Here is a 131,599-nt window from a genome sequence, read left to right as displayed (position 1 = left end):
AGCTATTAAGTCAGCAATCACCTAACAACAGCCAATTACTTTTTCCGTTATTGATTATAATGAGACAGTTATGACATATTAATTGCAATTTGCTTTTCCTTTATAGTTTAGAGCTGTGGTGCCCAGGCTTGTATCCACTGAGCTCCCCCCTCCTTCACATATCCAAGAAGATATGGACCCACACAAAAAAGTGACATAGCTATTGCTGTAAAAACTAAACATAAATTTGAATTGATGTCATTATTTAAAGCAGTTTTAATTTTGGCAGATATTTTTAATTTTAGTCTTAGTTTTAGTCTTTAAGTGAAATGAATTTTAGTTTCAGTCACATTTTAGTCATTTCTGTCCATTTAGTTTTAGTCCATAAAAAGTCCTCACATTTTAGGTTTTACTTTTAGTCCAAGCATTTATTGTCTTGCTTAAATCTGGTACCAAGTCATAGTGGGATGTTCTCTGCACCCTGCCAAACCTGGGGTCCCTGCTTTCTACAGCTGAGAGACAGAAGAGCTACAGCTGCATTGTTTTTTGACAGAATTACCCACAGTGGAGAGATATCATGGATTTTGAATGTCCGACGAAAACTACATTACATTCTAGTCAAAAACTAAACTTAGCTTTTGTCAGTTTTAGTCATCACAGATCTATTTTTGTTAGTCTTAGTCTAGTTTTTGTCATGGAAAACAAAGCTGTCGATGAACATTTTTAGTCATAGTTTTAGTCGACGAAATTAACACTGATTTAAAGCTACACACAATAGCCCAAACCACAAGTGTTAGCAAAAGACCTTGGTATGAACCATTCATAAGGGTTATATTGTGATTTTAGGTAGTTGAACCACAAGATAAATATTTGCAAACTATGCTCTTTATATATATATTTACTTGTAAGACCACCCAAATAAATATAGAATTTGCTTTTACATGTAAATATAATATATAATTTTATATATAATTTCTATATAATTTCCCTTCGGGGATGAATAAAGTTATTATTGTATTGTATTAGGGTAAGCCTACCCATGAAGCCCAGGGACCATTAAAGCCCACTTGCGACTTTGAAGTCAATTTAAAAAAAAAAAAAAAAAAAAAGAGGGGCCTGTCTTATGCTATACATTATTTTGTCCAATCACACAATTTCTTAATTATATGTCAGTTTTTGTTTGACACCAATCACATTTGTAGATATTGAAAAAGGCCTGCCTACATTCGTGCAGTCTCAAGGAGGCTCAGATAAAGTCACCTCAAAACTTTGGTGTTTTGGGACCCTCAGAAAGAACCTCTTTTCAACTATTTTCAGCCACTGACTTGTTAAGTACATTCATGTTATGTAATTTGAGAGATTATTAATTTGTTTTTTTGTGTATAAACAGGTAGTTTTTTGTAATTTCTTACTATTTAGTTTTATGTGAAAAGATGAGTCATGCTAGCTAGCGTAGCGAGCTAATCACTAGTCAATACATGTAGCCCTACTGATAGATACACTGCTTAATGATTAAAAATGATAAGTACACAAACTAAGTGTTTTCTGATTCATTTTACATAAATCTTACATAAAACTTTGAACAAGAATTCCTTGATAATTCAGAAAGTTTGGCAGAAGAGGAATAACTGTGATGGCAAGTTTTACAGCATATTTAGGCTACAGGCATTTCTTTAAACATTTGTTTAATTTTGGTGAGAACATATTATCTTCATTTCCCTGGTAGTCACTGTAGTACCATTTAAGCCCAGTGTGTTCCATTTAAGCCCATCTGATGTGTTTCAATAGAAAAAAAATGCAATTTTGAGGTTTGATAGCTTTTCACTGTAATCTGTGTTGGATGTTATACTAACTTCATTAACACGAGTACATCACAGATCACACACTGCCCAGAAGAATTGTTATGTCAGTTAATTTTGCATAATTATTTGTTTATAGTGAGAAAAATGCCAACAAAAAAGAGGAATTACAGCAACTGTCCTAAAATCATCATTGTTACAGCCAAACATTAAATCCAAGTTCAATAAGATATTGTTGATTCACTGTAATGTCATTTAATACTTTTAAAAACAAACACATTTTTTTATTTTGTCAATATTGAATCAAATTTTGTCAATATTAAATAAAATGTTCAATGAAATGTTAAATACTGAAGCCAATGAAAATTAGTTTTAGGCCTACTTAGTCATGTTTGTGGTGGTCCATTGTTACAAGCCAAACATTAAAGCCAAGTTCAAAAAATAAATTGTGTCTAACATGTATAACATGTTACTGAATTAATATATGTTTAATACTTGAAAAATGTAATAATTTTTTTAAATTTCTGTCAATAAACGTGGTTGTGGGCTTATTTGGAACACACGTGGGCTTAAATGGTACTTAGGTACCAATTAAGGCCATGCCAGACTTTTGACTTTATTCATAACATTTCTTTAATTTGTTCTTTAAAATATGCATAAGTAAATAAATATACCTTCAAATGAGGGATTAATCCTTCATTCTAACAAATGATCATGTTTATAAACCATCTTAGTATCTATGAAAAATACATGAACTTAGATTTTGGTGGGCCTAATGGGTACACTTACCCTAAATGCTTTGGGGTACAAAAGGATTTTGCTGTAACAAAGATGATGGGTGCTGAATTTTAAAGCAATCATAATGAAAACATATGACTCACACAGAAAACTGTATTGGCCCCCATATGATGTGATCATCAGAACACTGAGAACAAGCTGGACAAAGCAGTGGCATGGCAGTAATCTGGGTATTTCTACATGACCAGATTAATGCAGTGCTTGGTGTAAACTACATAAAATAAACATAAAATGGCTTCATGTTGCTTAAAGAAAGATTAATCTAAAGAATTTATTGAGGTATGTACAAATGCTGTGCAAGGCTTACCATTATTAATCCTTGATAACTGGCATCTTTTTAGAAGAGTGGAATACTGGAGACAGTATAAAGTAATGGAGTCCTGGTCACTACTAGCAGAAGAAACAGGACCTTAAAAAAGAGTAAGGAAAAATAGAAAGACAAGGTAAAGCACCAAATCATGTCAACTTAGAAGTTTTGAACACTTATGTATGCACTGATTGCAAACTACTATCCAATTTTTGAATTCACTCAAAAAAGGAGTGGACCCAATCTCTTCTTGTCCCATGAGCTAAATGTCTTGTCACATCCCTTGTGTTTTGTGGCAGAAGCTACAGCAGACACAAAAATGCAGACATACATGTAGAGTGATCCAGCTGTCAAGCAGTTATCAGACGGGTGTTGCTGTGTTTATATGTTCTTCTAAAATCAACACTAAGCTGTGACTAGTGCTACCCTCTCCACTTAGAGTGTGTGTTGATCCACAGCTCTGTATGTCATCTTGCTTGCCCTTGCGCTTTTTCTGCTCACAACAGTTTTGGTTTAGAAAAAATGCTGCACATCTATTTTTTTTTTTTTGTTTGTTTTTTTAAATTTGAAAATTTGGATACTATCAAACCTAAAAATCTGAACCAGAATCTTTATTGTCATTGTCATTGTCTGAGCTTGGGGTTCACTTATGGTCCCCAACACAGCAGGTGTTCAACGTTCTCCACGCTAAAATGACAGCAAAAAATACAAATCAAACAGCAATGTTGGCTGGTCTAGAATTGAAACAAAATGCCTCCTGACCCATTTAACTTCTACCTATAAACACGTGGTGTTACTGAATGAAAAGAACTCAAGAAATATTTGACACTACGACAAAAGAAGTTCTACATACCTTACCAATAGCTCGTAGGCTGATGCTCCGGGTGACGTCGAATTAATACACGCCAATGTCCTGCTTTGTATTCCATCTTCGTTTGCAGCTCGTTCTACGAGCAGACAGCAACTTTATGAAATATTTCCGCGCTGCGAGACCACAGAAGACAGCTGTAGTTTACCAGGCAGCCGTTTGCGGTTTGATTTTCCAACGAACCACACACGCATGCGTATAGGTCCTTCTTTCCCCGCGCCTGCGCGAAACCGTATTCGCGCATGGCAATTGACTGCAACCACAGTGCGCAAACGCATTTCGAGAAAGCAGCACTGCACATGGAGGGAGGTGACTGTAAAGTGTTCACTCTGTAGCTCGTTTCCAAATTTTTCCATTTTTAAACACCCAAATCGCTGTTCTAGTACAGACAGAATAGAAAACGTTCCTGTGTAGACAGGGTTGAATGGCGACGGGAAACAGTTTTTCAAAATTATTTTTATATATTTATTTTTTATATTGATACAACTTTATTGAACAGATTCCAATAGTTAATCCAGCATTGGCACATGAAACAAAACGTATTTTCTAGACATAAATAACCCCACATACAGGTAAAGAGAAGTTTAGATTAAATTACATAAGGTATGAGAAGTAAATCAAAATTTCAGAAACTAAACCATGGTTTCATATTGTTTTTTTTTTAAGAATTTTTTTCCCTTAGAAATCAATTTGATAGACTATATGTACAGTTCCCATTCGTTTTTAAAACTGATTATGGAGGGTTTCTTGTCATTCTATTTGCATTCATGTTTAAGTTATTTAACCAGTAAAAATAACTATTGTATTTATATAATGTATATACTATATATTCAACTGTATTATATACATATTTTATATACAGTATGTATCTCTCTCTCTCTCTCTCTCTCTCTTTCTCTCTCTTTATGCATATATAAAATAGTTCTTTCCAATTACCTTGTTATATTTTCATCCAATTTCAGTTCTGGAAGATTGACTGAAACATTAAAGTACATCAATGTATTTTGTGTTAGATGCATTAAAGGAAGTGGAATGGCTTTACAAATGCAATGGCATCTTTGTGAGAGCAATTAACATCATTCTTTTCCAATAAATCAGTTAAACTAAAATAATTGACCACTTTCATCCATCAAATTAAGAACAAACAAAATGATTTTTGGTACCATTCTTGTTTCAATAAGGTTTTCATATTAACTGTAACTGTCCGTTTATTTCACAAGGCAGCATCATGTGGTGTAGCACTGAGAAACAAATGTGAACATAACAACAAATTGGTGCTTGTTCACAGGTTTTGCAGGTTCACAGGTTTTTACTGTATTTTCTACAGAACTTTCCTGATCATGCAGTATTTTTAACCTCTTGTCCCTGCTAAAATTACGGTATGTGATTGCAATTTTTTTCACAGATTTTTACTGTGAATTTAAATGTACATGAGAGAAAAGTCTGTAATTTTAACAAAATACTACTGTAATTTTTAGAGTAATTGCCCGTCTTGAAGATTACAGTATTTTTCCTTTAATTTTCACAATCTTCTTTCATTTAAACGGTACAATTTTGTAATTATTACGTACTTTAATTGTAAAAATTTATGTTTCATACCGTTGCTTGATTTACAGCAATTCTGTGTATTTTATACAGTAATATATGTTTATTTGTTTTACGGTCTTTTACTGTTGCTATTTGACAGTCTTTTGCCGTATTTTCTACGGACATTTTTTACAGTGCAGGACACCTTCCTGCAGTTCTCGGCAGGAGGTCTGGTGGTGTGAGTCAGCAGGATGTTTTGCTAGAGCTCTGGCAAAGTTTTCCTAAGATGAGACTCAGACAGTTAATATTAGTGCTGCAAGAGAATTCTTGATTTATGCCTTGAATTCTATGGGGAGGAGTCAGATTTCGGTAAAGACATAAAGTTGGTTCTTCAAGTCCATACAAGAGTTCAATTTTAGTATCAGCAAAGCTTTACATATTGTAACCATAAGGAACACACAGTAAGTTGGCTGAGTCCAAAAGAAAATAGCCATAACCAAAATAAGCATATTAATAAAACCCTAACCAAAATAAACACAATAATAAAAAACATAACCAAAATAACACCAAAAAAGTTTGTAGGGAAAACAACCAAATCCAAGTACCAGTAACCAAAACAAGCATTAACCATTGATGTCTCCGAACACTTATCTGTTCACAAGGAGGAGGATTATTTCACTTCATCTTCTGATAATAAATTTCAAAAATGAAAATGTTCTGTACAAAAAGAAAGTTCTGAAATCCACGTGGAGAAGGATGTGCCACTCTTTCAACAAATTTCTCTCAACCTCCTTTCTGCAAATTAAAGGTGGGCGCAATAGGCGCTTCAACATGCCAATCATGCAGGGCTTATCTGACACATCCCCCCTTTGTTCGCATGTAAATGGCCAAGTCACATGTGAACAAACCACGGGCACAGAGGTTTGGGGTCCACAACCCGGCCGACATTGTGGACCTAAAGCTATTTACATAAGAAAACAATGTATCCCCTTTTTACAAGTGCTTTCTTGTAAAAGGTCTACATCAGTAGCAGAAGGTGGGTAAACTGTCAGGGAAGACAGTGGCATCAGGGACAGGACCATCAAATGAAAAACTGTTTTGGAAAAAATTAGCTTCTGTAAGGTCATTTTGGACTAAGATGCATTTCCATTCAGTATAAGCTAATTCTATAGATCTACTATAAACAACTCATTTAACAATTGTACAATATCAAACATTTCTGGATGCCAACACATCTTGAAGAGTATGTAGAGGTTCTTAAATAGAAAAGGTTTTACCTTCATGAAGTGGCAGACTTTCACCAGAACAGTGCACAAACAGAGTGGATCAGCTACCTAAGTGGAGCTTGAGAATGGCAAGGTAGCACTTCCAAAACAAAACTGTACATCCTGTGTACGGCAATCCATTCCTCTATAAGCAAATCCACTGCTGTTGAAAGCAAGATCAGAATAAGGAGTTTCTGAAAGATCAGGAAGAGACTCAGAATTATGGGTATCACAATCATCACTATGAATGAAGACTGTCAGGGTAAGATGAAATCATCTTATTGTACTGATTGAAGAAGCATGTGGTAAAATGGTTACATTGTGTGCCAAAATGTTCCTCTCTGTTAGCCAGGGTGGGTGCATAATGTGGCTCTATTTTTCAGTGAAGAGCTAAAGCCAATTTAATTTGAGCTCTATAAAACTATAGGCTTCAAACACTGTGGATTCTCTTTATATTTGATCAATCACTATCATCACTATTCGAATTTCACTGGGAATAAATAAAGCATCTATCTAATCATACAGTCTAATCACTCAGAGAAAAAAATTAATCTTTACCACTAACTACTTGCTCAGAGTAGAAAGTCATTTAACAATGCATGATAAATTTCAGTGAAAGCACCAAAGTCTATAGGCTTAGCATATAGACAATCAAAATCTTTGAAGAGGTGGTTGACCACTGCTCCATCTAGTCTCGACATAAGAGTTCGTCTTACAGGTGTGCCTAAAATTTGATTCATAAAACAGGTCTTTGCCTCAAGAGATCTTGCATACCATCAGGAGCATCAAATTAGAAAAAGGTGTGGAGTATATAACTTCACATAAATTCAAAAATTAGAGACCATATGAGTTGCCATAGACAGGATTGATAAAGACTGTGCTGCTGGTAATAGCCAATCTCTTACCCCACGTTGTGTCAGTGGCAAAAGGGTTGCTTTGTCCAAGGTGTGAATCTAATTCGTAAATTACATCAAAGAACTCCTCTGTCATTCTCTCTGCTCCACCTGTGTATTGACAAACAATTAGTCCTTGGATTTAAAAACTCCAGTGTTTGATCATTGAGTTAAAATCAAGTCACCACACTCTAGATTTCTCAACATCTTTAAAATTATCGAAAAAAGCAAGAATGACCCATTTCATAAAGAAACTGAAAAAGGCAAACAAAGGGCAAAAAACAAATGACACAAAACTCAACAGCAACTGAGAAAGTCATATAAAAGACAAAAATATTATCAACACATAACTCAACAGTAACTGAGACAGACATACACTAAGAGACAAACATAAAAACAAAACCATTCTGTTCAAATCCAAGTCTTTTGGATAAATCAATAATGGTTGTTTTTGCTTCTGGAAGACTTAAAGATAAATTTCATTCCTTGTGCTGTCAGGCTCAATTCAAATTTTGCACAAGGTATACTCTGAGTTTCAACTTAAAAAACTATAGATATATACTTTTTTCATTCGGAAGTTAACTGAGCTCATCAGGTCATTACATTTACATTTTTTTTCTTGTTCCTTTCAACTGTTGACACCAGTTTGACACTAATTTTACTTTGCCCTGCACTTTAGATTTTCCTTTCTTTTTCTGTAACATCTTACAATAACTAGTTTTAGACTTTGCGTTGTGTTATTTTTTTTTAAGTCTCTTTCAAATGGTTTTACTCTGCATTGTGTTCCTCCTTTTCTCAGATGTTCTACTTTTGTTGGGATTTTGCTATTTTTCTTTTTTCATTTTTATATATTTTTTTGTGTTGCAACAATTTTTAAATATTATTGGTACCACTACTATTGTACATGTACTGTACTTACCAGGACTTATTTAACCTTTCTTTGACCTTCCACTGAAATACTTTTCAATTTTCCTTTCTTTAAGATCCCGCCACACACTTTCCTTCACTTGCTCTGACCACTTACCAATACCTTCAATCATCGTCCTACTCAAGAAATATAAGACATTTTTTCTGACTTCATCAGGTTTCTGCAAAATGAATTATTTCACTAAGTATTGGGAGAGCAACTCCTCCCTAGGAGAGCAAATCATCCTTACTTCTTCTACCAGTCCTGTATCTCTCAGTACACAGCAAACCATTTTAATCTTGGAGTTCCAAACTCCCTATCCCAGTCTCTACTTTGTTTTCTTTGTGTGTGTGTGTGTGTATCAGTTGACTCCCCCGCCCTTCACAAATGCAACCTGAGGGCTTCAACCTATGGCAGCCTTGAGAGGCCTGGAGATGCTGTGAGACAGAAATAGAGAGAACTTGCAGAGAAAATTAATGAGCAAATAGAGAAAAAGTTACACAGCTGTTAAGGAAAAGGAAACATATTTTGAGATGTTTTAACAAAATTACCATAGTATTAAAAAACCGAAATTATGATTAAGCACAGATTGCCAGGAGGTATAATGGATTAAAGTAAAAGTAAACACGTTATTGCATGGACTGAGGAAAAACAGAATAATAATAATGATAAAAGAGGGGAGGAAAATTTTTCAGGCTCATTAAGATTCTTGATATAATGCCGGTATGTATGGTAAAGTGAAACAATTGAAGGTGTTAACAGTGAAATAAGGGAAGTTAAACCTAGAATTAACAAAATAACAATAAATCAAAACCTGAAATGAACAAAGTTGCATGGGAAATATAATTTACAATAAAACTAAATGATTAGGGTCATGATATTGTAAAGTTAAAGAATTATGCATAAGTTTGATAGGTGATTTCCTGACAATGATTTTATGATTTAACTTTTCTTGGACATCAATCATAACAGAGCGTAGTTTTGGACATAAAAGATTTAGGGTTAAGAGTCTAATCTAAACACAGCAGATATTCCATGCCAATTTATGAGATTGTGAGAATTGTTCAGGTCACACGGACTGGGAACTGATAACGAGGGAGTAAGAGCCAAACAGCAGATATGACATAGAGACTAGTCAAAACTATGATACCAGCACAGGCTAGAGAAACAATATCGAAGCCAGTCAAGGCTATGAGAAAAGTAGATGCAGAGAGACAGAGACAACAATAAACATGATAAGGGGTGGGGAACAGAACAATTTGACACAGACTCAGATTACATGACACAATAAAACTACACTATATGATGCCAATGATGACAAGTAGTGATGTCATTATGAAATACAGACCTTATACATTAACGGACACAGCCATGACAAAACGACTACCAAGATTGATTGATGCAGGAATCAGGAAATTCAGAAACAGGAGGATGAAGAACAGAAAGTGGCCACACAGCAAATCTACTAAATTTTAAAAACAAAGCCTCAACATGAAATTTCGAAATGGTGTCGAAATTTCTGTGAATTTATATGAAAATAATTATAACATGTTAATAGTACGAATAATAGTACGAACACCTGACACACTATTTTGAAGATTACTATTGAACAGCGTATATTTTACTGGGAAGAGAGCAGTTGTCTTTACACACATTTGGATGCAAAAAGAAATTTAATACACAGTGATTTTCCTCTAAAACTGGAGAACACCCTTGCCCGCTTGACCCTTTAGTTGTTGTGCTGTTGTACTTGTTGTATGAATGAGGAAAAACTGAAGATGAAATACATTTGCATTGCTTTGCTTGGTGCTGCTTGGCTTTGCTGTGACTCGCTTGCACACAACACGCTGCCTTGCTACGCCTGCTGGCTTTCTTCACCCTCCTAGCTGTTCAGATGACTAATAGACATTAGGAGTAGGCCTGTGCAGTGACTCCTAGCATGTGTGTGTGTGCTGACATTATTGGGCCCCTACTTTTTATGAGTGATAGCTCTGGGGTTGGCTCCCTTACTTTTGTTTTGTGCTGAATTTGGTTTAACCACGTATTTAGGTGACTTACATTTATTTGTTTCAGTTTGGTTATTTGTGTGATGTCAGCCCTGTGAATCACTACAGCTGATGATGTTGTGTTGGATATTCAATTTTGTGTACATTTGCTTTGGGTAAATTGTTTCTTTGGGTAATTGTTATTTTAGGCAGCTTAATTTGATGGATTTGTAAAAGATAACTGCTGCCTTTCTCCATTGGTTTCATTTTGTTTGAGTCAATTGTGTTTTGATTTATTGTGTCCAACCCGACTAATTCCCTTCTCCTTTCAGGACTGGAAGCTCACAGTGGTGGTCCTGGTGTCCTGGTGGTGGTGTCCCCTTCCTGTGTGCTGTGTGACAGTGGTTTTGACTTTTCACCATTTTGTGTGTGCGTGCGAGTGTCACGAATCATTGGGCACTCCCCTCCTGGGATTCCTCTCCCTCCTCATGGTCCCATTTCCTCCCACTGGTAAGCTCCAGCCCTGTTAGGGTCCCTTCCCTCATATCCCTTTATGCGTGGTGTTTTATAGAAAGAATTTTATAACTTTTTGAAAATAAAACATATTTGTATTTTATACTGGAACCACGTCTCGTGCTCCATTTGTAAAACAAACCTGAGTGTCTTATCTGCACTGTACCTTAAATACCTCCCTGGGTGAAATTCCCAGGGTGGCATTGTCAGGCATCCCACTGGTTGAAATAAAAAAAATTGTATTCAATTCATTCACCTTTGAGTGAAGGCCATTCCGCTCGTCACAATTGGTTTTTTAAGGAAAAGTCCCTGTATTTTTGTAAATTAACTGATTATTGTTTTGTTGGCATTGTTTAAATAAAGGGATTATTAAAATTCAAATTCTCTCTCCATCTCTCCCTCTCCATCTCTCTATCCACTTCCCCTTGCTCTCTCTCTTTTTCTGAGTTCGTACTGAGAGTGACAGGGCGAGGGCGTTTGTGATCGAGTGTAAATTTTTTCAAACCCTTTTGCTCTTTTTCTTCAAATGACCTCTAGTTGGTGTTTTGGTGTAAACTTTCTCTGTCATCAGAGTCAGTTTGAGTGTTCTGTTGTAAAGTTTTTGTTGTTTGTTTGGTGGCTGTCGCCACCATTCAGCCCAAAATGGCAGTGCGTGGTGTCTCCGGGTTGGAGAAGTTGACTCGCCGTCATGCCATCAAACTTTTTCCTGGTGCTGGTGTGTCAGTAGAGGAGTGTAGTTTGGCTGTGGGTGCTGTTGTTGGTTAGGGCAGTGTTAAATCTGCCCCTCGAATGAACAGTGCTGTTGTGGTTTTTGTTGACAGCACTTACAAAGTGAATCAACTGACTGAGAGCAAAGTTGTGATTTAGGGAACAATGACTCCGTTTTTTTCTTTGGTTAATCCTGCAAGGAAAGTTGTCATTTCAAATGTGCCCCCATTTCTGAGAAATGAAATGTTAGCGAAGGAGTTTGCCCGGCATGGGCAGCTAGTGTCCCCAATAAAGATGATCCCTCTCGGGTGTAAGTCCCCGCACCTGAAGCATGCCATGTCTTTCAGACATCAAGTCTTCATGGTTCTAACAATGAAGAGCTGAATTAGCTTTCAGTTTCCAAATTGCTGACTTTGATTATACTGTTCATGTCACAACTGATATTTTGAAATGTTTTGGGTGTGGGGCGGAGGTCCACTCATGCCCAGAGAAAATAGATCACTGTCAGGGTGCTGCATCAGCGGCGAAGCCGGCTGGCACAGCTGACGAACAGGGCGCACAGAGGGCTTCAGACACTGACACACACAGAACACACTGAAGGATACAGGAAACATGCAGGATGACACACAGAACACACACACCTCTGTGTGTGTTCTGTGTGTCATCCTGCATGTTTCCTGCACAGAAGATGCAAAATGGCACATCTCATAACGCACAAGACGCACAGAACAGACAGAGGAACACAGACAGGGCTGAAAGTGGGACAGGAAATAATGAAAATGATTCCAATGATGAAATATTTGATGATGATGATGATGTTCAGAGTCAGCAGGATGAAAAAGAACAGACTGGACACACTGCTACTGAGTGGCTGAGTCTGTTCTAGATGAAGAATATGTGTTAGATGATGACCTGTTGAAACTGTCTGTTAAAAGAAAAAGTTCAGGAACTAAAGAGAACAGTGTTAAAACTACTAAAGTGTCTAAAACAGATCTGCAGTGTTCATCCTCTCAGCCAGAGGAGAACACACAGAACACACTGCAGAGTGATGATGATGATGGTATGATGATGATGAAAACATGCAGGATGAAATCCACAGTGGCTACTCTTTCCAGAGAGTTAGAACCTTCCTGACTCAGCCAAAGGCGGTAGGGGTGTTAAAGTGGGGGATCATTTTCCTGATTTGAAGCTCTTTTATGATTCTGTCTGTTTTTACATGAAAAACACCAGAAACTTAAGACAGCCTTTCTTCACTGATCCGGAAATCTTTCGGCTGAGGAAATTTCTGGTTAAAGTTCGATCCCAGATAGCCTGTGATGACTAAAAAACCTTCTCTCGTCCCCAAAGAGAGGTCTCTTTGTTCCAGTTAGGATTCAGCATTATTATTATTAATATATGTGAGATAAAGTTGGGCTCCATAAACATTAACGGTGCCAGGGAAGACGTTAAAAGAGCTTCTCTTTTCACTTTGGTTAAGAACAAAAACTTAAATGTGATTTTTCTTCAGGACACTCACAGTTCTCCTGATAATGAGTCTGACTGGAGGAGGGAATGGGGTGGGGAGGAGCAGCCAATTAATGGGAATTAAAGGGAATTAAAGGGAATCCTCTTCTCTAGAGAATCTTACCTTCTTCCTTCTTGTCTCAGATAAAATGTTGTTTTTAGATGTGTTAAAAAATGTTCTCAGGGGTCATGTGATGACCGCCTAGGAGACGGTTGACTCTTTTCGGAGCTCCACCCAATATATATTTAACATTCTCACTAACGCTACAACTATCTTGCTGCAGACGCTGTAGTATGACTCTTGAACAATTCTGGACTAAACAAGATCAAAATATGCCAGGTTCTAAGAACAGAAGACAAAACAAAACGCAACCACTAAATGAAGAGGATCTGGCTACATTGTTAGCACAACATGGCGACAAGTCCAAAGGAGAGGACAGCAAAATGGAGCTGGAACATGGGCTTGCAAGTCCTCTCTCATACCATTGAACTGAAGCGAGCTAGCCACCGGCTTGATGAAGTGGAAGCTAGAATGCTACAGGTGGAGACCGCTAACGAGCCACATGAAGCTAAGATGCTAGCTTTGGAGAAGAAGGTTGAGTTTCTCACAGAACACATTGACGGACTGGAAATCAGAGGACGGAGAAAGAATATTCGTGTTTTTAACATCCCAGAGAATGTGGAGGGGAGGAATGCTGGCTACCAAATTTTCTCATCATGGAGACCAAGGGAGGCCAGGTGTTAAGAATTCTTCATGTTTGGTTTAGAGACTTTTATTTTGAAATTTTATTTCGAAAGAGCAATTATTTCTGCTTCCTGTTTTACCGTAATTTCGTGCTGTTCACTATTCTTCATGCAGTCTCCATCGGTGCACAAGTCATTGATGATGTGAGTTATGTTGTACCGTAAGATTAACACAAGAAATATAAGTTTATCCTCTGTTTGCCAGATGTTATCTTAACTGTTTAAGATTTCTATTCAGATGTTATTTGCAGAATATGTTTAGTAAGTAGCTTCTGAGTGCTAAGCTAACTAACTAGCTTGCTAACTTCTCTGTGCTATTCACTAGCTGTGTGAGTCCATACAGATGTGTTTATTGACAAGTTAGACCTGTTTATGTCATGATCCAGGTTCTGATTTGTTATGTTTTTGAGATTCTCTAGTGTTTTCCTGTGTTTATTCTGTATAGTTCAGTTTAGTTCTTGATCCCTCATGTTTTCCTTGTTCTGTAATTTCCATGTTTCTAGTTTTACATTGTACTTAGGTTTTCTAGTTTGTATATTCTGGTGTTTAGTTCTTAGGTGTTTCTGGCAGTCCTTGTGTTTCTGTGTATTTTGTGCCTTATGTTAGTTCATGTTTAGTTACTCCTTGTATTTCATGTCTAGTTTATTCCTTGTTTCATGTCTAGTTTTACTCCTCATGTTTCATGTTTAGTAATTCCCTGCTTCCTGTTAGTTTTACATTCTCTGTGTTTCATGTTTAGTTTCACTTCCTGTGTTTCTTGTGTAGTTATTCCATGTTTAGAATTACTCCCTGTGTTTCATGTTCAGTTTTCCTCCCTGTGTTTTAGTTTCCCTCCTTGTGTTTGGTTCTTTGTATCCTCCTGTGTTTCCTTTGTTCAGCTTCTAGTGTTTAGTTTTGTCATTCAGTCCTCGTGTGCTTCTTGTGTTAGGTTCCATGTTTCCTGTTTTACTTAGTAGTGGCTTTCCTTGTGTGTGATTCCAGTTTTGCTTCCTGCCTGAGTTTCCCTCCACTGTGATTACCTTCACCAGTTCCACCTGTGTCTGATTTTCCACACCTGTCCTCCGTTGTTAATCACTTGTTAATGCCCTAGTGCATTTAAGCTCTCTGTCTCCCTGTGTCAGTTCATCGTAGATGTCTTCCTCGTGTCAGTTACTCCTCGTGCTTTCCTCGTGCTCCTGTGGATTTTGCTTTGTTTCTTTGATTTTGATTCCAGTGTTTTAGTTTCAAGTAAGTTTGTTTGTTTTAAATTAAATCTTCCTTAGTTTATCTGCATTTGGGTCCTTCTCTTTTTGTTTTTGGATTTTGCCTGCCTGCATTCTGTGACAGTTTATGTCTTAGTATATTTTTGCCTACTCCGGCCAAAACTGTGATTTTTATACATGTGGATGTGCCTGAAAAATGTTTTAAGTATCTGACTGTTAGACTGGTTTATTTTTGATTTATATCAGGGTTATCCAAACAATGGCTCCTGGGCCAACTGTGGCCCTTTTTCAATAAATTTAAGGTTATTTCTATTTAATTAGTGAACATTTGTCTCATTTAAATAAACAAGACACTCTTTTCCAGGGTAAAATTAGTGGAAAGGTTAAAAACAGAATTTGGCAAAAAATAAAATGGATTTCATAGGGCCCTAGTGAAGCGCGTGTGCTAGAAAATAACTGTGAGCCTCCAATGCGCACACTGCTGGGAAGAGTTCTTACATACAGTACTGTTGTGCACATAACGGGCAGGGGAAATATCTAGCATATATATGAGGTATCTCAAAATTTGAGAAAATACACTTTTATTGAACATCAATTAGGCCTGGGCGCTATGGTCTAAAAATCATATCACTGTATTTTTCTTGCCTTTACGATAAGGTATTATATCACGGTATTACAAAATTAAAAAGAGATAATGCTTTTTAATCCAAATTCAAGTGTTATTAACCCCCTTCTCCCCTTAAAACAAGCCTTTGATGGCATACTCAATATATCTCCTAGTATAGGAACACAGAAAACATGCTTTGTATTTTTTAAGTCTCTCTAGGTTTACTTCTGTCTAACTGCACTCCTAGTTTCTCATTTCAACTCTAACCTGTTGAGATGTGTTAAACTGCTAATGACTTGAACATGTTTCCTAGTGAAGGTGTTCACAATAAAAGTGTTTCAGAAAAATAACAGCCACGGTCTTTTATTTTGAAGAGCTTGACAGAAGTATTGTGTTTAGCACTGAGTTAGCTTAGCTTTGGCTGCCGTTCGGAGAATACGGCTAGTTTATAGCAGCTTTTCTGACCTCATTTAACATCACAGCCTGGATCTTTGACTCACTGTGGACATAAAAAAGAAAGTCATAAGTTAAAATAGACTTTTAAACAGTTGCTCATGCCGTTGTAAGAGGAAGAGCTGCAGTGCTGACCTCTGCGACCAGCCAAAGCAGCACTTAGCTTGTGTTACAGCCCCAGGCAGGCTGACAGAGACGGCACACTGACTTTGTTGCAGTACAGCCGTCAGACTTTGAGAGGAAAAAACACTGTCAAAAAACTGTCATAAATCTGTCATTATAATTTCCTCTTTAATATCTGTGATATGATATAATTCAATATGATCTCATTAGTAGTGTTAATTAATGAAGCACCATTTTTAAACTTATATTTAAAAAACAATATTTGAGGTTCTGCATTTTAATGGCACTGAGAGAAAGATGAACACAGCAGCACAGCGTTTACTCCTCGTCATTTTTACTGAGTGACGGTGGAGCAACAATCCCTGTCTTTAAGCAAGTAACTATGAACTGCGCCATTTATGATACCACGTACAGTTTTGAGGATATTTTTAATATCAAGATGTTGTAGTTTGACGATCATAGCCGACATTAAGTTGTTAAAAGGCAGCACCCACTGAGCGGCTGTGCGTCTGCTCCACAGGAGTCATAATCTGAAAAAACGTCACACACTCGGACGGTGGCAAATAGTTTGGTACTGCGAGCCTGTGGCTCTGTCACTCCTTTAAAATCCCGCTGGATCCATCCTGACTGACACAGAGCTTCATACAACACACACTCATGCTTCATAGCGCAGAGACAAGCTGGAGAGATGGAGGACAGCTTTTTAATTCTGTCTCTATTTTGACCTGTGAGTAGGCTGCAAACGTATGCCTTTATCTGTTATATTTGTGGACCAACTGTGGCCCTTGGACCTATAAGGCATTGGTTCTCAACCTTTTTGAGTCGCGACCCCCAATTTAACATGTACTGTTGTCCGTGAAAACGGTGCAGGTATACTGCAAAAACAACTGAAAAATGTACTTAGAGTTCTTAATCTACTCCCCTTTACTGGCTTTCAATAAAACTCTGGCTCTAATTTAACTTTAATGTCAGTGGAGAAATTGAAAGATTGTGGAAACATAACTAAGTGAAGCGATAGTCAACAAGTGTGAGAGAGAAAAAAGCAGCAGTTTTGCCTCTGGGGATGAGCTTCTGCTCAAGATTTTGAGGGCTATTTCTGTATATGATGAATAACATGTACAATAAATCTCAATAGATGCTTGTTTTTTTGATGAACTGTTACACCTCTTGTGGTATAGCATCTTGTATGTTAACCTTTTGCTTAAAAGGTTAACATTGGCTGTCATTTAAGGTTAACCAGGCAATGAGGACACGCCTGAAAGAGCCCACCCACGAGTTTAATTGATAATTGCATGACAGAAAGTTAGGTAGGAGAAAGGAGAAATGCTTGGAGCATGCCCAAATGCTGTTGATGAGAGTAAAAGTCTGATCACCGTGAAAGGGAACTGTAAACAGAATTTTCTGTTAACAAAAAAAAGGAAAAAGACTAATGGTGTACATGTGTAAAGAAATATTTTCTTTTTCTTTTTTTAAGTTTTCATTTAGTTATTTTAGTTTTTTGCATAAGTGACTTTTTTTCTCACAAACTAAATTTAAAAAGTATAGTTCAATAATTTAGGACTCAAACTCACTCCATACATGATCAGTAATTATATATGATCATGAATAATGTCTAACTTTCAAAATCTTTGTTACAGATCCAAAAATGAATTACTATGGTAGTTCACAGACCAAACAAAGATGAATTAAAGCAAGAGTTGCAGAGCACTTGCAGATGTTGAAACAATATGGTCTCAACAATAGTGTCTCATCAAATCCAGGCCATGTCACCGAACCAGAAAGCCAGATTCATAAGGAAGTGCAGGATTTGCAGGCTTTTCAATATGAAAGTGACCAATAACCGGATTATGAAAAGTTATCCAACGACAGCAGTGAAGACATTAATTCTGATGGTTGCATTGAAGAAAAGGAGCCTTGCACTGATGTCAAAAGGAAGTTGGCTGATTGGGCAGCAAGTCGCAACATTTCCCACAGTGCCCTGTCAGAGCTACTACAAATTTTAGTGCAGTGCGGCCTGGATTTGCCCAGAGATCCAAGGGCTCTTTTATTGACTTCAAAACGTGTGAAGTCAAAGACATTGGAGATGGGTGTTATCATCATTTTGGGATATCAAATGCTCTAATTACATTGCTATCACAGCAATCTCAACCTTCAGTTGAGACTCTAACTCTTCGTGTCAACATTGATGGATCGCCCCTCTTCCGAAGCTCAAAAATGGAGTTATGGCCTATTTTGGCCACAGTCAAAGACATTTCAGGATGTAATGTTATTATCATTAGTCTGTATGCAGGTCCTACAAAACCTAATTCTGTTGAGTACCTGAAGGACTTCATCCAGGACCTGAAGCATGTAACTCAGGAAGGTTTACATTACAACAAAATACATTACAAGATTGCCCTTCCTGATGCCTTCATCTGTCATGCCCCTGCCCGTGCCTTCTTAAAATGTACCAAGGGTCATTCAGGTTACAGCTCCTGTGAATGCTGTTACAGAGCATGGAGTTCGGACAGAGAACAGGGTTGTATTTCCAGATCTGGCTGCACCACTGAGAACAGATGAACAGTTTGAGCATATGGCAGATAACGAACATCATCACAGTGTTTCACCCCTACAAGAGCTTGGCATAGGAATGGTGTCATGCTTTGTTCTTGACTACATGCATCTAGTTTGCCTAGGAAATGCTCGAAAACTTGTGTGGATCAAAGGACCCTTACAGTATCAGACTTCTGCAGCCACCATCACAGTTATCTCCAGCCACTTGAAACTAACCAGAGGACATCTCCTAAGGAATTTTGCTCGAAGACCACGGTCACTCATGGAATACTAACCCAGTCTCACAAAAATACGTGAAATACTCATGAAGTTTAATCTATTGAATCGTGTCCATGGACATGAATTTCTGCTTTTTCTCGTGTTGTGCAGCACGAAACTAAATCCCATTCATTTGAATAGGCAGCATCTTTCGTGCTGACATCATGTTTTCTTCGAGAGCAGGAAAGAAGCTATATTGGGTTTTTAATCCGCTCATAAAGCGTAATAACTTGGTATGTATTAACGATAATTCACCGGGTTGCTTTGTTTTTAATTTTGCTTTCATTACATCGTCATACGATTATACATTGTTATGATTTCAGAATTTATAATCGTTTTTTTTTAACATGTCAACGGTTGTTCGTACTGTAAGATTTCATTGAAACTCTCCGCTTTTTTCCTGTCATCTTTTGTTATTTTCAGACTTATTTTCCAGGAAAATGGCCTTTATTTGCAATTTTTACCTTCCCTTTAAACTGTAAATACGGTAATCATCACCTCCCATAATTCTCAGCGAGTGTTATGATGAAAACGGAGCACAGAGGTTGCTTCTCCGTCAGCTTCCTGTCTCTGCAGGGTGTCGTGCATGTATCATGGTTGTTATGATTCTGCATGTTATTTTAAATGTTTACATGAACACCTTTCTGTGCTTCACTAGTGTGGTTTAAGTACCAGGGCAGTAGAAAAAAGTCAGGCTAATGAGATCGCTATTATCATCTGAAAGAGTAATAAGAGTAGCTGCATGGCATTTTTCTATCAATACAAGCTAAGAAACTCTGTTGATACAGACTGAGTGTAAAGTGGAGTATTACTAATGACCATTAGTTTTTCACTAGTTAAACGTTTAAATGTTCACTGGTCGGACCCCCATGTGTGCCAGGACACTTTATTGTGACGGATGCTGCATTTCATTTAAAGGTTCTCAAATATACGTAAAACCACCGCTGCAAAATCTGCATCAAGGAATTCTATTACATCACCAGTTCCTTCAGTCTGGGAATTCTTGATATCCTTAATTTTAAAATTAAGCATGAAGATAGCTGAAGAGGAAAACCTTGGAACATTTAGGCTAGAGGCAAACATCTATGCAAAAACTCTATGCAGGTGTTAACCTGCATAGAGTTTTTGCATAGATGGGTTATTAAGGAATTAATAGATTCTGATTGAATTTTCAAATTATGGTGAAAGGCTCATTTCAGCAACAGCCATATTTGTTACACAGGGATTGGTATCTTACATAAAAGCACACCTCTTTTAAAAAATACTGGTAATGTTGATTAAGTTCTTCTTACTACAATCTTTAAGATTATATAAAATGACACTACACCAGTGGAGTTTCAGAGAACTAAGTGGTCATCCGTTACTTTTCCTTTATTTCTCATCAGTTTTAACAAGTCAGCCTCACAAGATTTTTCTCTTCAAAACAGAGAGCAGCTGAGGACAGAAAAGAACAAATCCTGGAGAAAACCCTTCACAGGGGGGCTGGATTCATGTGGTGGAGGTAAGGTTTACTGTTAATATGCACAAACAATCAGCATATCAGATAAAGACTTAATTTGGTTATTCAGAATTAGCTGAATTGGCCAAGTATGCCTACACAACAAGAAATGTGACTGGTTAATTTTGCTCTCAATGTACAGGAATTAGACATTGAAGACAAAAAATAAATAAAACGACAGTGGAGTTGGTGATCTGTTACATTGGTGGAACTATTCAAAATGTCAGGGCTCATGACGGCACCCCCCCTTAGAGTTGCTCTCTATAATCATTGACCTTTTCTTGGGGGTATACGGCGTGTACCTGCGTATCATGTAGACTACACCACTGCTCATAACTTGTGCGGAGTTGTCTGCTGAAAGCATTGACTGTAAGAGATGTGGCTTTGCATTCTCCCATTTCTCATCTGACAGTGTCTGCTGTGTCTCCCAGGTCCTACACACAGTGTCTGTTAAACCTGACCAATCTAATGAATCCTCCATCGAACTTTCTTTCAGCAACTGGGGCTGTAAGTCTAGAGAAAATATCACTTTTCAATTTGAAAGGTCACATGCAAATGTGCATTTCCAACACCAAAACACAGAAAAAAAAACACATTAAGGTATCACAGAGCCAAATACCTACCAATTGTCTCTTGTGCTTCTTGAACTTGTAGCTATGGGCCTTGAATGGGACAAATGTGTGAAAAAATAACAAATAATCAACACCAACAATCCCACCCCCCTGACCTTGGGCTAAAATTTTATTTCTAGCCTTTTATGTCTGTTTGATATGGCGAAAACACAACACTGAAGACCACTCATTACCTTTATAATCCCCATACTGAAAGTTTGTTGTGAGGTCAGGGATTATTGATATGCTTACTTTTGGGAGTAATGCATGATTCCCTGCTATGCCAGAATAATTGACCTATGGCTAAGTCCCACCATCAAACGTGATGAGCCAATCACAGAACGTATAGCCGTTCCATTCAGTCGGACAAATGCTGCCTGGACGTCCATTTAAATGAATAGGAGAAAGTCAGTTTTCGTCCAGTTTCATGAGGTTTTTTTGAGATTTTAAGTTTAAAAATGGTCAAACAGTGTTCATGAGGTACATGTGACTCCAACACAAGGTATCCTGAGAGACTGGGTGAAGGAGTGTATTTTTAACCCTTTCCTAAGCCACATCTAAACCGAGAAAAGTGTCTTCTTTGGATGTAATTGTGCAGTAAACCACAACATCAACTCAACGTGGATAAAATTAACACGGATGTCTACATCTGTCCTAAGGTAAGCCAACATCGTATTTGAGGCTACATATTGTCACTTTGCTGGAAAGAAATATAAAGTTATTTTTAACATCTCTAACATTAGCTGAAGTTAGCCTAACGTTAGCTCCTAGCTGCGTTGTTTGTTGTGTCACGTTGTTTGTTGGGAGTTAATTGGCATTTTTTTGTTCTAGTTTTTGTTCTTTGGTGATTGTACATCATTGTTAGCTGTTGTCCAAAGCGCTCTAGTTAAACTAACATTAACTTCTGGAGGTTAGCTTCATGAACTTATCTATAAAAGCTGAGATAACAAAGGTTTGCGAACGTTATGCTGAATGATTCAATGTAAATATACTATAGCACCAGACTAACAGAGAGACACTCTTGCTAAAGATGGTAAAAAGGCCGTTATATTTTTCTCATATTCTGAGCCAAAAACCTTAACTTCAGTGGCTCTTTGATGCTGATCCTCTATCTTGTGGTCTGAGATTGTGATGGCAACGAGATGTGGTTTATCACGTTTGCACTGGGACCTGCAAATTTTGGCTTGTAACTGAAGCTTTTTATCGACCTTCTCGACAATAAAATGATAAATATATCCCCCCCAGTGTGTACTTTAGACTCTTTTGGTGACTTCTAGATGATATGTGATCTTTCTGTGTCCAAAAATCATCAATGGCCTCCTGTGAAATGTCTCCAACTGTGACAACTGCCCATAGAGACTGTCCAACCCAGTCTCACAAAAATACGTGAAATACTCATGAAGTTTAATCTATTGAGTCGTGTTCATGGACACGAATTTCTGCTTTTTCTTGAAACTAAATTCCATTCATTTGAATAGGCAGCATCTTTCGTGCTGACATCACGTTTTCTTCGAGAGCAGGAAAGAAGCTATATTGGTAATCCGCTCATAAAGCGTAATAGCTTGGTATGTATTAACGATAATTCACCGGGTTGCTTTTGTTTTTAATTTTGCTTTCATTACGTCGTCATACGATCATACATTGTAATGATTTCAGAATTTATAATCGTTTTTTTAACATGTCAATGGTTGTTCATACTGTAAGATTTCATTGAACTCTCTCCGCTTTTTTCCTGTCATCTTGTGTTATTTTCAGACTTATTTTCCAGGAAAATGGCCTTTATTTGCAATTTTTAGCTTCCCTTTAAACTGTAAATACGGTAATCAACACGTCCCATAATTCTCAGCGAGTGTTACGCTTCTCCGTCAGCTTCCTGTCTCTGCAGGGTGTCATGCATGTAAGTATCATGGTTGTTATGATTCTGCATGTTATTTTAAATGTTTACATGAACGCCTTTCTATGCTTCACCAGCGTGGTTTAAGTACCAGGGCAGTAGAAAAAAGTCAGGCTAATGAGATCGCTATTATCATCCGAAAGAGTAATAAGAGTATCTGCATGGCCGTTTTTCTATCAATACAAGCTAAGAAACTCTGTTGATACAGACTGAGTGTAAAGTGGAGTATTACTAATGACCATGAGTACTGTGCATGAGTTTTTCACTAATTAAACGTTTAAATGTCAAGTGGTCGGACCCCCATGTGTGCCCGGACACTTTATTGTGACGGACGCTGCATTTCATTTAAAGGTCCTCAAATATACGTAAAACCACCGCTGCAAAATCTGCATCAAGGAATTCTATAACATCACCAGTTCCTTCAGTCTGGGAATTCTTGATATCCTTAATTTTAAAATTGAGCATGAAGATGGCATAAGAGGAAAACCTTGGAACATTTAGGCTAGAGGCAAACATCTATGGAAAAAATCTATGCAGGTGTTACAAGGTTATTAAGGACATAGATGAACAGATTCAGTTTTAACAAGTCAGCCTCACAAGATTTTTCTCTTCAAAACAGACCCTTTACAGGACTCCAAGGGGGCTGGATTCATGTGGTGGAGGTAAGGTTTACTGTTAATATGCACAAACAATCAGCATAACAGATAAATACTTAATTTGGTTATTCAGAATTAGCTGAATTGGCCAAGTATGCCTACACAACAAGGAATGTGACTGGTTAATTTTGCTCTCAATCTACAGGAATTAAACATTGAAGATAAAAAATAAATAAACCAACAAAAGTATTAAAAAAATAAGATTTAGATGTATACAAGCGATTGTTGGTATTATTTTTACAATAAATAAATCTTTGAGTATTGTTAGTGTGGTTGCAAGATTCACAGAGGATGCAAGGATGCTGACTAGACATGATCAGAATATATAAACAGTTGTATTTAAAAATATTTTTTGTAAATATTAGCCTACTTCAAACCATTTTCTTAGTTCAGTTTTTGTCTTCCAGAACCAGATGTGTTTGGATGGCTTTCAGGGCTCCCCTCAAGACCACAGGCCATCAAACTTTAACATCATAGCAGAGAGCCCTGCTCATATCTCTAGTTCAGTGGGTAATCACTGAGAATCAAAGGTAAGAGAATGGAAGACACTGAATGGGTGTAACTTGATTTCTCCCTAACAAAGTGAATCTTTTTAATATTAAGAGTTCACATGGGTTCAGGACCTGATTTGATGTTTTTGGCTAGTGTTTGGCTGAAGTTATTGTAGCATGACCGCCCAGTCTGTTTAAAAGAAAGTGGTAATATACTTCATGCATTAAGTTTTTTCTTTGACAGGGATTGTGAAATATATGAATGGCAGAAAGTCCTAATCAGGGGGGAAATAATGTTCATGCTGGCAAGGACACTCTGGGGCAGACGGAGGACTTTAGCTGTAAAATGAGAGAGGTCAGCAGTGAAATGATCCAAAGCAACTTTGTGGATGACAACAGTATTAGCATAACAGTCTGTTTATATTTAGATTTTTACCTCATTCTGAATGAATCAATCCAAGATAAATGTTACATTTAACATTAGAATCAATTAGTTAATTTTGTATTGCCACTTCATAACTGGAGTGACACTTCACAAAGAGGTCTAGACTGTACTCTCTGTTGTGGTTTATTATAAATGTAGAGGATGTACTAAATTAGGTCATGCTGTAACTGCAACACTCAAACATATGGTTGATGTACAAATAATAGAGATTGATAAAAGTAGAAAGAAAAAAATAGGAGTGGCATGGTGGCAAGTCTGTTCTTTAGAAAAACTGTTTGATGAAGTATGAACATGGTTGTGGACCTACGCTCTACACCTGTAATGAAGGTCAAATCATTTCCCACTTCTAGGGCTCAATAAATACATCAGTTGTCAGATATAACTCTGACCCCTATCTTAACAGAATATTATGCTTCATGTGAAGACAGATAATCTAAATCTAATGTAATTAGCATTTCTTCCTGGTTTTACATGTGACTACACTGTAATCACAGATTTCTTTCTTGATTTTGTGTTTGATTTTAAATGTATGTTTTTTCTTTTTATGTATGATTCATTTCAGGTCTTTCTGAGGGAAAATTTTGAAGGTGTTTATGTTTGAGACCTTTAGGTATAGAAAAGACTTTTTTCGTCTTGCCAGATGTCTAGTTAAGGGATGTCGCAAAAGAGCCACTGACTTCCCTAAGAGTGGAAGCACATAAGCACACAGAAGTTGTCGTAGTGCTATCTTAAATGAATTTCTCTGAATCAGAGGTAGGAAAAGTATCAGACTGTTGTACTCAAGTAAAAGTACAGTCTACAGTTACTCTGTTTATAGCTTGCTTGAGTAGAAATAAAAGTACTGGTCTATAAATCTACTCAAGTAAAAGTAAAAAGTAAGTCATTTAAAACTTACTCTAAGTATTAAGTGGCTACTTGTGATACCCACAGGGCTTTCACATTGAAATCTGACCTCTCCTTAACGTGCAACAACAACAACAACAAAATATGGACCTCCAACTAGGCTGTTTATTATAAGGTTGACCTAACCTAAACTACAATGCAGGAGCTGTTTAGGGGGGAAATATCGAATCATTCTCTGCTATGTGCATGTACTGACCGTCATGTGTTGTGAAAGCTAAACTGGTAATTTTCATGTTGTTGGCAGAAAGCTTGGAACTCCTGGTTGTAGCGTTTAGTGTATTTTTTTTTTTTACTTAGCACACAATGCTTTTTCAAATGTAATTAAGCAAAATACTTCAATAAAATATACTTCAGTAAAATTAAAAGTAGTAATTTTAAGGATATTACTCCTATTTTCATACTATACTATTCTTTTTATGACTATTGCGGTCATGTGGTGATTTCATAATCATCACTTGTGTTCTCTGTATTTTTTTGGCTGTGTAAAGCACTTTGACTGCTGTCTGTGAAAATTGCTATACAAATAAACTTTACTTAATTACTTTAAAAACGACTCAAAAAAGTACACAAAAAAGCTACTTGGTTACAGTACTGTGTGTAAATGTAATCAGTTACTCTTCACCACCGCTCTGAAATGATCTGATGTATGTTCATACATTTACAGCCAGTCCCTCTGCTGAAAGGCTGACTACCACACAGTGAATCAGTACTATGACAAAAAAAAAAAAAAAATAGGACCTGACTGCCTGTTTGTCAACATCAAACTTAGCAATTGTTTCAACACCAAACCAGTAAAAAGAAATTAATAAGACTTTGATAATTTAACAGTACTTAGACATAAGTAATACAGTTGCAGTTATCCAAAGCTTGATCCAAAAGAGGCAACAGGATGTTGTTAAATTTCTTTAAAGAGCCTGAGCCTAGTCCAGTTTTCTCTTTTTGATCAAGCTTTGGATGACCATGGTCTGGATAAACGAGATCCTACATAGACATAGTCACAGCATCTTTATTTCCAAATATCAATATATATGTTCTGTGGAAAGTATAAATAACACATTAACCAAATGATGAACACTGGGCTACTGCAAACATTCAGAGTAGACTGTCGTCACTATGACGAGCTTTAGCATTTTTTGTATCTTTGTCCTGCTCTGCAATCAGTTGAGTAGTAGTTTGTGAATCAGTGAGCTGATACTGATTCTGTCTTCCAGGTGGGCCTGGCTTCCCTTCCTTTCAGACAGACTTCCATCAGTCTAGAGCCACCATCATCTAACCAAAACAGGTGGGTCTAAGATGATGACTGGCACATGAGTGAGTTTAAGACATGGGTTCTCAAAGTGCTGCCCACGGCCAATGGTGGCCCGCAATTGTTAAGACAGGAAGCAAGGCACACTGAGACTAGTCAGTCTCAGTGTGCCTTGCTTCCTGTCTTAACAATTAAATAAGTTTTTACATATATTCTGAAATGGACTGCACACAGGACTATTATATCCCAAATTTGACTGTAGAGGGCAGAAAACCCCAGGGATTTTGTGTGCATTACAATGTTTCTCAAGGTTTTCTCAATTTTTGGCAGGTTTAGCCTCATTTATTAATTAAAATGTGTTTATTGCACATTACTGGATGCAGACCAATAAATGTCAACTGTAGAGATGCAACCTGGTCATTAAAATGATTACAAATGGGATTTTCTTTTCTGTTTTTTCCATTTTTTTTTTCCCTTCGGAGGCCCTCAGTCTAATGTTGGGTTCCTAAATTGGCCCTCAGCTATCAAAACTTCGAGAACCCCTGGTTTAAGACTTAATAATTGATGCTGATTGGCTGTTTCATTTCTTGACAAAACGGTACCACACATTCACAGAAATGTTGAAGCTTCAATATCCCAGCTCTTTTCTCCATTCTGTCCGTTTCTTATTGCTCAGTGCTGCATCACACATTTTTTTGATCTGATTGGCTGTTGCATTGTCCATCACCATTGGTAATGCACTGTCGGAACAGAGAATCAGCAACAATGTTGGAGCTATGCTCATACCTGGCAGTGCAAGGCTAACCCTACAATAATTTTTCAGTTTCATGATGCAAATGAGTCCAGTCATGTTTTGCCAGTTTAATAATAAACTTCATTTCTGTAAATTGTGAACCTTTATAACACTACTGTGTGTAGTGAAAATTTGTTGATAATAAATTAATCAAGTAAACCTCGTAAAGAATAGGGCACCACCGCTTACGCGGATTGGTTATTTAATAACCAATAAAATATTGCAATTATTAATTAATCAAAACCTTTAATTAATTAACAAGATGTAAATCAATCTCATTCCTAAAGCAATGAATTCTCATAACATTGACTCTATTTCTCTGCTTAATAGAATGAATTCCCGAACTACGACTGTCTTTTGAAGATTTATTATAAAATCACAAAATAACAGACATAAATCACAGGTTATATGAATAGATAATGTAAATGAATAAACAGAACATGATTAAATATGGTAAAGAGAAAGGATGCTAACTTAGTTGGTGAGGGTGGATTATTTTAATAATCCTAACGGAAAAATTTAAGCAACAGTGTAGAATTTGGAGGGTGACTTGGGAAGAAAAATAGATCTGAACAAATTTAATGGAACTGTTGGAGACATCAGCACCAGAGAGATGAATTGCATCATACCAGCTGTTCAACGAAGGCGAGGAGGAGGGGACCCATCTGAAGGGGCCCGGAGGAAGGCGCCTGGCAAGTTCTGAATGCCCGAAGCTACCGCGTGCCAACTCTGGTCCGACCTGGATGGGTTCAAGCTGGGCCGCTGCGGCGCTGATGGGTTGCTCAGACTGTAGGGACGGCTGTACAGACTCTTGTCCACGGACTCTGGGAAGGATTGTCTCTCGTTCCAAAAACAGCCCTTGATCGTCCAAATAAAAAAATCGCATAAACTCAAACGCATCGACACCACGTGACTGCTGGCTCACAGTGAAGTCGATTGTGTGATAAAAAGGAAAAACAAAAACTCTGCGTTACAAAAATCTAGCACAAAGCTATAAAAAGGTTAGGAAAAATCTTGTACTGGATAAGAAAAATTCTAAGTCTGATTGTTTATCAGACTTGGCACAACGCTTAGATCAAGAATTGGCCTAAGAGGCCCAAGGAGACTCAACAGAGCTCTCCTTAGTGAGCATCTTCTTGGACTGTCCAGACCTGACCGCTTTCTGATCTGAACCCAACTCACTCTGCAGCACTTTCTCCGAACTGCACACCGAACTCTGCACCGAACTCCACACTTAACTCCACACTGCACTCGTGTTCAGCATGGCTTCTCTTTAAAAGGAAGGAGGAGGGGTCTGTATCCTAGATCAACCCTAAAAATCCACTCTCCACCAGATTATCAAGTTAATTGGATAATGTAGAGATAACACAACATGGTTATAAAAACTCCTCCTGAAAATGTTTCTGCATTTGGGTGTGACGGAACTTGACCACAAGGTGGCAATGTTGATCCATGGACGATTTTCAGTCTCTGTTCGTCAACTTGGAGAAATACAACTAAATTAGATCATAAAACCATAATTCAGTAAGGGAAGATGCCAGAGATTAATATGACATGTCATTCTGTTCCTTGTAAACAGACTCAACCAAATATGAACATGTCCTGTTGGAAACATAATGATTAAGATAGTTTTTTGATACTTCCAATCCTTGCAGCTTCACGTGGTCGAGATAACACCAGGAATTTACGACATGCGACTGCTTTGTGCCACGGTTCTGTAGGAAGACTGTCATGTCTGCTGTCTGTCACTTGGTGCTCTCTTTCTGTCTGGTCACTCTCTCCGTCTTCCTCTGCTTTCTTTAATTTCTGTCACTTTCTGCACACTTACATCTCGGTTTCAGTACTTCCGGTTTTATTTTGGTGATCACGCACCCCTTTGTCTGCACGTCAGTTTTGCTTCCTCTGTCACGTATCACCACAGCTGTTTACCATTAGCACTCATTAGCCACAGTATGTTAGCACCCGGTTTTCACTTGTTCTCCGCTAGTTCGTTGCACTTTATAGTCCTCGTCCCAGCGCTTTGTTTTCATAGTCTTAGCTTTCTCGTCTCGACCTTGTTTTTGTTCTTTGGACCTTTGCCTTAGCCTGCCGATTTTGGTACCTCTGCTGGAGTTTAACTGCCTACCCGTGTACCGACCCTGTTTTCCCATTAAAACTCTGATTTTTGCCTGAACCTTGCCGTGTCCTGCAGTTGTGTCCAGCATTCTGTGTCTCGTTCCTTGATAAAGACAGAGTCCTTAGATTTATGAGGCGTAATGCGGAGTTTCTTACAGCTTTCAGGAAGACAGGATTTAGTCTGAGGAGGTTCACCATTTGGTCGACCAATCAAAAGATTCAGATTTTAAGGTGTTTATCTCCCTTGGGAGCTGTTTTTCATCAAAATGGCAGTTTGAGAATCCTACTACCTGAGAAACTCTGGTTTTTTCGAACGTGGTTCCTTTCCATGGGGGAAAGAGAATCCCCCCCCCCCCTTCAGTGACATTCCTGAAGGATAATCTGAAGGTGTAGGTTTAGGAAGGAGAAAGGATCTCTCCCCCCTTGTATCATTATCTTTCCTCCATAGAGGGTGTGATATCAACAGCCTTAGAATGTGGTTTCATCTTTAGTTGTTCTGGATAAATTCTCACTACATGTGCTATTTTTCCATCAGTGAAATGGAAGTGTCAATAATTTCTTTGCTTTCATGCAACACTGATGTCACCTCACTGACACGACAGAGGGGACTTTAGCGTACCCCTGCTAAGTTGTCTTTATCATTTTCCTTATAATCCGCCTTTTTATGACCATTTCACATATTATCACCTTGTAAAAACAGTATAACCCACACTTTCACACTTTTAATTTCCTCTAATAATGAGGTCCAGCACACAACATCCAGGCAAAGTCAGTGGAGACATTGAATCAATATCTAAAAATGGCAGTTCTTGTAATTTTCCTACATGTAAAAGCCAGTCCCTTTAACTCTTTGATTATTGCAAAAAATAATTTAAGTTTAATTTCTGAGAACTCCGTTACTTTCCTCTGAACTGGTCAACAAGTAAACTTGTTTGAAAATTATTTCAGATTTAATAAAAAGCAATCAAGTTTGTATAAGTATATGTATATAAGCATAAATCTATATAAATATATATTTGATGAAGGAAATTAAATCATTAATGAGTTTCTAATTCTGATAATAGCAAATTAGTGAATTAGGGAGAAGGGGTAAATAAGTGTTTACTTCCTCCCACTTCTTTTTGGATGTATAAATCAAATAGTTACATGTGACATTTGAAATGCACTGTTTTTTTTCTTTTTTCTTTTTTTTTTTTAATTTTGTCAAGAGCATTATTTGCTTTCATTGTATGACCACTTTGCATTCTGTTTTACACATTCAAAATAAATATCTATCTATCTATCCATGGAGAATTTTAAAAAAGTATGCTGACCACCTGTACTTTACATTTATCTGCTGAAGTTTATACAGCCAGTGCTGTTTTGTCTGTTTCTGATCTTTCATTTACTGTATCCATTAACAGAATAAAATCTGTAAAATTTCACATTATCGCTCTTAAGATGCCTGTTAAGAGTCATATACAGACACACACACACACACACACACACACGCTTACACACACATACGTTAATTTCACCCAGCCTGCTCTAAGATGTATTATTTTGTTATCCTTCACAGATGGAGATTGTTCATGCTGTATCATCCTCGTCACTTTTGATGACAAGAAGAAGAGTTCAGAAGGAAGTGGCAAAAGTTGGGACTGTGAAACAAATTTACAAATTGAGGTCGCATGGTCCAGTGGAATGTTTTTTCAGACATATGACTTCACTGCATGTCTGAAAGCATCCTGAAAACATCTAGAACTTTAAAATGCTTGAAAACATGTTAGACTTCCTGTACTTGGAGCTAAATTGTAATTACGGTTTAATGTCTTCCCAAACCCAGACACTCTCTGAAACATTGAAAGTCTTCTACAAAGTTTTGCAGTTCATTGTTGTTATGACATGAGGGACCTTCTCTTGGGTGTTAGGGCTACAGCTATGGTTACAGCTGGAACTTTAGCACAACATATAACTTTGTTTTAATATCTTCTTTTTCTTAGGTTTGACTTATTTTTGCTAAATGATGATGAGCCATAATTCACATGCTGAATTTTAAATTAACTTTTGACAGTCAGTAGAATGTTCTAGTCAGTAGAATTAGGACAATCTGCATGTCTGAAATGACTGGATATGTACTCTGCATTTCATGGTGTGATATTAACATGATAAGATGCAATAAAACATAAAACACAAGTTTAACTGTGCAGAATGTTCTTTTAGTTTCAGAGAAATGTCCAGAAATACAGTATGTGCTACTGAACTATACTGCTCCTGAAAAGATTAAAAAATAAGTCAGAGATGGAAAATAGTGGTTTAAATTAAACAAAAAATATGTGTAAGAAAAGACTGGCAACCCACCGGAGGAAGAAGAAAGAAGAAATGTTGGCAGCTTAGAAAAAATACAGGACGAGATAGATATGCACCTGTTATAGAAGTATTTCTATGTTTTAGCTGCTAAGAATCTATGCACATTTTTTAAACAATTTTTCATACTGTTAAGCATACAGACCACGTATGTGAGGAGTAGTGAGATGATTGATGAAGAAGGAAGAACACATGGGTCTGATGCTCACTTACATCTCCATGTCTTTGAGTTTATCTCTTTCTGTTGACTTTAGGTTTAATGGGAACACTGTACTGGGTGGGGCTGAATACAGCAGGACCTGGATTATTTTAGTAAGATCTCATAGGCCTAATCAGTTGAAACCTACCTGTTTTATCTTTAAGACTGACTTACAAAAGAAAAAGCTTATATCATCATTAATTGTGGGCAAAAATGTAACTTTTGATTAAAAAAAAGCTTCAGTGAATGAAATTGGGTAAAAATGCCCTAAAATATTTCCTTCTGAGATGTGTTAATGGATGAAGGTAAATTTAGTGGATGGGGTAAAATAGCATCCAATGCTCATGAATGACTACTTACAGTAGTAAGTATTTAAGTAGTTTCAGACAATCTGTGGAGGAAAAGTGGAATATGTAGACTTAAGGTAACCCTAACCCTAAACAAAGGAATGGCCTATAAGCCATCATCTAAGCCTATATCCCCCTTATTTTATACTCTTCTTGATCAAAAACAAACAAAAGAACATATAAACAAACATGAAAACAAATAAACCAACAAAAGATAAACGAATTTCTAAATTTTATGGGGATGGGTGTTCAAAGCATCCCCTGACATTCCACTTCTTCTCCTGTCCCAAGATTTTTGGAATGTTTAAGTTTTTGACATAGAGCTACAATACATATATCGTTGGATAAGGTCTCTACATGACCCCTGCTGTGAGATAATGACCTTTGAACCTTTACCTCAGGGCATTTTTGAAGGCTTTTAACTCAACAATAAAAGGGACTACAGACATGAGACCAACTGTAATAGAAAGGTCTTGACCCCAACTATCACGTGGGGTCAATGAACAACAGGGGGCGCTATCAGCAATGTGGAAAACATGGTTAAAATACATTTTCTCCAATTTAACAGTTATTTTATAAAACAATTCTTACATAGATGTGTTCAGCATCCACTTAAACCCCTACTAGATCCTGAATTTAGTCCTAGAACATTCCATAACGGAACAATAGCTAAAAATTTAAATAAACTACAATTCCTTACAGCCGCAGCATGCAGCCTGAACGTAATCAGCGCCATATTTGTAGTTCTTTTTGGTTTCTAAACTAGGGTACAAAATAGGGTCATAAAACATAATTCCCCTTCAAATATCAATCATTTTATACAGCCGAAATACTATTAATATAACAAGTAGATGATCTATTTCACTCTAAAGTCCTGATATCACCGTTAGTCTGAGATTTTGCCGTTTTATCTAAAAATGGCCGTTTGGGCGGGGGAGGGGGTTGGGGTCCGCCATTTTTGCAAACCACATCCATAAATAGGGTCATAAAAACGTATTTCTGCTTACTTTATGTAAACATTAATACTGCCGAAATAACATATTACTGACTAAAAACCTTTGAAACTAAAGGTTTAGTCTTATTTCACATATTTTGGCTGTTAATCTCAAATTGCTGTTTGTTTAGCTCTTCTTGTTTAATCAACATAATTTTCCACATACTTACTTAATCTATAGAATATTTGTTACAGCCGAAGTTGTAGTTACAGGCTATTTAGAAGCAATGTATGAATGTAAAGAAAGGATTGCTTTGTTGATTAATTTAACATATTTCTGATAAAACAAGATGCAAATATGTTGAGATTCTAATAGGCTGATAATAGAGGAGTAATCCATGTAGAAATCTACTGAAAAATGGGCAAGCATGTCTTTAATGCCAAAAATGCCTCAGTTGATCACATTTATTTGAAGTATTAATGGGTAAATTGTTATATCTAAAGTCATTTATAACTAAGTAAACTTAGATGTCGTTAGCTGTTCCATAAAACAATTTTAGGATAGTTCTCTTCAATTTTTACTTCTATATAATGTTAAACAACCTCCAATAAAGTAGTAAGTATTGATCCAATGGCACCTGGGTTAGTTGGATTATAAGTTCTAAGATTAAAAAATATAACAGCAACAATACATCTATAGAAACACTTTATTATACAGAAAGACCAGTCAAATACAGTTTTTGGTGTGTGTAAATGAAACTATCAGCAACACCATTTAAATTACAAAAAAGGAGTAATCCTGAGATGTTACAGACTGAATATGTCCTGCAGGACAGAAATAAAGAGCATTATGCATTTTAATATTTCACTAAGTTTCACAGCTATAGGTCCTGTAACTCAGAATAAAGGATCAGTTTGACACAGAGACGTGATTTATAGAAGAACTAAGGTACAGAAATGGTGTAATGTAAATTTATAAAACGGGGAACAAATAGACTTTCATCCTTGTTATTTTTCATATCTCTTAGTATGTCATCTTATCATTTTGTCTCTGTTGTAGGTTTTAGCTTTTTATAAAGGGTCCCAGGCACAGTTTGTAAAAAATACACCACCATCACTCTAACAGCAAAATGGCAAATCTGACCCAATAAATGGTTAAGTTCAGTCAGTCAGATGATGATCATCATCATCATCATCATATTAGTGTGAGTCCTAGGGGCTGAGACAGGCAGGGACTGTCCAAGGTGATGTCACTTTGAAGGGGATCAACCTCTGGTGGGTGGTAAACATTTATGTAGCAGTATCTAGCCCTTTTTCCACCTGTTCAAGGAGCTGGATGAGAGCAGCTATTCTATCCAGCTGCCTTGTGCCATCAGCAGTAGAGTGCTTGCTAAGGGAAGTGGTCCATCACGATTTTCATGACTGACGAGACTGATCAAACAGTCATTTATGTAAAAAAAATGATGATAGACAAATGTGCAATGTCTGTAGAGATAAAACTCAATTGTGATGTCTTCATGGAATCAAAGGGGTAGTAAAGTCAACAGCAGGGCAGGGCATCCCCTTATGGAGTCTGGACATAGGTGGTGGTGGTGAGGGATACAGGATGAGATGAGCAGAGGACTTTTGATGAGCTGAACCTGATGTTGATGAAATGGAATTGAGATGGATGATTTCAAATATCTGCAGAAGAGAAGAGAATTTAAAATACAAAATCAGCACCATTAGGCAAATGAAGTTGTGGTAAAATCTGACATGTTTACCTAAAAGTCAATGCCCATAATCAGCTGATAACCATAGCAGGAAGGGAAAGGTAAAAAGAGGTAGAGACATGAATAAGCAGTAACTTCATAAAATAAATGTGAAACAGTCTACCTGCTTTAACTTCCACTGGGCTTCATTTAGTGGTTAGTGCAGCGATAGTTAACTGTTGTCACTATAGCATCACTATGATGTAAGACTGTTCTTACAGTCTCATCAAGGCAGGAGTGCATAGGCCAAGAGGGATTACATCAAAATAAATCATCTTATTTCTTAAGGAAGACCCTGAGGTGAGGTTGCATCTGCATGGTGCTCTTTCATAAACAGTATCAGCTCTGACAGTCTAATGCCCGTTTCAGACTGGGAGGGTGTTTTGCTGCTTGCGTGTGCCACGTGTCAGCTCCGGCTCCTGCCGGTGCAGCACACAGGGCACGAGTTTGCTGCGTGTCAGCCGCATTTTCCTGCTCTCAAAGCCCTGTCCTTCCTCACGAGTTTTACCTGAATAAACCCCCCTACATGCTTATTGATTTAGCGTATTGAGGAAGTTTGTCAAGAACTATTCAAAATAAAAGCATTCTGTACAAGTGAACGGAGTTTCTCTAAAGAAATACTAAACCGGGCTTTTACTTTGAAAAAAAAAAACAAAACAGAAAAGCATTCATACGGTGTTTATCTTTCCTGTTATATATTCTAACAGTGTGGAGACAGAAAGTTTCACTAATAGTTGCTCTTTAGAGAACAACTTTATAAAGCAGGCACATTTAAGCTTGTGGCCTTCCTCAGGGTTATCAAGAAACACATTGTAAACATATTCTATGTGCATATTTGCCACAACGATGTAAATATTGCTCTCTATCATTTTCCTGTCTAATATGGTCACCAGCCGCATGCGGTGCGTGGAAAAAATAAGCGAGACTTCGAATCTCTGAACTCTCCGCGCACGAGCCGCGGCGCTCATGCTGGCAGTCTGAAAGCCCTGACTTGTTAACATGCAATCAAACTGAAAATCCACGCGTCGCGGTCAAGACGCGCGTCACGCTCCCAGTCTGAAACAGGCTTGACTGTTGATCTGAAGCACACGTCAGAAAACAGACATGCAAGTACATGCATAGGTTAGTGTGTATTATAGTCAGTGTCAAACTCCTGTCATGACTTTAAATACTTCACAAATATTCTTATTATCTTCTTACAGTTGCTAACTTGTTAGGAGGCTGCTCATGGACCTGATCTAGACAGCATGCAAGGAGAAGAGATGAAGACACTGTCAAAGCTATGATAAAGTACCTGTTGAGCCACAAGGCTCACAGGGTGGTATTTTATGTACATAAAGGAATAAGAATTACATTTACAGTAATCTTATTAACTCCTTTATCTTGTTAACATTTAAGACTTCATAGTGATATTAAACTCATTAATCCATTCAATTCAGATCATTACATGCTGATCTGTTGCTTGTATGGCCATAGTCTTTACTCTTTCTACATCTTCATGTCTAGCTCTGAATCCAATGCTGTACAACAACAACAATTACAGAGGAAAGGCAGCCTTCTGCTCTAAAAGTAATTTGTGAATAAAAGCACAAGACCAACTTTAAAATAAATCAGTATAATGGCTTAATTGGTGATTCTCTGCTGAGAGATGAGAGATCTTCTCGTGAAAGAACAGTTATTTTGAAAGCTTAAACCAACCAGCACTAGGAACAAAGACATTTTTACATGAAACATATAACATTTATAAAACATTAAACCACCTTAGTGGTGTGGGCAAACCTTGGTCTGGAGATTTCCTCAGTCTGTCTCCATTCCTTGGACGTACTGTATGTGAGCCAAACACAAGGAACCTCTGGTGCTGGATGATCTGAAATTTAAATCAAGTTTCAGAACCTCACAAACTCAGACAGTAAATTTAGATCACTGTAAAGTGTAGCTAGCCAATATCAGACAAAAACAAGCGGCAAAAATGTTAGCATTTACCATTTCTTATAATCCTTTCCAATTTCTTTCCATTATGCAGCAAAACACAGAACAATGAAGGCCAAGCAGAGTAAATGAGATGTGGCCAAAAATCAGTACGATTATTCTGTATGCTTGGATTGGCACAAAAATTTGTGGGGTGTCCTGTCCTGATTTCTGGTTAGAAGCAATCTAGATACAATAGATGCAATATAGCAAAACATTTGATGGAAGTGTTTTGATAAGCAACAGCCAGTGAACAAATAAGGAACTTTTCTGTTCTTACAGCAAAATTCTAAAAAGATAAACACAGTTCATTTTACATATGCAGCCCTTATAATGCAGAGAAAACAAATGCAATAATACTATTACTATTTGATGAGAATATTTAATGGTGCTGTGAAAAGATTTTTTATATAGATTCAGTCAGAGCTTTAACAGTACAAATCTGAGTAATAAAAACAAATTCAGGCTGCAGCTTAAACTCATTTATGGGCATGTAGTCCAATAATCCAACTGTGAGAGAAGATCCATCAAACTTCTCTGATGGAAGTTATGATCCATAAACTGACATATGAACTACCCCATATGTAAACCAAATGAACAAGCAGCAGTCATGGAGGACATTACTGTTTCAAATATAAGTTTATGCTAGTAAATTATTTTAAAAAATATTGACAGCTTTACATACCGCTTCATAATCACATGTGCTCTATGAATTATTTAATTGTTCTAATAATATAGAGAGTAAAACAACTGAGAACAGTCTGTAATCCAGTGCAGGTGTTCATTTTACATCTACAAGAAAAAATTAAATTTTCACAGGGAGATCTTCAAATTGACTTACTAAAGCAACTTTCACTGCAGTACACACCCCTTCACAGATACCTGACGCCTCACAGACACAGACTTGTTGTCTAAGACTTCTCACCCATACATGGTTGGAGACCAGACCTGAGGCGGCAGGCTTTTTATTCAGACTCACATATCTGAACACTGAAGGTACAGGACAACCCTAAAGATAAAAATGAAGAAAAAAGTCATAAGCAAGGAAGTCTACCATATCTACACAAGACAAATGAACATCTTTACATTTTCATACAGGTATTCATTGTTCACAGGACTGGATTATTAAGCAGTTAAAGGTAGCAGCAGTAACTGTTTTAACAGTAAAGTGACCTGTACTAACAATTACCTTCAAATCCTTGATATATTTACATTATGAACCTCATGGCTCTCAGGTACACTGAGACATAACTCCTTGGAGGAAGGCCCATGGCAAGCTTTCTGTAAGAAAGATTGATATCTATACCAACATTTTTGGGCAACAGTCTACAAGACAACAGAGACAGGTATTATGTACAACATCTATAAAAGGATCAAGACTAACGCTATAAGTTAGCTGACAACAAAAAAGTGTTGTTCCTATGTTTTCAACCAAACATTACAATGATTTTGCTTCAGTGCAGTAGGAGAAAAAGCAGATACTGAAACATTTATGTTACAATATCTTACAGTATGTACATGTTTATTTTAGATAGCTAACTTTGAAGCTGTAATTCATAAAAAAAAATTAAACACTTTCATAATCAATTAAGTGTTTTTCTCTTACCTTTGATTCTCAGTGATTACCCACTGAACTAGAGATATGAGCAGGGCTCTCTGCTGTGATGTTAAAGTATGATGGCCGGTGGTCTTGAGGGGAGCCCTGAAAGCCATCCAAACACATCTGGTTCTTGAAGACAAAAACACAAAGAAAATGGTTTGAAGCAGGCTAATATTTACAAAAAATATTTTTTAATATAACTGTTTATATATTCTAATCATGTCTAGTCAGCATCCTTGCATCCTCTGTGAATCTTGCAACCACACTAACAATACTCATAGACTTGTTTATTGTAGAAATAATACCAACAATAGCTTGTATACATCTAAATCTTATTTTTTTATACTTTTGTCAGTTTATTTATTTTTTATCTTCAATGTTTAATTCCTGTACATTGAGAGCAAAATTAACCAGTCACATTCCTTGTTGTGTAGGCATACTTGGCCAATTCAGCTAATTCTGAATAACCAAATTAAGTATTTATCTGATATGCTGATTGTTTGTGCATATACATGTGGTGGAGGTAAACCTTACCTCCACCACATGAATCCAGCCCCCTTGGAGTCCTGTGAAGGGTTTTCTCCTGGATTTGTTCCTTTCCGTTCTCAGCTGCTCTTTGTTTTGAAGAGAAAAATCTTGTGCGGCTGACTTGTTAAAACTGATGAGAAATAAAGGAAAAGTAATGAATGACCACTTAGTTCTCTGAAACTCCACTGGTGTAGTGTCATTTTATATAATCTTAAAGACTGTAGTAAGAAGAACTTAATCAACATTACAGTATTTTTAAAAGAGGTGTGCTTTTATGTAAGATACCAATCCCTGTATAACAAATATGGCTGTTGCTGAAATGAGCCTTTCACCATAATTTAAAAATTCAATCAGAATCTATTCATCTGTGTCCTTAATAACCTTGTAACACCTGCATAGAGTTTTTGCATAGATGTTTGCCTCTAGCCTAAATGTTCCAAGGTTCTCTTCATGCTCATTTTTAAAATTAAGGATATCAAGAATTCCCAGACTGAAGGAACTGATGATGTAATAGTATTCCTTGATGCAGATTTTGCAGCGGTGGTTTTACGTATACTTGAGGACCTTTAAATGAAATGCAGCGTCCGTCACAATAAAGTGTCCGGGCACACATGGGGGTCCGACCAGTGGACATTTAAACGTTTAATTAGTGAAAAACTAATGGACAGTATTCATGGTCATTAGTAATACTCCACTTTACACTCAGTCTGTATCAACAGAGTTTCTTAGCTTGTATTGATAGAAAAACGGCCATGCAGATACTCTTATTACTCTTTCGGATGATAATAGCAATCTCATTAGCCTGACTTGTCCACTGCCCTGGTACTTAAACCACGCTAGTGAAGCACAGAAAGGCGTTCATATAAACATTTAAAATAACATGCAGAATCATAACAACCATGATACATGTACGACACCCTGCAGAGACAGGAAGCTGATGGAGAAGCAGACCTCTGTGCTCCGTTCTCATCATAACACTCGCTGAGAATTATGGGAGGTGATGATTACCGTATTTACAGTTTAAAGGGAAGCTAAAAATTGCAAATAAAGGCCATTTTCCTGGAAAATAAGTCTGAAAATAACACAAGATGACAGGAAAAAAGCAGGGAGAGTTTCAATGAAATCTTACAGTACGAACAACCATTGACATGACCCAATATGACCCAAACTACATCAAATTTGGATTCGTTTGGAGCGGGAGAGAGGAAGAGCCCAGGCCACAGTGTGTAGTGTGTAGTAAAGTTCTTAGCGATGAATGCACGAAACCATCGCATCTCAAACATCATCTTACAACCAACCACACGGCGTTTCAGGACAAACCAGTGGATTTCTTTTTTTTTTTTTCTTTTTTGTTTTATTAAGTGATGCAAGACAGAACATGACAAGTGAAGGACAACATTTGTATTTGTATTTGCATTACATACAGACAGTGGAGACAAGACAGAGACAAGCAGGGACTCTACATTTTAACAGTCTGAAGGTGTTGAAGGCATATGTCTTTGTGTGTGTGTGTGTGTGTGTGTGTGTATGTGTGTGGGGTGTGGGGGTTGTGCACGTATATAGACATCATACATATGTATTTGTGTGCATGTATTTGTTATGGGGAAGACATTAGTTGAGATTAAGTTGTATAAATTCATGATAGACAGGAAGAGAGACACTGTGAGAATGCAGTATATACTGATAGGATGAATGTGTGGAAAGGATTAGTTTATGCAGAAAAAAGAAAACCAAAGTTAATACTTAATGTTGAAGAGGGAATGAAAAAAACTGAACAGAGGGACCCAAAAATAAATAAATAATGGGGAAAGATAAATAAATAGATGAAAAAAAAAACAACCAACCAACCAAACAAAAACAAACAAACAAACAAAACAAAAAACAAACAAAAAACAAACAAAAAAAAAACACACACAAAAAACTCAATAACAATTATGATATTGGTAATGCCACAATTTAGATTATTTTTGTTGCTGTTGCAATTCTTGCTTCTATATCAAGTCTTTGGTCTCCATTTGTTAATAATCCATCAGTTAATTTTCCATGTTTTTAAAGATTCCCTCCTTTTGTTTTTGTCCACCCCCCAGCCAGAGGACCATTCATTATAACTGTGGATGTATGATTTCAGGTAACCTACCTCAGTCGCTCCCAGACCCTTCGGAGGGAGCCGGCTGATGGGTAGACCTGTTGACAGTTTGTCAGCCAGTTGGGCCACTCCCAGACCCAATGGGAGGGAATCAGCTCATATGGGACAGCTTGTCTTGTTCACACTCCACCATTCAGGGGTCAAGGGAGCGAAATAGTGGGGGGTGGGGCACCAGGAGAAATTAGGAGAGACCAGGAGGGAATGAGCACAACCAATCAGCCAACTGCAGTGCACCATGCACATTACATGCCAACAGGAGAACAAACAAGTTAAAAAAAATAGCAAATAAATAGTAAATAAATAAATGTGTACGAAGAAGAAGGAGAGAGAGAGAGAAAAATATATATACAGTCATGGATGAAAATGTTGGCACCTCTGGAATTTTCCAGAAAATACATCATTTCTCCCAGAAATTGTTGCAATCAACAAATGTTTTTGGTATACATGTGTTTATTGCCTTAATGTGCATTGGAACAACACAAAAAATCCGAAGGAAAAAGACAACATTGACATAATTTTACACAAAACTCAAAAAATGGGCTGGACAAAATTGTTGGCACCCTCAACTTAATATTTGGTTCCACACCCTTGGGAAAAAATAACTGAAACCAATCGCTTCCTATAACCATCAACAAGCTTCTTACACCTCTCAACTGGAATTTTGGACCACTCTTCTTGTGCAAACTGCTCCAGGTCTCTCAGATTTGAAGGGGTCCTTCTTGCAACAGCAATCTTAAGATCTCTTCATAGGTGTTCAATGGGATTTAGATCCGGACTCATTGCTGGCCACTTCAGAACTCTCCAGCTTTGTCTCTAACCATTTCTTGGTGCTTTTTGAGGTATGTTTGGGGTCATTGTCCTGCTGGAACACCCATGACCTCTGACGCAGACCCAACTTTCTGACACTTGGCCCTACATTGCGGCCCAAAATCTTTTGATAGTCTCAGATTTCATGATTCCTTGCAGACAGTCAAGGCACCCAGTGCCAGAGAGCAAAACAACCCCCAAAACATCGTTGAACCTCCACCATGTTTGACTGTAGGTACTGTGTTCTTTTCTTTGTAGGCCTCATTCCGTTTTCTGTAAATAGTGGAATGACGTGCTTTTCCAAAAAGCTCTACCTTAGTCTCTCATCTGTCCACAAAATGTTCTCCCAGAAGGATTGAGGCTTACTCAGGTACATTTTTATGTACCATAGCGCTTCATCTCATTCAGATTATGACGTATGGTTCGAGCTGACACTCTTGCACCCTGAGTCTGCAGGACAGCCTGAATTTGTGTGGAAGTTGACTGAGGATGTTTATCCACCATTCCAACTATCCTGCATTGCATTCTTTTGTCAATTTTTCTCTTTCGTCCACGTCCAGGGAGATTAGCCACAGTTCCATGGGTTATAAACTTCTTGATTATATTACGCACAGTGGACAAAGGAATTTCTAGATCTCTGGAGATGGTCTTTAACCTTGAGATTGTTCATATTTTTCCACAATTTTGCTTCTCAAGTCCTCAGACAGTTCTTGGCTCCTCTTTCTCTTCTCCATGCTTGGTGTGACACACACAGGCACACAACACAAAGGTTGAGTCAAGTTTTAAACATTCTAACTGGCTTCAGGTGTGATTTCTAGATTGCCAGCACCTGTTACTTGGCACAGGTGAACTTAAATGAGCATCACTGCTGGAAATAAAATGATTTACCCACAGTTTTAAAAGGGTGCCAACAATTTTGTCTGGCCCATTTTTTGAGTTTTGTGTAAAATTATGTCAATTTTGGCTTTTTTCTTTGATTTTTTCTATTGCTCTAATGCACATAAAGGCAAAAAACATGTGTATGCCAAAAACATTTGTAACTGCAACAATTTCTAGGAGAAATTGTGTATTTTCTGGAAAATTTCCAGGGGTGCCAACATTTTCGTCCATATATATATATATATATGGTTACAGCATTTAAGAATGAATGCATTGTGAAATAAAGTAGAAAATGGGAACAACACTGGTATAGCTGTATTTTGATGTGTATATGTACAAATACTGGTGATGATAATAGTAATAATGGTTATATTTCCAATTATTGCAATAATAGTCCAGAATTCATGTTAAGTTATAGTAATTGTGTATTAATAATAGTTTTAATGATGATGAGCCATGGGGTGATTTTTTTGTCTTCAAACAGTTTGTCGTCAATGTATAGTTTGTCGACTGAGATAGTTGCCTTTTTTCCTTCTTGCATGTGTTTACGGATGGGGAGAAGTGTTTTGCATCTGTCCATGATTTCTCTGGGGAATTGATCGTTGATGCCAAAGTCTGTGCCTTTCAGGTTCTTGCCGTGACATTGTACGAGTTGTTTTTGTTTGAAGTGTTCAAATTTCGCCACAATGGGACGTAGGCATTTGTTCGCAGAGTTTTTGGGTCCAATGTGGTGTACACGGTGAAAGGTAATGTCTTTGACAGAGTCCGGGGGATTTTGAGGTTGTTTGTCATGAAGTCCTTTATCAGATGCTCCGGGTTATCATCGTGTTGTTGTTTGGGAATACCAGAAAAGACGAGATTGTCTCTCATACTGCGGGACTGGAGGTCGAGAATGGTTTCTTTCATTTGTTTTTTTCTTTAACAACGGAGTCGAGCTGAGTAGTGAGGGTTGATACAGAGTTTTGGAGGGATTTGTTTTCTTTTGCGAGTGTGTCTAATTGTTCTTGAGAGAATTTGAGGCTGTCGTGTAACTGCTGGAACTCTTTGTGCAGAACTTCGATCAGTGCGATTCTAGAGTCGAGCCCGGAAAGATCGTCATTGATGGAAATCAAAATATATCTGTGACCTCAGTACAGCACGGTTTTCCAGGGGAGTGAATGAATGAGTGTGACAGCCGGCATCTCTTGTTTTCCTGTGTTGTGGTTCTGTTACGGTCCATTGTCGGGTGTTTATCAGAGTCCATCGTACAGAGCCGGGCGTAATAATCGTCAATGTAGTCCTCTAGGTCGTCCAGGTCGCTTGTTTACATAAAATAACCTTTTTAGGGTTATGGAGATGTTTTTGTTCAATGAATAAAAGTTGGCAGAAGTTTGTTTGTGAGTCGGTTAGGCAGCCATGTTGAATCTCGCAACGGTCTCGCCGAGTCTCGTAGATTTCATGGATTTCTTTTTAGGGAAACGTGATCAACTGAAGCAGTCAAAGTCTACCATTCAGTCCTGCGGTACACCCATAATAAAAGCACAGGAAGCTTTGTATCGTGCCAGCCTTCGGATCGCCAGAGCTGGTAAGCCTCATACAACTGGCGAACAACTGTGTCTTCCTTTAGCAAAAGAGATGACACGCATCATGTGTGGAGAGAAAGCTGCCAAAGAGTTAAACTTAGTGCTGCTTTCCAATGATACTGTATCACAGAGAATAACAGAATTACAGTCGTTATTTTGACATCCAGCTTGACGAGACCACATATGTTTCAGATTTGGCTAATTTATTGGTCTATGAATATGATGGTGCAGCTCAGGAGGACTTTATGTTCAGCCACTCACTTGAAACCAGAACGACTGCAGAGCACATATTTCAGGTTTTGGACGTGTTTATCAAAGAGAATGGACTAGACTGGAAAAAATTTGTGTGGGAGTGTGTACAGACGACGCAAGGGCTATGACAGGTCGTAACAGTGGAGTAGCAGCTCGCATCCAAGAGATGGCACCTGAGATGCGCTGGACTCACTGCAGCATCCATCATGAGGCACTGGCAGCGAAGAAAATGCCTGATGACCTTAAGTCCATGCTTGACTCTGCCTGAAAACTGAATTTTTTTAAGGCCAGACCAATGAATGCTCGCTTATTTCATGTGCTCTGTGAGGACATGGGCAGTGAGCATGTCCAACTCCTGCTCCATACTGAAGTAAGGTGGCTTTCAAAAGGAAAGGTGCTTTCAAGGCTTCTGAATTGCACAGAGAGGTCCAGATGTTCCCCCTTTCAGACATTTTTGAGGACACTGTGTGGCTCAGTCAGCTGGCACACTTGTCTGACATTTTTTCCCGTTTAAATGAACTGAATTTGGGACTACATAGACTTTGTCTCAATGTTTTTGATGTGCAGGACAAAATTAACGCTTTGCAGAAAAAGTTGGAGCTGTTTGAAATCAAAGTCAAGACAAGTGATGTGTCAGCTTTCCCTGCTTTGGAGAGTTTTCTGTCCGACAATGACCTGACGCTTGATGATGGAGTCAGGGAAAACATCGCTGCACACCTTGCAGTGCTCAGACAACAGTTCAGTGATTATTTCTCTGTGACGCCTGAAGCTGAAGCTAGCAGCTGGATGAGAAACCCTTTCAGCATCTACACCTCTCAAATGGCTTCAGTGGACTTAACTGTCAGTGAGCAGGAAAGTTTGATAGAGTTGTCTTGTGATGAAACATTGAAGACATCTTTCAGAAAGCATACATTGTTGGACTTTTGGATAAAGCAGTACAGTGAATACCCTGTGCTTTCCGACAAGGCCGTGCACTTTCTCCTTCCTTTTGTGACCACTTATCTGTGCGACAAAGGCTTTTCTTCACTTGCTGTCATAAAAACAAAGTACAGAAGCAGGATGGAAGCTGAGCCAAACTTGAGACTGAAGCTGACCTCCATTGACCCAGACATTGCAGGACTGTGTTCACAGAGGCATGCACACCTATCACATTTAGCTCATGTAAGTTGTCATCAACATAATGTGTGTTTTAATTAAGTACAGTTGTAATTGTTAAGGCTCTTCCTCACTTTCTTAATTCTCATTGTTCTTGTTTCTTCCTCTGTGTGTGTGTGTGTGCGTGTGTGTGTGGGTGTGTGTTTCAGAAAGCAGTCATAGACGATTTGGACCAACAAGAAAGGCTTCAGTTGACTTTAGTTCAGTAGTTGTTAACAGCTCTTACTGTTACTTGCAGCTACACAAAGAGCCGATATATTTTTTTTGATCAAACACAATACAGTGTTAACATTTAAGTACAGTACAGTTCTATTTGACTTTCAAGCCCAATGCATTTTCATTTTATATTATTTAAGTGCAGGGTGTTTTTTTATGTTATTTAAGTACAGTGTGTTTACATTTATTTAAGGACAGTTTTTTATGTAACTTTCAGGTGCAATACATTTTAATTGAATCATTATTTAAGTACAGTTTCTTATTTTCTTATATTTAAGAGCAGTATTAGTGTTCATACTGTGTTTGTGTATTGTTTAAAGCGGCTGAAAATAATAATAAATAAACCTATTAGGAATAAAATCTCCTTGTTATTGAACTGCATAGCTATAGCTTAATACCTACTACTGTATCTTAATGTTGGTCATTATGGTGGTACTTGGAGAACCAATTATTTTCTGAGGTGGTACTTGTCATAAAAAGTTTGAGGACCACTGCCCTAGACAATGTTTCATGTTTCCCTTTCAAAAATTATCTGGGGACATTAAAGCAACTGGTAAGAAGACCACAAAACCCTGTCGAACAAGTTGTACAGCGCTTAGGTGAAAAACCCAGCTGTCCTCAAGGAAAGATCAAGGAAATGAGGAACAAGCCTCAACCACCACATGTCTGTGGTCAAACTCTCTCTAACGTTCCTCCTTGTATACAGTACAAAAGATGCATATACGAGGGAAACATAATATCTTGTTCTCAAAGCTACAACTACTTTGATGTTGAGGGCAAAGTTGCTGTTGGGAAGAACATTGTGGAATTTGCATCTGGAGAAATGTATGCTGTGTGCCAGTTTTATGATAGACAAGGATGCTTTTACGATTATCCTATTGACGTTTCTTGTATGGGGATCAGAAAGGTGACACAGCTCGCTGACAGGCTTCATGGCGTGATTCTGACTGACTTGACAAAAAAACTGACTGCTTTCTGTTCAAGATGAAAATGTGGCCTTTCCCCAGGTACACGACTGTTGATCTACCTCATATTAATTTTGCAGCATGCCCCTCTTCAGCATTGTGGAGTTCAGGGAGGAAATGACAAGTGAAGGAAGGGCTCCTGTGGATATTATTCCATCATGTTGGCTCACTGATGAGGACAAGACAGACTGTTTTTGGCCACTAGGCCACAATCTTAATGTCACCAAGGCAGTGAAACAGCGACAATGACTAGATGCTTCATGGGGGACATGCAGGTAAGGAAAAGGGTTTTTTGGTTGGGGGTTAGGAGGGATTAGGTGCAACAATATAGCTGAAAGCATGTGTTTTGTTTTGTTTTTGTCACTTGACAGACACATATGAGGATGCTCGATGCAAGCTTGCCCAAGCAGAGGCTACTTCTGATCTTCAAACAGACAACGATGTACCAAAGAAAAGACAAAGACGGTAAGTGTAGTGTTTCCCACAGGACCGGAATCTATTTGTGGTGGTGGGTTGCAGGGGGGAGGACATGGAGTTTGATTTGGATTTGAATATAAAACTTTTAATGTAAAATGTAAACAAACACCAAATAAACTTAGTTTAATATAAATACATTAAAATAAATAAATGATAAATTAAAAAATACAATAGCTAAATCAAAAGGAGTAACAATTTCGTTAAATTTTGTTCATGCAGAATGGCCTCTCAGCAGCTGTATAATGTTTAATTCAGCCCCAAATGGCACTAGTTTGGTGACTGAAATAGACTGTTGGATTGGATTTTTAATAAAATTGTTTGCAGAAAGTAAAAGTCAATATAAAGTCAAATTTAGCAGTTTTTTTTTTTAAATGGACTTATACATAATATAATGAAATACACAAATCATGAAATACTCAGTCTTTTACAGTGTATGGAAAGTCCTGAAATGTTTTCTATGCTATGTTTACTATTGATGATTTTAAAATGATTATTTCTCTCATTAAGGGTGAAGCAAACCTACACAAAACTCACCAATCCTGCATGTAGCCAGAGGCCAAAATCCTGCAGTCTAGTCCTCAATTGAGGCTCACAACAGTGATTATATTAGTCTGTTATCTGTGCTGATGAACGCTGGACCAGTTTCTGACAAGTTCATGACATGAGAGCGTCTTTAGACCTTATTTAATAAACTCTCCTGTGTGATCATGGGGGGAAAAGTTTGTCTGGAACTTATCAACTACTTGTTGTCAGTGTTTTGAACTGTTAGGCTGAGATAAGTCTCTGTAGTTCCGGAGAAGTGGATCACATTTGTCCGTTGCTGGGTCGTCTTCTCTCCGATATGTACGACTCTGGCAGGGAGTTTTCAGCAGAATGTTCTCACCCAGGCAAATCTTGTTTTCTGGGTTAAGTATCTTTATGAGATTTTTTTATATCATGGCTTTTCAGCAACACTGGGCTCATGTCTTTAGCAGCGTGTTATGTTACTGCAGTCATCTTGCAGCGTATTTTAACAAATACCACGCGAGTTTGACCTCCTCCTTTTCAAAGTTGAACGACTGTTCAACACTGCAGATCCAGGGCTATTTCTCACTGTCTTAAAAGGCATGTAACTCTCCATGCTGCTCTGTTTACCTTCCTCTTCCCCTATTGCATTACGCTGTCAGGGAAGAAAATCTAGGAAATTTAGGGTTCTTTTCTTCTTTTTTTTTTTTTTTGCAGTTTTGGCAGCAACTCCTGGGTCCAGTGCTGCCCAACTGGTGTAATGCCATAATTTCAGTAAAATTGAAATTCAGCTGCTGTAATGCTTGCCAGAAAATACAGTTCTCATGGTGTCAGAGCTTTAAGAGCTGGAGGCAGCACAAAATTAGCTGGTGCTTACAGATTTTTCAAAACCCTGTATGCTGCATTGTGTCAAACTGATCTTAAACCGTTAAAATGTTTCTTAATGTTGCAGTCTGTAACCTAGGTCACAAAATGAACAGATTTTTTTTTTTTAACGAATTCAAGGGTGACAAAAAGATTTTAAAAAATGGTAAACATAATTGATTCATGTGGTGGGAAAAATTTATTGTAAATTTTGAGAAAGTGGTTAAAAATGTAATTGTTTATAGTAATTATTATTTTATAATAAATGCCATGGTATTCAACTAAAATCTCTTAATCTCCCATGGTAGAAAAAAATCATGCTCTATGCAGTTTTAAATCTCACATGGTGCTATCATCTAATCATACCACAGTGTTTTAAACAGGAATTTATCAGAAAGACACAGAGAGGCTGAGAGCCATCACCGCTGCAAACAAGTGTGCTCAAACTTTGTTTAAACTCCAGAAACATTATCAAAGCTTTACGTATGAATCAAACTCCTGTTTAAGTTATTTGACAACAGGAAGGACCAGCCTGAACTCAACAAAGGATGTGTTTAATTGTTTAGAACTATCTTGAATAGTGACTTTTCCATCTCTCATAGTCTGTCAAAATATTAAAATATGTTCCTTTTAAATTAAATGCAGTAGGGATGTTACTTAATTGGTTAAAGCAACGATTGCTAGTGTAACTTGTCCATCAAAGAAGGCATCAGAGACACACACTTTGCTCTTTTGAGATACACACATGCAAAAACACACCAAAGGTGCTGTATAGAAGTAAACAAAAGTGCATGTTTTACCAGTGGTGTGGCAGTGTCTCTCAGTTCTTCAGTGTAACCGCCATGAAGCCATTGGAAAGTAAAGTCTTATTTCCTTGAATCACTACCCTGTCTTTGGCAGCACTTTCTCTCATCACTTTTTATGTTCATTGTTCACTGCTGTACTCTATCTGCGTGTGTCTCTTTCTTTCTCTCTCATTTACAGTGTTTCAGAAACATAATTTCTCATATCCTTAATTTCATTTCTCATAACCTTAATTTCATTTGTCATAACCTTAATTTGTAGGCTAAAATACTATTGAAAAAACTTTGAGGCAGTTTTTCCTGTACAGCTGTCATCATATTAAAGATGACGACAATGCACGCTGCCTGGCCAAAAAAAAGTCGCCACCTGGATTTAACTAAGAAGTAAATCTTGTGACATTGCAGAAGCTTATCGAAACAATGCCACAGCGAATGCGTGCTGTAATCAAAGCTAAAGGCGGTCCAACGAAAATTAATGTGTGACCTTTTTTTTGGTGGCGACTTTTTTTTTGGCCAGGCAGTGTATTCAACTGACTGATCAGGCAGTGTTCAACTAAGTTATCAATGCTGACAAAGAATAATCTGCCTTTTATTTATTTGGCACAAGACTTTTAAGACTCATAATTGTGGATAACACTGTGTTATGAAAGAAATGCCTATCAGAAACAAGTTGACCACATTTTCCTACCATAACCTGACTTTGTTCAGCTGTGTACCTAATGCTGCTAGCCAATTAGTATTGTTAATTCAACAAATTGGAACAAAAACAGATAGGATGGAATGCACTGCAATATTTGCATTATATTGTATGTCTGCCTAGTACTGTCTTGATAACATTTGAGTAACTTCTTATTTTTTCTTTTATCTGAATGTAGGCGATCCATGAAAGCCCTGCCCCTTGAAACAAGTGAAGAGGAATCTGATACATGTGGTGACGATGTAATGCCACCCTCTCCTCCCATTGAATTTGGTAGCCATTTTAAAGCATATAAGCCAAGTGTAAGCCTGAGAGTAACCAACCAGGATGTTTGCTAAGGAGGCACCAGTAGACTACCTAGAGTAAATTAATATAGTGCCACCTCAACTCTGAGAAGCCCCAGTGCCACCCCGACTCTGAGAAACACGAGTGCCACCCCGACTCTGTGAAGCCCCAGTGTTACCTGAGAGTGGTAGTTGGACACCTCCGCAATATATCTGGCGCAGTGACAAGGAAATCTGATGTAAGATTTCAAAATAAAAGACTTCTCAAATACGCCACAGTAACAACTCAACTGCCTAACTTGAAAATGAAATAAGGAAAAAAATACCAGACTTTCAATTGAAATATTTAAGAAACCCTATGTTTCCACACAGTGGTAGTTGAAGACCCAAACAAAATTTGTGGCACAGTCCCAAGGCCATCTGAAGAAAGATTTCAAAATAAAAGCCTTCTCAAATATGACACAGTAACAACTCAACTGCCTAACTTGAAAATGAAACAATAAGGAAAAAAATACTAGACTTAAATTAAAATATTTAAGAAACCCTATGTTTCCACACACTCATTCCACCTCACAGTGCACAGTGGTATTTGAAGACCCAAACATTATTTCTGGCACAGTCCCAAGGCAATCTGATGAAAGATTTCAAAATAGAAGCCGTCTCAAATATGCCACAGTAACAACTCAACTGCCTAACGTCAAAATGAAATACTGGGGCAAAAATTGCCCAACTTTAAACTGAAAAATTTAAGAAAACTCCATGTTTCCACACACTCATTCCACCTCACAGTGGTAGTTGAAGAACCTAACAACATTTCTGGCACAGTCCCAAGGCAATTTGATGGAAGATTTCAAAATAAAAGCCTTCTCAAATATGCTACAGTGATAACTGCCAAACTTTAAAATGAAATACTAAGACACAAAATGCCCAACTTTAAATTGAAATATTCAATTGAGTTTTCTCAAAAGGACATCACATATGGACTTGTTATGGACAATAAGAAAAACAACTCTCTGGTAAAAGTTATTCTCATTCTTGGAAAGTTTTACATTCACAAATGCAGATCCATGAAATCAGTCCCAAAATTCTGTATCGTTTTCAATGAGTTCCTAGTATTATATCAAAACATGTAAAGTCATGAAAAACGAGAAGGCAAGGAAACTTCTGGACACTACAGAGGAATACAAACTATAAGAAAAGCCCTAGCACTTTATTTTCTGTTTTTTAGTTTTGTTTTTCTTTCATAAACTGATTATTTTTTATTTAATGTTATTACTTTTGACTTGTTTATTTTAATTATTTTCTCTATTTTGCAATTTCACCTTTGTATTGAACATGCACCTGTGTCTGTGTTTTTATATTTTTGTAAAAGATCACAATGACGGTTTTTTCAGGGGTGGATAGATTATACCCTGCTGGCGCCTCCGGGAGGCGCCAGGGAGTAAATCAATCGCACAGTCATGGGGGCGGTGCGGAGGAAGGGAGACGGCTAGCGCTTTGCTAAACACTGGGGCCAAATCGTGGTACTCAGGAGGAACGTTAGAAAGATCAGGAGGAGGGGGAGTGACTGAGAGACAGTTAACAAGAGGATTGCAGAACGTAAACAGTGGGAGTGGCAATGGACGCTCCAATTGGTGATGGTAGCGGTTGTCCAATTGATGTGGGGCTTATGACGTTGTAACCAGGGGAGACCTAAAACTACAGGGGTGTGAAGGGACAGAATAACAAAAAGCTGAAGACTTTCGAGATGATTACCGGAGATAATGAGAGTAATGGGAACAGTCTGGTGGGTAACCTTAGCAATGAGCCTGCCATCTAAGGCAGTGACAGTCTTAGGAGCAGTTAAGGGTTCTAGGGGGAGCTGGAGCTGATGGGCGAGACTGTCCTGAATAAAATTATCATCTGCTCCGGAGTCAATAAGGGCTTGAATGGGGACAGAATCTCAACCCCACAATAAACTGGAGGGGATAGCTATGCGCAGGGGAGGGCTAGAGGAGGAAGTAGTTTGGCGCACGCGAGTGCCCTCGTTCACGGGTGAGCCCTGTCTTATGGCGTCTGAGGACATGTAGCGAGGAAGTGGCCAGCCTGACCACAGTAGATACACAGTTTAAGATTAATTCTTCTCTGGCGCTCACTAGGCATAAGACGGGTTCTACCTAGCTGCATGGGTTCTTCTACAGAGGAAGAGAGGGTGTCAGCCGGAGGTCTAGGTCTCACTGAGGGAGAAGGAGCGGACTGGCCAGAAGAGGGAGCTACAGGATGGGGTCTGAAAGTCCTTTGCTGACTCCTTTCCCTTTGTCTTTCCCTCAAGCGATTATCTATGCATATGGCTAAAGAAATAAGGCCCTCAAGGGAATCAGGTTCGTCTCTGGAGGCTAATTCATCCTTTAACTCTTCAGAAAGGCTTCGAAGAAAAACTCTCTTGAGTTCAGCCTCCCCCCACCCGCTTTCTGAAGCCACAATACGGAAATCAATAGAAAAGTCTGCCACTGACCTAGAGCCCTGAGAAAGGGAAAATAAACGCCTAGCTGCCTCCTGGCCCTGGAGGGGGTGATCAAATATACGGCATAATTCTCGGTAGAACTTAGAAAAGGACGCTACACTGGAGATTCCCTCTCCCAGATAGAGGTGGCCCAGCGGGAGGCTTTCCCACGTAACAAATTAATTACAAAAGCTATCTTAGCCCTGTCCGTGGGATAACTCAGGGGTTGCTGGTCAAACATTAAAGAACAACGTAAAAGAAAGCCACTAGCCTCCCCTATCTCTCCTGAAAAGAAATCCGGGGGGGTACCTGAGGCTCTCTAAAGGGGTGGTGGGGAGGGGAAGGTGATGGGTCAACTAAAGGTGGCTGATTACTAACAGGTGAAGGAGCCGGTTGGGGGTGGTGAGGCTGATTGGCAGAGAGTTATTGATCCGATGTGCTGGAGACCTGAGTGCTTAGAGTCTGTAGAGATTGCATGATACCTTTGAGCATGTTTTCGTGCTGTCTGAGGCGTTGTCCTTGATGAGGATCTGCTGAGTCCATTTCTGGCCTGAGTCTTCTGTTGTGTGAGTGGTAATGTTGGACCCAGAATGCAGAGGCGGAGGAGCAGTTTCAACAGTTTTATTGTGCAGGTAAGGGAAGAGGGAGGGGGAATCCAAGAGTCCAGGGGAGTGAGAGAGAGTGCTGGGGCTGGCTGCTGTGATCAAGGAGTGAGGCACTGGAAGAGAAAGGAGAGGCATGTTAGAAGCACGTCCACAAAAACACAAGCACTGGTGATAACTCAAAAAGATCATCAATAAACTCTGGAGACTTCTCTGGAGGTTTCTCATAAAGAGTGAGCCTGGAGCTGAAGTTTACTGCGAGGGAAGGTAGTCAAGACTCGGGCGCTGTAGAGAGCTGCAGCCGGTATAAAGTAGTTCACGTCTGATGAGTGATTTGCTGCAGGTGTGATCTCTCCACAGCACCAGGGGCGGGGTGAATGCCTCAGGGAGAGCAAAGAAAAGTTAGCAGCAAGCATGAAAGACTCCGGAAACCCGAAGATTACCAAAAAAGACAATATCTCCAAAGTAAAACACCACAAATACATTGTTTTCATGATAATCCTATTAAATCAACATTTATGTTCATGAACTGAAGTGCAAACATGACTGTAGGCAGAAGATTCAACCAACATAGACCTGCTTTCTAAAAATGATGGGCTTTCAAATACATTAAAGGGTTTAAAGATACGCATTTAAAAGTATAAAAATCTGGGACATGCACATTTGAGACAAAACCGTTACAAGAGAAAAGGGCTACTAAGTGCAGAAAAAAGGAAAAAGTCAGCAAACTGTTCAGCTCCTGGTGGGCAATTTGTGCTTTTTAAGAGCAAAATCCTTTGGTCTGAGGAAGATCTTTTAGATGCCAACATTGTATGGGATCACATAAGGGTCATACATATTTTGAACACAAAGTTAAGGTTTATACACTTGAAAAAAAAAGTTATTTGCAGAAAAAAAATGTGTGCATCTGTGAAACAATTAATTCATGCATGCATAGAAAAAATAATTGTAGCTGTAAAATTATTTTGTGATCACAGTTCTGATTTTCATGTGCAAAAAATATTAGGGCACAAATTGAAAGAACAGAAACACAAACATTTTTTCAGCCACAAACCTCTTCTGCACATGTGCAAATCTGAACTGGGAGCACAAAAAACATTTACAGCCACAATTTTTTTTTCCCCATGCATGCATACTTTTCTCTACAACTGCAATTTGTTTTACAGATGCCCTATTTTTTCGTCAGTTACAAATATTTTTTTCAAATGTGCAAACTTTAACTCTGTGCACACATTTACCTCTACAGATACAAAATCAAAGTATTTATGACCCTTATTTGATCCCATAGAATTTGCTTTAAAATGCTGGGTAACATACTTCAAAGTTTTCAGGTATATACACAGAAATTTTTCAGGGATATTTCAGTTCATCACTGACACATTTGGGAAATATCTGAAAATGTCCAGGTACTTTTTATTGAGTATTTAGATGTTTAAAAATATTCAAAGATATTTTAGGTAAGTTCTTTGGAAAGTTAGAAATTCTGCTGGATTTTAGAAAGGAACATTTCCATGAAAATGCAAACTTTTAATCACCCCCAACAGGTGGGATGAACTAAAAATGAATTCCAAATGAAAGCCAAGGTCTCAGGAGATTAAAAAAAGAAAGATGTTATGAAATCAAACAGTGCTTCAATGAGATAATAGTCCAGGGATCCGCATATTTATGCAACCAATTTTTTCCTCCTAAAAATATATTTTCAGTTGAAGTAGTGAGGTTACAGCTCACATTAAATGTGAGAAACCTTCTGAAATGAATTGCATTTGACTTTTTTTGTTTGGGGCATGTAGACTTATATCCACTTTATACCAGGTTTAAATGCAGACGCAGAGACATGAACATTTTTTCTGATTTAATTTATTAAGGTCACAATTTCTATATTACACATCTTCCATGTACATCAGAAATAAAAGCAGGGAAAAGAAAATATGGTGTTATACCATAAACCTCTTATTAAAACTTCTTTTACAAAAGAAAATTTGTTATTGACACCATTTACATCTCCTTTTCATGTACAGGAAAGTGACAGTGGTTTAGTTGTACATGGAAAATTCTGGAGCAACAAAAATTATTTTGATATTTACATATTTTTCGTGTTTACTACATCCCCAGGATTTTATTACATGATCGACCCTGATTAAGAATTCAACTGCACTCATCAGCACAGGGTAAAAATCAGAGGTAAAAATGTAAATAGGCAACTTTACCGATGAAATGTTCATCATAATACATTCATTTAATCACACTGAAGTTTTCTCAGTAGTTGTCCCGGCTTAAATCACAGTCTCAGCCAGGGTTCAGCAGCTTAAATCCACACTCTTTCCAACACTGGTGCAGTTTCTTCAAAAGAACGTCTCAAACTCAGTTAGTCTGGAAACATGATGCCTGAGGGTCAAATATAAGGCTACCTGAAGGCTAACCATAAACATGACAACGGTGGACAACCATGGTTTTTCTTTGACAGACAGTCAGCACTGTGATTTAATGTTCCTCAGTAACCACACCTCTTTGAACCAAATCAAAAACACTCTCCATAAAAAGCAACCACACTACCTACTCTACTTATTTCATACTGGAAAAGACATATTAATCTTCTTATTAGACGGTACTGTTGTTAAGAAGCACTGACTCTTCATAGTAGTGGATGCAACCTCATAGTTTTATAAACACAGCCAATATTAAAGTGCCTTACACCTGTATGGAAAATAGTGAGAAATAACAAACTGAGTTATGTCTAGAACATTTTAAAAGTGGTGAAGTATTGAGGTGTAGAGCCTGTGTGTGGATTTTTTCCACCACAGTACTCCTGCAGGGGATTTTTTGGGGCAGTTTAGAGCTGAGCCTGACACAGACAGAGCAAACTGTGAGCCTAAATCCTCATGAATGGACTGATAAAGAGAATGACGTTCATTTTTAGGCAAAACAAGCAGGTGAGTCTGTGTCTGTAGGGAGGGTGGGACTTTAGTTGAAGACTTCAGAGAACTACAGCTCTGTACAGCGTACACAACACATACACAATCTTACAATATTTAAATGTGATGTTTTAAGTTCTTATTTTCACCTTTTGTCAATTCTTTTAATCTTTCGTGTAATATGTATTTAATTTATAATGTTTTTGCTGGTGTTTGAATGCTCTTAAAGGTCATGTACAGGGATGCACAATATTGAATTTCTGCTGATAAACACAAACACATATTGGCTGAAACGCAATCAATACTGATATTTAAATAAAGTTCAGACCCAAAACTTCATTTCTGAAAACAGATGTGCATGCTCTGTAAGCATGCACTAATCATTTCAGGGGTGAAAAAGGGGCTAATTAATGACGGTCCTCGTTCGGACTCATAGATCCATAGTTATGGACATAACTTACGATCTATTTCGACCTCACTCAGACCATCACCACGGTCTAACCGTGGATGAATCATGGCAACAAGGTCGCGAGGAACTTAAGATTCTGCCTCGTCATTATGTTCCACGGCCGACATGAGAACAGTGGAGCTGATCGCTGCAGATGTCACATTGACTCTGTAAAATCTAGCGAAAGTACATGGTGAGCTCCATGATGCTGCTGCACATATGTCACTGAGGCCACCCCCCTCAAAGCTGCCCATGAAGTGGCCATACTGCGCGTAGAGTGTGCCACAAGGCCCTCCGGGGCTGGGAGCCCTTGAAGAGAGTAGGCCTGAGAAATAGTTTCAACCAACCAGTGGGACAGGCGTTGCTTAGACAGAGGATGTCCCAAGCACTTACCACCATAACACACAAACAGCTGAGTATGTGCCTGTCTCAGCTGTCGTGTCCACTCAACATATGCCCTCAATGCCCGTACTGGGCACAGTGTGTGGAGAGCTATTCCCCCTTGACAGGCTGGTTCAGGATGAAAAGCCTCCACATCAATAGCCTGGTTCACAGCCTGAGGACTCACTACCTTGGGTAGGAAGAATGGATTTGGCCAGAGAGACACCCTGGCATTCTCAGGTTTCCATCTTAAACATTCATCACTCACAGAGAGTGCATGTAGCTCACCCACCCTCTTAGCCGAGCACATAGCTAAGAGAAAAGCTGTCTTATGTGACAGAAGTTTAAGAGATGACTGTTCTAGTGGTTCGTATGGGGCCCCAGCTAATGACCTCAACACCAGGGGGAGGTCCCATGATAGGGCTCTCAGACACCTGCCAGGTCGTAGACGGCTGGCCCCTTTGAGAAACTAGGACACCAGAGGGTGCTTCCCCATAGAAAGACCCCCTACTCGCTCATGAAACACTGAGATGGCTGCAGTGTAAACCCTCAGGGTGTTAGCTGCCCTCCCCGACTCCAAGAGAGCCTGGAGGAAGTGGAGCACTGAGGCCAGAGGGCAGGTGACAGGGTCCAGTTCTCTGTCCTGGCACCAAGAAGAGAACAGCCTCCACCTCTGTTGGTAATTGGTTCGTGTCGAGGGTGCCCTGGCATTGTTTATGGTCTCCAAGACAGCCTCACTCAGATCCTGAGAGGCGGACTGAGGAGGGGCCAGGCCCACAGCTGTAAGATAGCTGGGTTTGGATGCCAGATTTGTCCCGCTGCCTGAGAGAGGAGATCCGCCCTGAGTGGAAGAGGGCAGGGTTTGCCGTGCACGAGGCGAAGAAGGGCTGTTTCCTTGGCCAATGGGGTGCTATCAACAGAACCCTGTAAGCCCCCTGAGTGACCCTGGTCAGCACATGGGGAACCAGGGGTAGTGGGGGTACAGTAACCCTTCCGGCCACTTGTGAGACAGTGCATCCAGGCCCAAGGGCCCGCTTGGATAAGTCAGGGAGAACCACTCTTGACAATGAGTCGTTTCCTGTGATGCAAAGAGATCGACCTGCGGTACACCAAAGTGCGCCCACAACCCTGTCACTACTTGTGGGTGTAGCCTCCATTCTCCTGGGGCGGCCCCGACCTGGAGAGGAGATCTGCCCCCCTGTTCAGGACCCCTGGTATATGAACTGCCCTGAGGGAGGCCAGGCGTGGGAAGGCCCAGAACAGAAGACTCTGAGCCACCTTGAGGCATTGCCGAGACCTCGTACCCCCCTGGTGATTTATATGATACACAGTGGCAGAGCTGTCTGTCCTCACAAGGACGTGCCTGCCATCTATGAAGGGTAACAGGGCTCTTAGGGCCAGATGAACAGCCCTGAGCTCCAGCACATTGATGTGTTCCTTGTCCCATGGGGGTCTCCAAAGACCCCTCACCATCCTGCCTTCCCACACTGCCCCCCAACCTGTGCGTGAGGCATCTGTTGATACAAGCGTCCGCCTGGAAGGCAGGTTTCCCAGGGGGACTCCCCCTGTAAGTGTCCTGTAGCTCCGCCAAGGACGCAGGGCTCTCAAACACGCCTGTGTTACAAGGAACTTCACACACCTGTCCCTGTGTGGGTGTAGTTTGAAGGCATTCAGCCACTGTTGGAGTGGCCGGGCCCTGAGAAGACCTAGTGGAACAACCACCACTGCTGCTGAGATCAGTCCCAGCAGTCTCTGAAAACAGACCAGTTCTAAGCGTCTGCCTGCACGAAATGAGCGAAGGGTCCTGAGAATCTTGGTCACCCTCTGGGGGGTTAGAGATGCCTTCATTGTGACAGAATTCAGACACAACCCCAAAAAGACTGTTTCCTGTCGTGGCTCTAGATTACTCTTCTCGAAGTTCACCTTGAAGCCGAGTTACTGAATGTGGGTCAGGACCCTCTCTGTGTCCTGCATGACCTGTTTGTGAGAAGCTGCGCAGATCAGCCAATCATCGAGATATGGCATGATCTTCAGCCCTGCCCTTTGAAGTGGTAGCAGTGCTCAGGTGCAATAGCCGCGACCACTCTTCTGAAGACCCTGGGTGACAGAGAGAGGCTGAACGGGAGAACTTTGAACTCGTAGGCTTGGCCTTGAAAGGCAAACCTGAGAAACTGCTGATGCTCCATAAAGATAGGGACGTGAAAATATGCGTCTTTGAGATCGATAGTGGTAAACCATTCCCCTGGCTCCACTGAGTCCAGGATATGCTTTGTGTGGAGCATCTTGAAAGGTAAAACCTTCATGTAAACGTTCAGACGCCTGAGGTCTAGGATGGGGCGAAGCCCCCATCCTTTTTGGGGACCAGGAAATATGCTGAATAAAAGCCAGTGTGCTATTTGTTCAGACTTACCCTTGCAATAGCGTCTTTTTGAAGCAGTGCTGTGATTTCTTTGGCCAGGATCCTTGCCTGGATTGGGTCCTTTACCGTCGTCACACGGACCCTGGAAAAAGGTGGGGGTCGCCGCTGAAATTGAAGTCTGTAGCCCCTTTTGACTGTTGCTAGGACCCACGCGTCTGAGACAGTCTTCTCCCAGCTGTCCAGGCACAGGTGGGCATGAACCCCGGCGGCGGCCCTCCAATCCTATGCAGAGGCCCCCCTGGGCCCTGACCCTTTGGGAGGCTGCCTCTGTTGGGGAGCCCCCTTTGATGTGAATCTGGGCTGAAAGGGCTGTTGCTGAGGCCTGCCTGCAGTAACATCAAAGGTTTGAGTGTTAAATCCCTTTGCGCCTGCTATGGGCCTGGTGCTCTTGAGGGCCCCATGCTGATTGAAAGGGGTGTTGCTGGCCTGCCAGGCGCTGCCTTAGCGCCCCCTGGAGTCTAAATGTGCTGGATGCACTCCCTAGTTCGCACTGACTGTTCTGCTTTGTCCATCACAGACAGTGAATCAGAGTGAAACACCCTCACCGCTTCCACTGGCGTGTTGACCAGCTCCCTCCGAATGTTCTCTGGAAGGGTCATCTGAGCCAGCCAGATCTGTCTGCGGGTCAGCATGGCTGATGACATAACTGAGCCAACATCCCTAGTAAGTTGGGAGTGAGTGGAGAGGGCAGCATCAGTTAAATTCATTGTATCCTGGTCATTTGTGTTGGCGGTCCTTCTAATGGCCGCTAACAAAATAGCAAGAGCATTTCCAGCTCGGGCTGCATGGGCAGCAGAATTGTAGGCCTTACAGACCAAATGATCTGTCTTATCACACTCCCTCCGAGGGCAATGAGGGTCAGCTGTCACCCTGTCTGGGCCAAGAGAAGTCAGAGAGGCCATCTCCTTCTCCACTGTTACCCAATCTGTTACACTTTACAATAAGGATCTGAAAAGCATTCAGTAATGGTTAACTATGGTTAATTAATGCTTATGAGGCAGTTAAGTATTTATTATGTGTTACCTAAGGGATACGTGTTAAACTTTACAATAAGGGCCCAAAAGGCATTCAGTAATGATTAACTATGATTAAGTATTGCTCATAAGATTATGTAACTTTTATTAATGTTTATTAATGTATTAATTAACTATGAGTATTAGATGTTAATTAACTGCTAATTAATACATTAACTAATGTGTTAATGTTATTCAATAAATTGTAATTGTTTAGTAAATATTATTAAACTGTTAATTAATGCTTTATAATGCATTAACTAACGTGAATTAACTATGAGTATTAGACGTTAATTAACTGCTAATTAATGCATTAACTAATGTGTAAATGTTATTCAATAAATTGTAATTGTTTAGTAAATATTATTAAACTGTTAAGTAATGCTTAATAATCAGTAATCAATGTTAATTAACTATGAGTAGTAGATGTTAATTAACTGCTAATTAATGCATTAACTAATGTTTTAATTAATGTTATTAAATAAATTATAATTTTTAATAAATATTATTAAACTGCTTATTAATGCTTAATAATGCATTAACTAACGTGAATTAACTATGAGTATTAGACGTTAATTAACTGCTAATTAATGCATTAACTAATGTGTAAATGTTATTTAATAAATTATAATTGTTTAGTAAATATTATTAAACTGTTAAGTAATGCTTAATAATCAGTAATCAATGTTAATTAACTATGAGTAGTAGATGTTAATTAACTGCTAATTAATGCATTAACTAATGTTTTAATTAATGTTATTAAATAAATTATAATTTTAATAAATATTATCAAACTGCTTATTAATGCTTAATAATGCATTAACTAATGTTAATTAAGGGACCCTTATTGTAAAGTGTTATCAGAAGAATTCCTGGCAGCTAAGAGAAAGTACAGGATGGGACAGTCAAAACCTGTTATAGAAGAACTGCTATGCTTTAGCTGCTAAGAGTCTATGCACATTTATGAACTATTTTTCATTCTGTTAAGCATACAGACAACTTGTGTGAGGAGTAGTGAAATGATTGATGGAGAGGGAAGAACACATGGTTCTGATGCTCACTTATATCTCCATGACTTTGAGTTTATCTCTTTCTGTTGCCTTTTGAAAACATTTGATGGGAAAACTGGGCTGGGTGGAGCTGAAATGCAACAGGACCTGAATTGTTTTGGTAAGATCTCATAGGCCTAAATGGTTGGAACCTACCTGTTTTATCTGTGAGACTGACTTACAAAAGAAAAAGCTTATTACATCATTAACTGTGGGCAGAAATCTAACTTTTGATTAATAAAAAATCTTCAGGTAATGAAATTGGGTAGAAATGGCTGAAATATTTCCTTTTGGGATGTGTTACTGGATGAAGGTGAATGTAGTGGAGGGATAAAATTGCATTCAATACTCATGAATGACAATGTATTACAGTAATAAGTATTTAAGTAGTTTCAGACAATCTGTGGAGGCCCTATGTAAGTACCCTAACCCTAACCCTTCCCCTGTAACCATCATCTAAGCCTAAATCTCCCCTTATTTTATTCTGTTCTTGATCCAAAACAAGTAAGAGAACATATAAACATGAAAACAAATAAACCAAAAAAAGATAAACAAATAAACAAATTTCTAAATTTTATGGAGATGGGTGTTCAGAGTGCTCTCTGACAGTACACTTCTACATGGATGCATTAGAAAATTGGAATATTTAAGTTTTTGACATGGAGCTACAATACATATATTGTTGGAAAGGTCTCATCATGGGGATTAACATATGTGAAGATGAGGTTTCTACATGACCCCTGCTGTGAGCTAATGCAGCCTGAATGAAACCAGCACCATATTTGTAGTTCTTTTTTGTTTCTAAACTAGGGTACAAAATAGGGTCATAAAACATAATTCTCCGTGATATATCAATAATTTCATGCAGCCGAAATACTATTAATATAACAAATAGATGATCTGTTTCTCTATAAAGTCCAGATATCAGCGTTTGTCTGAGATTTTGCCATTTTATCTAGAAACGGCCGTTTGGGCAGGTGGGCAATTTTTGCAAACCACGTCCATAAATAGGGTCATAAAAATGTATTTGTGCTTACTTTATCTAAACACTACTACTGCCAAAGTAACACATTACTGAATAAAAAACCCTTGAAACTAAAGGTTTAGTCTTATTTCACACATTTTGGCTGTTATTCTTGAAATGCTGTGTGTTTGCTAGTTCTTCTGGTTTTATCATATCAAACAAAATTTTACAATATTTACTTAATTTATAAAATATTTGTTACGGCCGAAGTTGTGGCAACAGGCTATCTAGAAGCAGCATTTAAAGAAAGGGTGGCTATGTTGATTAATTTAACATATTTCTGACAAAACAAGATTCAAATATGTTGGGGTTGAAAGATTATATATACATACATACATACATATATATATATATATATATATATATATATATATATATATATATATATATATGCTAATAATAGAGGGATAATTATTGCAGAAATCTCCATAAAAGTGGGTAAGGATCACTCTGATACCAAAGATTCCTTTGTTTATCACATTAATTTGAAGTGATAATTCAAATATATAAGGTAAATTGTTATATCTACAGTAATTTGCTTTTTAAATAAGTTAAATAAACTTAGATGTCATCAGCTGTTTCATAAAACAATTTTAGGAGAGTTGTTTTCAATTTTTACTTCTATATGATGTTAAACAACCTCCAATAAAATATTTAGTATTGATCCAATCATTAATATTGGCATCTTAGTCAGCTGGATTATAAGCACTAAACTTTAAAAATATCACAGGAACAAAACATCTATGGAAACACTTTATTGTACAGAAAGAGCAGTAAAAATACATTTTTTTTATGTGTATATAAAATTATCAGCAACATCATTTCAATAAAAAAAGAGCAATCCTGTGTGGTGACTGGCAGACTGAATATGCCGAGTGGGACAGAAATAAACAGCATTATGCATTTTGATATTTCACAACACAAGTCTCACAGCTAAGGGGCCCTGTAACTTGGAAAAAAGGATCAGTTTAACAAAGAGACATGATTTATACCAATGAACTAAGCATAGAAATGGTGTAATCTTTATTTGCAAAATGGGGAAACAATACACTTTCATCCATGTTATTTTTCCTATCTTTTAGTATGTCATCTTATAATTTTGTCACTGTTGTAGGTTTTAGCTTTTTATAAAGGTTCTCAGGCATAGTTTGTAAAAAAAATACACCACCATCACTCTAACAGCAAAAAGGCAAATCCGACACAATAAATGGTTAAGCTCAGTCAGATCATCATCATCATCATCATCATATCAGTGTGAGTCCTAGGGGCTGAGACAGGCAGGGATTGTCCAAGGTGATGTCACTTTAAACAGGATCAACCTCTGGTGGGTGGTAAACATTTATGTGGCAGTATCTAGCTGTTTCTCCTCCCGCTCGAGGGGCTAGATGAGAGCAGCTATTCTACCAGGCTGCCTTGTGCCATCAGCAGTAGAGTGCTTGTTACGAAGGGAAGTGGTCCATCACGATTTTCATGACTGATGAGACTGATTGAAAAATTATTTATGTAGAAAAAATGATGGTAAAGAAATGTGCAATGTCTGTAGAGATAAAATTAAATTGTGATGTCTTCATGTAGCTACTCAAAGGGGTGGTAAAGTCAATAGCAGGGCAGGGCACCCCTCTTATGGAGTCTGGACTGGGTGGTGGTAGTGGTGAGGGATGCAGGATGAGATGAGCAGAGGACTTGTGAAGAGCTGGACCTGATGCTGATGAAATGGAATTGAGATGGCTGGGGAGTAGGAGAGTCACAGCTTTGACTTTAAATATCTGCAGAAGAGAAGAGAATCTAAAAAAACAAAATCAGCACAATTAGTCAAACGAAGTTGTGGTAAAATCTGACATGTTTACTTGAAAGTCAATGCCCATAATCAGCTGATCACCACAGCAGAAAGGGAAAGGTACCAGAAAAGAGGTAAAGACATTAATGAGCAGTAACATTATAAATAAACATGAAACAGGCTCAACTTCAACTGAGCTTCATCTCTTGGAAAACCATGAACTTCGCCTCAGCTGCCTTAGCCCTCACATGTAAAGCCCCGCCTCCTTGGACTTATGAAATTTCATTCTCTTCAATCTGGGAAGGGACAAGAGAACCATGCCATAACATAAGGTGTCCTAGTTAAGAAGCAATAGTTTGCCAGGTGACTGGAGAATTGATTTTCAGGTGGTTAGTGCAGAGATTGTTAACTACATTCACTACAGCATCTCTATCTCTGTTCTACAGCCTCATCAAGGCAGGAGCGCACAGGCCAAGAGGGATCACATCATAATAAATCATCTTATTTCTTAGTGAAGACCCTCAGCTGAGGTTGCATCTGCATGGTGCTCCTCCATTAACAGTATCAGCTCTGACAGTGTGGATGTTAAAAAACAGACATGCAAGTACATGCATAGGTTACTTTGTATTATAGTCAGTGTCAAACTCCAGTCCTGATTTTAAATACTTCACAAATATTCTTATCATCTTCTTACAGCTGCTCTAACCTCTGATTCCAGTTATTCCAGCATATCATGGATTACATGAAAACATGAACTTGTTGGGAGGTTTCTCAATGACCTAATCTAGACAGCATGCATGGAGAAGAGATGAAGACACTGTCAAAGCTATGATAAAGTGGTACCTGTTCATCCACAAAGCTCACAGGGGGTATTTCATTTCATAGTGTACATGGAGAAATAAGAGTTACATTTACAGTAATCTCTGTGAACATTTCAATCAGGAGAGACAAAAGAAGCGTGATCATTCGTTTATTTTACAAAGAATTTTTTTTTATAATATTTTATGATGAATCAAAAGTCTTTGGCGTAAGACTCCGTTGTGAACCCCGTCAGTCCAGAAATCAAGGTAAGGGCCGTCAGATCAGATAAGATACCCCCGGAGTCTTGACAGTGGTGGTGGTGGTGAGTGATTAGGAGAGGGATCTGAAACTTCTGAGGAGCTGAACTGACTTGAAGTTGAGAGTATTCTGAAGCAGTTGTCGAGTGAGGTGGTGACAGGGGTGGCGGAGGGATGCAGCGTTTAGCTGAGATGAATGACTGCAAAGGGAGGAGAACAAGTTTTAAAAGAGGACAGCGACATGATGATTGGACACATGGGAATTGTTTGCCGAGTCTGATTGGACAATTGATCGAGTAAGTAGACATCTTAACAGCTGATCACCAGGTTAGAGTGACAAAGGCATAATGAGTGAAAGGGGAAAAGTCTTCCTGCCTGAACTTTCGCTGAGCTTCATTTCAATCAGGAGAGACAAAAGAAGCGTGATCATTCGTTTATTTTACAAAGAAAAATTTTTTATAATAGTTTATGATGAATCAAAAGTCTTTGGCGTAAGACTCTGTTGTGAACCCCGTCAGTCCAGAAAAAGGGGTACGGGCCGTCAGATCAGATAGGATACCCCCCAAAAGAATAAGGTGAGAGAGAAAGAGCTAGCTTTGAATAGAAGACCATTCTTACCTTGGGACTAGCAAGATTTCTAAGAGTGACGATAAGGGTGCAGAAGGAATAGAGTACATTTAAATTATGATTCTAGATAATAACTTAATTATCCTATGTTCAGGAATTTTTTTTTTTTAATTTAATTTAATCTCCCCAAAATTGTTTAGCCTAATTATTCATTGTTTATATTTATCATCAGTATGTTTGAATTATTATACTTTATTTAAAATAATGTATTGGTATGAGTCCAGTACTTTGAATGAATTAGGTTGGACATTCAGTGAATTTGACCAGCATTGAAGCAATTTATATATATATATTAGATGATTTTGGATTGTGTGATGCGTCCTTTATGCATTTGACAATTGCGGTTCAAGGAGGTCCGGCATTTGTAGGTACCTGCCACCTCAAATGTGACCTCCTGAACTATAAAAGGTCTGGCATTTTTAGGTACTTGCCACCTCAAATGTGACCTGCAATAAATTATCTAATTAAATTTGGTAGGTTAATCTATTATTCAAGGTTTATTTATTACTTAATTTTCTTAATTTATTTTTGTTTTATTTTTTATTAAATTTATTTCTTTTTATTATTTTTAATTTATATTATTTATTTATTTATATTATTATTTATTTATTTTTATTATGTATAAAGGCTATATATCTAACTTAAAAATATTAAATTACCAATGTTCTTATGAAATTAGTGTAATTATTATTATATAATCTTAAAGAACATCTTAAACAAGTTAAATTATTATTAGAGGTTATGAGAATAAGAAAACGTTTAAACCACCACCAGCTATATGACGAACTTACCAAAGTATTTTAAGGTTGCAAATGCCTTTGGTTGGCCAACATAGCTTTGGTACCGGGACGAATATAAGCAGAGAATGCTGATGGGGACCAATGACCCATTTGTTGCAGGGATGAAGATGAAATGCCTTGACAGGCAGCCGTTGTTGCAGCACCTATTCTAAAGCAGTGTCCTAAATAGTGGTGAGTGGACAGATTACATTTGAGAGTAGTTGTTTTAGGTGATGATTGAACCAATTTCTTGATTAAGGAAAGTTTTGCGGGGTGAGAAAGAGGAGAATTAGGGTTAGTGCGGGGTCTAACGGTGAGGTATTTGATCATAGATTTAAAAGGCAAAATTGAGTGTCTGTTCGAGCTACAATAACAGTACAGGCGCCTTCACATTTGGAGTTTTTCGGATAGATAACATAATGGCTTAAAAAGAAAAATAAATCGGAAAAGACATATTACAACTTGGGTCAAAAAAAATATTTGGTTGATGATTTCGATGATGAATGTGATGATTGATGGAAACGCTGCACTTTTGTTTCTAATTCAATGATTATACCGGTCTTCACTTAAGTTACTCTAACACAGAGAGGGAATACAGATGAAGCTTAAGTAGTGCATGAGAAACAAAAAGTAATTTTTTTTTTTTTTTTTTATCAAGCCCATTTCGCTGGAGTATTTGCCAGGATTTTAGTAAACACATTCTTAACTTCACTTAATGCTTATCGCGCAAAGAATAAAAGGACTTAATATGGTTTAAACAACAACCGAAAACAACCAAATCCCTTCATGAGTTTAGTATAAGAAAATGTTTATTTCTTTGATATAACTATTGCAGAAGAGAAAGTTTAATGCTAGCTCTGTGATGTGTGCCATCAGATCTGGCTCCCATTAGAGTTGTTACCATAATAAATCTCATACAAAGCATTAATCTAAAGGCTTATTGGAGCACTGTTTGTTTTACCCCAAAGTCCAAAAGTCTCACTATTATGGATCTTGGCGTCGCTGTAGGCTTCAGCTTCTGCGTTGTGGCTCTATGAGCCCTCTCCACACAAATGTTCATATCTCCCTGCAGTTTCAGTGTTGACTTCAAGAAATTAGAAGTGAACGAAATCATTTCTTTACCTTCTGCATCCTCGGGTATTCCATACACTCTGATATTGTTTCTGCAAAGCCTATTTTCCAAATCGTCTTGTCTGGCAGTAAGCTTTGCATCCTTGCTCAACAGGTAAGCTAGCACTTCTTCTTGCTGTATGCCTCGGTCTTCCGTGTTACTCACTCTGATTTCAGCAGTGGACAGTCTCTCCTCAAGTGTATCTATCTGTTGCTTAATTTCTGCCATTGACGTCTCCATCTGCGTTTGAGGTTCTTGGATTTGTCGCTGTGCCTCCCCAGAGTCTTGTCATAATTTTCAGAGCTCCGTTAGCATTAGCTGTTCAGACCCAGACTCACTGTTAGCTAAGCTAGCATCTAGCGTTAGCTGTTTTTGGCATGACCTCCAGTCATCATTTTTTCCGGTTATAGTGTCTTTTTTCAACTGTTTTTGGCTTGAACTCATTTTCGTAGTTATTTGCTGGCAGACTTTATACTTGTGAGTGAAGTGAAGTTAGTTTTCAGGCAGTTTTAGACTGAAATCGGGCAGAGCGATCTACTTATGCGTCTGACTCGGCATGGCTGGAACTGAAGTGTCCATTTTGGCACAATTTGACACAACATTTGATTTTACTCAGAAACAAGAATGTTTAACTTGTTGAATTCTAGGTGATAATATTAATTCTATCCATCCATTTACAACTCTATTGGGATATTTTTAGTTGTAATTTAGTATCATCATAGATACATATCCTGCAAGCGAATAAGGAATAACTTGTAAAATGCCCTCTGGACTTTATAGTGTCTCCATAGCCTGTGTCTGCTTCAAATCCAAAGTTGAATGAAACACAAGAAACTTGTGCCCCATAAAGAGGATCAGCGCTCAGTAAAGAAATCCCTAATCCATTTCTATCTGCCTCCACAAGTCAACCATGCAGACCCATGGGTAGTAAGAAATCCACACTTCACAGGGGTTGTCAAGTGTTTCGTCCAGTTAGTCCCACGACACCTCCAGAGGGCTGAACAGTGATCTCCAGTGTCCCAGAGCCACCCCCCCTCCATGCCGGCTCTCACCACCCACCATGCCAACACGCAGACATCATCTCACCTATCTTACCACATGGCCCACACAGCCTCAACAGCATGCCACCTCCAACAGACCCAGGCTCCGTACATGCAAGCTCCAGGTAGTGACGATGCTGATACTACCTTTCATAACACCACTCATGATTACAGTGCAACAACCAATAACTAAGAGTGAAAATGAGGGGAAAATGAGACGGATTAGGGAGGGAGAGTGAGAGAGAGAGAAAGAGAGAGAGAGCAAGCTTTGCAATAAGGTGGGGGAGGCAGAGCTAAGGGTGCGGTACCCTGTCATGGGTTAACACAAACCCCCAGCCTGGCATGGCGTTCTATCCCCCCTACTCCCTCATTTTCATTAGGGAAGACAGAGTAGAGAGAGGATTAAACTAACAGATAGAGAAGTTACGGGGTTTCGTCAACCTTCATTTTGCCCCATCTGGTATTATCCCTCCTCATCCAGATCCACTGAGATGCTTCATCTGAGATCTCCTTAACTGTCTTTCCCAAATTCTGTCTCTGCACTCCTAGCTCTCTAAGTAGTGAAACAGCTGACCTTGCTACAAACCCTCTATCATTCTACTGGACAAGTCCTAACTTTCCATCCTCGCTGTTCAGCTTCTGCTCCTAAATATGCGTATCTCAACTTCTTCCCTTCACAGGCTTCCTCCACAGAATCCTCCCACAGAGCTGTCAGCTCTATAAAATGTTCAAATGTTAAAATTTTTCTATTTACTTTTACATCGGGTAAATAGCCCCCTTCTAGTTATCTGACTATCCAAAGCACTTATACACCGCAGGTCACTACTATCCATTCATACCCATTTCACTCCATTCACAAACTGATAGCACAGGTTGCTTTAGAGATTTGGCCATCAATATTAGCTAATACCATTCAAATGCATCCATACCCATATTACCGAAGAAGCTTTGGGGGAAAATTAAGGTTGTCTTGTGTCTGCGATACGTGACAGCAGGAGCTGCTGATAGAGCCCACAACCTTCTGACAACCAACTCCACCAACTGAGCCCCAGTTGCCCTAGACACCACAGTCACATCATTCTCCAGGAATAACTATCCTCTCACCCGTTTTAATGTCATCCTCTAAGTCTGTATTTTTCGTCCAAATTTTTCCCCTTCAAAGAAGAAATTGGGCTGTTGCTGCGGTAATTATTTTTACACACTGATGCTCAAACTGTTGTCTGCCATTTTTCTTTCTTTTTTTTTCTGAACAGGGTTTTTTTTTTTTTTTTCCATCAGTCCAAGTCATTTAAATGGGTGATTGATGATACAGATCAGCACCTGCTGCTGCCTTCTTTCTCACTTGCTTGCCCCTTTCTCTTCCTTTCTTGCAGTGACCCTGACTTTAGACACCATGATTTGTCCGCGTTTTGTGTGTATCAGCCATAGTATATAACAGATGAAGGCAGTTTGTGCTCAAGTAACAGAGACTGAATTGAAAAGTTGCTCTCCATCTCTTCAACCTGGCTCAGTAGTATGACACATGAGCTCGTGCTGTATGAAGCTCTTTGTCAGGCTGGATGGATCCGGTGTGATTTTAAAGGAGTGACAAAGTCACAGGCTTACTGCGCAAAACACTTTGCAACATTCTTTGAATTTGGCAAAAAAATAAAAGAAATACAAATGAAACCCCAAACTGAGTCAATGTACAGGAATCTGAAAAAAATAACAGACCCAGTGTGTGCAGACCTTAATGTGAAAACTTCCTCATTGTCACCATATTCCCCTTATTTTGTATTGAATTAGCTCTTTTTTCATACTTCTTTTTTTCTAAAATGTATGGTATATTTTTTGCCTCTGGTTTTGTTTGAGCAGGCTTTTTTATGTGTTTCACAGTTGTGACATTTTTCATTGTCAAACCTGCAGTTTTTTGCTGGACCTGTGCCATTTTCTGATGTCTGGCTGGGCTTTGGTTGTGTCTCTTTTTCACTGACCCCACTGCTCTGTTACATTTTACCAGGCGCTTTCATGCCATGTAAATCCACAATGTCTATTTTTGGGCCTCTACTGCTTTTGCACTTCTTTTCTCAAATTTTATCAATGATCTCCCACAAATATGTTCAAATTGTCACATCCATCTCTCTGCTGCTGATACTGTAATGTATTATGCCAATTCTGATATCACATTAATCCAAAACTCCTTATAGTCTGATTTCAAACTCATTCAAAACTGGTTCTAACAACAAGCTTGTTCTCAATGAAAACAATCCTGTAGTATGATTTTTAGTTCCAAACATAGCATGTAACGTTCTCCCACATTGGTTATTAATTTCAGTAATGGGTCTCCACTTGAGAGAGTGGATGTGTTTAAATATCTGGGACTCTGGATCAACCCTGAGCTCTCCTTCAAACCACATATCGATTATATTTGTAAAAGAACTTAACAGTTGTTTGGGTATGTTGTATCGCTCAATTAATTGCTTTTCATATCCAGTAAGGAAAAGGTTAATTTCACAACTTATTTTTCCCATCCTAGATTATGTTGAAATTGTTTATCAAAGCACTTCAGAGAAAATCCTCAAACCTTTAAATATTTTGCATAACTCCCTCTGTAGATTTGTTTTGAGATGTCCATATCGAACACACCACTGCTTATGTCTGACTAGCTCAACTGGCTTCGACCCAAATCCAAACGTCAGTTTCACTGTTTTCAATTTATTTGTAAATGTGTTCATTTCAATTTTCCACCATATTTTAAACAACTACTTGCTCCATACACATCTCCATATCCACTCAGACATTTGATTTATCCCTTCTTCACCATTCCCAGAATTCATAAAGAAATTGGTCATAGGTCATTTAGTCATAAAGCTCTAAATTACCTCTAATTCTATTTCATGTCACCAAGAAGTGAAAGTGGGAACTTGATCGCTGACGTTTGAACAGAGCATCGTTTATTAATCCTGAGGCTTTTCACCTCCAGCTCCCATCAGATGGTTAAAATTGCTTGCGTCACGGTAAAAAAAAAAAAAATTTAACTGAACATTTAATCCTGCTCTGGACACATGAGAGCTCGTTTGGTGCATCAGGTATGGAGGATTACGCTGAGAAAATGTACAGTTCATGGGGCATAAAGGTAAACTCACCGCTATGAACCGCTTTTTCTCTCTCTCTCTCCTCACTGTCTCTGTAATTAATGTAGCTTCCAAGTCAGGGGAAATAATTCTGATGTCAGATCAGATGTCATATAAATCTGTAACTATTTTACAGGCTTAAAAACAACACTTATGCATACTGAGTCATCAACGGTGGATGCTTTGTGTAATGACGTTGGCGCACGATGTATCCATGCCCAGGCCTGGATGCGTTGAACAGTGTGAGTGCGGGCAAAAGGGGGGACAGGGGAGGGGGTCAAATGGGCTTCAGCACGGTTAGAATACGGCACGGTACGCATGGCCTAGTGTGAGTACACCCTAAGTCAAAACAATAAACAAACACAGTCTGCTTAAACTAATACCGAACAAAAAAATATGTTTTCATGTTTTTAATTGAACAAACCATGTATACATTCACAGTGCAGGGTGGAAAAAATATGTGAACCCCAAGGCTAATGACTTCACCAAGAGCTAATTGGAGCCAGGAGTCAGCCAACCTGGAGTCCAATCAATGTGATGAGATTGGATGTGTTGGTTAAAGCTGCTCTGCCCTATAAAAAACACACACACCAGTTTTGAGTTTGCTGTTCTCAAGAAGCATTGTCTGATGTAAACCATCCCTCGCACAAAGAGCTCTCAGAAGACCTACAATCAAGAATTGTTGACTTGCATGAAGCTGGAAAGGGTTACAAAAGTATCTCTAAAAGCCTTGATGTTCATGTGTCCACGGTAAGACAGACTTCCACAAATGAAGAAAGTTCAGCACTGTTACTACTCTCCCTAGGCGTGGTTGTCCTGTAACGATGACTTCAAGGGCACAGCGCAGAATACTCAATGAGATGAAGAAGAATCCTAGAGTGTCAGCTAAAGACTTACAGAAATCTCTGGCACATGCTAAAATTTGTGTTGACAAATCTACAAAAAGTAAAACATTAAACAAGAATGGAGTTCATGAGAGGACACCACGGAGGAAGCCACTGCTGTCCAAAAAAAAACATTGCTGCATGTTTGAAGTTTGCAAAGGAACACCTGGATGTTACACAGCACTACTGGCAAAATATTCTGTGGACAGATGAAACCAAAATTGAGATGTTTGGAAGGAACACACAACACTATGTGTGGAGAAAAAAAGGCACAGCACACCAACATCAAAACCTCACCCCAGCTGTGAAATATGGTGGAGGGGCCATCATGGTTTGGGGCTGCTTTGCTGCCTCAGGGCCTGGACGGATTGCTGTCATTAACGGAAAAATGAATTCCCAAGTTTATCAAGACATTTCGCAAGAAAACTTAAGACCATCTGTCTGCCAGCTGAAGCTCAACATAGGATGGCTGGACAGGACAACGACCCAAAGCATAGAAGTAAATCAACAACAGAATGGCTTCAACAGAAGAAAATACGCCTTCTGGAGTGGCCCAGTCAGAGTCCTGACCTCAACTCAATTGAGATGCTGTGACATGACCTCAAGAGAGCGATTCACACCAGACATCCCAAGAACATTGCTGAACTGAAACAGTTTTGTAAAGAAGAGTGGTCCAAAATTCCTCCTGAACGTCGTTCAGGTCTGATCTGCAACTACAGGAAACGTTTGGTTGAGGTTATTGCTACCAAAGGAGGGTCAACCAGTTATTAAATCCAAAGGTTCACATAGTTTTTCCATCCTGCACTGTGAATGTTTACATGGTTTGTTCAATAAAAACATGAAAACATGTAATTTTTTGTGCAGTATTAGTTTAAGCAGACTGTGTTTGTCTATTGTTGTGATTTAGATGAAGACCAGAACACATTTTATGACCAATTTATGCAGAAATCCAAGAAATCCTAAAGGGTTCACATACTTTTTCTCGCAACTGTAAATGTATCTGGGAGCTGGGGATGGGTTGGAGGGGCTGGGGAAGTGGGAAAGCTGTCTGTATTTGTCATTGTTTTGTTTGATTTTGTTTGTTATGTATTGTAATATATATAATATATATATATTGTTCTATGTTTTTGTGATGGGACCCCCTTGAAAAAGAGATGCTGCATCTCAAGGGGCTATCCTTCAATAAACTGAAATAAATTGAAGTGCTTTTTGAAAAGTCAGACCGTTCTCTGACAGCAGCCTCCGCTGTCTTCATTTATGCTAAAGATCAAACAATCTCTCAACATCATTGTCAACGAATCTCCAATGTTACTGTCCTTCGCCAGCTTTCTCAGGTCTGCCATAATCACCCAATCTTTGCATATTACTCTGGAGCCCTCTGCTGGCACTAAGCTGCAGTAGCATTCACTTCATAATACATTGGAAGTCCCAGAATGATGTTGTTTTAGGATTTTATTGAAAATCTGTACATATTTTAGATTTTTTTTATGGCATCATTTTTGAGCTGGTACACCCAATAAATTTTCTGAGACATATCAGTACAATTATAGCAACAGTTTGGAAAGCAAATCAACACAGCCAATTGCTTGTGTGGAATAAATAATCAGCCAGGAAAACCTGCACTGTGATTCACTTCTTCCTGTTTTTTCTTCATTTTCCAAGTTCACAGGCATCACATTGTCCAGTAGCGCCCTCTGTCAGTTTCTCATTGTAATAGCACAGCACGACATTTCCCCTTTCCTTGAAAGAATTTCTTTTACCAATGTAAAAAATTACTTGGTATAGGAAGGAAACAACTAAATTAGAAGATCACGTGAATGAATAACCATTATGAAATCTTATCTCAGGTACTGGCTGTGTTTAACTGAATGCTGAAGTGAAACCAATATTAGAATCTTTTACTTGTAGTGTGCATTGTACCATGAATTTAAACATAGAATAGCACTTTCACCTTTTGTATTAACATTACAGAAACTAAAAATTTGTAACCCTACTTCTCAGTACCATGTGAAACTAGAAAAGCACTCGGAGGGCTCAGACCTCCACCATTAGCCCTATCTCCCAATAGTAAAGAATCCTTTGAAAAAAATTGTGGATCCAGATGGTGATCCAGATCACTCCCAAAATCTAATCAGTTCTTCCTTATGCCATTTCTGACATTTCCTGAAAATTTCATCCAAATCTGTCCATAACTTTTGAGTTATGTTGCTAACAAACCAACTAACAAACCCTGACGATCACCTAACCTCCTTGGTGGAGGTAATTATTAACTTACAAGACAGTCAGAGGTTCTGTGAATTTGGATGATCCCTTAGAAACACGTTCTTTAGGAACAGCTGAAATTCAGTTCATTAGAGCCCCCGAGTGTGGCACATAAAGGTTCAACACCAGTAGAAAAATTGGGGATGAACAATGCAAGGCAAAGGAAGGATCTCAGGGATGCAGTGTCATGTGGGGCAGGTGTAAAAGCCACGCGCTGACTTGTTCTTGGTCAGGGTTGAGGCCCTCTTTGAATCTGGTGTGGCTTAGGAAACGTAAAGAGGACTGGCTGAACTTACATTTTTGCATGCTCAGTTTGAGCCCTGCCTAATTCACAGCATACTCTCCATAGGTTGGCATTGTAATACTGCTGGGTTGTGCTGTAGTATATCACGTCATCAAGGTAGGAGTGCACACCTGGTAAACCTGCTAGTCCGTACTAGCATTGACATTATCTTTTGGAAAGCTGATAGAGCTGAAGCAAAGCCAAATGGAACTCTGCAGAAGTGGAAAAGGCCTTCGTGAGTGATGAATGCAGTAATGTCACCACTATCCAGGTGGCATCTGGTGATAGGTAGAGGCGAGGTCAATGTTAGACAAGACAGTTGCACCTCGCAGATGTGTCTGCAGCAGAATTCTTCGAACCCTTCCCCAGACCTGTGCCTTGTAACAATACTGTCTCTGCAGGCAGGTCCTTTGACCTCATGGCTTGATTTTTGCTCCGACATGCAATGTCAGCCATGAGGCCTTCTATGAAGAGGACTATTTTCAAATCATGTCCATCAGTTTAATTTGAAACAGGTGGACTCCAGTCAAGGTGGAATGGAATGGAATAATGGAAGTTCTCTCAAGACACTTTACAGAGACGGCAGGTCTAGATCCTACCCTTATGTGGCCTATTATAATAGACCAGCATTAATCATTAATATTTTAATAAAGACCAGTGTTGATTTATCATTAATAAATATAGCAGTGAAGTAATATTGCTCTTGGATTCAGCTGAACTGTTTTGATAATGATTATAGATGTAAGTGTGATATTAATAGATGAAGCAATGATCACTGTAATACTAGCATTGGTGAAAAGAATGGCAGCGAAGGGAAAGATGCATAAAATATACAAATGTGATCATAGTGATACAACTTCAATCATTTTTAAACTCACTTTAAGATATAATTATAGCAGGTATAAATAATAATGATAAATTCATTTGTTTTAAGAACTGTCTACGATCATTAATCACATCAATAAGGGAACAAGGGAGAAAAAAGATGTTTATCTTAACAATTTATTTGTGAAAAACTGCAAGCAAAATTCATAAATAAGACATTTATGTTTGTAGCAGAGGAAAACGATCACGTTAGCTTTTGAGCTTAGTCGTGCACATGCAAGAATCATGTTTTTTTTTGTTTTTGTTTTTTTAACACTACAAGCTTAACAAGAAGCCATGTCCATTGAAAATGTTGCATACATTTCCACATCAGAAACATAATGTGACCATTTCACAAAGGGAAACAATGACAAATAAGAAATGTAATTAGCTGGAATAAACAAAGAATTGATTATTGAATTTCCTCTTAAACTTTTATTCTTTTTTTAAATCAGGCAATTACTTTAAAAGCATTGTACAACACACTGTTATAAGAAGAAATTAGTTTTTATAATACAGTTGATTTGAAATTCATGGTTGAGATTATACAGTCTGTAAATGAGCTTTATATTTTAGAGTCACTGACAAACAAAGCTAAAAAAAATGTAACCATCTTTACACAGTAAATTAAGGTTACTGGTTGCACACAAGAACAGAACTGCTTGCGTGGAAGAAAAACAGGAAATGAAAGATTCCAGCTCCTATGCCATTTTCATAGTGTTAACGTCAAAATTCTATTTACACGAAATAATTTATATAATCAGCATATGACAATTAGTAATTTAATAAAGCCTTTCTGTTGGGGCACTCAGTGAAGTGAATTTGGTTGCAAATATGGCAGCTAATACATGGTGTTTAGGCCCCAGCCCTTAAAAAAAATAAAGCATCCTTTCCTTCGTTTTAAGGTAAGTTTCTTTTCCTGAATATAGACCATGTTTACTTAGTATTTATGCTTATCTGTTTGCAATGAATCACATAACCATTTTAAGGGCAAAAAACCTTTTGGGCACATCCCTTTGACTTTAAACATTGCTTAGGACACAATAATCATCCCTTTTATCTGATGAAAACCTACCTCTTTGCTCCAGAAATAATTTAAGTGTTGTTTCTTGGGACTAAAACCAACTGGCATGTTTTGGCTCTTTTATGGAGCACCTTAAGTACTGGGTTAGTCAGCAGAATGAGGAATGGGGGCTTTCAAAAGCCAGCAGCTTAAACCCACCCAACTACATCTGGTCTGCTTCTCATCTCCTGCCTAAAAAGGAAAGACCTTCTGCATGGTGTGGCATCAGTGTCAAGTGGTCTTCAGGTTAGCTCACTGACTAACAGTTCTCTGTCCCAGTTTAGCAATGCACAGAGACAATTAAGCAATAAAACCACCATTTACATGGATTATATTAGTTTTTATTTAAGTTGATATTCATCTAATACATAAGATAATTACATTTCAAATTGTTATTTGTCTGTTCATCATGGCAATATGAAATTCCTTTGGTCCTTCAATAAATAAAACTAAGATATCATATACACATTCTTTGTACATTTTCATAACATTTACATTGAAATTAGATCGTATGGTATCAGTTATAGTGAAAGGGGAATTAAAACCCTTAAATAAACTGATCAATAAATTTTATTCTATTTGCTACTTTAAATTTTTATGGTAAATTTCTGGGGTCTTAAATAATTTTATTGATAGTCAATTGAAAAATCAATCTGCTATGCTGTTTGCATTTGTTTTTGGGTAAAAAAATTATTCCCAGTTGTTTACAGGACCATGACAAAAGTATTGATTCACAACAATTTGGCAAAACTTGTCCTTTTAAAGTTTGAAATGGTTTCACCAAGTGGAACCATGTGTATCCCTTGGTCACAATAGATAAACTGGCTCAAGTAACTTCAGCCATGAGACTCATTAAGCATGGAACGCAGAACATATCAACAGCGTTTAGTGTTGTACACAATAGCCTACACTGCACAATTAAGGACATTGGATACCGTTTAAGAGATTCATTATGGCATTCTAAGCCAATCACAATTAAGTTGAAATATTCAGATATGTGAACCTGTGACATTCTTTCATAGCACACTGACCTGTAGAAGATGGATCTCAGGGGTCCTGAAAGTTTCAGAGCAAGACAGTGTTGTTGAGCTAAGTGAGCGAGTCAGCACATTGTCATCTTGAGTGAGTGGGTCTGCAATATCCAAGGTCTGCAAAATAACTTCACAGTGTATCTAGCACCAGTGTGAATGAAGATGTTTAAGACTTTAGTCTTGTCCTATCTTTTTTTTTCTTTTTTCTTCAAATTTCATAAAAACACTGACAGGATGAACAAACAGCAGAGCTATATAGCGAAGCTTCAACATAAAATGGGACAACATCAAAGTATATAGGTGCAACTGGTAATAAATAAGGTTATGAATAGTTCTGAAATCATGTTGTTGTGCCCAACGAAGAATTATTTACCAAAGCATAAAAGAGACAAAAAATAACAAACAAACCAACCCCTCGAAAACAATAAAATTTTCAACTTGGCCTCACATTAATATATGGACATATAAAACATTACATACATGTGTCTGGGTGCTACTGCAAGGTAGTTTGGGTTTTGAGGCGTTATTCCTTTTCACCCAACTCTCCTCGCCTGTGCCACGGGTGTACCCATGACAGAATTTCCCCAAGCATGGTGAGTGTTTCCCTGGCTACTTCACTGCACTGTTCGTCTTAGGGCAGTCAACTACGCTCAGCATCCAGGGCTGGTCATGGAATGGAGGCAGGGTAGCAATGGGAGAGGTAAAATCTTCCCCCCAATGGAAACATGGATGAGGATGGGGCTGGGGGTAGGGTCTAGGGGCATCAGAATGACTCATCCTGCCCCAGAGAAAGATCCCCTTTAGGTGTTGAGGCACGTGAAGAGCTCTTGTCCATGCTCTCTGAGCCAGAACTCTGGTGGTGTTGTTCAGAACCCACACTAGATGTGATGGTGGATGAGGATGTGGAAGAGGAGCGGGTCTTCTCCTTAAAGTCTGTTATGATCACTGTCACATTCCCAACAGTAATAGCCAACTGCTGGGCAGTGCTCCTGTCAATGTTCTTCAGTTTAGGCCTGATGAGCATAGATAGAGGAAATAAACTTTAATAATCACACATGTCAAAGACAAATTCTGGCTGAGTAACAACAATGGTATGCTTGACAGCATGAGGAGTCAGGTATACTGAAAAATATAGTAAAATACAAACATTTAGAACAAATCTATATAAAAACAATGGGTGTTCAGTGTAAAGGATCTTTTGGAAAACATTTTAAGTTGTGGTGCACAAATTTCTACAAAGAAAAGAGCAAGAAGATTCAACACACCTGGAAATGTAAGAATTCTTGTTGGTCTTGGTTGTTGATTTTCCAGAGAGTATGCTGTGTGGGCTTTGATGATGGTCTGATTTGGGTCTGTGGAAAAACGGATGCATTTCATTAAAGATGCAATCAGTCATTTTTTATTAACTTAAGCAGGAAAAAATTATCCCCAAAGTCACAACAGTAGCACATAGCAAAGACATGAAAGGGCTAATTCAGGTCCCCCAATCCATTTTATTCCCCACTAACCAACTTCAAACCAACTCCAAATGTTTTGAATGAAGCCCCAAACGTCAAACACATGGACAACCAACTTCCCCGCTCATCAGCCTACCTGCTTACTATGCATCTGCCTGTCTGTCTGTCTTATCTGGAAATTTTCTCCCCAACAACTTCCCTCCATATCGGCATATTCTAGGAATGCAATATTACATCAATAAATTAAGTATATGGATTACTCTGTGATCAAATATTGTGCATTTGAGGAGAAAGTGAGTTTTGGGGATTTTTTTCCCCACAAATAAAACACACACTGTAACAAGAGACTAAAAACATGTGAAGACGAGACAGCAGATAGAGAGAAAACACAAAGCTGCACAACACAACATGAACCAACTGAAACTCAATTGGTTATGTAAGTTTTTATAAGTAACATATAAAAGTAGCAGCAGTAGCAGTGGTAATTATAATGATGATAATATTAATAACAAGGATACGACATATTTTGATGAACTTATGGAAAAAGAAATGCAAGATTCTACTGAAAAACTAATTTGTGTTTATGTTGTGCGTCTATGAAAAATATTACTCTGTTGCAGACTTCTGTAAAATTTCTATACTTACAGTAAATATTTATTATATGTACAGACTAGGGCCTGCCCGATTGAGCATGTAATTGGCCAATTATAGCCTATTAAAAATAATCATTAATCGACCAAAAGTTGGCTGATAGATGTAGATGTTACCGCTCGTTTTTCGTTAATAAAGACTTGGGGATGAGACTTGGTTCTAATTTGACATGATGTCTGTGTTCTATTATTTATCCAGTAGAGGGCGCTCCAACTCCTTTTATGTCACACATTCCATACCTGACTCCTTACAACAGAGTGAACTACAGGTACATCTCAAAAAATTAAGAGTATCATGAAAAAGTTCAATGTTTTTTGTCACTCTTTTCTGAAAGGGAAACCCATATACTATATAGACTTGTTACATATAGAGTTTCTTGAATTTCTTGAAATTTTGATGATTATGACTTACACAAATGAAAACCCACAATTCAGTGTCTCAAAAAAATAGAATTTTACATAAGATCAATAAAAAAAGGATATTTTAAACAGAAATGTTAGGCTTCTGAAAAGTATGTTCATTTCTATGCCTTCAATACTTGGTTGGGCCTCCTTTTGCATGAATTACCACGTCAATGCAGCGTGGCATGGAGGTGATCAGCCTGTGGCACTGCTCAGGTGTAATGGAAGCCCAGGTTGCTTTAAAAGCGGCCTTCAGGTCATCTGCATTGTTGGGTCTGGTGTCTTTCATCTTCCTCTTGACAATCCCCCATAGATTCTCTATGGGGTTCAGGTCAGGCCAGTTTGCTGGCCAATCAAGCACAGTAACACCATGGAACCAGCTTTCGGTACCTTTGGCAGTGTGGGCAGGTGCCAAGTCCTGCTGGAAAATGAAATCAGCATCTCCATAAAGCTTGTCAGCAGAAGGACGCAAGAAAAGTGCTCTTAAATGTCCTGGTAGATGGCTGCGTTGACTGTGGACTTCAGAAACACAGTGGACCAACACCAGCAGATGCCATGGCAGCCCAAATCATGACTGACTGTGGAAACTTCACACTGGACTTTAAGCGATGTGGATTCTGTGCCTCTCCACTCTTCAAGGTCCCAGAGTCTGTGCTTCTCACAGCGCAGACTTCCGTGTTTGAAGCCTGGAGGCCACCAGCTGAGTTGCGCGCTGACGTGACGTCAGTGCAGCCCCTATTGTTGTGTGTGTAGCTCCACCTTTTTGGTACACATAGGTAAGATTGGCACCCCACGTATACCACGTATACCACGCATACCACACCAAACTGAGCCAAACCACTTGGTGGAAATGACCTATTATAGGCACTGACTGAATTTCACCTGTACTCCCAAGTATTAATTCACTAAAAATCAAACCGTATCACATTTCGGTACCTAAACGCATCCTCATGACTGCAACAGAGTAGAAGAGTAGGCGATTTTCCATGCTGGATGCAAATGTAGCATTGCATGCACGATTTTTGGCACCCCTCCAAAGGGGTACTAATCTTACCTATACATCCCTAAAAGGTGGAGCTGCACATACAACAACAGTGGTTTGCACTGAAGTCTCTTTCAGCGCGGCTCAGCCGGGAAAAACAGACTAATATCTGCTTAAATTGGGGAATTTCAACTTGACATAGATCCCCAACTAAGGGAGGCTAATATTTCACTTATTTTAAAAAAAGGAAAATGCCCTGAGAGTTGTGCCTCTTAAAGGCCGATCGCTTTATTAAATTCTGATTTGAAACTGCTTTCTAAAATGCTGGCGCTACGACTTGAACATTTCCTCCCTCATATCATTAATGCGGACCAGACTGGATTTATTAAGGGCCGGAACTCTTCTGACAATGTGAGGAGGCTCCTCAATATTACTGAATACATGCGTGGGCAGAATGAGACCAGTCTGGTTCTTTCTCTGGACGCGGAAAAGGCATTCGACCGCATCGGATGGCCCTACCTCTTTTATACCATGACTGCTTTCGGCCTTGGTGACACTTTTATTAATTGGGTTAGAATTCTTTATAATGACCCACAGGCAGCCGTCATCACAAATGGTCGGAGATCGAGCAATTTCTCTCTTCAACATGGAAATCGCTAGGGCTGTCCATCGAGTCCACTGCTCTTTGCCGTGGCCATCGAGCCGCTGGCCAAGGCTATACGTCAATCACCACCACCACCAGGTTTAGTTCATTTTCAGGTTATAAGATCAACTTCTCTAAATCTGAAGTTATGCCACTCGGTTCTCTTCGTACTGTTCCTCAAGCCCCTGATCCACTCCCTTTCCCCCGCCCCCCTCAGGTTTTGTATACCTTGGTATATGTATAACTCCCTCATTTGATTTGATGTATAATGCTAATTTTACACCTCTCTTGGATACCATAAAAGGTGACCTTGATCGCTGGATGTCCCTGCCGTTGTCGTGGCTAGGTAGGGTTGCACTCATCAAAATGAATGTCTTACCAAGGCTTTTGTATCCACTTCAGATGGTACCCATTATTCTTTCAAATAAGGTGGCTAAGATCCTTGAAGGTTGGCTGAGCTCATTTATTTGGAAAAAAAGAAAACCCCGCTTGAAGTTAGCAAAGTTACAATTACCCAATGCTGCTGGAGGTTTGGATCTTCCAAATGTGAAATGGTACCAGGTGGCTGCACACATAAGGTTCGTGGCTGAATGCCTCAGGGAAGATCAGTCTTCCACATGGCTTGACATAGAAGCTGCCCAGTGCAGTTGTCCACTCTGAAATCTGTTATTTCTCATAGATCCTACCTCAGCAAAAAAAAACGTGTGTACAAACCCAATAATCTTAAACACGCTAAGGGCATGGAATTTAGCTAGGTCTTTGGAGGGTCGAACCAATTTAACATCACCCCATACTCCAATTCAAGCGAACCCTGATTTCCCTCCAGGTCTTGATGACCCTGTGTTCAAGAAATGGCAAGATAATGGAATAATAGTGTAAGGAGATTTATTCAATGGCTCTGCCTTGATGTCTCTTACTCAGTTAAAGCAAAAATATTTCACAGGACTCACTTTCTTTAGCTTTCTGCAGGTGAAAGACTTCATACTAGGGCTGCAGTAATAGATTCTTTTTGTAGTCGAGTACTCCATCGATTCTTCTGACAATTAATCGAGTACTCTAATAAGTCATATTTCATTTTTTTTTAATCAGTCACTTTGGTTTTTTTTCAAGAGAAGTAGTACTAGACAAATGAAAAAAGAAGCTGGTCCCTTAAATGAACTATTTCTATATTAAAAACGGGTATTAACAGGTTCTCTAAAAAAATGTATTTTACAAAGTGCAATGAAGTTCTGATGACAGTTTACATTTCTTCAAGTTACAAGGAAAGGAAGTTAAATAATGACATTAGATTATGCCATATTTAGGGTTTTGGGGATCCTTCACCAGGAATTGTTTGGTGCTTACACTTTATTTCTCTCATTGTAGTTTATTTCTATTCTCCAAGTTGTCATTAAAGTAAAGGGACACTTGATCATTTTAAAATCCTCTATTTTATGCATGAATGTAATATTTCACATTATAGCAAGAATAAAGTTCCATCATTCACACAGCGATCTGATGATGTCTGAAAGGTGAACCTTTAGATTACATGAACTTTAACCTACTTCGTCTCTGTCACTGTCTGTGGCAATAAGGTGTTCCTGTTTAATTGGTGTCAATATATTATCAATTTAAGTCTTATCAAATCATTCGGGATGCTTAACATTTTGAAAAATATGATGCAATCAAGACGTCAGTGCGCTGGATTTTAGATAATTTGTAATTCAATGTATAACGTGTGCATGCGGAAAAGGGCGGGGGGGGGGCACCAAAACAGGACTTGAATCGTGAAGCCTGACGGTGTTCTTTAAAACTGTCGGGTCAATCAGAGAAGTTTATGAAATTCCCTGAAGTCTGCAGACACAAAATGAGTGCTGTGAGTCACACAGGCAGCGCGTAAACCCACAGATCTACGTAGGTTCACAGGTGCAGGCATAGTGCTGTTTCTGCCATGAAGCTGCAGCCAGTGGATGCGTAAAAATGCAGGACGAGTGCCTGTAAACATCACTGCATCTCTTTCTCTTCCCTCCTAATTTTCATGCCTCGTATCATGCATGTTACATTGTAGTAACAGCGAAAACAAGGGCATTGTGCCACACAAATAGCCGTCCGTGCGAAACACAGCATGCCACGCAACACACGGCGCGATGTCCAGGCTACATCATGGGCGTATATGAATACAGGACTTATTTAAGCGAAGCCTCGAGGCAGATAATTTAATCGAATTACCCGAATAATTTGAGGAATCGTTTCAGCCCTACTTCATACTAAAGCGTACAACATTAACAGTTAATACAGAAACCTCTCGGATCAAGAGAGCACTTTCACTTGGCCTTACAAGACGTCTAATTGGCTTTTGCTATGGTATATTAAGATCTACTGCAACTGTTAATACCTTGGCCACCAAGTGGATGTGGGAAGCAGATCTTGGAGTGGAAACTGCAGATGAGGACTGGTCGGAAATATTTGAAAATGCTAAAAGAATTTCTGTATGCAACAGGGCGTGGTTGATACAGCTAAGAATTATACATAGACTGCAAATTTCACCCAGCCTTTGTCAGAAAATGAATGTTACTTTATCTCCTCTCTGCCTTAAATGTGAAGTTGAGATAGGAGACTATATTCACTGTATGTGGTCTTGTTCCAAAATAGAACGATACTGGTCGGGTATAGTAGAGTAGCTGAGTATAATATTTGGCGTGGAGGCTGAGCCAGACCCTGTTTGCCTTATTCTTGGCCTTCCTGACAGGAAGCTTTTCCATGGACACCACAAACGTCTGTTTAACCTTTTAACATATGCTGCAAGGAAAAACATTCTGTTACCCTGGATTAAGGAGAAGCCTCCAACGAAGAAAAACTGGCACAAAATTATCATGCAGTGTATGCCCATGGAGTTTCTTACATGTATGCTGCACTAGACAACTGATACCTTCTACAAGGTTTGGGATCTGTGTCTACAGTATACTGATCCCAACCTAGCTAACACATTAACTGTGGGATTCCTTAACAGAAGTGACACTGTCAACCAGGACACATAGGATCAATGACTGCACCTTACCCTGAATATAGCTGTAATGGGACTGTCTTGTCTGCAAATATGAATGAGGGGTGCCTAACCGATTAACTTACGTTTTCATCTTCTCAGTCCACCTCTAACATACACACATGGACAAAATTGTTGGTAGCCCTCTGTTAATGAAAGAAAAACCCACAATGGTCACAGAAATAACTTGAATCTGACAAAAGTGATAATAAATAAAAATTCAATGAAAATTAACCAATGAAAATCAGACATTGCTTTTGAATTGTAGTTCAGCAGAATTATTTTAAAAAACAAACTCATGAAACAGGCCTGGACAAAAATGATGGTACCCTTAACTTAATATTTTGTTGCACAACCTTTTGAGGCAATCACTGCAATCAAAGGATTTCTTTGACTAACTTTCAATGAGACTTCTGCACCTCTCAACAGGTATTTTGGCCCACTCCTCATGAGCAAACTGCTCCAGTTGTCTCAGGTTTGAAGGGTGCCTTCTCCAGATGGCATGTTTCAGCTCCTTCCACAGATGTTCAATAGGATTTAGATCAGGGCTCATAGAAGGCCACTTCAGAATAGCCAGAAATGTTTTGCTCTTAGCCATTCTTGGGTGTTTTTAGCTGTGTGTTTTGGGTCATTATCCTGTTGCAAGCCCATGACCTGCAATTGAGACCAAGCTTTCTGACACTGGGCAGCACATTTCTCTCTAGAATACCTTGATAGTCTTGAGATTTCATTGTACCCTGCACAGATTCAAGACACCCTGTGCCAGATGCGGCAAAGCAGCCCCAGAACATAACAGAGCCTCCTCCATGTTTCACAGTAGGGACGGTGTTCTTTTCTTGGTATGCTTCATTTTTGCGTCTGTGAACATAGAGCTGATGTGCCTTGCCAAAAAGTTCCAGTTTTGTCTCGTCTGTCCGTAGGACATTCTCCCAGAAGCTTTGTGGCTTGTCAACATGCAGTTTGGCAAATTCCAGTCTCGCTTTTTTTATGATTTGTTTTCAACAGTGGTGTCCTCCTTGGTCATCTCCCATGAAGTCCACTTTGGCTCAAACAATGACGGATGGTGCGATCTGACACTAATGTACCTTGACCTTAGAATTCACCTTTAATGTCTTTGGAGGTTGTTCTGGGCTCTTTTGTTACCATTAGTACTATCCGTCTCTTCGATTTGTCATCAATTTTCCTCCTGCGGCCATGTCCAGGGAGGTTGGCTACAGTCCCGTGGATCTTAAATTTCTGAATATGTGCAACTGTAGTCACAGAAACATCAAGCTGCTTGTAGATGGTCTTATAGCCTTTACCTTTAACATGCCTGTCTATAATTTTCTTTCTGATCTCCTGAGACAACTCTCTCCTTCGCTTCCTCTGGTCCATGTTTAGTGTGGTACACACCATGTCACCAAACAGCACAGTGACTACTTGTCACCCTTTAAATAGGCCAGCTGACTGATTACAGGTTTATAGACACCTGTGATGCTTATTACAGGACACACCTTGGTTGAACATGTCCCTATGGTCACATTATTTTCAATCTTTTCTAGGGGTACCATCATTTTTGTCCAGGCCTTTTTTCATGAGTTTGTTTTTTTAAATAATTCTGTTGAACCACAGTTCAAACGCAATGTCTGATTTTCATGTCTGATTTTTATTCACTTTTGTCAGATTCAAGTTATTTCTGTGACCAGTGTGGGTTTTTCTTTCATTAACAGAGGGGTACCAACAATTTTGTCCATGTGTGTATATAAGATGTACAACCTGTTTTGTGTATCTTTCATTTCCTAGTAGTGTGTCCTAAAATGTCTGAGCTGCCCTGTTCATGTTCTTGTTTGTTTGTATGTTTGTTTTAAATGGAAAAAAAACCCCAATAAAAATATGATTGGAAAAAAAAAAAAAAACTTGACATAGATCCCCAATGTTTCTTAGTTCATGGATACTGGTATGTGTCCACTGGGAGTGGGACAAAATATCGACACACTCAAATATCGCAATATTTTCAATATATATATTAATTAACCAGAAAAGCACTCAGAGGGCGCAGACCTCCGCCATTAGCCCTATCTTCCAATAGTACAGAATCCATCAAAAATTCCTGAACCAGATGGTGATCTGGATTACTCCCAAAATCTAATCAGTTCTTCCTTATGCCACTTCTGACATTTCCTGAAAATTTTTATCAAAATCCGTCCATAACTTTTCAGTGATGTTGCTAACAAACAAACTAACAAACTAACCACCAAAGAACAAACCCTCCCGATCACATAGCCTCCTTGGCAGAGGTAGTAATTTACTTTCTTGGTGCGGTAGTTTGTGGTATAATTTTGCGCCCTGACCACTAGTTGGCAGCAGATATTGCGAGCAGAGCAATGTCTGCTACATTCATTGTGGATATGTGGACTTATTTTGGCTTCCAAAACATAAATACAGTACAAACTTAGACAGGAGTCAAGTCGTTTGCAAGATATGCCACGTCAGAGTGAAATACTCAGACAACACAATGAATCTGCGAGTGGCATCATAGCATTACAGCTAATGGCTAATGTTAACAAACAAGCCTGTTGAAGCTACCGCTGGTCTCTACTCGTGCAACCATAATCACAGTCAATACTTTGTTTTATTTGTAAGGACCTGCACCTTCTTAGTCGGGCTGGGTATTGCCACTGATTTCCTGAATCGATTTGATTCCGATTCTCAAGGATTCGATTTGATTCTCGACTTGATATTAATTCATGTTGGAATATCTTAGTAAAAAATCCTATGTTGTTTCTACATTTAAGAGATTCTCAGAGAACTATGTTCCAAATAGGCGCACTATTACAAATTTCAGGGTTAGCATTAAAAATTGACCCTAAACTAGTAGTATTTACATCTCTACTTTACCTCCATGTGGCACATCCTGGGTATGGTCTTTTTTGTCCAGTTTGCCTCTGTATTTGTAGTGTTTAAATCCAAAATGCAGTCTGGTTTGGAGGTTCCTTAAGTAGAGCAGAGCTGCCAGGCTCCACCATGTTTGTTTTAACAGAGATAAGTCACTTATTGCAAGTCTAAGTTTGAAACTTTATAGAAAATCTACATGAGATGTGAGTTTATTACTCAAATATTTCTAAATGACAGCGCTCTGTCATTTCCCTGCTTTAACGGCGGGGCCATGCGTAATTTGCATGGCTGTGAAAAGGAGGTCGTAAAATAAAGGACACTGTATGAAGCGACATATACGGGGGTTCAAAAAACAATTGTGTTTTGCTGCTCTTGAACGTAGCACCCCAGGCAATCACTATTTTGTGTGTGAGTGTACCAGGTCTGTAGCAGCAGCAGCCTAAGCACTCTCCACCTGCTAGCGCTACACCAACGAAGGTTTCCATTTCAGGAAGAGATATTCAGCTTGTATTGATAACGTGCCCAGATATCCAAAATTAGATGATTGGGTGTGACATTTAAACCTTGAATCAGAGTCCAAATGCTTTTAGAAGCAAGTGACATACGTCTGAGATTGGTAGCATGAGGAGCAGACAGGAGAGGGAAAAGGCATATATTAAAAGATCGACCATTGGATTTTATGGATCGATATCAGATTTTTAAAAAAAGAATCAATCTGAATCGGATATTCAATTTTTTGAACCTAGGCCTACTTCTTAGTGTTGTTAAGGATGGAGGCTTCCGTAATATGATTTAATAAACACTGGTCTGTCATGCCCTCCGCAAAATACAGTCCATCAGTCCTTAAAGCTGGACGTTATGATCGTCTTGTCTTCCATAGTCTCCCTCCACAAATACCTGGTCGTTACATGATGACATAAAAATTGGTATAATGTGAAATATAAAAGATTGGAGTACATTTACTCTTTATTGATTTATTCCCCTTTTCTTAAAAAATAATCCCAACAGCATTTTATTTCAGTGCAGCAAATGGGGGAAAATCCTCATCTTCAGATTGCAAAAAGATAGTGAAAATGCAAGATGATGCAGGACTACACAGTTTTTATTAAATAGCTTAATTCTATTTTGTTATATTCCATATTAACTTAAAATTACAAAGTAAGTTTTTTATACACACTATATTGCCAAAAGTATTTGCTCACCTGCCTTGACTTGCGTAGCACTTAAGTGACATCTAATTTTTAATCCATAGGGTTTAATATGACATTGGTCCACCCTTTGCAGCTATAACAGCTTCAACTCTTCTGGGAAGGCTTTCCACAAGGTTTAGGAGTGGGTTTATCGAAAGTTTTGACCATTTTTCCAGAAGCGCACTTGTGAGGTCACACAATGATGTTGGACGAGAAGGCCTAGCTCTCAGTCTCCGCTCTAATACATCGAAAGGGGGTTCTGGTTGAGGTCAGGACTCTGTGCAGGCCAGTCAAGTTCATCCACACCAAACTCTTTCATCCATGTCTTTATGGTCCTTGCTTTGTGCACTGGTGCACAGTCATGTTGGAACAGGAGGGGGCCATCCCCAAACTGTTCCCACAAAGTTGGTAGCATGGAATTGTCCAAAATCTCTTGGTATCAGGGTCCAAAACTAACTTTTTTACTTAAATGAAATTTTTACCAGCCAGGCAGATATTTTACCAGCCAACCAAATAAAAATTGCTTTTAAGTGTTGTAATTTGCTATCAGTATTATTTAACATGTCATTTGGGTCTTGTATGTGATTTTCAATTAATATTTTAATAGTATGCACTAATACTAGCAATAAAAAGGCCTTATAAAAAAGCAATATAAACTTTTCTTTTCTCAACCTCTAACATTAAATCAGATTAAACTTTTCCTGTTTTTGGTCAATTAGGATTACCAAAATTACTCCTATTTGCTTAATGCCAGAATAATGAGAAAAGGATTTTTTTCAGACAATTTTTATTACTTTCTTCAAAGTCAGAAGTTTACATACACTAAGATTACTATGCCTTTAAACAATTTGGGAAAGCCCAGATGATGATGTCATGTCTTTGGAGGCCTCTGATAGGTTTATTGACAACATTTGAGTTAATTAGAGGCACACTCGTGGATGTATTTTAAGGCACACCTGAAACACACTGCTTCTTTGTGTAACATCATGGGAAAATCAAAAGAAATCAGCCAAGATATCAGGAAGAGAACTGTCGACTTGCACAAGTCTGGTTCATCCTTGGGTGCAATTTCTAGATGCCTGAAGGTGCCACGTTCATCTGTTCAAACAATTATATGCAAGTATAAACACCATGGGAATGTCCAGCCATCATACCGCTCAGGAAGGAGATGGGTTCTGTGTCCCAGAGATGAACATGCTTTGGTCCGAAAAGTGCATCTCAACCCAAGAACAAAAGCAAAAGACCTTGTGAAGATGCTGGCTGAAGCTGGTAAGAGTGTGTCATTATCAACAGTCAGACGAGTCCTGTACCGACATGGGCTGAAAGGCCACTCTCCCAGGAAGAAGCCATTACTCCAAAACAAACATAAAAAAGCCAGATTACAGTTTGCAAATGCACACAGGGACAAAGACCTTAATTTTTGGAGACATGTTCTGTGGTCTGACCAAACTAAAATTGAACTTTTTGGCCATAATGACCATCGTTACATTTGGAGAAAAAAGGGGGAAGCTTGCAAGCCTGAGAACACCATCCCAACTGTGAAACATGGGGGTGGCAGCATCATGTTGTGGGGTTGTTTTACTGCAGGAGGGACTGGTGCACTTCACAAAATAGATGGCGTCATGAGGAAAGAACATTATGTGGAAATACTGAAGCAACATCTCAAGACATCAGCCAGGAAGTTAAAGCTTGGGCGCAAATGGGTTTTCCAAATGGACAATGACCCTAAGCATACTGCCAAACTGGTTACAAAGTGGCTTAAGGACAACAAAGTCAATGTTTTGGAGTGGCCATCACAAAGCCCTGATCTCAATCCCACTGAAAATTTATGGGCAGAGCTGAAAAGGCATGTGCGAGCAAGGCGGCCTACAAACTTGGCTCAGTTACACCAGTTCTGCCAGGAGGAATGGGCCAAAATTCCTGCAAACTATTGTGAGAAGCTTGTGGAAGCATATCCAAAATGTTTGACCCAAGTCATACAGTTTAAAGGCAATGCTACCAAATACTAATGAAATGTATGTAAACTTCTGACTCTCAAGAAAATAATAAAAAAAATTGTCTAAAAAAATGATCTCTCTCATTACTCTGGCATTTAGCAAATAGAAATAATTTTGGTAATCCTAATTGACCAAAAACGGGAAAAGTTTAATCTGATTCAATGTTAGACAGTGAGAAAAAAAAAGTTTATGTGCCTTTTTATGTAGTGTATGTAAACTTCTAGTTTCAACTGTACATGCGACTCCAACACAAGGTATTCTCACAGAGTGTATTTTTTTACCTATTCCTAAGCCACATCGAAACCGAGAAAAGTGTCTTCTTTGGATAAAAGTTTTGCAGTAGACCACAACATCAACTCAACGTGGATAAAATTAACAACATCTGTTCTAAGATAAGCCAACATCGTATCTGAGGCAACATATTGTCACTTTGCTGGAAAGAAATACAAAGTTATCTTTAATATCTCTTAATGTCAGCTAAAGTTAGCCTAATGTTAGCTCCTAGCTGCGCTGTTCGTTGTGTCAAGTTGTTTGTTGGGAGTTCATTGGCATTTTTTGTTCTAGTTTTTGTAATTTGGTCATCGTACATCATTGTGAGCTGTTGTCCAAAGCGCTCTAGTTAAACTAACGTTAACTTCTGGAGCTTAGCTTCATTAACTTATCTGTAATAGCCAAGATAACAAAGGTTGGCAAACGTTATGCTGAATGATTCAGTGTAAATACTGTAGCACCAAACTACCGGAGAGACACTCTTGGTAAAGATGGTAAAAAAGGCCGTTACATTTTTGTCATATTATGAGCCAAAAACCTTAACTTCAGTGGCTCTTTGATGCTGACCCTCTATCTTATGGTCTGAGATTGGGAAGGCAACAAGATGCGGTTTATCACGTTTGCACTGGGACCTGTAAATTTTGGCTTGTAACTGAAGCTTTTTATCGACCTTCGACAATAAAATGAATAATATATCCCTCCAATGCATAGTTTAGACCCTTTTCGTGACTTCTAGATGATATGTGATCTTTCTGCCTCCAAAAATCATCAATGGCCTCCAGTGAAATGTGTCCTACTGTAACAACTGCAACAGCGTCTGTCAGTGAATGTTCATTGTTTGTCCGAGTGAGTGGAGGGGGCGTGGCTTAGCAATAGGTCAATTACATATACTCTGTATAGACTCAGTCTGTGTCAAATTCTGTGAAACTGACACTAAATTGCAGTGAATAAATTAAGAAATCCTGCACTTGACCATTTTACAACTATTTTTTATTCTCTAGTTAGACATAATTTGTGATGTAGTGTTATACAATCTTCTTGCAATATATCAGTTATCGCAGTATCGCTGTATCATGATAATATCAGTATCGTGGACTATGTATTGCGTATCGTATTGTATTGTGAGGTACCCTGTGATTCCCACCCCTAGCCACAACGAATCATTGGGACAGTGGGGGGGTCCCTGGTCTTTGTTACCATTATTTTTGGGGTCATTGGCTGAAAAGTTTAGAAACCCCTGTGACAGAGGGCCAAGTGATGGTAGTATGGTATTGGTGGAGTTGGAGAATTGGAACACAATGACTTCTGCTTTGTTTTCATTTAACTGTAGGAAATTATTAGCCATCCATGCCCTGATATCCTTCAGACAATTTGTAAGGGCAGTGAGTCCGGTCTGGTCATTTGGTTGAAGAGGGAGATAAAATTGGGTGTCAACAGCATAAGCGTATATTGAAGTGTTGTTTCTGAAAATTTCTCCTAAAGGAAGCATAAAGCTGGATAACTGTGACGGCCCTAGAACCGACTCGTGGGATGACAGAGGAGCAGATGTTAATAAACTAAGTATTATTCTGAAACTAAGAAAGTTCTGTGAGGCAAGACTGAAACCAGTTAAGAGTGGGTCCTGAAACTCCAACCCAATGCTGCAACTGGTGTACAAGTATATTGTGATCTATTGTATCAGAAGTGGCACTGAGGTCTACACAGCATTCCAAATCATTATGCAAATGATATTTTTCTCAGATTTTCCTAAATAGTACATGCAAGTGACAGTCAGTATAAGTTTTATGTCTTTAACCTTTAGAGCATAATTCAAGTTTTATTGAATAAACCTCACAATGACAAATATTGTTTTTCACAAAAAAAAAACAAAAAAACAAAATGCACTATTCCAAATTATTATGCACCATGAGTTTCAAAACATTTTATACGTTTTTAAGAACTAGAAATGGTAATTTGTTGAATTTGCAGCATTAGGAGGTCATATTTATTGAAATCGAAAACTATTTTAATCAAAAACATCTTAACAGGCCAAGTTACATTTTAACATGGGGCCCCTTCTTTGAGATCACCTTCACAATTCTTGCATCCATTGAACTGGTAAGTTTTGGGAGAGTTTCTGCTTGAATTTACTTTGAAAGATGTCAGAATATCCTCCCAGAGCTGCTGTTTTGATGTGAACTGCCTCCCACCCTCATAGATCTTCAGCTCGAGGATGCTCCAGAAGTTCTCAATAGGGTTGAGGTCAGGAGAGTGTGGGGCCACACCATGACTTTCTCTCCTTTTATGCCTATAGCAGCCAATGACAAAGAGGTATTCTTTGCACCATGAGATGGTGCATTGTAGGGCTGAAACGATTCCTCAAATTATTCGGGTGATTCAAATAAAAAAAATTGCTCGAGGCAAATTATCTGCCTCGAGGCTTTGCTTAAATCACTCATGTATCTATACACGTCCATGCTGGAGCCTGGACATCCTGCCTGTATGCTGTGTTTAACACGGACAGCTATTTGTGTGGCACAATGTACTTGTTTTCACTGAAAATTGTGAAGGAAGAGAAGCTGATGCAGTGATGTGTACAGCATGCGTCCTACGTTTTTACGCAGCCACTGGTCACGGCTTCATGGCAGATATGGCACTACACCTGCACCATGAACCTACAGAGATCTCCCAAGTTGATCTCGCCTGCATGACTCGCCGCTCAGTGCTCAGTTTGTGTCTGCAGACTGAAGGGAATTTCATAAAATTCTCTGATTGACCCTACGGTTTCACAGAACACAGTCAGGCTTCACGATTCAAGTCCTGTTTTGGTGCTTCCCCTCTGTCTCTATCTCTCTCTCTCTTCCACGTGTGCAAGTTGTACATTTAATTAAAAATTATTCAAAATTCAACGCATTGACCTCTTGATTGCAGTAGGGCTGCAACGATTCGTCGACATAATCGTTTGTGTCAACTATAAAAATTTAGTAAAAATCTAGTACCGGCTGGTAAGGACTCATCTGTACTTGCAGTTCACTACAGGAAGTGGTGGGGGCAGTATCGCTCCCACTGTTTACATTATTCACAGAAACTAAGAAGAAGAAGTTAAGCATGGCGGAAAGCACGGAGAACACACCAAAAGCCGACCCAAAGCTTCTTAAGTTTGGGAACATTTTACAGAAAACAAATTGGCGAAACAAGTCAACTGCAAACTGTGTCAAGTCAAACTCTCGTACCATGGCAGCACTACGGCAATGCACAAACACCTGAAAACGTAAACACACTGTAGCTGCCGCGTCTTCAAATACCGCGAGTGGGCAAGTTTGCAAGTTGCATGAATATCTTTTAGATCTTTTGCATTTAGTAACTGAGCCCTTTGTGCTTCAGGCACGAGGATTAATTCCAGTAGCCTACTTATAATGTTGGTGCCGTACATTAATCAGTCGGAAAACCACCTTTAATATTTGTTAGGGTAACGTTTTTTTTAGTAACGCTATTTAGTGTGCAATTTACTTTAGTTATCAGTTAAATACTTTTACATTAGAGGAAAAACAAACCTTGACAATGTAGCAACTTGACATGTCATGTCAATTTGCTAAACCATTAAGTTTTCACAGGTGTGCATGCATAAGGAGGCAAGGTAAAACGGGGATCCAAAATAGTAAGCCAAATAGCCACGATTAGTCGACCAGTTGTAAAAATAATCACCAGATTAGTCGACATAAAAAATAATCATTTGTTGCAGCCCTAGACTGCAGCGTATTTTTCAAAATGTTTTAGCATCTGGAATGATTTGATGAGACTTTTTACCTTTGTCAAGGAGGTTATCTGATTGGCTGGGTTTGTTAGTTAGTTTATTAGTTTGTTTGGTTGTTAGTTTGTTAGCAACATAACTCAAAAAGTGATGGACGGATTTTGATGAAATTTTCAGGAAGTGTCAGAAATGGCATAAGGAAGAACTGATTAAATTTTGGGAGTGATCCAGACCACCATCTAGATACAGGAATTTTTTTAAAGGATTCTTTACTATTGGGAGATAGGGCTGAGCTGCCTTGGCAGAGGTCTGCGCTCACCAAGTGCTTTTCTAGTATTGGTAGTGAAATGACACCAATAAAATAGAAACACCTTATTGCCAGACAGTGACTGAGAGAGACACTAAGTAGGTCAAAGTTCATCATCATACAGCCAAGATTCAACAGGTCATAGAGGCAGCATTATCCCTTAAAAATATGTTCTCCAGGTCAGTGGACGGTCTTAAAGGTCAGATTATTATGGTGGATGAACTCACAAACAAAAATGTGCAAAAATTAAAAGCGAACATTCTTTGAAAAACAGACCATATCTAAAGGTTCACCTTTCAGACATCATCAAACCACAGTGTGAATGATGGAACTTTATTCTCGCTAGAATGTGAAATATTACAATAATACATATTAAACTATTATAGAAGAAATAAAGTGTTAGCTTCCAAAATTTCCTGGTAAAGGATCCCTAAAACCCCAAATATGGCATAATCTAATGTAATTATTTAGCTTCCTGTCCTTGTAACTTTAAGAAATGTAAACTGTCATCAGAACTTCATTGCACTTTGTAAATATATTTTCTTTGGAGAACCTGTTAATACCAATTTTAATATAGAAGTAGTTCATTTAAGGGACCCAGCTTCTTTTCTCATTTGCCTATTACTACTTCTCTTGATGCTTCTCAGAAGCATCGATAGAGTACTTGATTACAAAAAGAATCTATTATTATAGCCCTGGTGCGTGAAGATAATTTTGCTCAAAAGGCGCTGTTCTTCTTTATGTACCATAAATGCCAAATACCTGTTTGCTGGTATTTTAGCAGCTACTCTCTTAATCTGATGAATTTGTCTGTCAGAAACCTTCCTCATTATGCCTTTATCTGCACGAACCCATCTGTGTTCTCAATCAGCCACAGATTTCTTTACAGTACGATGATCACGCTTAAGTTTTCATACCTTGTCCAAGGCACTGCACTATTTGACGCTTTTCAGCAGCAGAGAGATCCTTTTTCTTTCCCATATTGCTGAAACCTGTGGCTTGCTTAATACTGTGGGATGTCCTGAAGTAGTTTTCCTTTAATTGGGCTCACCTGCCAAACTAATTATCACAGGGGTCTGAGACTGATTTCAGTGATCCAAAGAGCCCTGAGATACAATACCATCCATGAGTTTCATTAAAAAAACAAAAAACTGAATGTTTATGACACTAAAATCCGATTTGCATAATAATTTGGAACGCGGTGTAAAAGGACAATAACTGAGGAAAGGGCATCATCAACTGAAGGTGTCTATGTACAAACATACATAAACATTTGGTAGCAGTGTTAATTGTGGCAGCTATTTTTAATTTAAGTCTGTCTTTAGATGAAATGTTTTTTAGTTTTAGTCCCATTTTAGTCTTTTTTACCCTCTTTAGTTTAAGTCTAGTTTAAGTCAACTAAAACTCAACACAATTTAACCTAGTTTTAGTCCAATCATTTATTCCCTTGCCTAAATCTGGTACCAAATCAAGGTCGTGTGTTCTGCACTCTGCTAATCCTGGAGTCCCTGATTTCTACAGCTGAGAGACAGAAGAGATACAGCTGCATTGTTTTTTGACAGATTTACCCACAGTGGAGAAATATCATGAATTTTGAAAGTCCAACGAAAACTACATTACATTTTAGTCTAGTTTTAGTCATTTTGACAAAAAACTAAATTTACCTTTTGTCAGTTGCAGTCATCACAGACCTATTGTTGTTAGCCTTAGTTTAGTTTTAGTTTATTTAACCATAGTGACTCGTTTTAAATCGGAGAGGGGTCTGGGGGTCCTCACCCAGAAAATTTTGACCATCCAACACTGAATTTCCTGGATTCTAAAGAATAATTATGAAACCATTTGTTGAAGAAACCCAGTTAGAAAAACAAAATTATTGGGTTTTAATAAAAAAGAACACTATTCCCTCTATATTTTGAATTTGTAATTTTTTTTAACATTTTAAAACTGAGTAGATTCATTTTAAACACAGACCACATAAGGTATTTTTTCTGATTTAACACTAAAAAATAAAGACTATCTAAAGCTATACTTACAAAGCTATAAAGTTAAACATGAAATAATAAAATCCACACATTTTATCATAATAAGAGGATTAATTAGTTAATGATGCTTAGAAGAATGTTTAAAACTTTTTCCACCACAGTCACTCTGGCTGTAGCGCCCTAACTCTTCCTGTGTCCCCCTCTCTCACTGCATCACTTACTCAATTCCAGATGATTTTTCTTGTTTTCTGCTCTTCAATTATAAATATACTGCATTTATTTAATGGTCTGTAATGCATGTGGGCGTGTCTCATGGTCACACATTCCAGATTGAAGAAGTATTGCACCTTCTGCGATTTGAAAATTGCAGTCGGCCATATTGCGATTCAATCTCAGCTTCGATTAATTGCCCAGCCCTAGTGTGTGGCTAATTTCATTTCTTCTTCTTTCCTTGAATAACTTCACTAATATCCCTCTTACACTGAAGGCTCCTCTCTAAGTCCCACTCACACTGAAAGGACGGGGCTGACCCATACACAGACAGATAGGTAGGTCATGTACAGGCAGCGTAAACTGTAACATGAGCTTTTATGTAAAAAAGAAAGATCAGAACTGTATAAGCTTGGCTGGGAAACAAAGATTACATAGACAAGTCTTTGTCTATGTGCCATCTAAAATTTAACACCTCTCACTGGTATAAATGTGACTTTTTAAGACTTTTTAAGGTCTTGAACTCATTGAGTGCCATTGACGTATATATACATCATTTAAAAACCAACGCTTGAGTGCCATTGACGTATATATATGTCAAAGTGTTTTTTTCGGCGGCTGGCACAAGGGGGCACTCTCACACTCCCCGTGAGTAATTTTGGGGCTTCTGGGATACGTAGTCGGAACACTACAGTCAGAAGTGATGGTAGATCAAACATCAGAGGTGGAGACTCTGGGGTCAAAGAGCAGAGCGATCGTTATGGAGGTAATCTAAGCTAAAAGTTCTAACTTAGACACTGGAAGAAACTTTAAACTTTTGCCTGAGAAATTGCTTACTCACTGAAACTGACACTGAACTTAATGACAGCGAATCCAGGGATCAGGTGCTTTAATTCATCTGTCTATGCAGTGAGGCTAAAGAATGCCACGAGCCCCCCCCCCCCCGTGCGTTGGAGAAATAAAGCAGCTTCTCGCCAGCTGGATGCATACAGCAACAAGCAGGAGACGATGTGGGCGTATGGGGGGGGGGTCCCGTGGAGGCCGTCCAGTTCCAGAGTGTGAATGGCATGAGAGAGACTGGAAGCATTGTTATTTATTTTACAATAAAATAACATTTGTAATACAATTTTCAGATGTCTTTTATGTTATTGAAGGCAAAATTATAACATTCAAATCACTGTTCTGCTTGACAGACTCTCTTTCACAAAAATGCATTTTTCTCAGCTTTCTAGAAAAAAAGTGGTCTTTTTGGTGAAACTAGCCTCTATTCAACTTCAGATAAATCAAGAACGGAACAAGCTACAAACTTTTTTTTTCCATGATGAAATGGAGAGATTCTTCTTTTATTTGAGCTATTTGGTGTTTTCAGAATCATAATACAAAATATTCTGTGGGTCTTGAAAGATGACTCAAAATGGCCGAAAACGCTGGCACAAGGCACTTTTCATTTTATAAAAGGGCTGGCACTCAATGAGTTAAATTTCAAATGTCCAATTTTAGACTTGCCAAGATTTTTCAAGGATCTGCAGGAATCCTAGGCAACATGAAAGTCTCACAATAGTCTTAAAGAGTAGTTTACCTGAAAGGACACGACATGGGATGGCTCTTGAAATATCAAAGTACAGTGAAGAAAGTACCAGCACAAACAGTCAATTATGCAGTTGGCATTTCACTGACCTTGTCTTTTTGCTGTTGGGCTTCTTTGTGACAATTGGGCTGAAGTCCTTTTCTGTGTCAGGTTTGTTTTCAACTGGCTGGTCCTTGTCATCCTTTTCCTTTACAGAGGTGTCTACCTCTGGTTCCACTCTCTCTGGACGCTGCTCTCCAATGGTAGGCTCACCTTCACCATCTGGGCGTTCCTTGTCTATGCGCTCGCTCCTCTCCTTACGCTCCTTCTTTGGTGGGGGAGGCATTGGATACTGCTGAGCCACCTGCTGAGCAACAAGCTGGGAGTTGATCCTGGGTTTCCTGTGGTGAAGATCCAAGACAAAAACATGGGTTAGCCTTGTAGTAGAACTAGCAGCTGCTGATGGCTATGCACCAACATGCTAAACCAGCTACAGATTAAGAGTTGACTAAGCCTTGTGGACAGCACAGGTAAAGTGGATGGTTCTCTAAACTGCTGCAAAGTAGGTTTACTCAGCTGTTTCATAGTGGAACAGGTCTGCTATCAGAGTGTATTTCATTTCCCACAAATGTTTAAAAAATGACTTTAACCAGTCACAACATGGGGGTTTTGTAGCATATAATGCATTCAAAGTAATAATGGAGGGTCAGTCCTATTTGCTGGAGACTTGGTAAACCCTGATTTAATTACTCCAAGGTCAGGTTTATAAATGGGTCTAATTTATATGTGCAATATTCTAATATGTGAAAATATATAAACACTTATATATTTAATCAGAGTGTCTCACATTATTCACCTGATCTACTGTACCCACTCCATCCATCATTTGATGTAGAAATCCAGAGTAAAACCAACGTCATAAAACAATTACTAATCAAAGCGCAAATAATTTCAGAAATATCTTCAAATATTGTTTTTATCAGTTTGATTTACTTTACATAAAGGTTAATGTTTATTAGGACGCTCTGAAAAAACAGAAAAATCAGTGACTGGCACTCAATGCCATTTAGACTTTACAGGAAATACATTTAAATAAGGTTGAACATCAGAAGCTAGGAAAATCAATATCAGCTCAGGTATTTATTTCATCTTGTGGCACAGCAAAAAGGGGGGTTGTTATCCTTATTCAAAAGCATATTCCATTAAAGGTTGAAAAAATATAATAGATAAAGAAGGGAGATATGTGTTGGTAAGAGGGAATATAAAAAAAAAACCTCTGACACTTTTGAATGTGTATAACCCACCAGGACATGTTCCACAATTAATGGTCAATTTATTATCTATTCTTGTTACAGAGGCAAGAGGTGAAACAATTATGGCAGGTGACCTTAATATGGTTATGGCTGCTAAAGATACCCAAAGCAAAGGAAAACATAAATCAGAAAAAATCTGTGTTAAAGACAGCCAAAAAGAAAGTGAATTAGTAGACATTTGGTGCATTTTGAATCTGCAAATTAAAAAAATATACATATTATTCTGAGGCACATATATTGTCACAACTTGACTTTTTTTTATATTCAAAGATGACATCAAAAAAGAAAAGAAATGTGAAATCAGTGCAATAACTCTGAGCCCCAATAATGCCCCAATAATATTGACAGCAAGTTTGGATATTTTAAAAGGGGAAACACAGTGGTGGCTAAATATTTCACTACTTGAAGAGAAGTTATTTAAGGGAAAAAAAAATAAACAGGCTCCAGTAAAGTACCTCCAGAATAATGACAATGAAGAAGTAACACCGATTGTATGGTGGGAAGTAGTCAAAGCTATGAAACAAGGAGAAATAATATCTTTTGCAATTTGAAAAAGGAAAGAAGCAAAAAGGAAACTGAGAAATTGAAGGAGAAATAAAGAATTACAGAAGATACATGAAGACATGGATGATGAAGCTAAATTGGAAAAAAGCAAATAATATTGAATAAATCAGTTAATGATGATGTAGAAAAAGCTCTGGCTTTCACCAAACAAAATAATTACTATACAGATGCATCTCAAAAATTAGAATATCATGAAAAAGTAGGGCTGACAGCTTTAATTCGATTGGTTGATTAATTGATCGAAAAGCTTTTGTTCGACTAAGATCACCCTAGTCAGTTAATCCCCCCTCCCTCAAGACGCTGGTCAGGGGGCAGAGCAGCTGACTGATAGAGAGAGACGTGCTGCTGTGGACGGGAGCAATGCAGCTCTAGGAATAACAGTTGGAGAAGCACACAAAGCAACGCAGAGTGGGATATTTACTGATATTTTACAGCAGTAACGCTCAGAATCAACGCATCAACTCGTCACAAATTTGCAGGCTGTTTGTACTGAAGTGGTGCTGCTGAGTGTCTCTGCTCTGCCCTCCCTCACTGCATCAAATCCCGCGGTCAGTTTAATTCACCTGTCGGCAAATAAGCTGTGTAGTATCATCTCCTTTTATAATCTCCTTAAAGTGTTCACGTTAGCATTAGCTTCTCTTACAGACAGAAAGGAGAGGTGATAAAAGGCAATGCTTGCTGGTCATTAAGTCCTGACGAGCAAACTTTTTCCCTCTCACCTCCGTGAAAAAACTCTGCATGCTGTCTGCTTTATGCTTGTAAATGACACGGCGCGGGCTAGATCAAATGATCCTGTTATTAGTTATCGTTATAAACGAATGAAAACAGTGATTTGAGGTTATTTTGTAGGCTGCAAGAGTTTAGAGAATTACCGCGCCGGGACGGCGGAGATCAAAGGTAGGTGCCCGCTGATCGTCTCTCAGTTATTTATTTTTTTTAGTACGATGTGATGAGCCTAAAAAATGTATTAATGCTTCCAAATGCTTTTTATGTTCAGTTTAGCATCATTTAGAGAACCAAGCAGGTGCAGCAAGGAACCTGGATGGATTGAATTAGTCTCCAACGAGGTGATTTCTTTTTAATGAATGAATGAATGAATGATTTTTTTTTTTTTCTTTTTACCTGAACAATTAATTGATTAATTGGTGTCTGGGTGCAATTTTGGTCGACCAAGTTTTTCTTTGGTTGACTACAGCCCTATGAAAAAGTTCAATATTTTTTGTCACTCTTTTCTGAAAGGGAAACCCATATATTATATAGCCTCATTACACATAGAGTGAAATATTATAAGCCTGTATTTCTTGAAATTTTGATGATTATGGCTTACAGATAAGAAAACCCAAAGTTCAGTGTCTCAAAAAATTAGAACATTACATAAGATCAATATAAAAAGGATATTTTAAACAGAAATGTCAGGCTTCTGAAGAGTATGTTCATTTCTATGCACTCAATACTTGGTTGGGCCTCCATTTGCATGAATTACCGCATCAATGCAGCGTGGCATGGAGGCGACCAGCCTGTGGCACTGCTCAGGTGTAATGGAAGCCCAGGTTGCTTTAATAGCGGCCTTCAGGTCATCTGCATTGTTGGGTCTGGTGTCTCTCATCTTCCTCTTGACAACACCCCATAGATTCTCTATGGGGTTCAGGTCAGGCCAGTTTGCTGGCCAATCACGCACAGTAACACCATGGTCACTGAAGCAGCTTTTGGTACCTTTGGCGGTGTGGGCAGGTGCCAAATCCTGCTGGAAAATAAAATCAGCATCTCGATAAAGCTTGTCAGCAGAAGGAAGTATTCCTATACTAAATACCATACCCTAAATTCTTTTTATTCTGGAAGCTGCACTTCTGACAGTGGCTGCAAAGTCTGGTGTCTCTGAACTCTTCAATTTTTGCTCTAATTTTTTCATGTTTTTGTTGTGTTTTGTCAGCTGCTGATGGAGGTTTCTGCTGGGAGAAGAGTTTATTTAAGAGGTGAGATTCTTTCACTGAGACAGAACAAATCTGGACAACAACATCCAATTCCAATGGATATCTTGAAGCGTTTTCGTGGTTGCCGTGCTGGTGCAAAGGTAAAGGCTAGGAAATGCCCTTTCTTCCATCAGTCAAAAACGCAAAAGCAACGAGCTGGAGGTATTGGTGAGGACTGACAAAACATACCATGAATGCAGTCTCCTGTGCTTTACTGAAACCTGGTTGAATCAAAACAACTTGGACTACAGTGTGGATCTACCTGGCTTCACTCTCATAAGGTCAGACAGCGATGCTAAAGCTAGTGGCAAGAAGAAAGGAGGGGGTCTGGCTTTATTTGTTAACCAGAGATGGTGTAACTCTTCACACATAACTGTCAAGGAGAAGTTGTGTTGTCCAGATATTGAAGTGTTGGCAGTTGCCCTTCGGCCATATTATGTTCCAAGGCAGTTCAGTCATACCATAACAATACTTGTATAATACTTTTTTGCTCACTGGCTGACAAGGCTACTTGTTTATGAAAAGTTACTAGCCACTGAGCATATCCACTGGCCACAATTGTGTTGATTGGAAACTATGTGTGACATTGCAAATTGGATATGTCACGTATGAGATGAAACATATGCTCTATTTCCATCTTTAATGGATACTAAGTTTATACTAATATTAAAATGTTGACCTTGAATTAACGTTATTCAAAAAAATCAGAAATGCGGCTGTTTTCATCTAAATCTCACTCAGACAAATATCCGTCAGAGAATGCTGAGGTTGTGACACTGATAAATTCCACTGGCCAATGTGGCTCGTTGAAAGGCAATCCTCAGCCAGAAAAAGAAAGCTTTTAGAGACAGTGGGGCTTGGCGATATCTCGAGACTTTATTTTATATCGATATATTTCTATACAAGATATTATATATTTTATCGATATAATTAGTTTTATGTTAAAATACTTAAACGCGAGTCACCATTTCGCCTACTTCTCTTGACTCTGTGTTGCTCTTTGTCCTTCCCTGCCTCCCTCCCCCTCCGAAACTTCACAAAACTCAGTGAACCATCCCTCCATCTCCCCCTCTCACCAAAACAACAGAGAGACAACATGGAGACTGCTAACAAAACTGCCGGTGCGGTTCGTTTGAGGTGTAAAAGGAAAGCGGACCAACTTGTGAACCAAAGGCAGGAAGAGGCATAAAGCGTAATGATATACGGATTTATATGTGATTTAATACACTCAAATACATGTCAGTACCTTGCTTGGCGTCTAGCAACACGTCGTACTCTGTGCTGATTTTTTCATATCATGTAAAGAACGACATGCTGGACAGCTCACTGCCTTGCTGGCTGCTCACAATGCCCCAGTGCAAAAGCAGAAACCCCAAGACAGTGTAAATTATGTAGTTTTTTTCATTGTTTATATGGAAAAAAGACCAGCGGAAGGAGCTGAATTTCCGGTTTTGTCTTCTTCTACGCTATCTTTTCTTCCTGGTTGCCGTTTGTTTGTGACAACAGCGCCCCTAATGGGCACATATTTCCTGTTTTGTGAGCTTAACACGGAGAGGCATATTTGTTACATTGCCCATGGCAATTTTGTTTATTTAAACAAAATATTTGAATGATCAGGACTCAGGGGCTGTTCACAAGAGAGAGCACTTTTAATAGATGAACTACCAATCTCAGAGAAAAGCTACTTTGTCAGATGAAGTAAATGTCATTTGTGTTTTTTATTATCTCTTTTACATTTTTCTTATTTGCACAGCTATATGTATTTTGTTCTGCAAAGAAGAAATTTACTTTATATAACTACTTATTACTTTACTTGACTTATTACTTTAATAATTTACTTTATTTCTTGATTTAATTTATCTAATTATTTATTCATTTATATAAAGGTAGTTTCTTTTCACGTAATTAATGTACATGTCAACCTATGCAACTGGTTCAATAAAAGACAGTATTCAGTTCATGTGGATTTAACCCAAAATTGAATCTGTTTTAATTCCTTCTTCACGGACAAATATATCGAGATATATATCGAATATCGAGATATCACTAAAATATATCGAGACATACATCTTGGTCCATATCGCCCAGCCCTAAGAGACGGTGACAAAGAAGGGCTTAAACAAGTGCAACATGAGTTGAAGAGGAGACAGAAGATGGCAAAGCTGGAATACAAAAAGAAGATAGAAAGGAATTTTCAACACAGCAACATCTGTGATGTGAAGAGAGAAATCAGTACCATCTCTGGACACTAGGGATGGGCGATATGGACTAAAAAATTTATCACGATATTTTGCTGTATTTCTTGCGATAACGATATAAATCATGATTAAAAAAATAGCACCATTCAACAGAACCTTTTAGGCTAGGTTAAATGTATCAAATTGGCTGCTTAACTACACCAGATACATATAAATATAGATGTATAAATATATCTTTATTTTAGGGCTGTCAAAGTTAACGCGTTAATATCGCGTTAACTCAAATTACTTTTAATGCCACTAATTTTTTTGTCGCACGATTAACGTATGCGCGTTCTGTATGACCCTCGACCCATCCCGTAGTTTGCCAGACCAGGAAGTGGCGCCGTTGTGATGCGGTACAAGCGAGCAGAAATGGATAAAGGACAGAGACTTCTGAATGACAGGTTCAGCTTTCATACCATGTCGGATAAAACTGAAGTGATTTTCTCATACTGTCGACATGAACGGAGTTACAGGAAGTTCGTAGAGTCTTACATAGCCCGCACCACTCGCTGGCCATGCACACCACTAATGCAGAGAGCCGCCCCCCTTGCCATGCTGGATTTGTTTACAATGGAGACATTCAGACAACACTGCAGGGATGGACTCGCTATCTGGCATACCGGGCATTTCCCAGTGTGCCGACGCACTTTTGGGCCTGTATGATTTATTCATTTATTTAGGCTATTATATCTGCCATGAACTGGCACCACAGCGGCACAGACTATTTATATTGACTGCTGACTGGTCCGATCACGTCTCCGAGAGGTCCGTTCACCCCTCCCCGCTCTCATCCCCATGCAGCTCCTGCTTGAAAGTGAAAGTATTCGGAAAAAAACTAAACTTACTAAAACGATTGACTGGGACTGTAAATAAACGCCAAAATTAAAAAAGAAAAAAAAAAAAAAAAAAAACAGTCCATCAAGATGCTGCAAAAATGTCAAAGACTCTGCAGGAGATTGTCTGATGCACGGTGAATGTACAGCTGCATCATGAGGAGGAGGAGGAGACAGAGCAGCAGAGGCTGGTGTGTGACATGAGAGCAGAGGTTAGTGAATGAGCTCTGTATAGAATCATAATATACGCTGAAAGCATTACTAGACTGTGGGTCACCTTTATTTAGGAAGAAAAAATGGTTTTAGATTAAATCTGTAGCTCTTCTATGAGCTGAAGAATGAAAAGATGGTTAAGTCCTCTTAGTATACCTTAAAAGTTCTCCACTGAGACTTCTTTTACTTTGTGTGTTCATGAGTTTTGAAAAGCAGCTTCACATGTGTGTTTATTGACATCATTCCAGTAAATCTACTGGACTGATGACAGTCATTTCTTACCGTCAGCATTTATTTTACATTTGGACTACATTTTTTAGTTTGAAAGTAAAAATATGATAAATAATAGCAGACATTTTTAAATTACTGGCTTTTTCTCTTGAGCAGGGCAGATGTGTCCACCTTACTCACATCAGAACAGTGAAACACCATTAGATGTGTCAGTGCCTTACTGCTGAGCTCTCAGCAGAGACTTGACTTCTTTATGTCCATGTGTGATGATGAGGTCTGTTGTTCGGTGTTCAGCTGCTGAGAACAGAGGATTTAACTTCTAGAAGTCTAAAGTTTGACTCTACATTGTGGTATTATTCAGTAATGTTACATTAAGGTCAGTATCTCCATCTGTTGTGGCTTGTTGGGCTTGAGTTTACCATGATATGCTCTCAGCATATTTTTGGAGCGTTCAGTATCTTTGAGCTCAGACTAGAGAGTTTTCTGGACTTTATCTGTCGTTGTTTTGAGTTGTTAACATGAACAAACATTTGCATAAAGAAAGTATTTTTGTCCACTTGTGTTGAGGGTATTTAAATCTTGAGAAATAGTACTGTAAGGTACATTCAGAACAGACAAAAAAGTGTGATTAATTTGCGATTAATCGCCAGTTAACTATGGAATTTGTGGGATTAATCGTGATTAAAAATTTTAATCTATTGACAGCCCTAATATTCAGTGATCCTGCCATTGTATCTAAAATAAAAGGAAGACATAAAATAATTTTTAGAAATTAACGACATGGGAGAAGTATCAGCAACTATTTTATGGGATACGCTCAAGGCGGTAATGAGAGGTAAATTAATCTTTATTAGGCTACTTCTCACCTCAAAAGAACCAAAAGGCAAAAACTAGCAGATCCACAGGCGAGGTTAAAGCTGAAACAACAGGAAAATATAAACCAACCAAATCCCACATTAAAGCAGGAAATTAGGAAAGTACAGGGAGAAATCAATTATATTTACTAGGGGTGATTTAGGGGTGACTAAGGGTTATTTATTAGTCGGCGATTCAACGATTTGATTTGGAGGAGTCTGATTCAACTATGAACCTAATTGTCAAATGTTGTTATGTAACCAAGATCGTACCATTTTGACTACATGGGGGTGCCCATGGCTGCTAAGCCTGAGTTTCCGTTAGCTGGCATTTGCCAGTCATTGGCCAGTAAAAAGGGCGGAAGTTCGGCTGACAGAAATATAACTGGTCAAAATGTCCGGCAGAAAACATGCAAATGACCAGATAAGTGAATAGGCTACTGAATACTTGCATATTATATTTTGTGTAACCTAGAAGATATGTTGGGAGAATGCGTTAGTATAAGCTAAAAGTTGCCAAATCTTACCACATCTACTGTCCTGTGGTGCTGGGGTTGTTTATCTCCCAGACGGCAAGCACATAGCTAATTATGTATGCACGATGACGTCAAAGCAAATTTATCTCTCTGCGCATGCTCAGTACTGCTGGGGACTATGCAGAGAAAGTTTGACCAGAACTTTCTCATAAAGTAGAATTTTAATCTAAGCGAGGTTTTCCTGGTTAACCAGAGGCTTAATATCATCAGCGGTATGGAGGGATTTTGAGTATGTCATCACTGCAAGTAATGAAGAGGCTGAAACAAAGGAACTGTACAGCTGAGTGTCATAAACACCGATGCAGCAGCAGAGAGAGAGAGGCCTACACAGGGCATAGTTGCAGTGGACTTCGATAAACTACCTATGACCAATCCTCAGATAAAGCTGGATTGTAATCAACACAGAATCACATCGTGCAGAATGGCAAGACTCATTTTTCATTTGAAATTTAGAGTTTAATGCAGTGTCCAGTTAAACAGAGCACTGGGGAGTTATGTTTGGATGCTTCGTTGTTGTCGGTGGAGGATGGTATTTGGCTGCTGTAAGCTACTAAGTCATGGTAGCGGCAAAAGTCCTAACAGGCTAACAGTGCTAATGTGAAGCTAACTGTTGCTGTTTATGAGTCCAACGTGGGCGTATATTGTGCGTGTGGGAAAGCGCACAGCTTTCATTTTGATACTTTAAACCACTTACACAAAGAAAAATAAGAGAGTCTTTGTGTAGTCATTTCAGAATATCAGATTTATGCGTTTTGCTGCTGTTAATGCAGCAAAATAATGTTAAAGCAAATGTCCGATAGTTGTTCTAAATGGCCGGAATTCTTGAGGACTGCCGGTCATTTTGACTGGGGACAAAAAAGTGAAGCGTAAACGCTGTTCAACTGTTAGTCGACTAAAGGCAAAATCTGACGAATCAGATTCGACTATGAAAATCCTTAGTCAAAGACACCTCTAATATTTACACACAGGAGGTCCAGAAGAATCTAACTTTCCTGAGGCATAAATATTATGAGATAGGAGGGAAATCAGCAAAAAACCTGGCATACAAACTACGGAAACAACAGGAGGACAGTACTATATACAAAATTAAGAACCCTAAAACTAAGATACTGGAAACCAAACTGGAAAGGATTCAGGAATGTTTTGAGGTTTTCTACAGGGATCTATACTCACAACCTAGTGCTTCTGAGGAGGACTGCATTGATGCCTTTCTCAGCTACCTAGACCTACCCTCACTAACAGACTCTGAAAATGAGAATTTAATAAAAACCGATTTCAGCAGAGAAAATTAATGCAGCTATCACCAGTGTAAAATCAGGAAAGGCAGCTGGGCCGGATGGGTACAACTCTCAATGGTATTGCAGCCCAAGGACAGAACTAGTCCCACTTTAACTGGAGACATTTAACCACGTCCTTCAGGAGGGAGAAATCCCGCTCTCTTGAAGGAAGGCAACTATCTCAGTTATCCTAAAAGAGGGTAAAGATAGACGAGAATTAGGGATGCACCGAAATGAAAATTATTGGCTGAAACCGAAAACCGAAAATGAGGAAACCAAGGCCGAAAACTGAAAACTGAAACACTGAAAGAAATTATTGTGCCAGTTATTAGTACCATTGCATTTATGGCTATGACTGTGTACTAACCTCACTAGAATCAATTGCAATTGCAAAAATTAATATTAAGGCTCCAAAGAATAAATCAATTACAAAATTATGTAAATATTTATTAAGCACTTCATTCCAACAATACACAATAGAAAATAAAATACAAAATAAAATTGACCGCACTCATGTATACATTAAATCAGTGGTTCTCAACCTTTTATCAATCATGTACCCCCTGTGAAGTATTTTTTCAGCCAAGTACCCCGTAAACAGCACAAAGCTTTTTGGCCAAAAAGAAAGACATTAAAGAGTGCTGTGACAGCCGTCTGATTTATCAAACATTGTAACTGATAAACACTTTTAAATTACAAACATTAGATTTTTTTCATACATTTTAAATGTTAAAAATGCATGAATAAAGTCATGGCACATCTTCTCATCTCTAAATGTGGGAATTCAAATTAATGTAGCTATTGAATACAGTGACTTGAAAGGCTTTAAACCCAGAAATGTGCAAAACTCTGCTCGGCTGTAGTGGTCTCTCTGGAACAATTTGGAAATAAAAACATAGAGCTAGAAAGGACTAAAAACCTGTAAATAATAAACAAATTCTAAAAAAGACTTCTCTCCTCTCTCTTCTCAAACTTAAATCAGGAACTTAGTTATAGACCAGAATTTCTTCACAAAAAATAAATCATAAACCCTTTTATGAATGGAGTGATTGTGAATGCAGTGATTGACAGGCATGCTCCAGTGTGGGTCAAACCATTCTGCCATGGGGGAGACTCAGGGGGGGTTTTAGGGTCATTACATTTAAGAGCCTACAAAATATTAACTCCAGTTTCTAAACTTAAGGTCCTTGCACTTTATACGCAATTTTTTCATGCAAATTGTTTACACAAAATATCTACATTTAGAACCTGTAGCAAGTCAAAGCAAGCTTCCACACCTGCAACATCATTTCGCAGCGCGACATCGCTGTGTATTTTATGTAGTGCATTTGCGCTCATATGGACATGTCGGGCTGCCTGTTGCTCGTCTCCCTCTCTACCAGGCTAAAAAACAAAAAAAAGAGGCAAAAACACAAGCACTGATACAGACAGATATGAGGAGATCTCAAACATCGGGTGGTGTTGGAGAGAAGAACGTTTTTGTTCCTCTGTCTGCCTTAAAAATCAGCACCACCACCATGTGCGCTCGTCGGAGCAAAACTCACACAGCTGGAGCTGTTTCTAAACAAACGGGACTTGAGTAAAATATTTACCAACACAGTCTCCTCTGACCTCAAACGACTTATAAATGCTCCGGACCAACCAGCTAAATGACTCCTCTGACCAGTCTGGAACACAAACAGGTGAGCCAGTCTGTGCGCTGTGGAGAGAGTTAACTCCTCTCACCACGAGCCTAAGCTGTGCAATGTCATAACTCTTATTGATCATATTTGACACAGAATGAATGAAAAGTCAGTCCCTCCTCTTACGAACTTGGCTGGCACAGTGAATGAAACCGTGAAACAAAACGGCACTGACGTCCTGGCTGTACGTAAAAGTGCCGCGTTACGCACGGAGTGAAGGACAGAGAGGGACAAACCTCCTTTTATCTTCCGCTTCAATAAATATCACTGTTTATCAGAGGACAGAGAAAACACACCGCAGACGTTCGCAGCACGAATGTGATTTTAGAATGTACCTAATATACTCGCAAAATCGTGTCACTCCTGACATGCAAAGAAAGGCGCTATTATTTCTTAAATAGTCAGCATTTATTTTAAAATCTCGCGTACCCCCTGGAGTGCCTTCACGTATACGTACCCCTATTTGAGATCACTGATCCAAGCGTGTGCTGGCTGCGGCTTTTGCTTGCGTCATCACAACGTCGTGTTTCAGCCTTGTTGTTTCAGTGATAAAAGTCTTCTGGCCGAAAACCGAAAACGCACTCTTGGACCATTTTCAGGCGAAAATTTTCGGTGGCCGAATTTTCAGTGCATCCTTAACGAGAATGTGGGAATTATCGGCCAATTAGTGTCCTCAACTTAGATTTAAATTGTTCACCTTTATTTTTGCCTGCAGATTGGAGAACCTTCCTTTCACTTACTCATAGAAGAACTGTGTACAGCTTGGAGGCCTTGTGGGACAAGCATTGCTTGGCACGGAAAGAATTCCATAGATACCTGCAATTACAATCCTATATTGATCAGGAATGTAAATTGACTGACCTTTCAGTTGTTGAATCAGAATTTTACCACATTCTGCAAGATGCCATGACCAAGGCCCCTTCCAAATCCATTTCAAAGCTGTACACAGCCCTTTCCAATGCCAACAATAATAACACTCTATACATTAAAGGTAAATGGGAAAAGGAATCAGGGATTGAGATTTCTGAGGAGGCTTGGGACAATGTATGGTCCTTCCAGTGGAAAACATCCAGTTCCATGGAATGGAGAAAGCATTGCTGGAAGAGTATTATTAGATATATTAAGACACCATATCAGGAGAATTACAAAGGTGCAAAGCTGCCATGCTGGAGGCAATGTGGCTCGACCACAGCTAACCACTACCATATCTTCTGGGATTGTCCCAAGTTAAAAGTCTTCTGGAAGGGTATTCAGGCTTCATTAAACACAGTCTTTAACACCCAAATACCCCTAAGTTTGATGTCCTGTATCTTGGTCTTGTTCCTTTTTTTTGAACATAGGAGAGAGAAATAGCTGCTGCAAATTCTCTTGGTGGCAAGTAAGAAAACATTTACAAGAAATGATTAAGTTGGTTGTAAAACCCTATTCTGATTCTAAGAGATCTAGTGATGTGCCAATTGTGAGAGTCAGGGCGGATACCGATGTTTAAGGGTGCACTCACACTAGGCCATCAGTACCGTACCTGGGCCCATTTCAGCCTAAAGTCTGGTAGGTTTGGCCAGCGTGAGTGCAATCGTTCCGAGCTTCGGCGCAGCACGCTTCGCGGCCACGGCCCGGAAAGACAAGGTGGGCTTAGGCACGGTATGGACGCAAATGAAGGAGCATAAGCGTGGGAATGTGATGTAGGGTGAAGTAACAACAAACCCGCCCCAGAGCAAAGGTAAAAGCTGCACACTAGAGACAGCAGGATTTTTCGAGAGAGAGAGAGAGAGAGAGAGAGAGAGAGAAATATATATTTTGTCTCATTGTATTTCAACAAGTTACAAAGATTTTATAACAGCTGAAGAATTTAACTTCACACAGCTCTACGATCTCGTTCTAATGGATCACAATCCAGTCCACATTTCTACCCAGTTTCTGGCAAAGTCAGGCTTTAATGACTGTGAGAGGTTTTTTAGTTTGTGAAATAAAGCTTTTTCCCGTGATTGAGCCACAAACAGCAGCTCACAGGATAACAAACACCTTTCATCCTCCGTGCGTAAAGGAGAGTGCCAATTACATGGACAAGTGTGTGTCGGGGTTAATCACATAGCTGATTTAACCTCACTTATTATAAAATGATTATGCCAAACTATCATCCACTGAATTAATTTACCTTTAATTCTATTTCATGTTATCAGGGAGTGAAATTGTGATCTTGATCGCTGACGTTTGAACGGAGCATTGTTTACTAATCCTGTGGCGTTTTCACTTACAGCTCTCATTAGATGGTTAAAATTGCTCGTGTCACCATTAAAAAAACCTTTTAACTGAACATTTAATCCTGCTCTGGACACAGGCTGTCCTGTGACATGAGAGCTTGTTTGGTGCATCACTGAACGGCATCCAAATGCAGAGAGATGCACAGTTCATGATGCGTAAAATAATTCCAGGGGGGTTCAGTACTGGGACACGCAGAGGAATGACTGTAGGGGCTCATACGAGTTAAAAAAGTCGGGTTTTCATTCAGCAGAAGTGCTTGGAACTCTGATCAGGCTCAAGATTATACGCTGTGAGTGATAATTCTCCACTATGAACCTCTCTCTCTCTGTCTCTCTCTCTCTCTCTCTCTCTCTCTCTCTCTCTCGGCTCTGTATAGTTAACATAGCTACTGATCCCAGGTCAGGTCAAATAACTCCAGTGTCAGATCAGATATCGTATAAATCTGTTGCTATTTTTCAGCCTAAAAACAACACTTATGCATACTGAGTCATCAACATGTATAAAATTCATCAACGTTGGACGTTGTGATGACGTTGGCGCGTGACGTATCCATGCCCAGGCCTGGACGCATTGAGCAGTGTGAGTGCAGGCCAAAGGGGGCCACGGGAAGGGTTGAAATGGGCTTCGGCACGGTTAGAATGTGGCACGGTACGGATGGCCTAGTGTGAGCGCACGCTAAAACAACAAACTGGCTGATACAATACCGATGGCGATGTTTTTTCATTAACTGTTGTTACATGTTCAATTTCTGTGACTGTTAACCAGGGATGGAATCCGAGAACCGGTTCCCATTGAAAACCAGTTCCAATTGGCTTGATCCATCGACATCATTTACATTTAATCTTAACGATTCCCTTATCGATGCCTCACCTCTGCGTGCCAAAAAAACAAGCCTTGCATGTGACAGTCAGCTGAACAGAGAAGCTGAGAAAATAAACATTTACCGAGGCTATACATTATCACTGCAAGGTGTTCAAAAAAACACAGTTTACAAGCACTTGTGCATGCATAAGCACAACGAGTGGAGCCGGCTTCATCTAATCGTTTATCAAAAAGCTTCGAGTCTAAAATAAAACAGGTTTATAAGGAGACATTTACAGGAGTGGGAGAAGTGAATTAAATAAGTTAAACAGGTTAAAATACATCAATTCTCGAGGAATCTATTATTAATGTGCGCTTATCCCACAGCACCATCTTCATGATGTTAACTAGAATGGCCGTCTGAGGTGGCAGACCCACGCCTAAACAGCGCCACCGAGGAACTCACACTCCCATTGATTACTATGGTGTTCAAAATTCGAAGTCCGAGAAAAACCGAATGGGTGTGTGGCTCATCACCATAATCTAATCGATTCTTCCCTGTCACTATCCCAATATTTCCTGAAAGTTTGATGAAGATCCGACTTTCTGTTCTTGAGTTATCTTGTACACATACAAACAAACAAACAAACAAAGATACGGAACCCTTTACATTACCCCCTGCTGATTTCATCGGCGTGGGTAATTAAAGCAACACTGTGGCTATGTTTAATATCCCTGGATACGGTATTACTGTATTATCACCCATTTCTAGTAAACGGTCACAAACAGACTAAAGTGGTAAAAAATATAGCTTCATTTCTCCAAAAATGATGCACACAGGGCAATGTGAAAGATCTGTCAAACAGTGATGTCTAATGCATGACATGCATCTTCTTGCCCAAGAACTGTTAATTTTGCACAAGTTCAATTTATTTTGATACTGCCGGAGACCTAGACTCCAGGGTTAGTTTTAGGCTATATTTGTTTTAAAGTTTTGTCTTTTGAAGAAAATGAGCAGTAGTACTGTATTCTAATTCAGATTTACAGATTAAAGCTTTTTTGTCATATATTTTAGCATGTACTCCTCTCAAACACTTGATGTTTAACATTTTTAGCAATCCAAAAAGAAAATTCACAGGAAGGAATCGGTAAGGGCATTGATAAAGAATTAAATTGATAAGAGGAATCGATAACAGCATCGATATTGATAAAATCTTATCAATTCCCATCCCTCTTGTTAACTCCTTTATTCGGGCCAAGGACCAGAATTAACCTTATTTGTGAACAATATGGGTGTGGTAAGATCAAAACGCCATGACATTTTCGTGGAGGGAAAATCCATCTTGCGAGATCGATATTGCGAAGACAGCAGGACCTGCAGCTCTCCTGACATTAAACAATACGAAACTGAAAGTTAAAAAAGATCACAAAGATGCCATAGTCACTTTAAAATTGTTGGTTTGACAGCTAATGAAGCCGCTTATCACTAGGGGTGTAAATCACCAGTTTCATCACGATACGATACTATATAGATTCTCAGAACAACGATTCGATATTAGCTGATATAACAAAGTCTGCCACAATTCAATTTTGATTCAACTCGATTTAGAGGCCTGTGATCGATATCAGACGATACTATGAATCCATTTACCACAATCTGTTACTTTTCACATAAAGAAAAAAAACACAATATTGATACATTTTGAGAATTTTATTGCCAAAAGGCATTTACATGAAAAACATTCTTCAACAAAGTGAACAAGGGGAGACTTTCAAAATAAAAGCGTAAAGTTAAAACGGCGATGGATGTCAATGTTCACACTTTGATGGGCAGATTTGACTGAACCATTGTTCAAACAATCGTTATATCCCTACTTATCACCGCGGCATTTAAGCAGCCCTTTGCAGACTCTGATCGGGCTAGAGATATTACAAAAGCTATTGGGGTGTTTATTGCTGCAGCCATGAGGCCATACTCCGTTGTGCAAAACAAGGGGTTTAAACATATGATGAATGTGCTTGAGCTTCCATGGGAGGACTGCATTGAGGAGGCAAACTAGTGGAGGCGGTCTAAGTACCAGGAGCTGGTGGAGCAATGCCATGGAAGTGGCTGGAAGGCAAGCTGCAAGCCCACTGAAGTGGGGTGTCGAGGCTTTGCTGGCTGCTCACGGTGCAAAGTTTACACACTGCTTGGGATCACGGGGGCTGCAAATAGGAAGGCCATAAAAAACACCATGGAGGCTGCAGAGAGAGCATCCAGATGGCTTTGGATCAGGAGGAGTGATCAGTGGGACACTGCTGCTGGGACACAAGCCAGGGCTTGATCAACCCCAGCTGGGTCAGCATATGATGTTGTAAGACCCGAAACGCCCAATGATCTCAGGTACATCACTGAGGATGTGTCCCAGAGAATCCTAGGATGTATCTTGCACTCACAAGCCACGTTATCAAATCCCGTTGCGCACCCACTTCAGTGACATGATCGTGCCAAGTCTTGAGCTGAGTCATGAGCAGGAAAAGACAAAAATTGTGGATGAATTATCCCGGGTATCCTCTGTTGCACTCACCACAGACGGGTGGACTTCCAGGGCAACAGAAAGCTATGTAACTATGACTGCTCACTACATCACAGCAGAGTGGGAGATGAGGAGCCCTGTGCTGCAGACACGCCCCCTCTATGAGAGTCACACAGGCACAAATCTGGCACAGGTAAGACAGAAGCAGTGGCTGAGTAGAAGATAGAGAGACCCAATACTAATATCCCAGTCACAACAGATAATGCTAAAAACCAAATAAATGCAGTGAATGAGGCAGGACTGGGCCCACAGATAGGGTGCTTTGCACATGCAGTAAATTTAGCATTGCAAAAGGGAATCACCGCCTCCTTGGGAGGATCAGGAAGGTGATTTCCTTCTTCCACCGAAGCACAACGGCTGCTCGTGTGCTTACGAAAAAGCAAGAAATGCTACAGCTGCCTACTCATAAGCTCACACATGATGTCACAACAAGATGGAACTCCACCTTTGATATGTTGGAGCGTTATCTTGAGCAGCAGGCAGCTATATATTCTGCACTGACAGACAAGACCCTGAAGAAAAATGTCAGAGACATCATCACCTTGTCTAATGATGATGTAAAAAGTGGCAGAGGAGGTCCTCAAGGTTCTACAAACCCCTCAAAACGATTACAGCTTCGGTGAGCACTGAAACTGCACCATCTGTGTCCATGATCCTGCCTCTGAAAACAAAGATTCTACAATGCATGACCTCGAGAGAGGAAGACAGCACAATCACTAAAGATGTTAAGACTGCCATTAGAGAGGACCTGAAGCCCAGATACACTTCACCCCCTACTGTACAGGGCTACCTTCACAAATCTACTGGACTGATCCCAGATTCAAGTCCCTGTCTCACCTAGACCCTGCCATATGCCAGAGGACATACAGTGACCTTACCACTGAGATTGTGAGCAGTCTGGGCATTGAAGACTGTGAAGAGGTAAAGAAAAATAAATATGTTATGTATTTTACATATTTTTATTTTTAATAATAATGGGTTTTATTAAATGTTATTGCCACATGTTCATGTCTATGAAATATGAAAATAAATAATTGGTTTAATTTATCAAGTAATTTTTTCTGCAAGGTCAAGCTGCAGAGCCAACAGGAGCAAACTTGGACACATCTCCTCCACAACAGAAGTCGGCTATGGTGGAGCTTTTTGGAGAGACCTTTGTGAGCAAGGACATGGGCAGCAAGACTTCTGCTGACACCATCAAAGAGAAGGTGGCATCTTACCAGGCAGCAAGCGGCATTCCAGTGGATGGTGATCCACTGGAAAAGCCATGAGTGTAAATACCCTCACATTGCCATGATAGCAAGATGCTATCTCCCTATGCCTGGCACTTCAGTGCCTAGCGAGAGGGTGTTTTCAACAGCAGGGACATAGTGACTGCAAAGAGGTCTAAACTTTCCCCAGACAATGTGGACATCCTTATCTTTTTGAAAAAGAATTTAAAATTATAAGCTCAGGTATGCTCTGCTTTCTTTTGGGGGTGCATCAAACGATGATTTCAATCATCGACGAATCGGATGTTTATTTTTCTCGATTATTCAACGAATCGGATGTTTACGGGGGACGGGGTCCCTCATTTAAAAATTTAACATGGGTATTCCAAATCTGTCAAAATAATGTTAGAGTTTAAATGTCTTTATTCTAAAATAAAATATTTTTTGAGTTCTTTTAAATTAAATAACTTGAACATTCCACAGAATAAACCCAAAAAATATAATCAATTATTTTTAAAAATTTAAATGATATTGTCCATGTTATTACTTTGCCTCCCTCCTTACAAACATACATAAACACTTCAAGATCATACCAATAACAACAGCCTAGGGATATGATTTAAATGACAGACTCTTATAGTGGGATTCTGCTTTTATTATGTCCTCTTGCAATTATTTTATCCCAGAGGAGCCACAGGTCAGCCTCAGCCTCTTAAAGTTATTGATATTATGATAACTAAACATTCATCACTCACATATTCAACAAGCTAACGTTAGTTCATTCATGCGCGTTGTCAGACCGACCTGCACTCATGGACAGACACACAAACTCTCTCTGTCACACAGACACACAGACACACACACACCCAACAACCATGTGACTGCAGCTCAAGCTTTTCCTCCTCTCTCCAGTTTTTATTTAGAACATTTAGAACACAAAGTGAGGCAAATATCATGGATTATATGACCGCCTGACAGTCCAGCGCTGTTGTTTTTATCCAGTCTGGTATAGTAACAGAAACGAAACTTAAGTTCCGCCGAAGTTTTTACGACAACAAGCTATTTTTAGATCGCTAGCGTCTCATCTCCGTCAGGAGACACAGTTGATGATGAATATATCCACTTAATTTTTTCGCTAATCACCGGATTACAATCAGAAAAGTACTAAACCAAGCCAATTTGAAGTTTTTCAGCCGTGTGTGTGTGACGTAAAAAGTTCCACACCAACAACCAAGTGATGCCATAATCATGCGACATTACGAATCGACACATAAATTCATTGCCAACTTTTCAAATTACCGATTTTATCGATTCATTGTGGCAGCCCTACTTTCTTTCTTTTCTTCTTTTTCAATGATGTGGACATAAAGGAAGAAGATATGCCTTAAATTGCACTTTAAGTTGTTTTTTTATTCATGGTCCATGTTTAAAAGAAGAAGGTATCATGCTTCATACTGCACTTTAACTTTTTTTTTTAATTTAAGGTCCCTGTTTAAAAGAAGAAGGTATCATGCCTTATATTGCACTTTAAGTTGTTTTCATATAATTTAAATAGCTATATTAGACATTTTGAGTTGAATGTCGTTTTAATTTAATGGGCAAAAGTGTTTTACAAAATAAACGGAGGACAAAGTTACATTCGTCGTCTTCTTTCTTTTTTTTTTGGCTAATCCAAAAAATGATCCAATTCGTGACATAAAACTCTGACACGATCCAAACCGTGATTTTTTTTTATCCATTGCACCCAGGGTTGCCAGGTCCGTGGTTTTCCCGCGGAACTGGGCTACTTTTGACGTACTGCCACGGGTAGATTTTGTTGTCCGTGGGTTGAGCAAACCCATTTTTTATGTTTTGTCAGTGGCGCAAAAAGTGGGTATGCACTATATGCGGCGCATAGGGGCACTGCGCTATGGGGGCGCCAAAGCGATGGGGGTAAATTTATTTCGAGTCAGCATTTTCTGTATTTAACAGCTGTTTATGCATGTGTAAACGATATGATCAATAACAAAGGCACGTCTCCGATTAGGCGCCCCTCCGCTCCTTCACCTCCCCTCCTCTCAACCCGCACACACAAACTATAGGCGCTCCAGTGCCGGCCCCCTCGAGCACGCGAGTGCTTTCATTTGAATCATGGCTCTTATAAGGCTTACTTAAAAAAAAAAAATCCTCCTGAAATCCTTTATAAAAGGTAAAAACTGTCAGCAGTAGCCTAAAGACTGCAACAAGTCATATCAATAAATATAAGTCCACACAAAGAAGACAGACTTTAACTGCCAAATTCAACTGAAAACTTGTGTACTATTACCGTCGGGTGCGCCCAGGATGGAGGAACGTGTGTAAAAGAGCACAGAGGAAGTCCGCTGACGGCGCGTCTCTTCAGTAAGTGTGCTGTCTTGTGTTGAAGCTTCTAATGCCCTCGTTTTAACACATTTCTTCAGTCAATCCCTGCCGATGCTCTCCTATACTCGTATTTAATGATGCCTTTTGTGATGCACATGATCAACGAGCCAAACACACATGGATCACATCTTAAAATAATGTAAAACTGAGTAAAACTTGTCCAAACATGGGTGTTTTATTTGATCTCAAAAATACCAAAGACAAATACTGTCAAAAGGGCAGAAACAGAAAAATGAAAGCAACAAACTGGCAGGAAAGAACGATTTGTGAGGGGGAGATGCAGGTGTGAGGCAGGGCTGGATTTAGCCATTTTGGGGCCCAGGGCAAAGAAAAAACATGGGGACCCTCCCCCTTTAGCTAAAAGCATAAAAAATTAGGGGGAAAAAATAGAAAGCATCCCTTTAAGTTAACAGAGTCACATAACTACAGTAAATGTCCAAATATGAAATATAAATGCCCAGACACCCATAATTCATCAGCTCTTTGAAAAGCTTCTCAAAGCTCTAAGCTGGAGGATGGGTTGTTTTGATGTATCTGCATACCCCTCAGATAGTAGGTAGTTGCACCCCTGTGTCTTGTGTATAAGTATTTAATATCTGTAGCAGAAAAACTACTCTATTTACACTCAAGTTCTACTAAAACAAACATACACAGGCATACACACCACCCACAGAAAAGCAGAATGTCTGTGGGCACTCAAGCAATATATGCAGTATGGCAGAGGTTTTAACTTTATTATTTTGAATTTCAGCATTGGGCTTGTTTTGGGCTAGTTTTTATCGGCCGTTGGGCTGGCTTTGTCACACAAACCTGGCAACCCTGGTTGCACCCCTAGTATAAAATGATTATGGAATCCAGTTAACTTTTTGCTTTAACAAAAATAGAAAAATGGGAAAACAAGATCATTTCATAATATTCTGATTGGCTTTTATTCATCTAAGGCATTTAATTCAATGTTTTCTGTGCAAACATTATGACATTATGTTTATGAAATAAAGATCAGCACACACATCTGCCCACGTGTTTCACTTCAACAGTGAGTTGGGAGACAAACATTAAAAGGAGTTTTGACTGATACATAAATCTTTGGCCTTCTGCACGTAATTTCACTGGCTTCATTAATCCTGATAACAGTAAAAACTAAGTATGAATTTTGCCCGAGAAGTACAAATTAAAGTTAATTTAAAAATTAGAATAATTGAAAGAAAAAAAAACACTGTGACAGAGCTCTGTGTGTCTTCTGATACTGGAAAATAATTGGGTAAAATAACATTAAAAACATAAAAAAAAAAAAAAAAAAAAAAGAAAAAAGGGCTTTCTATAAATCCAATTTTCTCCTTTCATTATTCCTCTTAATGTGAATATTTAGTCTACATGCCGCTTAGATATTATTTCTTCTCTCTCTGTATCTAACCATTCTGGTTTTTAATTTCTGAGTAAGTGAAATACTCCGTTTAATTGAGACAGAGAGCATTTCTGCTTGTAATGTTTATTTCACAATATCTATAATTCTCACCAATACTTTATGGTTTTAAACCCCTAGACTAAAACTAAAAGGAGATACCATGATAACTGAAGACTTTTCCACAAGTTTTAACTACTTAAGTGTTTAATGTTCAGGTCTGTTTGTGCTACATTTAGTGTTAGCATCTTAGCTACATTTTGCCCTGCCATCTCAACAGGTGGCATTTGTGTGCTGCCATTGTACAAAGTGTACAGACATTATAAAAGTTATCCTTCCTGCACATGAAGTCCATATGAATTGGCTGATGAGGTGGAGAACTGTAAGATGTTTCAGCAATGGTCAGTGCGACATATCCAGCTACCTAGTGAGTACCTACGGCTAACGTAGCTCTCTTGTAAAGGTAAAAGGTCCCTACAGGGTAGCACAGGGTTAAAGATGCTGAGCCAAAGCACGGCAGAATGAGCTCTGATAAAAAGCAGCAGGTGTGAAATAATCTCTAATGTTAAAACTGGTGCATCTTGCTTATAGAGTTTACATATCCTACCAATGAACTCAGACCTTTGACATCAAGATCGGTTAACCTATCCAGATTGGTTTATCTTTACACCATTACTCCCAGGCTTATAAAAATTCAACAATTATTGATCAAAGGTCATGTTAGATCTCTTTTTTTGTGAGGCATGGTTCACATTAGCAGATGTAGGGGCCCTATGATTTCCGCGTTAACAGAATCGCGGAATTGGCCAACAAAATCAGAATTTACAATTTAAAGCGGAAATTGAATGAATTTGACCGCTAGCTGTGTTTTTTAGATAGAGGAACGTATATCTGAGGGATATGTTCCCGGGGGAACACTAAAGCGGGGCACAACTTGTCCCTCACTCACAGCTCACCTCGCCTCCTCCTAAACAATAATCAAGGCAGCTGCATGAAACACCAGCAAACATACGTAGCTCAACTCAGGGCAGTACCGTGGGACATAATGTTGCACCTTCAAGAAAACTTCAAGTTATTTTATCTCACCACACCACCTAAGCAGTGTGCCTTACCTCACGTGAGGCACACCGCTCAACCCTTGGAGGCTCAAAATCAAGTTGGACAGACTCTTGATTTTATGAAGTCCTGCAGTCTAAATTATGTTAAATTCGAGTACCAGTTAGCTTAATAATTCATCCTGTAGATACTGTAGTTCCCTTTGGTTGCTTAACAAGCCAACATGTGTCTGGATTAACGTAGTGCTCTGATATGAGGCAGCAGGAAGAGAGACGAGGAGAGAACAGTTACAGTCAGGAGTAAAAACGCAATGCAGCATCAAACTGCTTGGACTGTTACATATTGAGAGAGTAAAGAAAAGTTAAGGTAACAGGTTTACTTTCAACCATTTAACTTTAATGTGACCTTCTTATTAAGTTTTTAATCACTCTGTTTGAGAGAACAGAAGGATTTCTTCATTTACATTATAAACATCAGTTAGGATGTGATTATACATGTGGATGTGTCTTGAAATGTTGAAAATATGTGACTGTTACACTGGTTATAATTATCTTGTATTAGGATTATCCAAACAATGGCTCCTAAGCCAACTGTGGCCGTATTTCAAAAAATTTAAGGTTATTTCTATTTAATTAGTGAACATTTTATTCATTTACATAAACAAGACACTCTTTTTTATGGCAAAGTTAGTGGAGAGGTTAAAAAACGGAATTCCAAAAAATTAAAATGGAAAACACAGAATTTAGCAAAAAATAAAATGGAATTTAGCAAAAAATAAAATGGAATTTGGCAAAAAATAAAACGAATTTCATAGGGCCCTACAGATGCCTCTTGAAGAGCAAACCCAAAAAGTCTGAGCATTTTTTTATGAGTCACAAACGCACCTGGCATAAATCTTGATCAACTGATTGGACTTCATGTGAGCCAACTCCTGACTCCAATTAGCTCTTTCTGGAGTGATTAGCCTGAGGGATCAATTCATTTTTCCAACAGCACTGTGAATCTTTAATGGCTGCGTTCAATAAAGATATTAAATATTATTGTTGTTGTTAGTGTTATGGTTATAAGGTCAATCATATTGTGTTGGTCTATACATGTGACTTATATGCAGATTAGATTAGGGCTGCAACAAATGATTATTTTTTATGTCGACTAATCTGGTGATTATTTTTACGATTGGTCGACTAATCGTGGCTATTTGGCTTACTATTTTGGATCCCCGTTTTACCTTGCCTTCTTATGCATGCACATCTGTGAAAACTTAATGGTTTAGCAAATTGACATGACATGTCAAGTTGCTACATCGTCAAGGTTTGTTTTTCCTCTAATATAAAAGTATTGAACTGATAACTAAAGTAAATTGCACACTAAATAGCGTTACTGAAAAAACCATTACCCTAAAAAATATCAAAGATGGTTTTCCGACTGACTAACGTACGGCACCAACGTTATTAGTAGGCTACTGGAATTAATCCTCGTGCCTGAAGCACAAAGGGCTCAGTAACTAAATGCAAAAGATCTAAAAGCTACAGTGTGTTTACGTTTTCAGCTGTTCGTGCATTGCCGTAGTGCTGCCATGGTACGAGAGTTTGACTTGACACAGTGTGCAGTTGACTTGTTTCGCCAATTTGTTCTCTGTAAAATGTTCCAAAACTTTAGAAGCTCTGGGTCGGCTTTCCGCCATGCTTAACTTCTTCTTCTTAGTTTCTGTGAATAATGTAAACAGTGGGAGCGATACTGCCCCCACCACTTCCTGTAGTGAACTGCAAGTACAGATGAGTCCTTACCGGCCGGTACTAGATTTTAGCAATATATATAATATATATATAATATAGACGCGTCGACACTTGAATTCCCGCGTTGACAAATTTTTATAGTCGACACAAACGATTATGTCGACGAATCGTTGCAGCCCTAGATTAGATCACATTCGATGACCAATTAAAGCAGAAAGCAAATTCATTTCAAACATTTCACACACTTTTCTTGCCACTGTTGATAATTTAATACAATGGACAATCAATATATAATGAAATAAAAAACATAAAAAATACAGCATATATTCAAATTAGTGATGCACGATAAGTATTTTTTTGAACTGATACCGAAACCGAGAATTTCCTACTCCTGATGGCTGATAACTGATAAGAACTGATATTTGTTTTTCAATTGTTAATTTTTAAAAATAAATATTTTCAATGTATTTATGCAAATCTGGGGGTAAGAAGGGTTTAATAACATAATATAATAATATGTAGTGAGCAAAAGTATGTGTAACTAATTCTAACTAGCATCACTCGTTTCGATTTGTTTTGGGCACAAAAGCCCAAATCAAATCTTAAAAATAAATAAATAAATAAATAATGGAGATGGCCATGTTTTCAGTTCTTAATTAACCAGGTGGCCTTAGTATCCTCTTAAATTTGCTCTGAAAATACAATAGATTGATGTTATCAACTTTAAAATGTACAACTATGTCTCCCAGGGCAGCACGCCCTGAACCTCCCTAGAAAGTTTGGAGTGCACCTGATCAGAGCTGTAGGGCTGGGCGATATGGCTTAAAATTGATATCCTGATATATTTTTGTTATATCCCATTAATGATATATATATTGCAATATTTTGAAATGGCCTCTCAGCAGCTGTATTTATTTCGGCCCCAAATGACACTAGTTTGGTGATAAAAATAGACTATTCAATGGATTTTAATAAAATTGTTTGCAGATACGGTAAAAATCTTTATGAAGTCAAATTCAGCAGTTTTATTTTGAAAAGGACTTCATTCAATCTTTTACTAATAAATCAAAAACACATAAAATCATGAAATACTCTTTTACAGTGTATGGAAAGTCCTGAAATGTTTTATGTGTTATGTTTACTATTGCTGTTTATAAAATGATAAATTTCCCTCATTAAGGGTCAAGCAAACCTACACAAAACTCCCCAATCCTGCATGCAGTAAATGGCCAAAACCCTGCAGTCTAGTCCACCATTCAGGTCACAGCTGTGATTATATTAGTCCATTATCTGTGCTGATGAACGCTGGACCAGTTTCTGACAAGTTCATAATACGAGAGTGTCTTTAGACCTTATTCAATGATGGCTCCGCTGTGATCATGGGGGGAAAAATCTTGTCTGGAGGCAGGAACATTTTAACTCCTTGTTGTCAGTGTTTTCAACTGTTAGGCTGAGATAAGTCTCCATTGTTGTGGAATAATTGGATCACATTTGTCTGCTGCTGGGCCATCTTCTCTCTAACCTGTACGACACTGGCAGGCAGTATTCAAAATGCTTGCACCCAGGCAAATCTTGTATTCTGGGTTAAGTGTCTTTATGAGATTTTAACATCCTGGCTTTTCAACAACACTGGGCTCATGTCTTTAGCAACGTGTTGTGTTACTGCCGCTGTTATCTTGGAGTCATCTTGCGGCATATTTTACCGAAACCGCGTGAGTTCGATCTCTTTCTTTTCAAAGTTGAATGACTGTTCAACGCTGCAGATCCAGCAATGTTTCTCATTGTCCATCTTAAAAGGTATCTAACTAAACGCTAACTCACCACGCTGCTCTTTTTACCTTCTTCTCTCGACGCTCATATAAAAACACCCGGCTGCATGTGCTGGAGTTTTCTGGATGGGCGGAGGAGAAAAAGACAGCTCTCTGCTGTGAGAGATGCATTCAGGGACAAATGCACCCTGGCGGCTCAAAACTTCCACATAATTCATACTCGGATTTTCGCGATAGTCATTTTAATGACACACTACATTCACGGAGTGAGGGTGAACAGGTAGCACCAGAATCTATTTGTGGCAAGCCTAATTTATTTGCGGTCCACCACAAATAAATGAATGTATGGGACACAGTGTCACAGTGTCACAGTGACACTCCCTGTATCAGTGCCACCCAGGCCTATGTGTTGATTGGCGAATTGTTTGACATCACGCAAATCAAATAGTGTTGTGGGCAGGACATTAGGTGAGACTGTAAAAAACAAAGCTTGACGGGAGGACACACCTTGCAGCAGGTAGCACACCTTCTAAGAAATTGATTTGATTAATCATCTATAAAGTAAAAAGCCCATACTGATAATCAGCAAAATGCCACATATCAGCATCAGTAATTGGCCAGGCTGATAAACAGGCATCTTCTTAACCACACCAGCGGGGTTGGCACCACTGTTTAACCACTTCCCCCTTGTTAGGTCTTAACTTTGCATTTAAGGGAAATAAGGAGTATAGCCTTGAGTAAATAAACTGTGTGGAGTGCTGGTTTGAGATCTCTCCTCTAAGAACAACTGGTCGGGCGGAGTAGAGCAGAGCGGCTCGCAGGCTGTGAGTCTGTCATCAGTGCAAGCTAAGAGCTCAAATACCAAATAATAGCCAAGAAGATGCACAAATGCAATACGGTGCAAACAGGTGGTAATGAAAGAGCAAAGAAAAAAGAAACTGCACATGGTGGACTTTGCCAAATGAAATGGAAATAGTCAGTTAGGGGGATGATTTAAACCTTTTTCCCCTTTGGTAGATTTCAAAAACAGACTATGGCGCACATACTGGGGCGACTTGTACTTTGGATTTTTTGGTTAGTATGTGTGCATACAGTTCTAAACTGTGTCTGTGGTTTTAGGTTTTGTTTCACTCTTGCTGAGTTGTGTAAAGCTGGTCATGAAAACAAACTAATTTCCTGAACCAGCCGTTCACAATAAAAGTATTGGAACAACATAATAAGGGGGGAATTTAATTCTGAAGAACCTGTCAGAAATAACATGCTTCGTAACAAATAAACCTTTGGGTGAAATAGAAGTAACTGTACAAATTTACTGTACTTGACGCTGATTGGTCTGAAACAGCGTCCGGTTCACAACAAATGTTGCAGATGAGAGCTTTGCAAGATGGATTTGGCTGATGACAGACATGGAGCCAGGCCAATCCATGCAAGGTTATTTGGACATAACTGAACAGCCCAGTTTTTTTAATTACTTGGACCTTGAATCTGCTTTTTAATATGCAAATCATAACTGCATCAACCTCTAGACAAATAGAGTTGTTCCATTCCAGCATGCATGCCTGTGTCAAAGCCCCAGAAAAACTAACAGGGAGGCTTTGCGAAGCAACCACACACACTTAATCTTATTTCAGACAAGAAAAACACTATTTCTGCACATTAATTCTAAACATTGACACCTATTCTGACACAAGGAATAAGTAGTGATACTTAGTTAGCGAGACTGCAGATCCCTCTTTGTCTCTCCTTTAAGTGCTAGTGGGAACATGAAGAGGACTGGGGCTCAATATAAGCTGCTGTCAGTCACTTATCACTCTGTTACACCCTAGTTTATTTATTCACCATCAATGACTAAACCTTTGCCTTTTGTGTGCTCTACAACCAAGCATGTGTGTTTAAAAAGGTGATGATGGTTTTGCAAAAATCTATTTTGTGGCAGATGTAATACTGACAGTGACAGATTTAATTCTGGTTTAAAACACATACCTACCTACTGGTATGTGAAAAGTACACCTGTATGCATGTAAGTTTTGGTGAGACTGTGAACTTAAATTCAAGTGCTAGAAAAAGCCCCACACACACACACACACACCCCGCCATGATGCAGCAAATCTACCCAAAGAAATCCAGAGAAATGTATAAAGCAATACAAGGTCTGTTACACAGGATGAGAAAAGATGGTTATCCAGACAAAGGTGGGAGAGATATATGCAGTCATGGCATCATCGAGTCTCCCTTTGCTCATAAAAATAAGGCTTGTTTATCGAAGTTGTCCTTCCCATACGCTGAATGGCATCCATAACCAGCCAATCAGTGATAAATCAAGACACTCAGGCAAGAGAGACAGAGAGAGTGAGAAAAAGATGATGGTATGTGTGTAAGTGTTGGGGGGTGTAAGCGGCTATGTTACCTAGTTGATGTGCCCTTCCTCACATCGCAGATGCTGCATTTAAAAGCCTCGGCAGTGTTCCTGAAGGTGCAAACGCTACAGTCCCAGTAGCCTTCGTCAGCAGTCTGCTTGGCTTGTCTTTTTGGCCTTATGAAAAGGAGGAATGACAAATCTCAATTCAGTTTCTGTGAATACCGTTACCAGCGACCTTCATCATAAATAACAAAGAGGTTGTAAAATACACAATACATTTACAAACAATAAAAAGCCCGCAACATTTGAGAGCAGAAATCAAGGTGGTGTTGTCATTAAAATGGGGTCTTACTCCCGTTAGCACTGCTATAAGATATCATTTCCCGTCGATTTGGAAGCACCGTGTGATTGTAACGCCAGCTAGGCTAGCAGGCAGACAAGCCTGGCTATTTTTGCATCTGAACCCCACATGTCGGCTAACAAAACCAATATTTGACAATTCCAACAAAGTCAGTTACTCTCCCGAAGATTTAATCGTGACGGGAAAACGTTATAAGGAATGTCTGCTGCTTCCTGAGAGAAATTCCCTTTGTCTGATAAGTGACGAGGTTAAAAGGAGCGAGAAGCCGCCATAGTGACTGCACTGCTCAGCTAGCTATGGCATACTAACTGAAAAAGGTAGAAACGATCTCTGACGCATTCAAATATCGAGTCCAAAGCTCATAAAACAAACACTAATCGTGTGTGGATGATCATATTACCTTGTAGGGCTCTTTTTATCGCCCATGATGACTATTAGTCCCCGGAAATAAGAGAAGATGGCCTCTACAATTGTCAGTCGAATGTAATGCTTTCCAAACAGATCCGCTACTAAAGCTGTGTGCAGACAGGCTTCATAGAGGTCTGGTTTGATGCACGGCACAGAGACTGACTGCGCTACGCCATGTGACCAGTAACCAGCCAATCAGACAGCGTATCGGTTTAAAAGTCTGGGTTGATTATTTTGAGCTATGACCGAAAAGATAATTACACATATATCAACCAATTTCTTTCAGATATAAACCTAAAACAGTTGGTGCTTTGAAAGCGACGTCATTCATATTTGTAATGGTTTTCATGTGACGATAGGAAATTCAAAAAAGAAACAGATATAAGGGCTGCAAGAAGCACTTACCGTAAGCATGAAAAGATGCTCTCTATTCCACTAAAATCATCAAAAATTTTAACCCACCAAGAGGAATTAAATTTGGTACACTTACTTAGTGCCTTGAGATGCACATAAATGTGTCATGTTGTCTTGGTGAAATTCCGGCCCTTGCATCGCCTGAGTTCAGTGATCAGACACAGAAAGGCTGTACAGCGACAAACTGTCGTGTCTTCTAAACACAAGATGAAGTGAGAGCGCACAGAGCAAATGTCAGCGTGAATATCACCACAGGGCAGGCGCGCGCCAGGTAGACCAGGGCTTGTAGCCAATTCCGGGGCCTCTCCAGGAACCATGGTCTCTAGCACGGACCAGTGATTATTGTCACTAGGGGCACTAGAGACACTAGTCGCGATCAGCTCCTCAGCAGTGGTGTGCACGGGACGGGGGGGCTCGTGGCCCACTTGTTGAAAAACGCATGCTAAAGTGCCCTCTTGTAAGGCAAAACGTGTTTAAGTGCCCTCGAGAGCCAAAATGCGTGCCAAAGTGCCCTCTTTGGAGCCAAAACACACGCTAAAGTGTCCTATTGGGAGCCAAAGTGCATGTTAAAGTGCCCTTGTGGTAGGCAAAACATGTTTCAAAGTGCCCTCTTGGGAGGCAAAACATGTGCTAAAGTGCCCTCTTGGGAAGCAAATGCATGTTAAAGTGCCCTCTTGGAGACAAAAGTGTATTAA

The 131,599-nt window shown here is 38.9% G+C and overlaps 1 protein-coding gene, 2 long non-coding RNA genes and 1 pseudogene across 3 annotated transcripts; 1 reads left to right on the top strand and 3 right to left on the bottom strand.

The window, feature by feature from the left end:
• The first annotated feature begins 22,974 nt into the window (after window positions 1-22,974).
• Window positions 22,975-31,630, top strand: LOC121507485. Its single transcript, XR_005991718.1, has 5 exons — window positions 22,975-22,998; window positions 23,615-23,657; window positions 24,059-24,181; window positions 26,702-26,772; window positions 31,203-31,630. It is a non-coding gene; the product is annotated as an uncharacterized LOC121507485 (long non-coding RNA).
• A 4,800-nt stretch (window positions 31,631-36,430) lies between these two features.
• Window positions 36,431-38,118, bottom strand: LOC121529383. Its single transcript, XR_005993571.1, has 3 exons — window positions 38,031-38,118; window positions 37,001-37,088; window positions 36,431-36,459 (listed from the first exon to the last, which is right to left on the bottom strand). It is a non-coding gene; the product is annotated as an uncharacterized LOC121529383 (long non-coding RNA).
• A 19,343-nt stretch (window positions 38,119-57,461) lies between these two features.
• Window positions 57,462-58,492, bottom strand: LOC121506735 (annotated as a pseudogene).
• Window positions 58,493-77,243: 18,751 nt separating this feature from the next.
• Window positions 77,244-131,221, bottom strand: rybpb (RING1 and YY1 binding protein b). Its single transcript, XM_041782588.1, has 6 exons — window positions 131,155-131,221; window positions 130,483-130,624; window positions 129,770-129,895; window positions 100,544-100,834; window positions 80,416-80,502; window positions 77,244-80,163 (listed from the first exon to the last, which is right to left on the bottom strand). The coding sequence occupies exons 1-6, from the start codon at window positions 131,219-131,221 to the stop codon at window positions 79,914-79,916; spliced, it is 963 nt and encodes a 320-aa protein (XP_041638522.1). The 3' UTR covers window positions 77,244-79,913.
• Between the last annotated feature and the right edge of the window lie 378 nt (window positions 131,222-131,599).

Source organism: Cheilinus undulatus, linkage group 3 (genome assembly GCF_018320785.1).
Source record: "Cheilinus undulatus linkage group 3, ASM1832078v1, whole genome shotgun sequence".
Taxonomy (NCBI): domain Eukaryota; kingdom Metazoa; phylum Chordata; class Actinopteri; order Labriformes; family Labridae; genus Cheilinus; species Cheilinus undulatus.
Note: the sequence above shows the minus strand (reverse complement) of the source record. Positions and strands in the feature narration are given on the sequence as shown.

Excerpts from the sequence above, each read along its gene's own strand:
- rybpb (XM_041782588.1), bottom strand. The coding sequence starts at position 131,221 with ATGGTTCCTGGAGAGGCCCCGGAATTGGCTACAAGCCCTGGTCTACCT. Across the intron at positions 100,835-129,769 it reads AGGAAGGGCACATCAACTAG|GAAACCCAGGATCAACTCCC; the intron begins GTAACATAGCCG and ends TCTTCACCACAG. Across the intron at positions 80,164-80,415 it reads AAGAATTCTTACATTTCCAG|GCCTAAACTGAAGAACATTG; the intron begins GTGTGTTGAATC and ends TATGCTCATCAG.